The sequence below is a fragment of the Peromyscus leucopus genome, chromosome 23, assembly GCF_004664715.2.
Source record: "Peromyscus leucopus breed LL Stock chromosome 23, UCI_PerLeu_2.1, whole genome shotgun sequence".
Taxonomy (NCBI): domain Eukaryota; kingdom Metazoa; phylum Chordata; class Mammalia; order Rodentia; family Cricetidae; genus Peromyscus; species Peromyscus leucopus.
Genome location: NC_051082.1, coordinates 34,121,874 through 34,266,052, shown reverse-complemented (window position 1 = coordinate 34,266,052; position 144,179 = coordinate 34,121,874). Strand labels below are relative to the sequence as shown.

General features: G+C 45.7%; 1 protein-coding gene across 1 annotated transcript; it reads right to left on the bottom strand.

The window, feature by feature from the left end:
- Positions 1–64,410: 64,410 nt before the first annotated feature.
- Rxfp2 (relaxin family peptide receptor 2) lies at positions 64,411–122,593 on the bottom strand. The gene is made up of 18 exons (XM_028878083.2): positions 122,367–122,593; positions 106,283–106,429; positions 103,555–103,632; positions 97,938–98,043; positions 96,165–96,236; positions 90,664–90,735; positions 89,888–89,959; positions 87,079–87,150; positions 85,717–85,788; positions 83,444–83,515; positions 82,635–82,706; positions 79,681–79,752; positions 79,503–79,574; positions 76,684–76,755; positions 74,014–74,243; positions 72,947–73,357; positions 69,849–70,067; positions 64,411–65,626 (listed from the first exon to the last, which is right to left on the bottom strand). Exons 1-18 carry the CDS (start codon positions 122,407–122,409, stop codon positions 65,367–65,369), a joined length of 2,214 nt encoding a protein of 737 aa, XP_028733916.1. The 5' UTR covers positions 122,410–122,593; the 3' UTR covers positions 64,411–65,366.
- Between the last annotated feature and the right edge of the window lie 21,586 nt (positions 122,594–144,179).

Here is a 144,179-nt window from a genome sequence, read left to right as displayed (position 1 = left end):
TCAGATCTGCCCTTCAGCAAATCTCTGCTCCAGAACATCCTCCATTCCCACCAGCTCTCTCCAGAGGCATCTCCTGCTTCTGGTCTGCAGAGGGCGTACCTCCCAAGTGGCAGACACACCAAAGGAGCGGAAAAACCGATCTCTGCCTGCATGTTCCCTGTTTCACAAATGACACTAATACGCTGCCAAAGCTGGCGAGTCTCATCAAAGACGGTCAGCTCAAACACTGTGGGAATCTGGGAGAATTTGGCAGGAGGACAAAGCAGGGGGAATGTGGAGGCCAGAGCTCAGTGGCCAAGAAAGCTGAGCGCAAAGGCAAAAAAGTCTGGGCTCAGGAGTAAGAAACTTGGACATGATCCTCAGCTCCTCTACTGGCACTGTAAGCCCAGGCCATTCACGCCTCTCTGAGCCTTAGCCCCCCACCCCCACCCCCGCAAAGCCGGCAGGGGCCGCGCATCACTCAAGGGTGACCTCATGCGCTCACCTCCCAAGAACACAGGGAATAGAATAGCACTGGGCAGCTCAGCTAATGCCAACCTTTACGCTGTGATGAAAGAGTCCGTTTCTCTGAGGCTGGTCTCCGGAGCTGACATGGATGGGTGGGGGGGGGGTGAGATGAGCGGGTTGTGGGTGCCCATCCCCCCACCCCCACCCCCGCCCCTGCTCCATTCCATTCTCATGCACTGTTCAAACAAGTGCCATGCTATGTATGGGTGGAATGGGAAGGGCTGAGTGTCCTTACGTGACCTCCCGGCACCTCCCACGAGTGTGAGCGAGGGTGAGGGGGTGAGTGATGGAGAGAGAAGGCTTACGCTGCTGTCACTCTGCACAGACGGGCAAGCCTTGAACAGCATTTCTATCATGGCCTGCAGCTTGCCCACCGGTTCCCGCCATATACAATATTGCATGCTCACCCTGCTTACCAGTGTGAGCGAGTGCTCGTTGTCTGGTGCCCCCCCCCCCCGCTGCCCCCCGGGCTCTAGTCTATTGGAACCCAACCATTCATCACACCCTCTCCTCCCCCAAAGCTGCAAACTTGGAAAAAGCGATATTTTAAAAAGGCTTGAGTCTCTCACATTTAAGAATGTGCTCTTGGAACCTTTCAGTCAAGTCACAGTTTTGAAGGGGTGGGAGGTCCAACAAGGCAACCGCCACGAGGGCTTCCGACTTGGAGACACCCCGAGTCTGCGAGAAAGGGACTCAGTGTGTGAATTCAGCTTGGAGACACCCCGAGTCTACAAGATAGGGACTAGCAGTGTGTGACTTCAGCTTGGAGACACCCCGAGTCTGCGAGAAAGGGACTCAGTGTGTGAATTCAGCTTGGAGACACCCCGAGTCTGCGAGAAAGGGACTCAGTGTGTGACTTCAGCTTGGAGACACCCCGAGTCTGCGAGACAGGGTCTCAGAGTGTGACTTCAGCTTGGAGATACCCTGAGTCTGCAAAGCAGGGACTCAGTGTGTGACTTCAGCTTGGAGACACCCCAAGTCTGTGAGGAAGGGACTAACAGTGTATGAATTCAGCTTGGAGACACCCTGAGTCTGCGAGGCAGGGTCTCAGAGTGTGACTTCAGCCAGCACAGATCTGTTACGTTTTGGAAGGACTTGGGATGGTGTGACGTGTACAGTTTTCTTTCTCTCCACGTTCTCCCAAGCGCAGGTCTGGACAGTTATCAAAGCAAGTAGGAGCATTTCCTCAGGCCCTGGAAAGCTTACAGTTCACTCCACTGCTTTCACTCCCTGCATGTGCGCTGTGTGTTTCAGGCTCATGGAGCCTATGATGGTCTCTGACTTTTCTTGCGTGACCGTGTGTAGAACCAAGACCGCTACGTGCATGAATTAATGACACACAGTATGAAGGAGCTTAGACTCGAGGCTGGTAACCGCTATATGAATTGGGGAAAAAACAATCACTTAAGTAATATTTCTGGGGGCCTCAGTTTCTCGCTCTGTAAGAAGATAGAACACACCCAGGAGGCTGTGCCAGGATTAACTGCATTGGGGTGTGCAGGGCACTAGAACATTAGTTATTAATCACTGTTATTCTAGCTAGTGAGAGGATGCGGCTTTAGCACGTCGGCAGGGTACACACAGCAGAGACGCAGCCTCGCCTCCTGCTCTCCCTCGGCAGCAGCCAGCTCCATTCCCACGGTGTCAGAACACCACACAAGCCCTTCTGTCCCCGCCCCGAAGCAACACCCCTACAACCAGCAGACGGATCACTTATGCAAAGACCTTTGCCTCCTTTATATTATTTGGACCGTATTAGACAGCGGATATCCATGGAGGTGCTATTTGGAAATGGTAGAACCTTTAAGAAGTGGGGACCGGCGGTAGGTCTTCAGGTCATGGCGGGGCGTGGAACTCTGTTTCCTTCCTTAATTGCTCTTTGACTTCCTGGACCTGAGGTGAACAGCACCTTTCCCAAAACTCTCTTGAGTCACGAGGCCAGCTAACCACACCTCCATACCCGAGTCAAAGCAAACCTTTCCTCTGTAAGTAAGTTGATAGCCTCAAGACATTTGTTACAGTGACAGAAAAGCGACGAGCATACAATGTCCGTTCTCAGCAAACCACTCCCCACCCACAGGAGACCCCTATAACACTGCGTCTCTGGGTCCTACAGTACCCGACACACGGGGTGTGCTCAGTGTCTGTGGAGTGAGCAGAAAGAGGAACAGTGGAGGTTAGAATGAGCATCTCAGAGACGTGAGAACACAGCACAGTCCGGCCGGTGTGTGTCGGAGACTGCGGGAAGTAAGAAGCATGCATTGCAAGGCCGGGGCAGTGGACTTACAGGAAGTCAGAGAAAGGTTCTGCCCTGGTCAAAACAATGAAGCCAAGCGGTGGTCAGGAAAGGACAGGCAGAGCTCTGTGAATTCAAGGCCAGCCTGCTTTATTTTGTTTTATTTTATTTATTTATTTATTTATTTATTTATTTATTTATTTATTTATTTATTTATTTTTGGTTTTTTCGAGACAGGGTTTCTCTATGTAGCTTTGCGCCTTTCCTGGAACTCACTTGGTAGCCCAGGCTGGCCTCGAACTCACAGAGATCCGCCTGCCTCTGCCTCCCGAGTGCTGGGATTAAAGGTGTGCGCCACCACTGCTCGGCTTGCCAGCCTGCTTTATATAGTGAGTTCCAAGACAGCTAGGACTGTTACACAGAAAAAAAACAAAACCAGCCAACCAACCAACGAACAAGACCACTGAGAGCCTAAGCCATACCGCTGGGCTGACTGTAGGAGGGAAAGAGGGTCAGTTCAAAGAAGCCATTGCAGAGGAAGTGGGCGGAAGTTGGTGATATGACAGGGGCAAGAAGTCACCCTGGGCGCACAATGACTCTCAGAGGAGTCTGTGGGCAAAGACTACAAGTCTTCTTCATAAAAACTCGGTTCTGCTCATGACTCAGTTCTCGAAAACCTTATTTCCCATTTATAAAGGGAGTACAGTACATGTGTATTCCAGAAACTTTAGAACGGGTAGGAAAGCACAAAAGAAGCTAGAATGACTCATCATCTGGCCATCCCGAGACGACGGTTTTCACGCACTGCTGACTTACATGCATCCCCCCACTGTCTACACCTGTATCTAATAACGTTGGTGCACTACTGTGCCAGCGATATGGCCCCACTGTAGAAACCGTCACACATTATGGAACCATTCATGAATGACACTGACCATATTTAAGTAAGGATTAAAGCCTCCACCAAACAGTGAACACATTTACATAAATGCTGCTCTTATAAACGCTGCTAGTTAGTTTCCCCTTTTTAAAAGATTTATTTTAAAATAAATACGTGCCTGTGTCCATGTGTGGGGATGTGCATATGGCCCACAGAGGCCAGAAGAGATGGCCAGATCCCCTGGAGTAACAGGCCCTTGTGAGTAACCCAGCGTGGGTGCTGGGAACCAAACCTGAGTCCTCGGCAAGAGTCGTGTGTGTGTGTGTGTGTGTGTGTGTGTGTGTGTGTGTGCTCTCTTACCACAGAGCCACCTCTTCAGCCCTGAAATTGCTAATTTTGAATGTCGGTGTGACCGTCGGCATGATTTACACTTGTTGCTTTGCCTGGTCTTCGGCTTCTCGCCAGTGCAAATACCTGCTGGGGAAACCCTTAGACACCAAGTTCTTCAGCACTGCTAACTACCTCCCAGCTCAGGTGCCTGCAAGTGCATCCCCCCCCCCCAATACACATACAAAGTTCTTCAGCACTGCTAACTACCTCCCAGCTCAGGCGCCTGCAAGTGCATCCCCCCCACTCTTCCTCATTTACAGCTCTTACAGCCTGTTTCTCTATAACTGGGAGAGGCTGCATCACCTTACACTCCCCCTCCCCAACAGTGCAGGAATTCCGGCCCCTGAAACTAGGCCAGAATCAAGACTAATCATTAACGAAAAACAAAACAAAAAGACACCAATTTGATAAGATGCTACCTTCATCTTACTCAGTTTTCATTCCTTCAACTAAAAGGCATGAGGGTTTTGTTTTTTTCATACCAGCTCTTTTTTGTTTTTGTTTTTTTTGTTTTTTGTTTTTCGAGACAGGGTTTCTCTGTGTAGCTTTGCGCCTTTCCTGGAACTCGCTTTGTAGACCAGGCTGGCCTTGAACTCACAGAGATCTGCCTGCCTCTGCCTCCCGAGTGCTGGGATGAAAGGCGTGCACCACCACTGTGCGGCATCCAGCTCTTTTTTTAAAACAAAACTTTTTTTCCCCCAAAGATTTATTTATTACATATATAGTGTTCTGCGCCTGCAGGCCAGAAGAGGGCACCAGATCCCATTATAGACGGTTGCAAGCCACCATGCGGTTGCTGGGAATTGAACTCAGATTCTCTGGAAGAGCAGCCAGTGCTCTTAACCTCTGAGCCATCTCTCCAGCCCCTCATACCATCTTTCACCTTCCTTTTTTCGGAACACCATCATGTCCTTGATCTTATCTCTTGACCACTGTTGTACTGGGATGGTTGGTGGTTTGAAGGTGGCCCATGGTCTCTGGCATTCGAATACTATGTTCCCTGTAGTTGCAGGGCTTGGGGACAGTTTAGGAGGTGTGGCCTCCTGGAGGAAGCGTGTCACCGTGTCACTGGGTTGGGCTTTGAGAGCTTAAAGCTTCACCCCACTCTCTGCTTTGTGCTTGTGGTTCAAGATGTGAGCCCCAGCCGCCTGCCCAGCCGCCTGCCCAGCCGCCTGCCCAGCTGCCACGCCTTTGTCTAACCAATGGACTCCGGCTCTCTCGAGTCACCAGCCCAACTTCCTTTCCCAAGCTGCCTTGGTCAGGGTGTTTGGTCACAACAACAGAAAAGTAACAAAGACAGAAAGTTAAGGGATTTAAATCTGTGTGAGACTTATGTACAAACCAAGCCAATATTAACTCCATCTTTGTTGCAGGTGTATCATTATTATTTTTTATATTTTATTGAATTTCTTGTACTCAGAAATTACATGCAGTCACCTTTATCCTTTTCTTTTGTATTTTTCCCCCATCGGTTTGTGCCTTGGCGTCCTTCCCGCAAACTAAGCTTTGCTTTTCATGGGTCTTATCTTATTGATCTTTATGGCTTTGTGTTCTGCCTCAACACTCAGAATCCAGTGGAATTACTCGCGTGCATGATATGACAAAGTGGTCGGACAATGGAAGACGCTCCCTGCTCGCAGGAGCTTGTAAACACCGATCTGTGTCCATCTGTGAAAACCGGAGAGTGGAGAAACTGGGGCATGTATTTAGAGCTAGGAGAGAGGCGTGTTCACATTCTGTTGCAAGATAATGCATTCCTGGACAATTATAACTCAGGACAGCATGTGACAGAAACTGGGAGCTTGACTTCCCTACTAAAGCAATTCTCCCAGGAATTAAAAGAAAAAAAGCCACATCTTTTTCTCTAATCGTTGAAATCTGGTGACTTTGAATAACAGACATTTCACGGGGGGGGGGGGGGGGGGGACAGTGCTTACTAGAGAGGGAGAGGCTGTGTCTGCTGCATGTGGGACTTTCTTTCCACCCCACTCTGCTCTGACAGGAAGAGAATTCAGTGCCAGGGGCATTTCAGCACCCAGGGAAGATGATTAAATAGAGTCATTATTAATATAAAGACACCAAGAAGGGGGAATGGGGAAAGAGGTTTAAGTGGGGGGAGGGGAGGGAAGGGGCGAGGGTGGAGGAGAGGAAAGGGTGGGCTGAGGGACAGCTAACCCTAAAGGTGCTTGACAAAGTCATATTGGAACCTATAATTTATAAGCTTCCATGTATACACACACATATGTATATGTACATATCATATCATATCATATTATATTATATATGAATTTAATTGGAGTTAGCCTAGACCGGGAATAGGGCTCTTCCCAGAAGCCACAGGTTTGTCAAATAAAAATCCCAGTCTAGGTGTATGATATCTCCCTGTGCTGGCTAATTTTTATGTTGACTCAGCACAAGCTCGGGTCATCTAGGAAAAGGGACCTCAAGGAAGAAAATGTCACCAGAGGACTGACCTGTAGGCAAGTCTGTAGGGCCTTTTCTTGACTGATGATTGACAGGAGAGGGTCCATGTCACTGTGGTTGGTGCCACCTCTGGGTAGGTGGCCCTGGGTGCTATAGGAAGGCAGGCTGAACAAGCCTTGGGGAGCAAGTTTGGTAAATGGCATTCCTCCATTGCCTCTGCATCAATTCCTGCCTCAGGTTCCTGCCCTGGCTTCCCGGGAAGTGTAAGGTGCAACCGATCCTCTCCTCCCTAAGTTGTTTTGGGTCACGCTGTTTTATCACCGCAATAGAAAGACACTCCCATGGGGTTGCTGGTCAGGTGTTTTCCTGCAGGCCATGCCACCGCTCTTGGCTGCTGTGCAGGCTCAGGTTTTTGTCAGCTTGACACAGCTAGCTAGGGTCATTTGGAAAGAGGGACCCTCAATTGAGAAAAACTCTTCCATCTGAACTGGCCCGTAAGCAAGTCTGTGGGGGCATTTTCCCGATTAATGGCTGATGTAGGAGGGCCCAGCCCACTGTGAGTGGGGCCATTCCTGGGCAGGGGGTCCTGAGTGCCATAAGAAAGCAGGCTGGGTGAGCCATGAGAAGCATGCCAGTAGTCAGCATTCCCCCACGGCCTCTGCATCAGCTCCCCCTTGCAGGCTTAGGTAAGGTCACTCAGTCCTCTGATATTTTTTTAAGAGCCTTCATTGTTAAGCATCGGTTCCGTGACACTGAATGCAGTCACACAACCACCATGACCGTCCGTCCACAGAAGCCATCTTTCAAACCTGAGCTCCTCACCCGTTAACTGAGCCCCGACTCCCCTTATCCCCACACCTGGCAGCCGCCAACTGACTCTCCTCCCCTAGGACTTCCCCTGCCCTCTTGTGAGTGGAATCATGAGCATTTGCTCTCTGCAATGCCTCATTTCACTTACATAACGTATTATGGAAAGACGGCTCAGTGGTTAAGAGCACATGCTACTCTTCCCGAGGACCTGTGTTTGGTTTCCAGAACCCATTTCAGCTGGCTCACAGTCTGCAGCTCCAGCTCCAGGTGACGTAAGCACAGGAATTCATGTGCACATCCCCACAGAGAGAGAGACACATATCTATACATATAATTTAAAATAAAAATAAAAGCTTTTTAAAATTCTCATGATGTGGCATGCATCAACGAATTCCCCTTTCTTTAGGGTGAAGTAAGACTCCATTGTATGTGTGTACCATATTGCATTGACTCATTCATCCCTGGACAAACGTACGTTGATTCTACCTTCGGGGTGTGAACGGCACTGCTGAGAATGTGGGCATTTAACTATCTCTCCACATCCTTGCTTCTGGTTTCTTTCATTTCAGTTATAGAACCAGGGATAGAATTGCTGGTTCCTAACGGAGTTCTATTTTTAATTTTCAAGGAACTGTCAGGCAGGTTTCCATAGCATTTGAAATTCCTAAGAGCAGCGCACAGGATTCAATGTTTCCACGCCCTCCCCACATCCTTCTTGGATTCCAAGCCGTTTGGTTGGCTAGGTCTCTAGGGGTAAGGACCCTTGGTGCTGAGACACCATGGACAGCAAGACAGACCCTGCCTGCCCTCAAGAAGCCTGTGATCCACAAGGAACAGGGACAGGGAATGGTCAGTCTGGGGTGTGTGTGTGTGTGTGTGTGTGTGTGTGTGTGTGTGTGTGAGAGAGAGAGAGAGAGAGAGAGAGAGAGAGAGAGAGAGAGAGAGAGAGAGAGAGAGAGAGAGATGAGGGAGTAGGGAGCTGAAAGCCAGAGCAGGAAAACGCTGTGTCTCAGAGCCTTCCCTATGGTCTATGCCTTTTGTGGACATATGGAGGCAGTGAAGATAGCCACTGGGCGACACTAATATATATCACAGTTCACAAACTCAGAGGCACATTTAGGGGCTGGAGAGATGACTCAGTGGTTAAGAGCACTGCCTGTTCTTGGAGAGGACCCAGGTTTGGTTCCCAGCATCGACATGGTGACTGACAACCATCTGTAACTCCCTTTTCAGAGGATTCTATACCTTCTTCTGGCCTCTGCAGGAACTGCACGTATGTGGCGCCATACATGTAGTCAAAACACACACAAATATTTTTTTATTTATGAGAAATGGATTCTCTGCGCTCCTTGGCCAAGCCTAGCATACCATGTTGGATGGGTGAGAGGCCCTTATGTGGATTAAAACGTGAATGGCTGGGAACAGAGGACACTGACCGGCAGCCTGCGGGCCAGCCCAGTGTCATGTTTTGAAGGTTTTTAAGTAGCTTGGCTGAAAATAGTTTGTCTTGACCCCTGAGCTCTGGGTGCTTGCTTGAGAGCTATGCGGTCCAGTGCAATGGCCACCAGCCACGAGTGACACACGAAAAGCCTGGCTGGTCTGAACGGAGATGCATTTTACATCAGAATGCATCCAGGCTTCAAAGATGGGGGGAAAGTCCCATTTATAATTTTTATATTTACATATTGAAATCATATTTTGAACAAACTTTTTTTTTTTTTGAGACCGGATTTCTCTGTTTAGTTTTGGTGCCTGCCCTGGATCTTGCTTTGTATACCAGGCTGGCCTCAAACTCACAGATTTGCCTGGCTCTGCCTCCTGAGGGCTGGGATGAAAGGCGTGCTCCACCGCCGCTCGGCCTTGAACAAACTTTTATTTTATTTGTTTTAGTTTGTTTTGAGACAGAGTCTCACTATGTAGCCTTGGTTGTCCTGGAACTCACTATGTGGACCAGGCTGGTCGTCAGTTCTTAGAGGTCACCTGTCTCCGCCTCCAGAGTTCTGGGAGTAAAGGTGTGTGCCACCATGCCCAGTTCGGACATGTTTTTAACGTACTGTTATAAGTGATTTATATCCAGGTTTGTGGCACAGGCCTGTCATCCAGCACTAGGGAAACTGAGGCAAGAGAATCAAGAGTTCCAGCCTGGCCTATGCTGTGCAGCACGGTGAGACTGTTAGAAATGAAAATATTTCGGTTATTTGCCTTGTAATACGCTACGGGAAAATGTACACTATCATGGCTTACACTCTGCTTCACCTGGGCGATTCTTCTCCACAGCTCCCACCAGCTTATCACATCCGGTACTTTCCCCCTAAGAAATTATCATTTGAATTATGTCCTAATTGTTTATTACATACAACAAAATTGTCTATTTTTCTTTATATAAATTGCTGTGCACATAGAAAAAATCTGATGTCATAGTCTTATATTGTTTGAAATCACATTTATTTCTTACTGGCTGGTCCTTAACTGTCACTCCAACATTTAAGTGCTGGATTAAGTTGTTCATGTTTAGTTATGTTACTTCACGCATTTTGAAATGAAATCTGATCTGATCATGTGAACCCTTTTCCCTGCACTCTAAAAGCTGCTGTTACAGTTTACATACCACTTCAGAGAGGTCATTACATAATGGTTTCATTACTTTTTAGAACTCTTTAAACTTAAGTAGGGGACTGACAGCCAAAACTAGTTTCCAGCAGGAATTGGGTCCAAACCAAGAGCAAAGGAATTGCTCGTGTGTGTGTGTGTGTGTGTGTGTGTGTGTGTGTGTGTGTGTGTATCTGTCCGTCTAACTATCTGTGTGGACAAAGACAATCACCCACATCAATTGCAACTTTCTTGGCAAATGAGATATATTAATATTAAATGGGATTCTAATTTTATTTTAAGAATTTAATTTACATGCATATATGTGTTTCTGTGTGTAGGTCTGTGCACATACATGCAGGTGCCATTGGGGCCCCCGCTCCCAATCAATAGAAACGGAAATGAGAAATTCGATGGATACGGAAAGGTTAGAAATGTTGTCAAGTTAGAAAAACTAATCCGAGAACTGAGGTTTGGCCCTGGGTCCTCTGATGCCAACGCAGGATGGACTGGGAACAATTTCATATGCAAAACAAAACAAAACACCAAAACAAAAAACCAGTCCCCTGAAATTCTCCCTATTGTGTGGTGGAACAAACCAATAATAGCAGCAATTGGGATGCGGAAGCAGAAGAGGTTCAAAGTCATCATCGGCTACCTAGTGAGTCCGGGGCCAGCCTGGGCTATATGTGACCTTGTCTCAAAAGCAAAGCAAAACAACAAAACCAAACCACACACACACACACACACACACACACACACACACACACACACACACAAGATTTCTAGTAAATCTACTCACGCATTTCCTATCTAGCTGGGTTCTTTTAGCCAGGCACCTATTCCCACCTAGACTTGCCTTTCTTCTGCATGCTGTGTGCCGTTTATAAACACTTCCGTGTTGTGCAGGAATGCACTTGAGAAAAGGGCAAGCAGGCCCGGTGTGGTGGCACATACCTGTAATCCCAGCCCTTGGGAGGGGGATCAGCAACTCTAGATCAGTTATACAGAAGTTTAAGGCCAGCCTGGGCTTCCTAAGACCTTGTCTCAAAAATAAATAAATAAAATAAAGCACAGATAAACAATTTGAGAATAATTTTCAGCCAACTGAGACTTACTTTCTATGTTTTAAAAATCTAGATATACATACGTATATCTCTAGGTACACATCTATCCATAAATTAAACTCACAGACAGACAGGTGCATATATTCTTTGCAAGCATTCATACTACTCATGATCTGTGATCTATTTAGCCCTTAGGTAGTCAGGAAGAATCCTATCAGCACAGAGATGTTTAAACACTATGCATGCATGCCCATGGTGAGGATTCCTCACAGGCAGTGGTGGGGGGTCAGTGGGGAGAGGGGCATTAAGTTTCAGGGCTCGCTATCACATGGAGATCCCAGATTCCTCTCCCACCGTAAGGCTAGTTCTTGTTATCTAACTTAGCTTCAGGTTTCTCCTGTGTCTCAATTCCATTTGTTACTTAATCTGCAGTCAATTAAACCACACTTAAGCTAAAGGCCTGGGTATATTTGTAGATCTATGTGCAGCTGTCAGTTCTGGCCATGATTAGAGACATTGTTCTCAGCAAACCATATCTTCCTCATAGCTACACTTTATTTAGCACAGATAAAGACGCCAGCACAAGTTATCGGAGGGATTCTAGACGCCTCTTAAACATCTGAAATACAAGAGAAAGCATTTACCACACCACCATGCTTAAGACAAATGGCTCATATCAGAGAAATGTGTCTTAGCTGCTGTATATCACCACAGGATTTTAAACATGGGACGTGAGGGGCATTTGTTGACATTTCACTTGAGGTTCAGATTTTTGCTTACTCTTCCAAACAATAGATCAAGATTCAAGCCTCTGATTCAGAAACAAGTGCAAACTATTTAAAAATAGTCAAGCTGCTTCCTAAAATAGATTTCTCCATCTGACTGGCCACAGAGGGTCCCTGTAGATTTGTCCGTATCCACAGGGGGGAAAATGAGTCTAGCTCAGAGTTAAAATTTCAAATGAGCTTCCATTTTGCTAGCGCACAGAATTTCTTAATATGCAATTAACAGATGAAAATGTTAAACTCACTCAGCAATGTGTTTGTAGAGGAAAAGAGAGAGGGAGGACTGTTATAATCTCATTTAAAACCTAAGGATGGGGGAGACTGGAGAGATGGCTCAGTGGTTAAGAGCGTCAGCTGCTCTTCCTAGAGGACCCAGGTTCAATTCCCAGCACCCACATGACAGCTCACAACTGTCTTTAACTACAGTGCCAGGAGACCCAACACCCTTCCACAGGCAAAACAAAATACCAGTGCACATTAAAAATCAAAAAGCCATGGATAAGGACAGATGCAGCTGACTAGCACTTAGTGTGTTTTTTAGATATTTAAGATAATCTAGGTAGGGACTTGTGTATTCTATCACTGAGCCACACACCAAGACCTTTAAACACTATTTATTTATTTATTTATTTATTTAACATGCATTGGTGTTTTGCCTGCATGTATGTCTGTGTTAAGAGTGTTGGGCCCCTAGAACGGTTGTTATGGACAGGTGTGGGCTGCCATGTGGGTGCTGGGAATTGAACCCAGGTCCTCTAGGAAGAGCAGCCAGTGCTCTTAAGCAATGAGCCATCTCTCCAGCCCCCTTTTATCACATCTTTAATCCTATTAATGAGAGCCACTCAGGCTAAGAATCTCACAGGGGTCTAGGAGTCTCAAGGTCACCTTTGATCTATGATGTAATGCACCCTCGCCCCATCCTTATGCTAAAGTGGAGAAAGGGAACAGATGTTGCAGAATCTTATCACCCTGACATAACTCTGAGGACGGCACGTAATTAAACAGGACAGCGCACAGACAATATTTTTTGAGCTTCTGAAACATCAATTAAGAATGTCAGTTTCTCAAACTAATTGTCATAAAAATCTCTTCTCAGGGTTGGGGATTTAGCTCAGTGATAGAGCACTTGCAAGGCCCTGGGTTCAGTCCTCAGCTCTGGAAAAAAAAAATCTCTTCCGACTCCCATGGTTATTTCTGCTAATACTCTCGCCCACTTCCCTAACAGAGACCCGAGATGTTTTCTGTGTTAACTGCCATTTTCTTCCCTGTATTTCACTGAATTTTCAACTGAGAGTTTTCCCTCGCTCTCTGTTCTGTTAGCATTTAGCTCCTGGCACACAGTGCTGACTGCCTCTGTTGTCCTTTTTATCCTCACTAAACAAGGAGTGGATTTGAAAGATGGTCAAATATCTGTCCTGGAACCGTTTTCAGTGGCATGGCCCACCCCGGAGTTTCCCAGACGTGCCCAGCTGCATGCTAAGGGCAAGCCGCCCACATCCCAATGCCGTCAGAGGGCTGGTATTTCAGATCCCAGAGGAACCCAGCTGCCCTGAGGTGGGCTATCCCACAAGGCGTCGACAGACTCTCCTACCTGGAATGCAGACGGAGCATGCGCTTCAAAAATTTCTTGGGTAACTCCAGGTTGCAGAATTTCTGTGAGCGCCAAAAGATATTCCAGACCCTCTGACTTCACTTGGGAGTTTGATGTAGACATAGCCCTTAAGCCTGCTGGTCTTGCTGGTGTTAATTTTTGAGAAATACTGGATTTCACTTGTTGGCCTACAATCTGCCTTCTTAGTGGTCGGCTCTCCGTAAGTTCTGGCGTCGGCCGGACATGTGCAGGTCTCTTCATCCGGTGGAATCTCTCCCTGTGATCTCCGAGTTCCCTTCTCCGGGTAGCTCATCAGCAATTCAAATGTAACCTGACCAAGATTGTTGTCTAAGACTCGGCAGGACTTTCCTGTGAGACTGCTCAACCCTGTCACCTGACTCCTGTCCACTCTCATAGTTTTGCCCTTCTGGTCACAGAGCCTGGGTCTCACTGAGGGGAATTTTTTATTGAAGGCTCTAGAACAACTCTCAAGCACCCCACTATTCTTCAGGAAGCCATAAAAGATGAGCTAAGGCTCCAGCCTTCCGATTCCATAGCTCTGCCCTAGCACCCTGGGGACACAAAGTCAGTGTAGTCCCATGGTTAAGGGGTGGGACTGCACTGCCCCTCCCCCGCCCTCCACTTTCCTGCCCACACTGCTATGCGGTTACCTGAAAAGAGCAACGTTTGATCCCGCTTCACCTTTGATAAAGAATAAAGGTAACTAGGCCTGGACTTTGTGGCTTGTGCCTGTTATCCCAGCTTGGGAGGCTGAGGCAGGTGGATTGCTACGAGTCTGAGGCTAGCCTGAGCTACATGGTACCTTCCAAGCCACTTTGGATTATGGACCATCCAAAGCAAAATGACATACTGCACAATATTTAAACGTTGGGTGAATATATTCTTAAAAAGTGACACCCCCCCCAGAGGCTCCCAGCCCCTCTGACAGACTTAAAGTAGACAGAAATCTGCGTACAGAAATCTGCGCACGATGACGAGCACGCCTGAATGTGCCTCTTGTTTCTCAAGCTGGAAGAGAGGTCTCATGCAAATGAGGGGGTTCTACAGGAAGGTCTCGAAGAGGGGACACGGTCCTTTGTGAACCTAGATCAGAGGTGACATGATGTGGCTAGCCCCAAATGACAGGAAATGGATCCTTACTTCCTATGGGCAAATCCACTCTGAACTTACCCTTGGCACCGAGTTCACTTTGCATGCTTCTAGTCCTCATGTCCTTACAGGGACTTTTAATCATAGCCAGGATCTCAGGCTCCATTGATCCCTTTGTTTCAGAGGCAAGAACACAGATACACATCATCTGGCCACTCTCTCATCAAGACCAGAGCCAGGCAGGAAGTACAAGGTGGTCCAGAGGCCAGCCTCGACACCCAGACATTCTAGTATCCAAAAGTTGTCGTGTTCTACAAACTTTCTCATCTCAATAGGCATTTTCACCCTCTCTAGTCCTAGTTCAAATTAGCAAGGCCCTCATCTTTGAAAGCTTTTTTAAATTTTTTTTTTCATTATTTTTATGCTGTGTATAGGTGTTTTGCCTGAATGTATGTATGGCTGTGTGCTTGTGCACTATGTGTGTGCAGTTCCCACGGAGGCCAGAAGAGGGCATCAGACCCTCTGGCACACAGTTATAGACAGCTGTGAGCTGCTATGTGGGTGCTGGAAACTGAACCTGGGTCCTCTGCAAGTCCAGTCACAAGTGTTCTTAACTACCGAGTCATCTCTCCAGCCCCCTTGTCAGTATTTTTTTGTTTCATGCCACCTCCTGAGCCACATACACATTTCCTTACTCTTTGCACGTCTACCACCTGCCAGAAGGGACTTCTGGCCAGGATGGAATTTGAGAATGAAGGCTGCCCATTTCTCTATCGTATTTTATTTTATTTTTCTTATTTCCTGCCCCAAAGAAGCCAGATTCACACTGCTAATAAGAACTTAGAAGTCTCAACACAGCAGCTTTTCTTTATAGTATTTTATACACAGTCTTCTGGGCTGACTTAGTCACCTCGGTTTCTTGGGTCCAACCTGGAACTGTCACTTCTGAGCACAATGAAATGGATTTGGTTTTCTCCGTGAGGCTGGCCCACTTCCCCTTCAACAGATCTTGCTGGACTGGCTCCTGTTTCCCAGAGGGGTAGCCCAGCCTCCTCATGTGTCTCCATTACCTGATGAATGCAACTCCCCTCCAATCCCTCGCTCGAATTCTGTGTCATGGTGTTTCCTGTTTGCATCCTGTTGACCTCCTCGCTTTTTTTTTCCCTCCCTGAGATAGGGTTTCTCCGTGTAGTCCTGACTATGCTGGAACTCACTCTGTAGACCAGGCTGGCCTTTGAACTCACAGAGATCCGCCTGCCTCAGCATCTTGAGTGCTGGGATTAAAGGCGTGCACCGCTACCGCCTGGCACCCTCCTCGCTTTTATTTTCAAAGTTTTACATTTATCTTTCCCTCTGGATTCACTTCTCTTTTGACTCAAAGTCATCCCAAAGTTTCTGTCTCTAATCTTCCCGCTGTTCCCATTCTGCGGCACATGCTATTTTTGCTTCACAGGACGACTTGGGTAGCGGTCCATCTAGCACTTGCTTGCTCTGGCACATTTTATGTGAGAAAAACATGATCTCAGCTGGATACGGTAGCCTACACCTGTAAGCCCAGCCCTAAGAATTCAGAAGCAGGAGGGTCACAGTCCGAGGCCAGCCCGGGCTACGTGGTGAGACCCTCTGCAAATGCAAAGGGCTGACAATGTAGGTCAATGGTGGATTGCTTGCACGGCATGCTCAAGGCCTGGGGTTCAATCTCTAACTCTGAAGAGAAAAAATAAAAAATAAACTAGAAGGACTAGAAACATTCTGGGAAACATTCCCAAGCTTAGGACGGTTAGTAGGAAATCTAAGATCTCCACCTCCCCATAGAACGGAAAGGATGTCACTATAGGTGTGCCGATGGCTGAAACGTGACCTCAGTTCAGTTGGGTTCTGAACAAGGAGCTAGATATCAGCTTCCTGGTCTAGTCGCCTGCCACTCCATCTCCGTGGGTAATACAGTCTCAGATGCTACATCTCACTTTGCAGCAGGTCCTCCCAGCTAACAGGAAGTCTCTAGCCACATCTCACCCCAAGCACAACTGACCATTTGTTTGGAAACATGACTGTGATTCTACGTGTGTGTGCCTGACATTTGGAACCAACATATTTCCATAGCTTCCTGAGTGGCTCACGCTCACATTCCCATAGCTTGGGTTTTCCAAGAAATTAAGAAATGAGGATTGTACCATTCCTCTGAAAGGCTTCCTGGAATCCCAGCTATTGGCTTCAATAAATAGCCTCCATGTTTAAAGACTACCGTTATTAGCAAATACACACTGCGATGAATGATTGGGAAATCAGAACAGTCCAGGACTTTCACATTCATGGGCAAGGTGAACTTCAGAGGATTTGTGCCATGTAACCAGTTGGATTTGAAACTCGCTGATGCATGGCCCGAGTGCTGGAGTAAGGAGGAAAGAGGATGCTTGCCAACTAAAGCAAGAATTCCCCTTTCTATCTCCGACTGTCAGGCTTATTAACTGGAGGTGGAGGACTGACAGGAATATAGGTCAGTACCGAGAGTTCCCACTGCCAACGGGGTCTTGTATAAGCATCCAGATCTCTGTCATGCCGGCCCTTCCACAAGTCCACTGAGGCCACCGTGTAGAATGGCTGTCATCACCTGGACTGGAGTTTGCTGGACTGCTTGAACAGTATGGAACTAGACAAGCTCGTATTACCCCACAGCCCGTCCCGGCACACTCCCTCCTCCACCACCAAATCGATGCTTCCCCTCATACCGTTTTCCAACCGCCTGTCAAGGAATTTAAGATGTAATTTTGTTTTTAATTATGTGTCTGTCTGTCTGTCTGTCTGTGTGGGTATGTGCATGTGAGTGTAGTTGCCTGAGGAGACCAGAAAAGGGCACCAGATCCTCTGGAGCTGGAGTTACGGGGGAAGGGGGGTTGTAAGGCGCCTGACATGGGTGCTGGGAACTGAACCCAGGTCCTTTGCAAGAACAGCCAATGCTCTTAACCAATGAGCCACCTCTCTAGCTCCGTAATTATTTGTTTTTGTTTATTAAGACTCTTAGTTTTGAAATACTATTTAAAATGCTTAAATATCTAAAAATATTTTTGTTGTCATGATAGACTTTCATATATTTTAGCAGTACCAGTGAAAATGTAGTTACAGGCATAGTTTTAAAATATTTCAGGATACTTGTAATAGTATAACTAACATTTTATGCTTGGTGACATGTTTTTTTTAGGATGATGTAAGTGCATTAATTAATTTTGTCTGAATATAGTAATCATAAGTCCATTCCCCAGTCCCCTAGGAGAATTTCTTTATAAGGCATTTCCAATAGAGAAACAAGCCATCCTATACATCGCTTATTTCTAAAATGTAGTTGGAGAAATACTATTAATATCTTTAACAGACTTCACAGAATATAACAAAGTAACAGTTCCAAAATTAGTATTTGGTGCATGTATGGAGATATGTAAGAGTGTTTGTGTGTGTGTGTGTGTGTGTGTGTGTGTGTGTGTGTGTGTGAGAGAGAGAGAGAGACAGACAGACAGACAGACAGAGACAGACAGAAGCAGAGACACACATACACACATACATACAGAGAGAGACAGAGAGAGTAATTGAGCATGGCCACCAAGCCCCAGGAATCTTCCTGTTCCTGTCTCCCCAGCCTGGGGCTACACACAACACAAGCCCCCATGCCTAGTGGCCACTTCATGTGAGTCCTGGGGATTGAACCCATGACCTCACGCTTGTTGGGGGCAAGTCTTTTACCAACAGAGCCATCTTTCCCTGGTCTAACCTTCTTTGAACAAGACCCACAGTAGATAACAACTGCAACCATTAGAACCTCTACCCCGACGGGCACTGTGTGTGTGTGTATATAAAAAGATACTTTTAAAATTAATTTTGTTATGCTGGCATACAGAGTGATGGCTTTCATTATGCCACTCTCTACATATAAAAACTTGTTTTTGCAGACTCATTGACACAGTAAACACTTCATATTTCTAGTTTAGTCTTCTTAATTGTTTTCGTTGACCTTGACTCACAAAACTAATTTCCTGATCCATTGGTGAGTTAACTCTGAAGAGTCTCAAGAATGAAACGTGGGGGTTGGAGAGTGGTTAAGAGCGCTGGCTGCTCTTCCAGAGGACCTGGGTTCTATTCAGCTCCTACATGGCAGCTCACAACCATCCGTAACCCCAGTTCCAGAGGGTCTGACGCCCTCCTCTGGCCTCTATGGGCACTGCACACATGTGGTACACAGACACGCAGGCAAAACCACCTACCTACATAAAGTAAATAAATAAATAATAACATTTTAAAAAGAATGAAAACGTGGACTCTGGAGCTCACAACTTTTTCTGACTCTGGAAGTGGCAGGTTACTCAGAGGCATTGACCAGGCTGGCAGACTATCAGCCAGAGAAGCACCCAAGTAGTATAGGGTGCACTTACCCTGTTTTCTAGGAACAATGGTCTCCTGACTAATGACTTTGCAAGTTACTCATTAAAAACTTGGCTTTGCAAAGTTTGTTCTTGGTCTGGTAACCACTGTCAAATTTCCTGTTTACACTGGATTCGGCGTGTGAGGTTACTGTCTCCACTGAAAAGCACTTCAGAAAAGAAAAGCTGAATTTAAGCAAAAAGCCAGGTTCCCGGCATCAGTTAAAGGTCCACTCTTGCCAAAGACACAGAACACGAAGTGACAGCTGGTGCAGCAGGAGAGCCTCCTGCATTGTATGGCCTTTTGCTGATGATAAATCATGAAGAAATTAATTTCCAAATAATCCTTTGGTACACATGGAACTTGAACATTTTTTTTTTTAAATGTGAAAGCAAATTGGCCCATGAAGGAGAAGAGTTTGCTTGTGCATCTGGCACAGCATAATACAAAGTCATACTGATCTGATATCTACATTCTGATTGGCAGAAAGGAAAATTTAAAAGTCCTCACCTGCAGTAATGAAACCCCTGTTTCTATGAGGGCCGAAATCTTTGCACATGCTGTAAAAACACACAATTCATAACACAGAATGGCTTCAAATCCAAGTTGAGGTATTCCAGGCAGTGTTTATTGGTACTGTGTGTCATGTTGACACAGCCAGGACCAAGTGCCCACATTGTGCTCAGAACCTGGGTTGTGGTGAGGTCAACACAAGCCAGCATGCCCAAAGCATCAGATGGCGCACTCTGCATTTGGTTTTGAATTAAATGGTGGCCATCGTATATTCAGAAACCTTTTACTGTTGGCAAATCTTTTGCAGCCTGCATATTCAGTTCTGGGACCCCCCATATGGAGTTATGACCCACAGTGTGAGGAGCTCTGTGTTTGTGGAGGAGTGAGTGGACCCTGTGATCAGCGCATATTCTAAGAGCGCGAGGCCTCCAGGCCCAAAGGAACTCACACTCGTCTTGAATCACCACGCAGCGTGAAGGTTATCTTTGAAGGTAGTTGCCCCAGGACTGGGATATTCCCACAAAACCAGAGTCTGCTTGTGGGAACACACTTAATAAAGATTATCTGGAAAAGAGGCCCTCCAAATGGCCCAGTGGTGAAGAATGCTTGCTGCTCTTGCCGAGGACCCCAGCCTCGTTCCCAAGAACCCACATTGAGAGGTTTACCATCACCTGGAATTCCACTTCCAGGATGTCTGATGGTCTCCATGGGCACTGTCCTCCCCACCTCCAAAGAAATCTTTAAAACAGACAAGCAAGCAAGCAAACAGGTTATTTGGAAGTGTGATCACTAAGCTGTGGGCGTGCAGATTAGCTCTAGTAAACAGTAGGTATTTGTCAGCAGCCGGCTGTCCCTGTGGAGAGGCTGCCAGTCACAGCTGAGCAGCACCAACAGCACAGGTGCTTTGCATGCCTCAGGTTGCAGTGTCCTGGGGCACATCCTGCAGGCACTCCTTGATCTCACTGCCATCCTTATAGTCACTCCCGGGAGAAGGATTTACTGGTCACGTGGGCTCACATACAACACACTTCTGGGGACTAAAAATGTCATTCTGGAAATACCACAGGAAAAATTTTCTGTGTCTTCTTTGCCCAAACATGATGAACTCGGATGAAAGTCTAATGTATCCCCAAATGATAAATTCTGTGAATTATTCAGGTTTTTTTTTTCTAACTTAATAAATTTTCTTCACTGAGCAAGAAAAGATAACAAACCAAATAAGCATAGCCCATGTGGGGGGAGCAGAAAGTGAGCCTGACATTTTCCCTAGCTTCTGGATTCAAACATTATGTTTCTAATTATAGACCCACAGTGGGGCTGTTTGAGGTTGAAATGTAAAATGAGTGAGAAGAAATTGTTTCCTGCGTGAAGTTGAGTTGGATCATTTTCTGAAGGGAAATATCATTGGTCTTTTGTTCCCTATCAAGATACAAAACATGATGCCTTTACCCTTAACGATTTGGGTTTCCAGGTAGTCACATTAGAAATGCAGAAACACAATACGTGGCCTGGTGCTGGTAAGTCAGCATAGCCTCGCTGATTAGAGAATCTTCCTGGGGTAAGTGCCAGGCTCATTAAGATGTCACTTACACACATGAGCACCCCAGACATCATTCTCTGACACCGTCCTCCCTGCAGGTCTCATTTAAACATTCTAGTTAACTCACATGTGATGATATGGGATGACGCAGTGGCATTGTCTAAGTGGATACATTTTCCTGACTATCAAGAGTGGTACCAAGGGATGCACACAGCTCTCACTCTGGCCTCAACTTTTCACGGCATCTCAACGGCTCATCTATCTACACAGAGCACTGTCCACACACTCTCTTTGCCCTTTACAAAAAGCCTATGAAGCAGGCATAGTAACCTCTGTTTTGTAAATGACCAAACAAAACCACCCACACGTGCCAGGTTTCGGTCAGGAGCTGGGGATGAGATTAGTGACCGAGCACAGGAATTGTCTGTTCAGGTTCTTCTGCCCCCATTGCTGGCCTCCTCACCCCACACTTAGCTTTTTTTTTTTTGTTACTGGGACACAAGCTGGAGTCCTCTGGGTGGAGGAAACCTCAGTGAAGGAAATGCCTCCATCCTATTGGCATGCAGGCAAGTCTGTGGGCGCATTTTCTTGATGAATGACGGGTGTGGGAAGACCCAGTTCACGGTGAGTAGGCCTGGGATCTTCCTTTTGGTCGTGGTGTTTCCTCACAACAACCGAAATGGGTCTGACACAGAACTCTGGAGAAGAGTGGGTCCCCAGGAACTAATCTCAATGTGTCTGCGATGCCCCGCACTGACCGATCTGCTGCATTGAACTCTGCCTCCAAACAAACGCTTGCCCTGGTGGCCAGGAAGCAGAGAGACAGCCTCCCCTCACCGCTCTCAAAGTTGAGTCCAACTGGGAAGAGATCTTTTTGTTTTGCTTTTGTTTTTGTTGTTTTTGTTTTTCGAGACAGCCCTGGCTGTCCTGGAACTCAATCTGTAGACGAGGCTGGCCTTGAACTCAGAGATTCCCCGGCCTCTGCCTCCTGAGCATTGAGATTAAAGGTGAACGCCAGCACTGGCCAGCCTGGGATCCCAGGGCAGCTTCACTGATAGGTGAGGGAGGCGCAGAAGACATTTGGCATGACCACATACACTCCTGTGGGACAAAATAGACGGAGCTTAATAGGAACGCAGAACTGGGCACCGTAAACAAACCTAAAATGGGAAAGACTGGCTTGTAATTATCCTGAGAACACTTTGAGTTCTAAAAAAATGCAACTCCATCTCCCTCGTCCGGAACGATCCAGGTTTACCTAAATCACCTGGTTTAAATCTGCTGCGCAAGCGGTTTTATCCAACAACTGTCCTGTCTCCAGGTGACCAGCAGGGTGGGGGAAAACGGTGAAGGAAGACTGGGCGCTTCTGCTGGAGACCCGGAGAGTGGGGCAAAGATTCAGTGCCGTCACAAGCACACCGCGTCACCGGTTGAAACGCTTTAATGGAACAGCAAGTCCTCACACTACCTAAGCCAGGGCTGCACACCCGCACTGGAGTTGTAACTGAGCAAGCCACAGATGTTTAGTTCCTCACAGGCTAAGATGCGTCTGCTCATGATACTGAAAAAGCAGGCGACGGAATACACCCTACAAGAGGTGCAATCAACTATGGACAGACTGTTCTTGTTCCATCAAAGAATTAATCAATTGCGAAGAGGTGAAAACGACTCATTCCATTGTTAGCGTGTGTCAGGAAAGATGACTTCCTCAGGGGTTCATACATGCACCAAGCCTCGAGTAGTTTAATTCATGGCCAGTACTTTATACCTGACATACATCTAACTCCATATATATTCAAAACCCTCTCTGTGCATGAAAATCGCATGATTATCTGAGTAATGATGTGAATGCTTCAACACTCTCGATTACCTGCTCCATGGCCTCTGCTTCAGTTCCTGCCTTGGTTTCTCCAGGTGATGGACTATAATCTGTAAGCTAAAATAAACCTTTCCCACCTGTGGAGGTTTGAGTAGTATGGCCCCCATAGACTCGCGTGCGTGTATGAATGCTTGGCCCCCAGGGAGTGGCACTATTAGTAGGTATGGCTTTGTTAAGAGTAGGTGTGGCCTCGTGGGAGAAAGTGTGTCACTGTGCAGGCAGGCTTTGAGGTCATATATAGATCAAGCTACATCCAGTGTGACACACAGTCTCTGCTGCCTGTGAATCAAGATAGAGAACTCTCAGCTCCTTCTCCAGCACCACATCTGCCTGCACAGTACCATGTTCCGCCATAATGATAACGGACTAAACCTCTGAAACTGTACGCCACCCACAATTGAATGTTTTCCTTTATAAGAGTTGTCATGGTTATGGTGTCTCTTCACAGCAATAGAAACCCTAACTAAGACACCATCCCATCCCCAATTTTCTTTTGGCCAGTGTCTTCTCACAGCAGAAGAACCAAATCAGGAAAATGTGTATTCAAGTAAAATATAGCTCCCTTCGCAGAGCCTCAGACAAGCAAATGCATTTGCAAAAGTCCAGAAACTTCACTCAAGTTCACATATAAGACTCATGAGTAGGCCCGGGCAGTGGTGGCACACATCTTTAATCCCAGCCTCGGGAGGCAGAGGCAGGTGGATCCCAGTGAGTTGGAGGCCAGCTTGATCTACAAAGCAAGTTCCAGCAAGTAATAGCCAGGACTGTTACACAGAGAAACCCTGTCTCGAAAAAAAGACGACTCATGAGTGGATCCAAGAACTCAAAAGCTCAGCAGAATTCAGTCAATGAACACCAACGGGAAACTAAATTACAAAGGATCCCCCTCTTAAGATAGAGCCTTCTCTATAGTGCTGACTTTAAGATGAATAAAATAATCTCCAAACTGAACACTGCTTGCTTTTATTCCCCTTTCCTGGAACACAGTATTGGCTCAGTTCTTCACTGGTGGTGTGTGGCCCACTAAAGGACAGCACTCAGGCTCTCACGACCTAACTGGATGGGAAATGGGCTTGCTCAAGACTCTATTTGATTTTGATATACACTATTTTGGACAAGCCACTTAAAAAGGTCCATTATTCTATTTTTATGTAGATGTATGTGTATGCATGTCTGTGTGAGTGTGTGCTGTGTGTATGTGTGTGTGTGTGTGTGTGTGTGTGTGAGTGTGTGCCATGTGTGTGTGCAGGTGGCCTTGGAGGCCAGAAGAGGGCATTAGATCCCCCTGGTGCTAGAGTTACCGGCAGTTGTGAGCTGCCATGTGGGTGCTGGGAACCCAACTCCTATCCTACAGAAGAGCAGGAAGTCTCTTGACTGCTGAGCCATCTCTCCAGTCCTGAGACTCATTCTTTTTTAAAATGGAGGCTTTATTGTATTTATTTGTTGTTCAATCACCCAATGACAATACTCATATGGAACCCACAGCCTGAATAAAAATGAAATGAATGTGGATCTCACCCAGGATCCAAGAGGACACAGGAGTCTAAATTTTTGCACCTGTAAGGTGTGCTTTTGGACTTTGGAACACTGAGGTGTACCTGGACGAACTCTCCAGAGCTGTAGCTAACATAGTGGGTGTATGTATCCTCTTGAGCCACAGCAATAAAGAGCTGTTCACCAAGGTGGGTTTGGCCATTCATAAGCAACTTAGTTTCTTTTCCTACCTTAAGCCCACATCGGGAGCAGACAGCCTAAGTCTTCCTCAAATCCACGATTTCTTGGATTCACTCTATGGTAGGAAGCTAAAGGATCTGGGTTTACACCTTCCTTCTGTCCCTTCCCCGCTGTGGGACTGAGGGACAGGCAGCCACTCAAACTTCCTCCAGAACTGAGTAAAATCTGATCAGAGCCACAAAAGACACTGAAGAGAAGGGAGGGGTAGGGTTGTGCTCCTCACATTCTGGAGTCCTTTGAGACGCTAATCAAGACACTGGTCAGGGAGGGTGTCCAGCTGGCACTGGCCGTCACTCTGGACTGTGGGGCCGAGGCGCTGCGCTGGTGTGAGAAGGGAGTGGGCGCTGGGCAGGGCTCCTGTTCCGGCTGCCTCCGGATCTGCCGTTTGCATTGCACAGCCCTGGCTGGGAGCTCCGGAGGCCGCGACAGCCCCGGCTGTCTTCTGCTAAGTAGGGATGAACACACCTACAAGTTCTCCTCAACACAGCTAGGACTACTGTGTGGACTGAAGGACCTAATATAACAAAGGATGAAGTTCTCATTTCTGTTAGTTAAAAGTTCAAGGAAAAGCACACCGTATAACACGTTTGTGCGTCACTGGCATTTCTGATAAATACCCTGACAGCTTAACGAACACTCCGGAGAAACTAAAACACGAGGCAGCTGCTCATCCAATTTGCGCTAGCCGGTAAGTGGTGGTGAGCATCCACGCTGGAAGCTTTTACGGTTATTGATGGTTTATTTAAATAGACTCCTGCACTCCCCTGGGCCCATAGCCACTTCTGCGGAGGAATCAGGCCCTTAGAAAGCCAAGATGGGGAAATCATGTTAGGAGACAAGTACTCTGTGGTACCTCAACCATAATGGCCCTGATCAGCATCCATGATGTAAGAGGGCAGTGACCCTTCCTTATGGCTTCCACCCAATTAGCCATAGAGTACTTTGCCGTACTAACATCATCCTTGAAGGAAAAAGATCCTTTACATTAGTTATTCAGTCTCAGGGAAACGTAACAGTTGTGACGGCCACAGGAAATATGATAAACTTTGTTCTTTCAGATGCATCCATGTCCTTGCTGGGAGAGAAAAAAAATGCATAATGGGAAAAGTTTCAGAGCCGAGAGGCTGGCAGAGTAGAACTGGTGGCCTAGGCTTCACTTTGAGGGCAGAGGGGAAGGACAGAGAGAGGGCTGAAATGGTACTCATGCTGATCAGGAGAAAGGGATGCCGGACGGAGAGTGAATTCCGTGGCTAGTGAGTTCAACGTGCTCAGGCATGGGACAACTGAGAGAGTAAAACTATTTGTGGCTAGAGAAGGACGGCTCTCATTCATTTAAAATGTGTACAGCTGTGGATTATATTGATGATGTATACACATGCACAGATTACATTTATATCCTGCAGGAGTTTGGGGGCAAGGTGGAGACAGACTCAGATAGAACAAAGTTAGGCTGGGCGGTGGCGCACACCTTTAATCCCAGCACTCAGGAGGCAGAGGCAGCCAGATCTCTGTGAGTTTGAGGCCAGCCTGGGCTACAGAGTGAGATCCAGGACAGCCAGGGCTGTTAGACCAAGAAACCCTACCTTGAAAAACAAACAAACCCCAAACCAGAAACAACAACAACAAAGTCCCGCCCACCTAAAAACAAAAGAATACCAATTAGTTAGAATATGGCTGCAGAGCTGTGATCTGCTTCTGGAGAAAATGGGTATCGAAAGCGATGTATATATTTGTTCACGGGCTGCTCTCTAGCTAGGAGAACCAAGCTGGAATAAGTCTCATTAGTATCACACTGAGCTGGCACAGAGGACAGGCTGCTTCTGAACGTCTCTTTGGCAACCCAAGTTTGGCTACCTAGTTGCTTATTAGACTCTGAATCCGGGGAAAGTCAATAGAGGAGACGCTGGAACTGGTCCATTTGTGAGCAGTTCCCAAGACTGAGCGGGGTTTAAATGGCCATGCAGTTTGGGTACCATCCGTGGGCTTCTTCGATTTCCTTTGGTAACCTTGTTCCCAGGAGAAGCACTCTTCAAGAGCCAGCTCCAGAAATGTTAATTATAAGATGGGGGTGGGGCGGGGTGCTGGCCTTCTTAATGGCACATGGCAGATGGGCTTGGTTTTAAGAGGCAGTGGGTAGGGCTGTGTATCTCACGACATTCATCCATCATTAGACACTGAGCAGGAAAAGCCCATTTGTACTTCCCTGTCAGAGCCACTGGGAACTCTGGGACTCCATGTAGTCCATACAAACAGTGGGAGACTTATGATCTGGGGAGTGGGGAGACCCCAGTGCAGAGGTCTCACTTAGGCAGAAGCCAAGCTTGTGCTACTAGAAAACTCCATGAGGTACACAAAACAGTCGGTGTTAAGATGGATCCAGGCCTACCTTGTTACTGAGGAGTGACTATTTTTATAATTACTTATTTTTTATACTTTTCATGATTATTTTAGTTTACGTGTATGTATGTGGGTATGCCTGAGTGTATGTACAACAAGTGTACAGGAGCCCAGAGAGCTCAGAAGAGGTGACAGTGCCTCTTTGTTCCAGGACTGTGAACCACCATGTGGGTGCTGGGAAATGAACCCAGATCGTCTGGAAGATCGCTAAGCACATTTAATCACTGGGCCATCTCTGCAGCCCCAGAGTGGCCAGTATAGTGTCTCAAACACAAGGAGGGCAGCCTGATGACTGTCTGCCTAAAATAATCTATGTAATAATTTGCTATCGAGGAAAGATATCTGGGATAAATTTTGCTGGGGAAAAAAAAAACAGCTTATAAAATAACATATTGAATGGATCTACTTTTGTAAATATTATATCAAAATTTGGAAATATAGTATGGGAAGAAATAAAATCTCAAAAATCAATTATGTGTAGAAGGTAGGTTTATGGATGTTTTGTTTTTTCAAGACTGGGTTTCTCTGTGTAGCTTTTGGATCCTGTCCTGGAACTCACTTTGTAGACCAGGCTGGCCTTGAACTCACAGAGATATGGATAGTTTTTACTTTCTCCTATTTATTTACCTGGATCTTCAAACGTTTCTTCATTGAGCATACATTCCTTACATAAGAACACATTCTAGAAATGTTTTAGCACTGACAGCTGAAGAGACAGCCCTGTGTACAAAGCACTTGTTAGCAAGAATGAAGGCCAGGGGCTGGAGAGATGGCTCAGCGGTTAAGAGCGCTGCCTGTTTTTCCAGAGGTTCTTGAGTTCAATACCCAGCGACCACATGGTGGCTCACAATCATCCATAATGAGACCTGGCGCTCCCCTTCTGGCATGTAGGCATTCCTGTATGGAGAATACTGTATATATGATAAATAAAATCTTTAAGAAAAAAAAAAAAAGAATGAAGGCCAGAGTTTGGATCCCTTGATCCAAACTCTGGGTTAAGACTGGGTGGGGGTGGGGGTGGTTAGTCTGTAGTTTTAGCCCCGCGGAGTGTGGAGATGGGACCCCAGAGCAAGCCGGGAAGCTAGATTAACCACATCAGCAAGTTCTGGGCTCAACTGAGAGATCCTTTCTCAATGAATAAATAAGGTCGAGAGTGACTGAGGAATGTTCCTGACTCCACCCTTGGGTCTCTACATGCACTTGGCACACACACTCACCCCCAAGCACCCATACAGGCATGAACACATATACACGTATGCACATCACACATATACCTAAAAATGCATTAAATTTCATTTAAAAAATTTTTGAAATCGTATTGATTAGCAGTCACTTACTGATTGGGGACTTCTGAGAATTAAAGAGCCATGCAAAAATTGATTTCTCAAAATTCCCTAGTGCCTTAAGATTTCTTTAAGGAAAGGCCAGGGGGCACAGTGATGACTTCACCGGCTCCAGGATATCTGCAAGAATGTTTAAGATCTGCTGGGTCCTTGGAGCTGTGGACTCGGTTAGTAAAGACACTGTTTAGTCATCTCTTCAATAGACGCTAGAAGCCACATTTGGTCTTCTTGCTACTGAAGAAGTAAACAAATTTAGAATTCAAAGGCTGGCAAATAAAGATGACAGCTGCTAGTTGGCACACGAGTCCTGAATGGAAGTGTTCCTCTTGTTCTACTTCGGGGGATTTAATTCTACCGCTGTATGAGTGGGCGCAGGGAACGAAGAGCGCCCTGCTCCCCTTCACTTAAAAGCTCCCTGTTTTCCCTCTGCCTCCCACACTCATCCAGTTGTTCATGTGAGAAGAGATGGGCTTCTGGGGAAAAGAGTTCTAAGGTGGACTTGAAGAGGTAGGCGAGGGAGTTGTGCGTGTGTGTGAGACGCCGAAGGGCGAGAGGTGGCTACCCTTGACAGTGGACAGGGCTGGACTGAAGCCGTGAGAGAAAACATCTTCAGCACTCACTAGACCGTTACCCAAGAGCGATTCCCAAATCAGTAGGAGCAGCGGACACGCCGGTGCACGGGATACCTGATGTAAATGGCCGCACAGGCGTAGAACCAACCTGCCAGGGAGAAACCAGGAACCCACAGAGCAGACAAGGGGGCCCATGCGCAGCACTGCCTAATGCTAAAAGGACAGGTACTAGGTTAGGCTGGCCTCTTTCTCCGACTCTCTCACTGGCTGTCAGGGTGACTTCGGGAAAACACCTAACCTGCTTGTTCTTCAGTTCCCTGATCTGTAAGACAGAGACAGTGACTGGCCACATCACACAGGGGGATTCAACGATCTAAACAGGAAATGCAAAGCCCTTGGGGTGATGCCAACCACACAGCCTTCCACAGACATTGATTGTCTCTCGCGCTGTGCACAAGGGGACAGCTAGTCCAGATCCGTGTGAGTCACAGACCCTTTTATTCCCCGAACACCCAATATCATCACCCTCCGTATCCACAGGGAACCGGACCCTCAGGGATACCAAAATCCATGGATGCTTGAGCCTCTTCAATACAGTGGTGTAGATTTGCATAGACTTACAAGCATTTTGCCGTACACACATGGAGAGAAGATTTACGGTACCTGAGGTAAACACTAATAAATATCAATAGCTGTATCACTGCCCGGGGCCCAGTTTCTTAAACCGTGAGTCATGAAAAAGTCAGCACCACAGAAAAAAGGCTACTGAACGTACAGCAAGCGAAAGTGAATCTAAAAGCCAACCTGTGCAGGTCTGAGGTGTTTCCAGCAGCATTTGCCTGCATTGTATCATCACGCGACTTCACTGTGATATTGTCAGTGGACATACAACATGCTCTGCATGGCACATGCCATCACCCCCCGCCAAGGGGCAAAGCCCGAAACGTCTCCATTCCAGTTTGAGACAGCAGCACATTGTCAGATGTGGTGTTCCCACTGAACCTGCGAGGCTTTTTGTTCTTAGAGAAACAAAATGGTTTCATCATGGGAAACAAAGACTTTTGAATAGTGTCCTCCTATCACCCCCCACCAATCCCCTCTCCCACTAGTGTGCCTTCGGACTGTGCTCCTAGGATGACTGGTTTTTAAAATCGCCTGCCTCTGTTGCTGTCTTGAGCTTCCTTAAAAAAAAAAAAAAAAAAAAAAAAAAAAAGGAAATCATTAAAGAATTTTGACCTAAGATTAAAACAGAATTTCCAACCATATCTAAAATGGTCCTAACACACTTCTACCATTTTATACTATGTATTTATGAGAAGCAGTACTGTCAGTACTGATGACCAGCCAAAAGACCGACCAACTCTGAAAAACACTGAGGTGCACAGTGCTCTGTAGTACCTAATATTCAGTCGCAATTTAATTCTTTATGTCAAAAGAAACTGGCAGATCCACCCTATCAGTATGTAAGTTTGCTGTCCTCTTTAAAAATAGTAAAATTATGTGTGCATCAAAAGTGGTTTTAAAATAAACTTATTTATTATTAGTAAACGCTTCATTTTCGTACCTATTTCATATACCTACTGTGGCGGTTTGAACAAGAACGGCCGCCCACAGGCTCATATATGTGACTGCTTAGTCACCAGGGAGTGGCACTGTTTGAGAAGGATGAGAAGGATGAGGAGGCGTGGCCTGGCTGGAGGAAGTGTGTCACTGGGGGTGGGCTCTGAGGTTTCAGAAGCCCTGCTCAACTTATTCTCTCCCTCTCCTCTCTCTGTCTGTCTGTCTGTCTCTGTCTGTCTGTCTCTCTCTCAGCCTGCGCATCAGGATGTGGCACTCAGCTCCAGTGCCATGCCTGCCACCATGCTCCCACCATAACGGTAAGGGACCAACCCTCTGACCCTGTGAGCAAGAGGCCAATCAAACGTTCCTCTTGTTAAGAGGTGCCTTGGTCGTGGTGTCTCTTCACAGCCGTAGAAGAGTAACGAAGACACCCAGGACCAAGTAAACGTTGCTTGGTGGACAAGACACTGCGAGTGGAAAACACTGAAGAAACTTACATGCACACGGACTTACCTGCACACGGTGGTGGAATCATCCACCGGAGTACAGACAACCTACCAGTGACGACAACCTCCCCGCCCCCCAGTGACTCTCCGTCCCTCAGAACCAAGCGACTGCAAATCTCTCCATGCTGGAGTTTTGAGCATCTTGATGTTCTACGGGTCTTGTGCAGGCAAGCACAACAGCTGTGAGTTCATGCTTCGTTGATTTTTAACAGACTTACATGTCTTGCCTCCTTTTCATTCTGATGGTTTACCCACGGGGATCTTCATTACACAAGGACACACTTTCTAGCTTTCCCAGGATAAACACTGCGCACCTGACGGCCATGGCCATGAAGGACCACGAGTAGCATGGCTGGACCATCTGGCATGATGACTCAGATATAATTAATGTTTCCTGAATGAGTACATCCATCAGACCCCAAGGTAGGTGTTTCTGCTTCTTATAGAGAGCATTCTCTGTCTCTCTGGGACTACTGCATTAGTTAACCACTAAAATCAAAACCCCCATGTGTTAACTATGAGTTTTAGTTTCTGTAGCCTGATATTCTGACATCTCAGGGCCTTGATAACTAATCAGAGACCACCCCACTTCCTTCAGGAGCACTTATATTGGGGGCCACTGTAACTCCGGGTACTGAGCCCCCAAGGCACAGTCCCTCTCAGACTGCCTGCTGAAATGATTTAGGGCTTCCACCCTCCTACCCTGCCCCTCCTGTTCCTGCCCACACTACCCGCCCTCCCTCCCTCTGCCGCCTGGCCTGGTGTTTCCGTGTGTGGAAACCCTGGTAACTGTGTCAAGCTCAGCTTCTAAGAGAATGGGAGTAACATAAAAATCTCGCTCAATGACAATCATTTCTGTGTTTCTTTCTTTTTTTTGTTTTTTCTTTTTCAGAGCTGAGGACCGAACCCAGGGCCTTGTGCTTGCTAGGCAAGCACTCTACCACTGAGCTAAAACCCCCAACCTGTGTTTCTTATTACACCAGATTAAAACAGATCTGAGACATCAGGACACCCCCCACATTGTGGAGTCAGTTTTCTGTCATCGCACTCTCCACATTCAGTATGCAAGTTTTACATTTTCTTTGTAATTGCCATTAGTTTGCCTCCTGTTAACAACAGTGAACAAAGGCAGTTATGCTTCAGTTTTATTGGCAGACAACTAAAAAGATTCAATTAAAATTATTTCCTGTTAGATAAACGGCTCAGCCCTGGTCTCTCTTCACCGCACTACAATTTAACTGTGCCACCCGTAACTGAGGTTACTCTGTGGTGACCTCCCGCCCACTCCAATTATCCTCCCCTCGGCGGGCACCTGCACGTATCCTAGAAACCCAGGAGTGCAGCATGTGTCCAGGCCCTGCTGTCCCTGGGAAGGAAGCAGGGGTATCTTCGCAGGCCCAGTTGTGACAGATGTGGACTGGGGTTCTCTGCGCCATGGGCATTCACTGCAGGTCCCGGGGCTGCTTTTGAGCTGGTGTGCTGACGTCATCGCCCATCTTCCCATAACTGGTCTAGAAGTGCAGTCTGCTCAAGCACTGAGGGAGGAGGCTGAGCCACCAACAGATGACGGTCTACACTGCGCCCCAAGACTGGCCTGCCTTCCTTCTCCTTCCTTCCCCTCCATCCCTCCCTCCATGTCCTTCCTACCTTCTTTCTCTCTTTTCGTTCCTCCTTTTTCTCTGAAACACGTCAAACTACATACACAGCCCTTTCTGGCATGAAAGCACAAGGTGGACACATATTCTCCGCTCTGCACGTCCAGGGAAGGCCGCAGCACCGAGCCCTGCCTCAGCGGCCCAACTGGAGAAAAGAGACAGGATTTCTCTGTTCGTTACACACTACGTCGTGGGCTGCACAAAATGAAAACACACCAAACTGGACTACGCATAGAGTTCAAGTAAGCAGCGAGTTCAGATCATACAAACGGGCCCAGATAGAGAACATAAATCCCTCCCATGGAAAATAATAAAAGTACTGAAATTTAGTCTACCATGAACTAGTTTTGTAACGCCATCAAATGCTTTGAACAGGGACTCTGCAGATCCGATGCAGTCTTTGCTGCTGGCCTGGGTTTGGCATTTTTAGAGACGGCAGAATTTGAAGACAACTGGTAGTGTTTCCATGCCTCCCGTGAGGTGTTCAAGCTCACTCATTCTCTCCACGACCACTGTCCCGAGTGGTTGCCATCTAGGGCAGGACAGGACACAGATGGGCGTTGCCTTCCCAGAGCCTACCGCCCAACGACCAGATCAGCGTAAGTCACTGAGGTTTCCTCCACACTTAAGCATATGTGAAAACCGCGCTTGTGTTAAGACTGGTGATCTCGTAAGGGCAATGATAATTTGACAAGAGTAGCAGCACACACATGTCCATTAGCTCAGCCACAGCTGCCCAGCTTGTCCTCACTGTTACGGAGACGTATGTCATGGGATTCCATCCTCTGGGCACACCATGGCAGTGCTACCTTGGAATGAAAGCAATTGTGATTACTCACAGTAGACTGGCACAAACATTCCCTTGTGGAGGGTGCAGGCTGCACTAGGCTGCAAGAGGTCCACCTGTCCCCAGGATCCATCAGCAGGTAGTTGCTGAGGGAGGGGTGCGCGGGGGGGGGGTGTAGGGGGGGCGATATTCTTCTTCAGTGATGTAGGCACTTGTGAGTTGTTACACTCTTACAGGTAACCCCAATTAAACTCAGGTTCACCCAACTAGACTTGGGGGGGGATCGTTTCTGTGGTTTGTCACTGGTGCCCTATCTGGGGTGAGCAGGTCGTCATTCACATTTCCCCAGGGAAAGTTAATGCAACAACGTATCATGTAAGTTGTTATAACAAGGATCATATATGACTTGGCACTGCAAGATGTAACTATGTATGCGCCAAGGCCTGTAAGAGACATAAACAGCAGATTACTAAAGGGAAGGTTTCTCTTTGATTGGCATTTTCAGAGTGTTTTGCAACGCAAGATATAAACGCTCCAGCAGACTGAAGAAAGACACTGATGGAGCTGTCACAGTCTGTTACTGGGTTCATGCATATACATCGTCTGTCCATCACTGGCCAAGCAGAGCTGAGAAGAGGGAACAGCACCTCGATTCGGGAATAGCCTCCAACAGATGGGCCTGTGGGCATGTCTGTGGGGGCATTTTCTGGACCGCTAATTGGTAGAGGAGAGCCCATCCACTGTGGGAAGTACCAAGCCCCAGCTGGTGGTACTGCAGAGTTTTGTAAGAAAGCGGGTTGAGCAGGAGCCAGAGGCAGCAAGACAGCAAGCAGTGTTCTTACGAAGTCCCTGCTTCAATCCCTGCCTCCAGACTCACATCTAGGCTCCCCCCAGGGACGGGCCATAACCTGTGTCCTAGCTTGGTTTCTGTTGCTGAGATAAACATCAGGACCAAAAGCAACTTGGGGAGAAGAGGGCTTGGGTTCCATCCTCAAGGGAAATCAGGAGCTCAGGGCTGGAACCTGGAGGCAGGAACTAACGCAGAGAGCCGCAGAAGAATGCTGCTCAGTGGCTTGCTCTCCGTGGCTGCTTTCCAACACCACCCCAGGACCTGCCTGGGTATGGCACCATACACAATGAGCTAGGCCCTCCCTCATCAGTCAGGAAAATGCCCCATGGATGTGCCCATGGGCCAGTCTGATGGAGGCGATTCCTCAGATGACATTCTCTCTTTTCAGATGACTCTAGCTGGTGTCTAGTTGACAAAAACCAACCAGTCCCAGCACACACAACCTGTAAACCAAATGAACCCCAAGGTGCTATGGGTCAGAGTGTCCTATCACAGCAATGGGAAAAGCGACTAGGACATCATGGCATGAGACTCCAAACCACAGGTAACTGCGGTGCTCTAGACATACAGTGTCAGGAGCGGCATGCCATAAAACTGTCCAGATTTTCACTTTCTCATATGGCATAAAAATAACACCAAGTCTCCCAGCTGATGATATTTTAGAGGTGGTGAAATATGATTAAAAAAAATAAAGCAAGATGGATTGTTGTTTACTGAGACGTTTAAGGGATCGAGTGAAGGGCTGTTGGTGTGAGATGCTTGTAAGTTCATGACATCTTTGCACGGGATTCTTCTAGGAAACTGAAAAATGTCGCTAATTCCACATAGTCTCACAGGTCACTAGTCATTCCGACACTTAGTCCAAACATGTTTTTGGCGCGCCTTCCATCCTGTGTGACAACAGCCGAACTGCATGTTCTACTTTCCCTGGTATTCAATGCTCCAGGTTAGAAGCAGGAGATGGGGATATGGGGCTGTGTTAGACACGCAAACCTTACTGCTGCTGGGGAGGGTGGGGTGAAGCCATTGCACAGCATACACACAGACTTGGAGAGTCTAAATACTTAGGGTCAACGAGGAGGGATGTTTCCAGGTAGCAGGCTCAAAACTGCACTTTAAACTTTTTTCCCTTTTAAACTTAGTGCTGTGAAACCATTCTGAACCAAAGAGAGTTGAAAACCATGCCAAGAATGCACGCGCTCCTGCGTGCGTGTGCACACACACACACACACACACACACACACATACACACACATACACACACACACACACACACACACACACACACACACACACAGCCTTGGGAAAAGAAATCCCATAATCATGGCTGTAAATAATCAGAGACTTCATTTTCTCAGGCGCAGCTTCAGAATGTACCAGACCACAGCTGCTCCGTCAAATGACAAGTGCCTGGGTGTAAAAGCACGTATCAAGTGAGGAAGAGGTGTGTTACCACATTCATGGCCGAGACAATGGGTAAAGCGGTGTCTGCAGGGCAGGCATATTTTAGCAGTGTTGACAATAGACCATCACGTCGATGAGGCATGTCCCACTGTAGAGGGAAGGCTTGCTTCCCATTCCTAGAGCACCACATCATTCCTTTTTGGTCAGTACTAGGGAATTCGGGGAGTCCCTGTATTAATATTTCTCCCCCACCCCCCAGTTCATTTCAGTCTTTCCTTTTAAGTACGCCAGCCTCTGTTAGGAATTCTCTGACAGGTGGGACAGTGGGCCACGTGAGTCATTGGGAACACTGCAGGGGACGTGTTGCTGCCAATCAGCAAGGTGTGCTCCCATGTGCAGAACTAAAATAGCCTCAGATGACAGAGGGGGTGGAGATTGCTCCTTCAGCACCAAGCAAGTGGGGAGGGATGCTTGAAAAGGCAAAGGCTTCACATACCTAGACACCCCAAATCAGAACTACAGGATGGAGTTGGGGTGTGTGTGTGTGAGGAGGGGAGACCTAGGTTGCATTTCCATACTCAGGGCACCCAGTAGCTCAGAGAGAAAAAATACTGGATGAAGAAGTCTGGTGTGTCAGCCAGGAGATGACACACATTTCAGTCCCCCACTGTATTATAATGAGGCACCCGACTCTCACAAACTGGGAGACAGCACAGCACAGTGGCAGCGAGTCAAGCAGACCCAGGTTCAAGCCCTGCCCGGATCACTCACTTGCCAGAAATTATCCAAAATAAAATCAAGTCAGCTGGATATGGTGACAGATGCCTGTAATTCTACCCCCTAGGAGAAGGCAAGGGGACCAGAGGGAGTTCAAGAGCAGCCTGAGCTATGTAGGAAGACAACACAGGAAAGGAAAAGATGCTACATTCGAGTGCTAAAGAACAACAACAACAACAAAATACACCTAGTGAGTGCCTGACACACTACTAAGGAAACTTCCTTAAAGGAGCTTTTGCAAGACATAAGGTGTTGGGGTGAAGGGGTAAATTATAAGGACCCAAACAAGATGTTCCTGGCTAAGGAGACTGTAAAGTCTTACAAAGTGTTGTGATAAGAAGGGTGTAAATGTGAACATCTGTGTGTGGTCAGGAAAGTGTTATAATCGGATAGAATTAGACATATTTGTTAAAATCTACTAATTGCAAAACCAAGCAGTAGCCTAATGTTCCTAGTGCTGCCTAGCCATCTTATCATAGGCCTGTTCCTACAGTCCTGGCTACGTCATTTTTTAAGTGTCTTTTTAAAAAATATCTAGTGGTTCTTATTTTACGTGAATGGATGTTTTGCCTACATGTATAGGCACCAGTGTCACGCAGTACTCATACAGGTCAGAAGAGGGCGTCGGATCCCCTAGAGCTGCAGTTACAGGTGGTTGTGAGCGGCTATGTGGGTGCTGGGAATCAAACCCAGGTTCTCTGCAAGAGCAGTCAGTGCTCTTCACCACTGAGCCATCTCTCCATCTCTCTTAATCAGCACAGGTTCAGTCGAGTCTAACTGCCATCCTTATTCTACGTCACAGAGTCTTGTAAATGTTTACCCTATCCATCTTACTTTGATAGTTGAAACTTTTGGCTATGTTCAAATGGACATACGTATTCTGTATTCTTTGTTTTCCTTTCTCACCCTGAGAAGTGAATCAAAACTTTATCACTTTTTTTTTTTTTTCCGTTTCACAACACCTGTCCCAACATTAAAGACAAGCCAATGCGAACCAATGAACAATACAATGTTAAACGCATCACACTTAGCTGGACGGTTTTGCTCAATGACTCTGGGATCTTTGATTAGAAAGTAAAATTGGTTTAAAATGTGAAGCCTTTAAAGCATAGGTCTTGATGGAGACTATTTTTACAGGCCACTGGTTAAACCCGGTTTATCCTCACTATGGCCCAGCAAAAGCCACCAACCAGGTTGAACTGTAGATGCGACTGCAGAAAGCCTCCTCCCCCGGGGAGAGTCCCACAGAGCAATTTCCTTTTGCAACCTTCCAAGTGAGCAGGGCTGCTCGTGTGGGAAAGCGCACGGGTCCGCTGCGCTCCAGCTCAGCGCATGGAGAGTAGGTGTACAGGGCAGTGTGCCACGGGTCCCTCCAGAGTCTCGGGGACCAGGGGATCCATCAAACTCTCCGCACCTAACTTTGTCCGGGAGCAAACCCTCCTTGAAAACACCACGAGGCAGGAGGAGCACGTAGCGTGGGGATGCCGTCAGCTGCTGGCGAGACAGCCCTCCTCCCCCACCTCTTCCTCGGAGGGAAGCGACCCGACGGTGCGGCCCCGCCCAGCCCCACCCACCGGCTCCACAAAGCCACTGCCCGGGCGCGCGGGTCTCCCGGGGCGAGGGGGTGGTGGGAGGGTGGAAGGTTGAGCAGAGCTGGTACCTTAGGAAGAGGCCGCGATGCCAGAGCCCGGGGACGCCCGCAGCATCGCACTGCCGCCGCCAGCTGCTCCACCCGGGGCCGCCGAATTGCGCCCTCCCCGCTGCCCTGCCGCGCCGCGCTCCGCCGCTGCGCCCGCTCGGCTGCCCGGCGACCGCCACTGTCAAGTGCAGCCCCGCCCCCGGCGCCGGCCCAGTCGCCGCTTCATTGGCTGTGAGAGTGGCTGGCCCCGCCCCTCGGGGGCAGGCCCTCTCCAGGGGCGCGCTGGAGGGTGGGGACCCAAGCTGGGCGAGGCTTCCTGCGGGCACCAGGAGCTTCTGCTTTGCCAACCCAGAAATAGACAGCTCCAAAGAAAGGCGAGAGAGGAAGCGTCTTCTCCAGGGCGAGGGCCGTGGCTCCGCGGGACGGGCTCCCTAGGGCGGAATATTGAAATCGTAGCTAGAGGGCTGGGGGCTGGGCGGTTTTGTTGGCTTGCCTTTTAGACAAACTTGAAATTGCTCTCACACACCTCTTCTCCTCCGTCCTATGAAGAAGCTAAGGCAACTTAAACAACCTGCCCGGCCAAGGTCATTGAGCTGGTGGTTCTGTTTCAGACTTAGTCGCACGGAGATTGTTCTACCGTAGGATGTACTGTCCAGCGAGCGGTTAATTGAAACTCCACAGCGATCGAAGTAGATCAGGGGTTGCCTGGGGGTGGGCACGGAATTGGGAATGCTTGCTAGTGAATAGGCTTTATTTGGGAGAGGTATGAGCACGCTCCATTTTTTTCCCCCCACTGGCCCTGGACACCTGATTCTTGACTGTGTTATAAGACCCCTGGATTGTACATTTTAAGTGGTGAATTTTAGGTGATAGGTGAGTTATCTCTCAATAAAACGGTCATAAAATGTATTGAGTTGATAGCGTTCAATAAAACCCACATAGATCCGTAGAGTGTGTTACAACTTTATCCACTGTGGGCAGAAATTATGATTTATGTGCTGGCATCCACCCAAGCGCCAGTGACTTTACCTCCAAGAGGGCAAGGATTCAAATGTGTCTCAGTCTTCAGAGAGTGCCCAGCCTGGGGGTCGGGTGGGGTGCCCCTAATGAAAGGAGGTGACAGTTACTGTCAGGAAAGAAGACCAAAGAAAGGCTCTGGGTCCAGTGATGGCGGGCCCGGAATATGTGCAGTGTTGAACAGGGGCCGTCGCTAAGCACTAGGGACGTGGCGGGTAGCGCAGCGCAGCTGAACAGCCACGGGACAGAACAGAGCCGGCCCGGGAGCTCGCTTTGAGACAGGTGGTTTATTAAGGAGTAATTCTGGCGCTCCTCCTGGGTTTCCCTAACCCTGCATAGCGTGTGATGTCGGTAGTAGGCCTGATTTAAACCCATTTCATCTCCTGTATCAGATCAAGGGAAGCGACCACTGTAAGGTTTCAAACCTCACAGAACACAAGCAGTTTTCCCAAGTCTCTCCCAGGAACTGGAGTGGTGTGGGTGGAGCTCAAGGCTTTGACTTCTGAGTGAGTGCGGGAGCCCAGGGCTGTGTCTCCTGACCATGCATCCCCCGCTGCGCCTGGAGTTGTAAAGCTTCCTCAGATGTGCAAGGCACTCAGAAGCATTCTGATTGGCCGGTGGCCTGTTTATCTCTTGATTGGGAAGTAGAAACATGACAGAAAAAAACAAATAAAACAACAACAACAACAGCCTAGCTACTCATCTAACTCTCTAGCAAAGCCCTAGGTCCTGGTCTGTGTATGTGTCACTGCTGGTCTGGAGCTAAGGCTTAGAGGTTAAGAGCACTGGCTGCTCTTGCAGAGGACCTGGGTTCGGTTCCCAGCACCCACAGTATGTATGTATGTGTGTGGGGGGGATGGCTTACAACTGTCTGTGAACTCCAGTTCCTGGGGGCTCTAATGCCCTCTGCAGACACTGCATGTCTGTGGTTCACAGAGATACTCATACATGAGATAAGGCACCTATTTCTATTGCCAGGTGCTCACATCTGCTTCCTTGCTTGCATCCCACATGAGGTTCGAACCCCCCTTTCAAAGCAGGACTTGTACTGTGTTCTGACAGCCTCATTTTTCTCTTTTCCCTTGTTCTTCCTGTTCCCCATCCTCTCCGGGGTTAGGGGGACATCCAATACAGTTTTATCATAAAACAGGAAGTTCATTTCTCCACACTAACGGACTACAGTGCTGACATGCATTAAGAAATTTAGAAACTAATTGGCCCATATTGCATGCCTGCTCCCGAGCTTTGGGACAACGGCAAAACCTCTAGAGCATTACGTCAACACTTTCCGCGCTGTTAACGAGCTATGGACTGAATACTAAATCTAAATGCTTGAGATCTAACTTAGTCTTGGTCTAAGAAACCACAGTGCTAACATGTTAGCAGTAAGTAGTCTAAATATTTGGGAGAGAAAAAAAAAATTGTTAGTAAATGTGGGAATCTCTAATCTCTGAGATTCAACTCCCACTTGGTAATTTTTTTTCCTGTTTATTTTCTCTTCCAGGGATCATAGATATCAGGCAAACACACTACAGTGAGCCACATCCCAGTCTCTCCTATCCCTTCTCAACACCTCTTCTTAGGCCTCTGCTTTTTTTTTTTTTTTTTTTTTTTTTTTTTTTTTAAATTCTTTCACAAGATATAGCAAACAGCATCACAACGGTCTGTCTCTAAGTTTCTGTGCAGAAGTCTGGGGAACTCCAAGAGAATGAAGGCAAATTAATCTCCCTGGAGTCCAAAGCCCAGAGAAAAAACAAGGCAAAGGCTGCAGCTCTCTCTCTTGCAGGAGCAGATGCTGTCTCACCCCGGGGAGTTATGGGTCGGAAGAAATGAGATAATAAGACTCTACAGAGATAGCAAAGCTACACAAGCTACTTTGTGGATGTTATCAAATGGGATCAGCGACAGCCAGATAGATCTGTAAATAAATTCATCTCACTCCTAGAACCAAGCGCAAATGTACCGAATACACTTTTCTCACCCCGTTCAGAGGACATTAATTTGAACAAAAAGACTGACCTAATTGAGCCCCACATGGTAGCCTGTGGGAACCAGAAAGGCTGCTGCTGGGTCGGGTCAGCTGGCTGTCAGCTGTCAACTCGGCCCCACGACTGTGGCTGTCCGGCCTTCTGCAGCAGGTTTCCTCTTCTCCAACGTCACCAGCCAGAGTTACGGGCACAAGCATCTTCTGTCCCTTACTGTGCTTATGGGATTTGTGTCTGTAGATGAAAAGTCAAGCAAAGACAGGACCTATGAGGCAACCAAACCCTGACATGCTGCTTCCAGCCTGCTCGCTGGGCTTCCTCACTGCTCTAGGAAAACCAGTTCACCTTGCAGACAGGAATCACCCTAGCACATAGGTGTAATCTGATGGGGAAAAAAATGCACCCGGATGTGCAAATGTGAAGCGATGAAGTTTTAGAATTAAAAATAAGCAACAGCACACACTCTCTTTAAACAATTAGTGGTAGACAGCTCTCTTCTGGCTGAAATAAGACTGCACGGTTCTGTCTGGGATGACTTGGAGAGCACTCTGGTGTAGAGGGATGCAGAGCTGATAGGGAAACACGAACCAGGCCAGACGTCTGTGAAGCAGAGGAGAGACCATTCCACACTGAATAAATGGCACTAGAAAAGTCACTGCACGTAAAGGTGTGCATCGGTGTCAGAGAAGAGAGAACTGAGTTCATGAGGAGACACTCGGAGACAAGCCTGAAATACACACTTCTGTTAACCTCGTCTACTTATCTCTGCTTCTGTATATTTCCCGATTTATGACATGGGAAACCAGATACAGATTTTAGAGAGACCAGACACAGGCTTGAAGTATCCAGGCAATTACTACAGAGAAAATGAAAATCAACCATTTTCATATTATGTGAAGGAAAGGGAAGAGTAATATGCAATTATTCAGAATCTCCAATAAAGAGGCTCTTCTGTGAACAAAAAGAATAGATATCCCAAAGGCAGCTACTGCTGTGACATGTGACTGGGAACACAGCCAAAATCGTAGACTAGGATGACGGCCCTCGCCTTTCTCGTGGAAGACTCTGGAGCAATTACTCACCAAAGCTGACGATCGTGGCTCTGGTCTCCTTAGACCAGTGGATCTCAACCTGAGGGTTGTGACCACTTTGGCGTCACATATCAGGTATCCTGCATATCAGATATTTACATTATAATTCATAACAGTAGCAAAATTATAGTTATGAAGTAGTAACAAAGTAATGTTATGGTTGGGGGTCACCACAACATGAGTAACTGTATTAGAGGGCCACAGCACCAGGAAGGCTGGGAACTACTGCCTTAGAGGATGATAGAGGAAAGAAAACCCACGGATGTGTGTCTGCAGAGGTTAACATGAAATCACCCGTAAGATGAATGGTTTGAAGGTGTTTCTTCATGTATCTAGACGTCTCTTTAAAAGGAATTTTAGTTATCTTTCCATTTGCTCCTTTTGCTTACTTACATGACTAGCATCACCGTTTTTATCAAGCTGACATATATTTGGGAAGAAGGAATTTCAGCTGGGGAATCATCTCCGTCATATCCCCTGTGAATACCTGTGTGGCGTTTTCTTGATCGCTGATCAGAAATGGGCGGGCCCAGGCCACTGTGGGCAATGCCATCCCTGGGAAGGTGGGCCTGGGCTGTATAAGAAAGGGAGCTGGGAAGTTGGAGAGATGGCTCAGGGGTTAAGAGCATTGTCTGATCTTTCAGAAGACCAGAGTTCCACTCCTAGCAACCACACGGTGGCTCACAACCATCTGTAATGAGATTTGGTGTCCTCTTCTGGCCTGCAGGGACATATGCAGACAGAACACTGTGTACATAATAAATAAATCTTTTTTAAAAAAGTTACAGGTGCATAGTCTGTGCCTGTCTGTTTTCTGTGGCAATCACAGAAAACTACAGGTAATTTAGGGGGAACCCAGATGTGTTTGACTCATGGTTCTGGATGCTGGAGGTCTCAGAGTATGACTCGACTGTTCTTTGCTTTTGGGAAACCTCGTCACTGCTCCCTAACTTAGTGAAAGGACAAAAAAGGTGAGAGAGAGAGAGAGAGAGAGAGAGAGAGAGAGAGAGAGAGAGAGAGAGAGAGAGAGAGAGAACCGAAGAAGCTCCACCGTGCTTTGTAGAAAACCCACTTTGGTGAAAATGAACTCACTTCCCTGAGGACAGGAAGGATCCATCCTCAGGACCCTCTAGGCTCCACATATCAATTCTTCTGCACTAGGAATTGTCATAGTTTGAATATGTAAAGTTGTCAACCACTGCCATCCACAACAGGTCCCCAATTTGAACGGTCAGTCCCTAGCTGGTGATGCTATTTTGGGAAATTGTGGGTACCTTAGGAAGCAAGACTGAGTTGGTGGAGGTGGACCACAATGGACAGGTCCTATGGGGAATATTGTCCCTGTCCCCTCTGGTAGATGATGAAGTGAAAAGAGAGGTGACACTCCTCTGCCTTACACTTATGCTTCTGTCATGTCCTGATCAAACATGGGGAGCAGATAACCATGGCTGGGTCCTCTGAAACCTGGAGGTTAAATAAATCTTCCTTCAGCCAGTTGTTTCTGTCTGGCACTCTGGTCACAGTGATGAACGTAATTAATGTGGGAATGGAGGTTCGAACATGAACATTGTGGGAGACACAGTCAAAACACGCTGCAGTCCGTTAGCGGTCTCCCTCCCCAAAGCAGCCGTACAGAGACTTCCGTTCCTTCCAACAGGCTGTTGCTTCCTTTTCCAGGGCTCACATACGGGAGTGAAAATGAACCACAGTGACTCTTAGCTGTTCTCCTGGCAGAGAAGGAAACACCAGAAAATGAACAGACTTGTCTCTGGGAGTGCACAGTACTCTGCTATTTCCTGTGCATTGGCAGCTGGATCCAGATACTGGTCCAGACTCAGGTTTCGTGTCTAGGAACAGCACTGCTCATCTTCCTCCATTGGGAAAAGCTGCTTGCTCCTCTTTATGTATTTCAGGCACTGTAGATATACAGTGCCCAGGTCTATCAACGCACGAAGGCTTGCAAAGTGGCAACCTTCTGTTTCTGCCAGTGCGGCTTCGCTTTCTTGCTTGAATTATTTGTAAAATGGTTCACGTGTTCTAATCCAGTGTTTGACTTCCTGGAGCTACGGTTTGTATAGGTAAGACAAAGTAAACTCTTCTATTTCCCTTTATTTACTAGTTTCAAACACAGTTATTGTCCTAATTGTCCCAGGAATTAAATAAAATGTCACCACTTTCAATAATAGTGTCATGTAGCCAGGAGCTTAAAGGTGTTGACGAGTTCAGGGTTAGGAAGGCTCCTTCACTTCTAACACAAAACGCTGAGGATCACCCAAACAACCCTGAGTTTTGGTCACTCATTAGAAGGATTCACACAGCTGCCTGAAACCCATTATATCTGTGGATACAGTGCAACGCAGCACCACAGGATTGGGAAAGGCGCAGAGAAGCAGCGGGTAGGAGTGGGTTCCTCGTGCACGGCTTCTGTTTGACTTTTCCCAGGGAGTCATGCATGTTCTAGCTTCTCATGAGCTCCCCCCTTCCAATCTCCCCCTCTTCCTTTACCCGCCCCCCATTTCTTCCCCCGCTTTATGGTCTAAGCTAGCCCTTAATTCCTTTCCAGAAGGGCCACCTCCAGATACTGCTATTTCTGTGTTAGAATATGAATTTTAGTAGAACACAAACATTTCATTTGCTAATGGACTTCAAAGACAGGAAACAGGTGATGATCAACTCCCCAAGAATCTATATTGAAAATTTATATGTATGTATTCGTTTTCCTAGGATGAGTTTTCACTCTCATTAAAATTCAAAAGAGATCAGTGACCCAAATTTTTAGAATCCATGCCACAAACTATGAGCTCTTTCAGAAACAGCACGTGTCTGGTTTCCACTTTTGATATGTAAAAAGACGTGGGTGGGGTAGGAGGGGGGTGGGCCGAACGCTTTGCTTTGCTTAGGAACTATGAGAACAGGGATGACTTTAAAAGAGACAAGCTTTCTTTCCCTTTTTCTCTTTTGGTTTGATTTTCACGGGAATTTGAACTTGAGAAACAACCCCACGGTGCTTGCCATGTGAAGATTAGGCCAGCTACAGACACGGGTCTGACAGGATCGGGGTGCAGCTGTTAGAAACAGTGCTTGGTGCCAAATGGAAGTCTTACATCAAGACAGGACTAGACTTTCCACCATTTTCCACTTCTAAAGTATCCCGTGGGTGATGGAGGGGTGATACAGTGGTGAAGGACACTTGATGCTTATTCAGGGGACCTGAGTAAGGTTCTTAGCACTGGCAACAGGATGTTCACAACTGCTTCTAACTCCAGCTCCAAGGGATCTGCTGCCCTCTTCTGGCCTTTGTGGGCACCTACACACACACACACACACACACACACACACACACACACACACACAGAGAGAGAGAGAGAGAGAGAGAGAGAGAGAGAGAGAGAGAGAGAGAGAGAGAGAGAAACAATTAAAAAAATCTCTAATGGCCATATGGCCTTTATCTACTTAATATATTATCGATTTCTTTTAAAGGGTGCCATTTCAGGGAGACAATAGAGTTAGATGCCCCAACATTGACAGTTAACCTGATGGTTGGTAGACTGTCCCAGGACAGGTTTAGAGTTGGTGGAGTAGTCTCAGCTGCCTTTCACCGCGTTAGCTAGCTTTGAAAGTTCAGTTTTCATTACTGTCTGGCATTTCCAGCACTCACTGGGCTCGCGGACACGTGATTGCCGGCAGACCCACATAGATGCTGCATTCTTTTCAGATCGAGGATGTGAAGCACTCTGCACTCGTGACTCTCACCATCATGTGGAACTTGGCTTTGCTGAGCGGCAAGACCTGTAGGAAATTAATCCCCAGGAACATTGGAAACTGGCAGACCAACCCCTGGAACTCTGCTGATAATGAAAACTTAAGGTTGTGTTTGCTGCCTGGCATGCATATTGATGATAGGTGCTATTGATTGGTATGTATATTGACCAGGGCCCTTGGAGAGACAAATCACAGGTAACATCCTGCACACATGAAAATGGGGGCAGCAGGCAGGCCTCCCCACATGTGTCTGCACACTGTGGGGGGCTCTAGCACCTGAATTTCTCCCTTTATCAATGTGCAATCATGTTGGGCTAAACTCTGTCTAACTCTGAAGACAGAGCCATGCAGCACTGCTTATATGCTCAGAGGGAAAGTTTCCACCCTGGTTGGGCTTTAGGAGTTGAGAATGTACACAGGCCAGGTCTTCATAAGCACCGTTGGGCAGGATTGTCTCTGATCTTGCACACAGCCCCTCTTTGCCTCCCAGCAGTCCAGATTGGCTGGCCTTTTGATGCTTCAAAAATTACTCTAAGAGGTTTGTCTTCATCTATGGGATCTTGCACATTTCTTGAGATTGACTTAAGAATTTTATTAAATTTCTCCCTATGGACTATGTTATTCTACATGGTCTATTTCTGTGTTTGTATTCTCAAAACAACACCTCCCAACTTATGCGGTTGGAATAGTTCTGAATAGTTCATAGATGTGGTGTGGCGGTTTAAGTGAGAACGGCCCACATTGGCTCATATATTTGGGTGTTTGGTTCCCAGTTGGCGGAACTGTTTGGGAAGGATTAGGAGGTGTGGCCTTGTTGGAGGAGGTGTGTCACTGGGGGCCAGATGTGAGGTTTCAAAAGACTCCTCCATCCCCAGTGTCTCTCTCTCTGCCTCCTTGCAGATTGAGATGTGAGATCACAGTTACTGCCTCAACGCCATGCCTGCCTGCCTGCCTGCTGCCATGCTCCCCATCGTGATGACCTTAACCCTCTGGTGTGAGCGTCCAATACATGTTTTCTTTTATAAGTTCTCTTGGCCATAGTGTTTTATTATGGCAATAGAAAACTAAGACACATAGTTTCTGATTTGAGATCATGGCTTAAAAAAATCTCTCCTAGAATTTTGATGAATTAGAAAATGTTGCTTAATGAGTTGTTGGAAATAAACAAAGGGATAAAGGGCCAGGGATGCAGCTCAGTGGTGCAGCACTTGTCCAGCATGCATGAGGACCCGGGATCAACTGCCAGTACCAGACTAAAGAAACAGAAGACCCTCAGTATCTCCTCTTGGGAGGGAAAAGAGTCAATTTTGGATTCAATCACAGTTCAGAAGAAAGGTGGTGCTATGATAGGCGGCAAGTCAACAGCATCCTGATCGTCATGAATTGGATTAACATATTAACAAGGTCAATTATAATCTATTTATACATCAGAGCATGAATTTAAAATCTAAGAGCAATGCATAATTTTCAAAAAGGGAGTCTTATTTCCTCTAAAAGTAAAAAAAAAAAAAAAAAAAGGAAATTTTAAAAATTGCACACTATCTAAAGCAGTGGTTCTCAACCTGTGGGTCACGACCCTCTGAGGTTGCACGACCCTTTTGCAGGGGTCATATATCAAATATCCTGCACATCAGATATTTACATTATGAGTCATAACAGTAGTGAAATTAGTTAAATGTAGCAACAAAATAATTTTATGGTTGGGGGTCACCACAATATTAGGAATTGTATTAAAGGGTCGCAGCATCAGGAAGGTGAGAACCACTGATCTAAAGTGGTATAGACAGGCTCCCTCAGTATTCTAAGATTCCAATAGAATAGCTGAGTGAGGTAGTGCACACCTTTAATCCTAGTATTCAGGAGGCAGAGTAATCAGATATTTGTGTGTCCAAGGCCAGCCTGGTCTACATAGTAAAATCCTGTCTCAAAAATTATTTTCCAAGGAACCTTGGGAAAATATTTATACTTTTATTTATTATGTTTTTCATTATTTATCACTCATTCTTCATAGGTCTTTTTTCTATTTTTGTTTTTTAAACCATTATTTTATTGAATATTCATCCATGTATTTGGGTCTAACCCACCTCATATTCTTTCCTCTCCAATTCTTCCTCTACCCCTTCACTATTTTTACCTGCTAATTCCATGTGCTCTTTTTCTGATACTCATGAGCCCACTTCAGGCTGCCTGTATGCACACAAGTGTAGGACCATCTACTGGAGTATGGGCAGGCTCTCAGCCTGCAGCCCTGCAGAAAACTGACTCTCCATCCCCAGGCAGCCTTCAATTACAAATAACTGATATGATCTTCATGAGCCTTGTACAGGTCCTGTGCATGCGGTCACAACCACGGTGCATGCGGTCACAGCCACGGTGCATGCGGTCACAGCCACGGTGAGTTCACTCGCAGCTCCACTATCATGCCTGGCAAGTACCGTTTCTCTACAGACTTCCCCTGGCTCTTAAAGCCTCCCTCCCTCCCTTCCTCCCTCCCTCCCTCCCTTCCTCTCATTCTTCTTCCTTTTCTTATTCTGAGACAGGGATTTTCTACATAGCCCTGGCTGTCTTGGAACTCACTCTGTGACCAGATTGGCCTCAAGTTCATAGAGATCCACCTGCTTCTGCCTCCTGAGCTCTGGGATTAAAGGCCAGCCTGGTCTACAGAGCAAGTTCCAGGGCAGCTAGGACTGCACAGAGATTCCCTGTCTTGAAAAACAACAACAAAAACAAAACAAAAAAGTTATCAATGAATGATGTGCATTAATTTTTATGGTGTTTTCTTAGACCTATTAGATTAACTGTTCTGGAATTATTCCTTGTGATTTCTTGAGATATTTATCATTGTCTTCTGACTGAAGTATTCATTCAAATATTTTCTGTAGATCTGGCTTAGTGGTCATAAATTCCTTTAGTCTGTTTTTATCATGGAACATTATTTCTCCCTCAATTTTAACAGCTAGTTTTCCTGGGTATAAAAGTCTGGGTTGACTTTTGTGGTCATTCAGAACTTGTAACGTATCTTTCCAGGTCATTCTAGCTTAAACTTTCTGTCACACAATCAGGTGCTATTCTGATGGACCTAAGTGACCTGAGCTTTCTATCACAGCTTTTAATATTCTTTTTAAAATTTTTGCTTTTAGTATTTTAACTATAACATGTCACAGGAGCTTCTCTTTTGGTTATATTTGGGGTTCTGTAAGGATTCTTGTGCCTGGATAAACATATTTTTCCTTAGGCTTGGGTGGTTTTATGAAAATATTTTCTGTGCCTTTGCTATAACATTCTTCTCCTTCTAAACCATAATCTGAAAGTTAGGTATTCTCTTGGGATCTGCTCGTATTTCTTTTAAAACTTATTGCTGACCTTTAATGATTATTCCAATTCCTCTTCCTTGTCTCCTGTCCCTGATTCTCTTTTTTCTACACGGCCCATTCTGTTGCTAAGGATTTCCACTGAGCTTTTAGCTCAGTTTAGCGGAGTTTTTCATTTCTAGTGTAGTATATCAGTTTGGGTTTTCTTCAGCAGTTCTATCTTTAGTCTTTGTATCTTGGATTGACTTCTTTATTTCATTCACCTTTTCATTTTTTGGCTCTTCGAGTAAATCTGTGCCTTCTTTGAATTATTTGAACATACTTATAATCTTTTCCAAGCTGTTTTCATTAGGAGCCATCATTACGGGATGGGGGGCGATTGGTGGAGAAGACATGTTTGTCTTGGCACATCCGGAATTAGAACACTGAGTTTTCCTTTCTTTTGTATTTTTTTTTTTAAGTTTTAAAATTGAAGTCCTCTTTTTCTTTCTTCCAGTGGTGTTTGCAATGTTCAGGAGAGGACCAAGTCCTAGCAGGGTTGAGAAGTCACTTCTCCGTGTGGCACTGGTGTTTTGGGCCAGAGGCTGTATCTCAAGTCTTTCTCTGAGAGTCGGGGATTGCCCTGTGCTAACTAGAGCTTCCTGCCTGCTTGAGCTGTGGACTTCTGCATTAGCCTGTGGGCCTTACCCTGGGTCAGATCTGCTTCCCATTTTGGGAGACAGGAAATTTCCAAAGCACCTACAGGCCTGACTCAGAGCTAATCCAGCACCCCTCTACCTGCATATATGCACACCGCCTTGTCATTGCCTTAAACAAACAAACAAACAAACAAACAAACAAACCCTATTGTGCTGCCACCCGGGGCCATGATGAAGTCTGGGCCCAGGCTGCTGCCATGTCCGGGTCTGTGATCCTGCTGCAGTCCGAGTCTGTGTTGATGTCTATAGCTGGTGTTGCCACCCAAAGTCACACAGATGCCCAGGGTCTGGGCCACCACCTCTGGCCATGTTGGTGTCCGAGGGCCACGCTGCCACCCAGGGCCATGATGATGTCCGGGCCCGAGCTGCTACTGAGGGTCATGTTTGGGTCAGTGGGTCCGACTGCAGCTGGGGTCTGTGTTGAGGTCTGTGGCCCGTGGTACCAAAGGGGGCCATGTGAACCATGCATGTTGAAATCCTAGGGCCTTAATGAGCTGGTGCTACCCCACACAGAAGAGCTGGCCCGGATGTCCCTGGCCCTGGAAGAGCTGGTCCCATCCCTCACCACGGGCAGAGAAGAGCTAACTCAAATGGCATGGGTTTAGGAGAGCGGCCTCTGCCCCTCTACTGAGGGGTGGCCGTCCCAGCGGAGGCCCAAACTGACCAACTGAGTTACCTACCGCCCAGGCTCACATCCAGAGCTTTGAGTTGGCCCACTCCAACAACCACTCCATCTATGACCTGGTGGGGCAGGGACTCGTCCTGTGGACCCATACCACAGGATCTCCACGACCCGGGCCAATAGCCGGATATCCGAGAAGAATTTTGGTGAGGGTCCGGTATTGATGGTGTACCAAAAGCCAGAGGCCTTGAACCAGGCCAACAACTCATTACAATGAACGCTTGCAAGTAAAGCTGCTTGGACAGAAGGGGGCGCCGTGGGACACCCCACAGCTCCCAGTGCCACTAAGACGATGAAGAGGTGATGGAGAGCGTGACAGACGGACGGAGGAGCAAAGGGGTTTGTATTTGTTTTTTAATCAATGTTTTTATTTTCTTTTCAGTGGGGGGGATGCTGCAAGGGTAAAGGGCGGATATGGAGGGACGGGAAATAAGTGGGATTGGGGTGCATGATGTGAAATTCCCGAAGAATCAATAAAAAAATCATGTTAGAAAATCATTACGTAAATGCATGTGTGGTAGTTACATGAACGTGCGTGCAGGGGCCCCCAGGGGTCAGGGATTTGGGGTTCTCTGCAGCTGGAGTTACCAGCACCTGTGAGCCTCCCAGGGTGGGCACCGGGAACAGAACTTGGGTCTGTTGCAAGAGCAGTACACAGTATTAACCACTGAGCCGCCTCTCCAAGCCCCATCATCATCTTGTAGTAATGAGGGTTTTGTTTTGTTTTTGGTAATTTCCCCCAGAACTTTCTCGGAAGACTTAAATTTAATAATAAGGACCAATAAAAAACGAAAGGCATGCTTGTTGAAATGAAAATGAAACCCAGTGGGAGTGGTCACACATGTAGGGAGGTGCAGAGATGGCACCCCACATCGTCTTCAGTCACATGACTGATGAGAAGGGGAAATCCCTGTAGAAGTAAATGTGAACAGCAGTCCTTACGAACCTAATCGAAAACGTAAAGTTTCTCCTAAGGGCTCGGGTGCTAACCCAGGCAATCGGGACTTCTTAAACACAGCACAGATAACGCTGACTGGGGTCTAACTGTAAAGACATCTTATCCTGAAAGGAGTTTCCCTTCTCCATGGGTCCTGCCATTCTCTTGTCCTGGCATCTCCCCTCCTGTGCCTTCTCATAGACACGCACATTAGAGTCAGAAGGTATGACCCACTTACGAGAGGGAACGTGCGGCCTTCGTCTTCCTGAGTTCAGAACAACATCATCATCTTGTTTCTCTGGAAAATGCCTAAAAATGAACTTACTATGTAGTCAGAGGACAATGACACTACACTTCTTTCTTTCTTTCTTTCTTTCTTTCTTTCTTTCTTTCTTTCTTTCTTTCTTTCTTTCTTTCTTTCTTTCTTTCTCTCTCTCTCTTTCTCTCTCTCTCTCCCTCCCTCCCTCCCTCCTTCCTTCCTTCCTTTCTGAGACAGGTTTTCTCCATGTAGCCCTGGCTGTCCTGGAACTTGCTCTGTAGACCAAGCTGGCCCTGAACTCAGAGATCCACTTACCTCTGCCTCCTGAGAGTTGGGATTAAAGTTAACACCACCCAGTCCACTAAGAGCTCCTCTAGAAATATTGAGTAGAGGAAATACCATTAACTTCTGTTTTATTTCCGTACCAGGCAGTATGTCCAGTATCTACGCACTAAGACACAGACTTGTAGCTATGCAAAATCCACAGGTAAGCCACTCAAGTTTATATTATTTTTAAAAGGATCTTTTAATTTTTTATTTTATGTGTATGAGTGCCTGCCTACATATATGTATCAATGTTCATGGAAATGGCTGGCATATCTCGGTAGCCACTGTAGAGGATAAAGAGGAGGTGGAGTTTTGGAAAGGAGGCGCTGGTGAAGCATCAGGAAAGATACCTTCACACTTAACACCAGTCCACCATCAAGACCGGGATCCCCGATTCTATCCCCCACGTCCTGGGGCTCTGGGGCGGGGCCCTGGGTCCTGGTTTTCCTCAGGTTTCAGTTAGTACTGCTGGGGCCGACTGCTCCGACTGGAGTTTGAAGAGCAAGGCACCCCAGATTCCTCACCCCGACTCGGTCTTCTTCGACTCAGCACCCTAATCGCGTCCCTCTCTTTCAAACTCAGGGTGAGAAATAGAGTCTCCCAAACTGGCTGAAATCTTGGCGTTGATGGTCAATGTCCGTCTCAAAAGTTAGTAGAGGAGGTCCCTTCTGGTTTCTAGTAGCTTCGGGCATTTGTGGGCTTGCGGCGGCATCCGGGCAGCCTCTGCCACTTTTCACGGCCGAATTCCCCACACAGTCGTGTCTGTCCATGTTCCCCCTCCTTGCATCCGTCCGCCGTGTGGTCAACCTGACAGCCTTACTTCACTTTGGTTACTCGTGCAAGGGCTTTGTTTTTCCATAGGGTGCAATGACAGGTGCCAGGGGTAAGGCTCAAGCAGGTATGTTCTGGAGAAGCAGCATCAAGACCTAACATTACATGTTCGTGGTTTGGAAAGATGAAACATACCATTAAAATAATTAGGAGATGGGAGGCTGGAGAGATGGTTCAGTGGTTAGAGCCCTGGCCGCTCTTGCAGAGGACCAGGGTTTGATTCCCAGCACCCACGTGGCTGCTCCCAAACATCCAATTCTAGGAATCCAACACCCCTCTTGTGGCCTTCACAAAACCAGGCATGCGCGAGGTGCACAGACATACGTGTGGGCAAGTCACTGACACACATAAAGTCAGATGAAACTTAAAATATGTGTGAAATCATAGCAGTAGGTCAAACCTGTGTTTACCTAGTTTCCTTCTTCTACAGGAGGATTCCAGTTTTCCCGGGCCCATTTATTTGGTGAAGAGGTTGTTTTTCTTTTCCTCTGATGTATTTTTTAAAAGCATTTTTGTCGTCAAAAAACAGACGTAGGAAACTGCACGCTGTCTGTTTTAGTCATAGAATGCCCGTTGGCAATCCCCGGCTTGCAAAAATGACAGATGTCACCAAGTCATCTGTAGGTACGCATGTGAGGCTGCAGCATTCCCTCCAAGGACTCATGGCATGCTTCCACAGGAAGCCCTAAGTTGCTGTCAAATGTAGACCACACACTAACTTACTGTTTCATGTTGTATTCACAAGTGCTTTTATGGATGGAACCTGACAGTTACGTTTTTGGGACTGGAGCACAGCTTTCTGGGAATTCTTTGGTCACTGACTGGATGGGTTTGGTAGTTCTATCCTGAACCATCTTACCCCAGCTCACTGCAGAGTCCCACCAGGATCACTCTGGAGCCAACCAACTGTGGTGCTTGGGAAGCCACAAACTTGTGACTCACTTTCTTTTCTCTGGATGACATAATTATTGTTGCATAAACTAATTACAGCACTTTTGAAAAAAATTTAAACAAAGAAATGAAAACATCCATAAACCCACCATTTAAATACAATTACTATTTTCACTGATGTAATTTTTGGACCTGAATATGTACACACACACACACACACACACACACACCCTTCATCATGATCTTAGCGTACATACAATTACATTGTCCAAGAATATCCATTTATATATTTATATAATTTTTTGCAAGAATGTCCACTTTTTTGTGGCATTACACAAATGTAATTCCCTCAGTTTTCTGGACACAGAATTGTAATTTTCTTTTGATATTAGTTTTAATTAACTTAACCACCACTATGAGCCAAAACATTCTTCCCTTTTGGAGAGCGTGATTGAGGTATTCTTTCTGCGCTAAGCATGATGGATCTAACATAAGGAGGAAATGATCCCAGCTCTCAGAAAGTTCAAGGGAAGGAAACTTTTACTCCAAGGAACCAAAGCACAGCTTGCGGGGGTGGGGTGCAGAGAGAGGCTCAGAAGTCGGACAGTTGAGGGCAGCTTTCAGGAGCCTTAATTAGCATATTCCAGATGTTTGGGAAAGGGAGATGAATAGGTGTGAAGAGGAGAGATGCCTGAATTCAGGCAGACGTAAGAAGAAACTGAATGACAGAAAGCTGAGCGTGGAGTGTACACCCTGCAGCTTCTTAATTCATAAAGCCCCTAGTGGTCTTGCTGGGTGTGGGGTAGCATGCTCCTGCTCCAGACTGATCTGTTTTGTCTCACTCAGGACACCGTAGCATGTATGGAGCAGCTTCCTTCCCCTTTGCCTCCCTGATAGCCTCTCTGTCTAATCACTGTCTTGTCACAGATCTGACCAAATACATGTGAGTGACCCGTAGACCACACGCCCTGCTGGAGAGAAGAGCGCACAGCAGCTTTGCACGTACTCGGACAGCTGTTTTCTGACACAGGGCTTTGCTAGCAGCCATTGTTAGCTGTGATCTTGTAATCCTCCTGCCTCAGCTGACTAAATTCTGGGGTTATAGCTATGGGCCACCATATCCAGCTATAAAAAAACCCAGAGTTTTAAAATTCCCATTCCCAGGCCTTTGAATACACCATCAAGTATGTATCCACGCAGCTAGAGTTACAGCCAGCTGTGGTCTGCTCTGTGTGGGTGCCGGGAACCAAACCCAGGTCCTTTGGGGGAGCAGCCGGTGCTCCAAACTGCTGAGCATCTTTCCGGTCCCGACAGCGTGATTCACTTTCTTAAAAACATCGTTATTTTAGAGTCAAACCTTATGTCCGACTTTTTTCTCGTTGGCTGTTGAGGGTGCTGTAGAAATGGCTTACCATGCAAGAGCACTTCCTGCTCTTCCCGAGGAACCAAGTTCAGTTCCCAGCACAAACCCTCGCTGTGACCCCAGCCAGGGGATCTGACTTCACCTTCCGGCCTCCACAGGCACTGCACACATGTGCTGTGCGCTCACATAGACACTCACACATAAGCATTTAAAAATCTTCTAAAAATTCATAAGAAATCAAGAGCCATGCACTTTAAGGAAGACTACAAGCTGCAGAGTGAGAGGCCGGCAGGAAGATTTCCTGCCACAAAGGCAACAGAATATAATATTTGTCTCTAAAGGCTTGTAACAAAAATACCAAAAAAAAAAAAAAAAAAAAAAAAAAAAAAAAAAAAAGCCGATCAGCACCAATGTTTCAGTCTATAAACCCTCCTCAGTGGGATCCGCTAGGGATCCACTAGCTTCCCATGGACCTCATGCTTTCCATCATTGCTTCTGTCTGCTTCTTTTACTTATGAAGTTTTGATTTTTTTTAAAAAAATTTCAGACAAGACCTTGCTGTGTAAGCCAGGCTAACCTGGTAGCTAACCTTCACTATCTAGTTCAGGGGGTCATAACGTCAGCGTGTCGTCCAGGCTAACCTCAAATTCATGTTCCTCCTGCCTCAGCCTCCCCAGTCCTGGAGTTACAGGTGATACAAACACAGATTGGCTCCTCTCTCTCTCTCTCTCTCTCTCTCTCTCTCTCTCTCTCTCTCTCTCTCTCTCGGAAGGGCTTGTGTGATTTGTTTGCTTGGTGGTGCTGGGGATGTAACTCAAGGTTTCACACATGTTAGTTAGGAACCTGACCACAGAGCCACATCTTCAGTCAGGGTCTCACCCTTTTATCGTGTTTTGAGACAAAGTTTCACTCTGGAGTCCAGCCTGGCAGGAACAGTCGGTGTAATCCATATTGGTATTAAGCTCACAGCAATCCTCCTGCACCAGCTCTAAGTTCTAGGAATACAAGCAAGAACCACTACACTTGACAAGGACTCATACTTTAAATGGTCATAGTTGAGCGTTCTGATCAGTACTGTACAAAATAAAGAAAAAGCAAGAACTTTACATACAGGTCGTCTTGAGATTAAAAGAAGGGAATGGAGAAGAAACTGTTTCTTTTTCTTTCTTTGAGTGGTCATACAAAGAAAAGGATTTGATCGTGGCATTACACACAAGTGTCCGCACACCCGAATTCTAACCGTCCCTCTCCCCATCATCTTTTCCAGGCTCTCCTGCTGGCTGCCCCCCCCCATGGTCCTCCATTTGCTATGACGTCATATGCGCTTAATCCTCCTCCTCTCTCTCCCTTCCCTTAAGATCTCGCGCTACCCTGTCACGGGCCCTTCTGTAGTTTCATGACCGACACATACAAGGACACATGCAAACATATGCATATCCTACACAGACAAACAGAGCAAACATTTTTCCAGGAGTGGCCTGGGAGAATGTAAGAAGAAGGGGAATTAAAAGTAATAACCAGGGAGGTACCGCTAAAATACCAGGACACGTAGAGAAACAGAATAAAAAAGGAAACTAAGAAGAAAAAGCCTTAGCCAGTAATGAATGAATAAAACTAGCAAACAGAATGAGAAGAAAGTATGTAGGGGAATATGAAAAACATTAAAAATCTAAAGCAAGATAGAGCATGAATACTGCCAAAATTGCAGCAGAAATTGCAGCGGAAAGAGTAAAATGGGGTCCCAAGGAGTAGAGCAGAAAAGTCCAAGACAGCTACGTTCCGGACAGCCGGAGCCTGCGCAGCACGGGCCAGAGCCAGCTGAACTTGTGGGCTCTTCTTGTCTTTCCGCGGTTATTCTGTCGCCAAGGGGCAGGAGCTTGATATCTGTCTCGCTGCCTTCGCCGCGGCCACTCTTCTTCTCGGCCCACTAGAGGCCTCTGCTGGCCACACTTAACTTTGCAGTCTGTGTTAGGCTGGCTCGCCCGCTCTCCTGAAACCGCCACAGCATCCTCGGGGGTGGCTAATGTTTTAGCCTGGAGACGGCTGTCCCCTAAGTGCAGCGTAAGTACGGGAGGCGACCACAATGCCAGGGGGTGGCCTGTCTTTGTACTTCAGGACCCTCTCACCAACCAGTGTTGACCACCCTGGTGGAGGGAGACGGATATCAACACATTGTGGGAGCGTCGGAGTTTCTCAGGGCGGCTGAGGATGACCCATCTGATGGCCTTGGCTCAGAAACGCCAACTTCAGGGTTATTTCCAGTCATGAGATCTGATCTCAGGCAAGGAGGGCTTCCCCGTGTGTTTCCCAGTGGAGCCTCCTCCTCTGAAGGCTTTGGCTCCCAACAACCTGCTCTTCTGGTCACAGCTGACTTCTAGGGTGTCTCTCACCCTGGGGCTGTGACAGGCCAGACTGACCCTCCCTGACTCGGGGTTCTTTGAGAGGGACTTTATAGCTATCTGCATCTTCATCACTGGTCCCAGGCTTGGGGCTCTTATTTTAAAATTAAGAGCTTTTGCCAGGTGGTGGAGGCGAATGCCTTTAATTACAGCACTTATAAGGCTGAGGCAGGCATATCTCTGTGAGTCTGAGGACAGCCAGGGCTACACAGAGAAACTCTGTCTCGAAAAACCAAAAAATTAAAAAAAAAAAAAAGATAGCCAGGCAGTGGTGGCATGAAGTATTTATCTAATTATTCTTTATCAATAAAAACTCGGGAGTCACACATCAGGTGGAGAAGTGACCCCCCCCCCCCCCCCCCCGTCCCAAACCACCAAGATTCTCTCTAAGTCCCACCCTACTACTTCCTGAGTCTCTATCTGTTCTCAGTTCTCCAAAACCTCTATGGCTAATTTTGGTCAGCTAGTAGCTAGCTGTGCCCTCTGATTCAAAGCAAACCATATCGTCAGTCTTGAGAACATCAGAATGTGATCAAATAGTCCACAACAGTGGCACACACCACTTTAATCCCAGCACTCGGGAGGCAGAGGTAGGCGGATCTCTGTGAGTTCAAGGCCAGCCTGGTTTACAGAGTAAGTTCCAGGGCAGACACCAAAACTGCACAGAGAAACCCTGTCTTGAAAAACAAAAACAACAACAAAAACAAAACAAGAACAAAAACAAAAAAACCACCCAAAATTAAAATAAAATAAAATAAAAAATAGTTTCCTAGCCTGTTAAAAATAGTTATATAGGTCTTAAAGCAGTAGATTGAATATGTTACTGTGCATCGTCCTTTTTTTTTTTTTTTTTGAGACAGAGTCTCTCTGTGTACCTCAGGCTGGACTCAAACCCATGGCAATCCTCCTGCCTCAGCTTCCCCAGTGCTGGAATTATGCAAGTGAACCATCACACACAGCCATAAACATAGCAGACTCTCAGGGCCAGGCGGTGGTGGCGCACGCCTTTAATCCCAGCACTCGGGAGGCAGAGCCAGATGGATCTCTGTGAGTTCGAGGCCAGCCTGGTCTCCAAAGTGAGTTTCAGGAAAGGCGCAAAGCTACACAGAGAAACCCTGTCTCGAAAAACAGATATATATATATATATATATATATATATATATATATATATATATATGTGTGTGTGTGTGTGTATGTATGTATCAGACTCTCAGTGGGGGATAGAAGTGTACACAAAACAGTGGAGTAATTTGTCAATGAAATTCATAAACGACCATCAGGGTCTGTGCGTACAGTGCTTGCCTGCAGAGGTGGTTTGAATGAAAAGGCCCCTACAGGCTCATAGGTTTGGCTGCTCAGTCTCCAGTTGGTGGAACTGCTTGGGAAAGATGAGGAGGTGTGGCCTTGTTAAAGGAGGTGTGTCACCGAGGGCAAGCTTTGCAATTTCAAAACCCCCCACGATCCCCCGTGTCTCTCCCTCTCTACCTTCTATTTGCAGAACAAGATGTGAGTTCTCAGCTGTTCCTACCCCTGTACCTTTCCTCTACCTTGGACTCTAACCCTGTGAAACCCAGCTAAACACTTTCTTTCATAAGTTGCCTTGGTCATGGTGTTTTGTCACAGCAAGAGAAGAGTAACTAAGAAAGCATGTTCAGGGCCCTGGGTTCAAGCCTCAGCACTGAGAAAGCAAAGATGGACAGGATCTTACAAATTACCCAGGCTGGCCTGGAACTCATGATCCATCTGCCTCTGCTTCCCAAGTAGCTCTGATGACAGGGTTGTGCCACACATGGCTTTAATTTTTCCTGAAGAGTGGGTGATAGCTTAAGGAATTAATAATTGAATGATCCTTGTACTTGATGTCAATGTTTACATGCTTAGCACTTGGACAGTCTGTGTATGTTTGTTTACAACTTATTTTTATTTTATGTGTATGAGTGTTTTCCTGAATGTAGATACAGTCAACACATGCATGCTTGGCACCCACAGAGGCCAGAAGAGGACACCAGATCCCTTGGAACTTCAGTTACAGATGGTTGTGAGCCACCATGTGGGTGCTGGGAACTGGACGCTGGTCCTCCGTAAGAGCAGCCGGTGTTCTTAATTGCTGAGCTGTCTCTCCAGCCCCTTAGCTTGCGATTCCATCTAAATACACATAATAGGGCTTGCCAGGAAGAGAACAGGATGTGTTTACCTAATGCAGTTTCAAGGAAATTCAGTTACCTCAAACAGAAGCAGCTCAAGGAGATTTTTCTCAGTTCCATAGAAGGTTGAACTGAAGCTGCATTTTCTTTTGACCCTGGATTTCATTGTCCCAAATGTGTTTTGCCTGTAGCAGGGGATGTTTCTGATTCTCATTACAACACTGACGCAAGCTTTTTTGCTATAGTTCCTCAATATGGAGAACTGATAAGCAGTAAAAGTGTTCCTGGATGGGGCTGGAGAGATGGCTCAGTGCTTAAGACTGCATGTTACTCTTCCAGAGGATCTGAGTTTGATTCCCAACACCCACATCAAGTGGCTCACAACCACTGGTAAGTCTAGTCCAGGGGATCTGACTCTTCTGGAATCCATAGGCGCTCACACATATGTGGCATGCATTCCCACATACACATTTAAAAAAAAAGGAACACTCAGTGCTACTGGTTCTCTGGTGGTCCAGATGTAACTTCTATCATGACTGGTTGGGACTTAGGTAGTGTCACCGTGGGTTGGAATGATCTGTGGAGGTTTTAGAGGACTTCAGTTCCAGGTTCTGCACGCTCACAGTGTGTTCTAGTGGTTCTCAGTTTCTTCCCTTGTAATCTGTCCGTCCTGTATGGGCTTTATGGGGAAATAGCCTGGTGACCCTTCCAATGATGTGTTGTGAGTAGACATGTTTCAACCAGTTTGCAAAATTTAGGAAGCATTTCCTTAGAACTTGGGCATCTTTTCTCCCAAAATTACTGAAAGGAATAGCCTCATTTTGGCTATGAAAGGAAGGTCAGTGGGCATTCTAGTCTCTGTCACAGGAGTTGAGGCTCAGATGTGGAGAAAGAGGCCGTTTCCAGCTTCACCCCACAGAGGCCAGGCTTGGCCAGCCGGATGCAAGCCAGATGTGTCAGTTTGGGAAGGAGAAAGAAAAACAGCCTAGAAGTCAAAGACTTAGCTAACTGTGCCCCACAGCCTTGGTCTCCCAGCCCCTGTCTGCCCACAGGGAGTAACAAGCTTATAAGAAAGCCTCGGCACAAATAAAGATTCAAGTGTATGCCTTTGTCAGATTTAACGCATGTGGTTTGGCTTTGTTGTTTTAGTTCAAAGATTATTTACCAACATAAAGAACATTTCGAAAACTGGAAATATTGATGGTGATTCCTCTAGTCTTTGTGCTTTCCAGAATTCCCTCCATGCTTGTAACAGCATGGATTGCTTTAAAAAAAATAATAAAGCCAGGGTTCCCTGAGCCGTGAGGAGAGGAAATTGACAGAGACATCCCATTTAGGACGGAGTATTCCAAGGTCTCTCACTCTCTGCACATTGTCCAGCATGGGTCTCTGCATGTGTTCCCGTCTGCTGCAGGAGGGAGGTCTCTGACGATGGCTGAGCAAGGCATGAGTCCAGCAGGATGTCATTAGGAGTCATTCTGTTGCTGTGTTCCTTCAGCACAACGGCAGCATTGGGTTTTCCCCTTGGCACCTGGCCTAGTGAGTCTCCGGTTCTTGGCCACCCAAGCAATGTTGGAGATGGGCTCCATCCCATGGAGCGGGCCTTAAATCCGATCAGAGAGTGGTTGGTGACCCCCACGAGCTCTGTGCCCCTACTGCGCGAACACATCTTGCGGGCAGGTCACCGCTGTAGACCACAGGGTTTGTAGGTGGGTTGGTGTTTGCCTTTCTTCTTTGGCAGAGTGCAGAGCACTTTCCAGAACCCTGGACACTAGTCAGGAGGGCCAAAGGCGCTACGTATCTGTTCAGCTCCTCCATGTTTAATGAGAGGGAGGCATAAAGAGCGTGAGAGCCAGAGGGGATGGAGGACACCAAGGCCTTCTACACACAGCGGGACCGGTGCACACATGAATTCACAGAGGCTGTGGCAGCATCCGCAGGACCTGCGTAGATCTCAGCCAGATGGGGTCCCAGTGCTGAGGGTAGAACTGGACACACGCCCCCATTCCTAACCCAGAAGCTCTCTCCGATTGATAGCCACTCGAAAAGGAAAAACTAGTTTTCTTCAACAGTGTCACTGGGTACACAAATCACTCTTAAGACCAGGTCCTATTCCAGTGGTAGATGGCCAACACAAAGTGAACTCAATGGCATTTTCGGAGGGTTTTGTTTGTTTGTTTGCTTGTTTGTTGTCTGGCCATTTTTTTTCTTACCCTACAGGTCTTTTGCTTATGCGTTATGGTTTCCGATTTTGTATTTTTATTGGGTTTCTGTGCCTGCCAATGCGTGTGTCTCTGCATCTATGTGTTTCTTGTGGGTTTTCTTCAGTTCTTGTTTTTTTTTTTTTTTTATCTTATTTATTAGTTTTTTTTCTTCCTTTCTTCTTTAGATATCTGTTTTCTAACGAGAGAACAAGAAAAGCTGTGGATGTGGGTGAGTGGGGAGGCGGGAAGGGTCTGGGAGGAGCTAGGGTCTGGGACTATAATCAGAATATATTGTATGAAAAAAATCTACTTTCAATAAGAAATCAAATAAAGCCAGATTCCAAGTTAACATAAATAAACTAAAAAAAAAGAAGAATAGCTTCATATTTTTTGGCTTAGAAATAAACATTATCAGGATTAAATTTGCTATTTGTATTTCAACAGGATGTCTGGCAACAGCCCTACATTAGTAAGAAACACACAAAGGGAGGGCTTGCTGATAATTTCCTTACTCACTAGGGTGAGAGGGTAGGCAAGCAGAACTCCTTCAGTATTTTGTTTTCCTCTCTTCTTTCCCCCTCCCTCCTTCCCTCCCTCCCTCCCTCCCTCCCTCCCTCCCTTCCTCCTTCTCTTCCTCCTCCCTCCCTCCCTCCACTCCTCTTTTCTTCCTCCCCCCCCTCCAGCCCCAAATGCTAGCTCAGGCTAGTCTTCAATTTGTGGTCCCCGGCCTCCGTCTCCAAGTGCTGAACTCTGTCTTAGTCACTCTTCTATTGCCATGACGAAACACCTCGACCAAGGCAACCTAAGAAAGAAAGTGTTGAGTTGGAGGCTCCAGTCCCACAGGGCTAGCGCCCACGAGCATCGTGACAGGCAGTGGGAAAGCAGGCAGGCGACAGACGCTGGAACGGGAGCTGAGAGCTCACCTCCGACCCGCGAGCAGAGGGAAGGGAGAAGAGGACGGACTTCGAATGGGCTTTTGAAATCTCAAAGCGAGAGCCACCTCCCAATCCTTCCCACATAGTTCCACCAACTGGAACCCAAGCATCCGAGCCCATGGGGGCCACTGCAGGTCGTTCCCGGCTATGTGATGGCGTGTGTCCAGTTAGGCCGTGCTAAGAGCCGTAGCACAGTCCAGCTCCACACCGCACGTGGATTCCTGTTGGTGCTAGATGCTGAGACTCTAGGTTAAGTGTGATTGTTGAAAACCTCCCAGTTCTCATGTCTGCTGTGTGCATCTGCAGCTCTCCACACCGCTCACTATTGTGTGCATCTGTGGCTCTCCACACCGCTCACTATTGTGTGCATCTGTGACTCTCCACACCGCTCACTATTGTGTACACCTGTGGCTCTCCACACCGCTCACTATTGTGTGCATCTGTGACTCTCCACACCGCTCACTATTGTGTGCATCTGCGACTCTCCACACCGCTCACTATTGTGTGCATCTGTGGCTCTCCACACTGCTCACTAAACTGAGGATGCTACAGAAGGGTAAAGAATCAGCAAATATGGATTCAGTCTGGCCCTGGAGTCCCCTTGAGAGCATCTCAATTTCTTTAAGAGAGTGAGGCCACGTGGCTTTCCCATGCTGCGGGGCCCACGAAAAAGGAGCTGAGGCAGGGGTGTGAAGCGGGATGAGAAACGTACCCTGCTGCCACTGCCTGTGGGTAAAGCGCAAGTCGGGGTCATTTCATTTAAAACCTGTGTTTGCTCTCTGTTACTGTGATAAACACCACCACCAAAAGCAACTTAGTGAGGAGAGGGTTAATTTGGCTTACAGGTCCATCACGGAGGGAAACCGAGGCAGGAGGTCCAGGCAGGAACCTGGAGGCAGGGACTGAAGCAGAGACCGCAGAGAGGTGATGCTTACTGCCTCGCTCCCCCATCCTGCCATCTCCTGGGAGTTCAGCTGCAGTTCTATAGAACCCGGGCCTGTCTGCCCAGGATGGCGCTGCCCACAGTGGCCTAGGCCCCTCCTATATCCATCATCAATTGAGAAAACACCACACAGACATGCCCACAGGTCAACCTGATGGGGGCAAATCTTCAGGTGCGATTCCTTCTTCCCAAGCATTGGATTTGTGTTCCTGGCCAGGCTGGTGTCAAGTTGACAAGAACTAACCGGACAGCCTGTGACGCAAACGCAAGCATTTTAGGAACTGTGGTGGGTGCGAACAGCCCTGTTGGTAAAGATAATTGAGACCCGTGAATGAACTAAGAATGACATAAACAAACTTGGTCTTTCTAGACTACTATCCAAGGCCCCCCGTGGACTTTCGGGGCTGTGCTCGCCCTTCAAGGGGAGACGCCCTCAACTCAGACGGTGTGTTCAGATAGATGCTTGTGTGTTGTTTCGGCCAAGGGACTCAGCACGAAGGGAAGGGAGGTGATGAAATTCCTTACTGTTTCATGCTTTGGCAGCGGGAAGGACAGAAAGGTAATACGTGTCCGGTGAGACACAGCACTGTGTGCCCCTGCTTATCTGGAGAAACGCCCTCAGCATCAGTAACCCCACCCACACTCTCTGTCAAGCTCAAAGCAGCACACAGACAAATGCAAAATAGAAATTTACTCAGAGCTTTCTTTCCCCCTTATATAAACTTTCAGTATAAAAATGTCCCGGTCCTCATAAACATTTTTCACGTTCCAAAAAGCAAATCCAAAGTTTCCGACCTTTGTGTGTGGAAATGGGAGTTTGTGTAACCAAGCAAATGGTCCCAGCTCAGCGCAGTCTCCTTGAGTTTCTGTTTGACTCTCCTTGTCTCTGCGCTAAATGAAAAGAGGACTTACCCGTAATAGAAAGACTGTCTTAAAGTACTTGGAAATCATAACTGTTGGGTGCCTGGTTTTCCTCTGCTCCCTGGGCAACTTTAGGAAAAGCATCTAAGATCTCAGCTTTTCTGGGCTTAAACAGAAGCTTACTAGAAGTCAGGAGGTGGCCGGTTCTAGGCTCCCACAGCATGCCTCCTGCTGGTCATAAACTGGTATGGAGAACCACGTGAGAAGCTGCTATTCATTCCATCAGCCTGCGGAAGCTGTCAGGAGCATCGACAAGATGTTGACGGTTCACTTGCTACCGAAGAGGCAAGGAAAAAGATGTTCATTCTGCGTCAGGACGGCCTCACGGGAATAAGATGTCATGGATGTCCTTACTTACGGACAGCGCCTCTCTGTGCAAAAGAAGGCGGCTGCAGTGGCTACATGTGGGCGCTCATGGGTAGACAGCAGTGATGGTTACCCGGAGATCCACCGCACGTCAGCCTACATGGATTCACGTGTGCAGGCCGGGCCTGGGCGGCTGGAGAGGGGAGGCTTTTGGTGCAATTCTCGGCTCGGTCGCCGGGTCATAGACCTGTCACCAGAATGCAGGGTCAACAGCCATTCACTCCACCGTGTCCCTGGTGCTGGAAGGGTGGCTGCTGGCTGAGGTGGAAACTGTCTCAGGCGCTGTCTTCCCCAAACTGTACCTTGTCTTAGGTAGTACCCTCAAAGTCCCATGATCCAAAACCACTACGGGGAACCTGGCTTCATTATACTGTCCCCAAGGGCTATTCTGTTCAGAACTCCCAGCTTAAGTGAGGAGTCATCGGTCCACACGATGGAGGTAGATAAACTTTTCTTTTTAACTTTGAAAACCGATTTCCTCCGGTGCTTGTGCAGCAACTCTTTTAACTGGTCCTTAAAAAAGGAGGTGGTGAGAGTGTAGAGGATGGGGTTCAAGGCGCTGTTCACCGGAAGGAAGAACACCACTATCCAGGAAGTGATGGTACCTGAGGAAGGAGATGAAGCGTGAACAGGGATGGAAAGAGGCTCCTCCCTCTTTGTCCCCCCAGACCCAATCCCCTAGTCTCATCCCTAGCACAGATATTAGTTTTTTGATGTCTAGTTTATTGAGTTCTTCCTATATGTTGGGTATCAGTCCTCGAAGGGATGTGGAGTTGGTGAAGAAGATCTTTCCCCTTCTGTAGGCAACTGCTTTGTCTGAATGACGGTGTCCTTTGCCTTACAGAAGCTTTTCGGTTTTGTGACGTCCCATTTATTAATTGTTGATCTTAGTGCCTATGCTATTGATATTCTGTTTATATTCTCCTGTGTCAATGAGTTCAAGGCTATTCATTTTATGTTATTTTAGGCTATTGTGAAATCCTAATTCCGTGATTTCTTTCTCAGTCCACTTGTCATTTGTATATAGAAGAGCCACTGATTTTTTTTTTTTATTTAATCTTGTATCCAGTAACTTTGCTGAAGGTGTTTATCAGCTGAGTTCCCCAGTGGAAATTTTAGGGTCATGTATGTATACTATCATATCATCTGCAAATAAAGATAATTTAACTTCTTCCTTTCCAATTTGTATCCCCTTGATTTCCTTCATTTGTCTTATTATTCTAGCTAGAACTTCAAGTCCTATATTGAATAGATATAAGGAGAGTGGACAGCCTTGTCTTGTTCCTGATTTTAGTGGAATCGCTTTGAGTTTCTCTCTATTTAATTTGATGTTGGCTAGAGGCTTGCTGTAAATTGGCTTTATTATGTTTAGGTATGTCCCTCGTATCCCTGATCTCTCCAGGACTTTTATCATGACAGGGTGTTTAACATCCTTAGCCATCAGGAAAATGCAAATCAAAACAACTTTGAGATTCCATCTTACACTTGTCAGAATGTCTATGATTAAAAGCGCAAGTGACAGCTCACGCTAGTGAGGATGTGAAGCAAGGGGAACACTCCTCCATTGCTGGTGGGAGAGTAAACTTGTACAGCCACTATGGAAATCAATATGGCAGCTCCTCAGAAAGTTGGGAATCAATCTATACCACTCTTAGGCATATACTCAAGGGATGTTCCATCCTACCACAAGGATACTTGCTCAGCCATATTAATTTCAGCTTTATTCATAGCAGCCAGAAAGTGGAAACAACCTAGATATCCCTCAACAGAAGAATGGATAAAGAAAATGTAGTACATTTACACAGTGGAATATTACTCAGCAGTTTAAAAAGTGACAGTATGAAATTTGCAGGCAAATAGATGGAACTAGAAAAAAAATCATAACCCAGACCCAGAAAGACAAATATAGTATGTATTCACTTATATGGGGATATTAGCTCTTAAGTAAATGACAACCAAGCTACAATCCACAGACCCAGAGAGGTTAGGTAAAGAGGAGGGGTCTATGTGGGGGGAGGGGAGGCACATGGATCTCCCTGGAAGGTGGAAATAGAATAGATTTTATGGGCAAACTGGGGGTGGGTGGGGATGGGGGGGATCAGGTTGGAGGATGGGATGGGTGGAGGGGGGAAATGCAGAGAGAGATGTCTGGAATTGGTAGGCATTTGGGGGATGGTGTGTAAGCCTAGTGCAGTGGCAACATCCTGGACTCTATGAAGGTGGTCCTAATGAGGACTCCTAGTAATGGGGGATGCAGAGTCTTAACTGGCCATCTCTTGTAGCCAGGTCAGACTTCCAGTGGCAGGACTGGATTGCATTCAGTTGAGTTGTTTGCCAAAGGGGTCCCATGGACATCCCCAAACAACCCAGGCTGTTGCTAAGACAAAAGGTTGCTCTCTGCAAACTGACGGCGTGGCCCCGTTGCCAAGGAGAACACCCACACAACTCCCTGAATGCGGAGAAGCCAAGCTGGTACCTCCTCGGAACCTCCACTCCTATGTTCTAGTCTCTTTGGTGCGGGAAGGGACTCTGCCAGCTCCCGAAACAGAAACGTGGACACCAACCCAGCCACAAAAACCTTTGACCGACAATCTGTCCTGCCTGCAAAATATGCCAGAGCAATGGTAGCGTAGAACTCGTGGGAGTGGCCAAGCAATGTCTGAGTTGACTTAAGGCCCACTCCTTAAGAACAGTTAATCACACCGACCCTGCTTGGGTAACCAACACTATCGGTAAAAAACAAAACAAAACAAACAAACGCATGAAAGAAAACGAAAAGGAAAGGAAAAGAAAGAGAAATTGTTTTTGCAGTGCTGGAGACAGAACTCAGGGCATCAAGCATGCCAGGCAAGCTGAGGATATATCCATAGACTGAGGATATGGACTTAAGCAGACATAAAATTCCCATAACACGTTGCAGCTGCTGTTGTATTTATGCATGCTGCCTAATATATTAAAGGGGTTATGGATTCAAGGTTTTATTGTTTGTGTTTTAGTCATTGACTAAATTTGGATTCTTGTAAGACAAAAACAGGAATAAATTCTCTGAAAGTATTTTGCAAGCTATTATTTCTATACAAAGGTGCTTTTCTTGTTCTTATTGCCTTAATTTTTTTTTTTAAAAAAAGGCTTTATTACAAAAAAACCCTCACAAATTAAAAAAAAAGGCACAGACTGAAATTAATTAGACCTGAAATCTGTACATCTTAACGAACTGCTATAGTTATAATAAACTTTCTGGCTCTATGGAGCTTTGCAACAGAGTTTACACTTTCAGTATTGAATGAAATTTATGCACTTATCCACCATCAGAAATGAAATTTCCATGTGCCAAAGTGACAGTGTCCCTGACTGTGACTGGGTTTGCTTTCAGGAAGTAAATTCAGTTTTGCAGTACGGGTCCTGCTCTCCGCTGTCTGCTGCCTGTATGAGAGGAATTGGATACGTGAGGAGAGACCCTGGGATGAGAACACAGAGGAACGCACATGTGGGGACCTGGCGGAAAGGTGGCTGTGTTTAAGGCAGCCATCTTTAAGACAACATGAGAGACCTTGGGAAAAACAAAACCTGAAGATACCTTGACCTTGGCTAGCCTAGACCAGTGAAGTCTCCCGAGGGCTCCACCCTGACCTTCCAGGATCCTCAGTTCCACATCACATGGCTTACATGCGTGCTTGATGTGAAGGTTAAGCCAGGGTGACTGTGCCTGGTGTGCTATGTTACAGCGGGGTGTCTGCAGACCTCAGGTAACTGCACAAGCTCTGGGCTTTCCATGTGTTGGACTCTGGGCTGTCACACGACTAAGACATGATTTCCAGCCTGATCAGTTCTTCGGGTGGATGTGCTTACAGCCTGTGAGCTGAAGATGACCCAAGCTCTGTTTAAGAGTCAGGATAAGTCCCTGGGTGGCTCCCAGAGGCTGTGATCTATAGACCTTAGAAAGGGCTTCCAGTCAAATCCAAACCAATGAAATGCGGTTTTCTCTGAGAGGTGGGATTGTGTACTGGGTTGGGGTGTTTCCATGAGTCATGTAGCACTCCGAAGCCTGACATGTTTCATGATGAGGACCAAGGAACAGGGTTGGTGGTTCTATCTGGGTATGAGCATCTGAGTCATGGGGGATTTGGCAGAATATTTTGCGCATGCTTTGCCCCCAGGAACCAATGCAGAGGTTCTGGTGGGACGAGGGAATCTATGTATCCATGTATCTATCTAAATATGTGCCTATGTGCCTATGTGTGTATGTATGCATGTATGTATCTATCTAAATATGTGCCTATGTATGTATCTATCTATCTATCTATCTATCTATCTATCTATCTATCTATCTATCTATTTATCTATCTATCTATCTATCTTTGTATCTTAGCTATGACCCACTAGCTAGTTCAGGTAGAAGCAAGATGCTTAGACTGATTTTCTACTTTGCTTCAATTTTTTTAATTCTTCCTCACTGGACTGCACCACTGTCCACCATAGGATATTAATTATAAAACACTGTGGTGGGAGTGTTAATTCTTCAAATTGATGCCATAGGCACTGATGGAGAATTTACCACATGGAAGGCACTCTCCCAGACTCTGGCCTTGTCAAACAAAGGGCCCCAGAAGGTACAGTGTACCTGGGACGAGGAAGGGCTGACCTGCATGAGGTACAGTGTACCTGAGGAAGGGCTGACCTGCATGAGGTACAGTGTACCTGAGGAAGGGCTGACCTGTATGAGGTACAGTGTACCTGAGGAAGGGCTGACCTGTATGAGGTACAGTGTACCTGGGATGAGGAAGGGCTGACCTGTATGAGGTACAGTGTTCCTGAGGAAGGACTGACCTGGTACCTCCACTTGAAGGAGAGACAGGATTTTAACGACAAACACTGGAATCCAGCAGATGGCATCTGAGAACACGATGAAGAAGAAACGGTTTGCCACGGCCACCTCCTTCCCAATGTGGCTCCTCACTTCTGAAGTCTGGAGGGCTGTTTTCTGAATGGAGCAGAACATGGCGGCATAGGAACACACGATGATGAGGAAGGCCAGCAAGTTCACACCTGTTGGGAAGAACACACTAGTTTTACATCTCAGGCAGGAAGTCGGCAGAGATGCATCAGCTGCGTGGCTGTTCCCAGGGTGCCTGGCGCCGGTGTTTCCCAGAAGCACCCTCCTCTGTGTGCTCAGGGGTGTGTGGCTGAACTTCTCAAGTTTGAGAATTAAAATCAAGACTTGGGGTTTGATTAGCCCTAAAAAGGGATTTCAAAGGTATAAGTTCTTTATGAAGAGTGAGGCCTGGAAATTCCGGTCTGGAATACCAGGAAACAAGACTGCTTGTCTTTTTTCTTCTCTCTTATTCTCTCCTGAGACAAGGTCACAGTATGCAGCCCTGGGTGGCCTCGAACTCACAGACATCTGCTTGTCTCTGCCTCCTGAGTGCTGGAATTACAGGTGTGGGCCACCGTGATTGTCAAGACTGCCCTTCTAGAGCATGAAAAACACACTCTTGTGTTCTCTCTCTCTCAGTCACCCATTCACTCTCTCTTACACACACACACACACACACACACACACACACACACACACACAGAGAGAGAGAGAGAGAGAGAGAGAGTTTTGTTTTTAGTTCCTGAACTGATAATCCTTAAGGTATTGCTGTAATTATAGTGCATGTCTTAGTTCCATATATATATACATGAATAACAGAATCTTAGAATTGGTCATAAATATAATTGCCTCAGAAGCATTATTCTTTATGTTTTGGCCCTTCAATAAATGTAACACATGAAACAAAAATGCATTTTTTGTTTACTTTTGCTTAGGTTGCTCACAGTGATTTGAACTATTGTGGCTTAGAACCCTTTAAACTCAACTTAGAAGAGAAACAAAAATGTTAAAAATACAACTAAATGAATCACTCTTTGGGGGGCAGATATTTTCACAGATATCCCCTGTAACATTCATTTCTTGGTCCTTTAGCTCGCTTTATTCTTGCTGTAATAAAAAGGAAATCCAAAAACAGTGATTATCAAATTCTTTTTAATAAGCATAAAATTTGCATATGTTTCCAGAGCTACTGAAAACATTCTTGGTCTGAATTTAGACTGCGTGGAAGACTGGTAATGGCGGCGGGGAAAATGATTTACATTCCGGGTTATTTTTATCCACAGCATTTCCGATTCCACGGACCCTCACCACACTGTGGAACAATAGAATTTCACAGCCCTGGTCTGTCTGAGGCCTCTCGTCAGAAAGTGTAGCTTGGCATAAAGTAAAAGGATGCCGTGGCAGGTGCCTAACCCTTTCCAGCAGAGTCTCAGGCCTTAGCTGTAAAAGACAGTCACTTTCAACTGCTTAAGCACTTCGAACTGGGCCCAGCCCTTGGCTTTGGGTCTCTGATCTCACTCTCTTTTCCTGGAACATATCCCAACATCCTCTGTCTTCACTTGGCTGTACCTCCTCATCCTGGGGCTCCATCCTGGGGCTTCAAAGCCTTCCCTGGTCCTCAGATGTGGGGCCCCTAGGATATCTCTACTCTTCGCCCACAGTGCTTGCTGGCCTGTGCTGTGAGGATGCATCTGAGGGTCAGTATCTCACTTTCTATTCTCAAATGTCTGTGAGAGCTGGGGCTGGTGTAGCTTTCGTTCGTAATATTGTGTACAGCTCATAGAAGATGCACAGTAAATCCTTGACCCCTCGAGTAGACTGTAGCGGGTATGTGCATGTGGGTGCATGTGTTTACACAGGCACATACATGAAGGTCTCTGTGAGGTCCACGTGTGCGAGGAGTTGGGAAGAAGAGAGCCTGGAGGAAGCATAGACAGTCTACAGTATCCTGGAAGGGACATAATTATGAACACGAGGCTACCAAACTAGAGTGTTGTCTGAGGAGAATTACCAGACACCATGGTAACGGTATAAATAAAGAGTTTTGTTTTTCAGAAAAGCAGAAGGACTAGATGGAGAAATGGAAACAGAGGTTAGGGCCACCCCAGGATGAGTTTTAAGTCGCCCGTTTGAACCTGACCTTGAAGGTAGTTTGGGGCAGGATGGTTTCAGCTTAGAGGGAAGCAGTTGTTTTCATAGCCAGGCTGGTGCTAACAGGGCTGGTGAAGAGATGAACGTGGGGCTGGGCTGGGGTGGAGGGGCGTGGTGTCAGAGGCAGCAGGAGGCAGTGAGGACGCTGTGCAGAGGTGAGGTCTCACGCTAAGGCAACCCCCGTGAGCAGAGACACACGAGGCCGAGGGATGTTACTCTTAAAGAGAGCCTCGGAGAGCTTGCTCATGAGGAGGGCGGAGGAGCAAGAGGCGAATGAAATGTGTTAGCTAAAAAAAAAAAAAAAAAAAAGAGGCTGTGGGAACAGCTCTCATTCTAAGCAGGACTAAGAAGTGTCACACAGTAATAAAAAAATAATGTTGAGGTTGAAGTCTGTCAATCATTTATAACAGAAGATATAGGACCATCATTTCAAAGGGGAAAAAAACGGGGAAATAAGAAAACTGAAAAGAATTTGGATCAAGTGGCCTCAAGAGCTGTGTTTACAAAAGGCAATAGACCTGTGGGTGTTTAGATAACCTGCTTGTGAGTCTCTAGAATTTTATTAATATTTACTTAAGTTATAACTAAATTTAAAAATTATTTTCAAAGGAGTTTGAGTAATTTGGTAGGGTTTCAGAACTGGACACTAATTTAGAATTTTTCCAGTTCATACTCACTATGAATCTCACAAAGAGAATTCAGGGATGATTGTTTAAAAAAAAAATCATCCGAAGGTTCTGAGAGTATGTCTTTGTTTTCCACAATAAAAAATTTAATAAAAATCACCTACAAATGCACGCCAAGAACTTTGCTTTCCGGATGGACAGATCCATATCTGATGGCTTGTGTCCCTTCTAGAAAGACGGTGGTGTCGTTCTGGGAAATGAAAAATAATATTTACCTAGAAAAATCCCGAGGGAGTACCCTCTACTTCCAAAGTCTTCTGCTTGGTGGTAATGAAGTGGGAAGCAGACTCCATTTTTCCCATAAAAGTTGCCAAAGTAATCCTCGCTGGTGAAGGGAACAGCAGCTATGAGAAGTCCCAACCCCCAGATGCTGGCGAGGGCCACCGCAGTCTGGCGCTTGCCCAGGCGCAGGTTACTGAAGGGGAATACGATGACCAGGAACTTCTCCAGGGTCAGGAATGTCAGCAGCAGTACTGATACCTCCGTGGACAGCGTGGCCAGGAAGCCCAGTAGGCGGCAGGGCATACTCTCCATCCATAGCAGCGCGTACTTCTGATACTGCCCTCGGTACTTGATGTCAAAAACGCCCACGAAGAACAGGTACACCCCCATCAGGCAGTCGGCACCTGCGGGGAACCCAAGCAAGCCATGTGCTCAGCATCTCTCCTTACATTTTCCTAGATTCTTCTTCCTGTATTAAATGATCGGAACTACCTGCTAGACTACCAGCCAGCCAGAGGACCTGATTTGTTTTGTAGTTTAAAGAGCAGAAAAGGTAACATTTTCCGAGGGCTGGTACTTCAATGGAAATGTGTACTACTTGTATAGTTAATAAAATATTCTAGACTAACATGAATATCTAACCCTCCTCCTTCCACAAGTGGTGGTGGAGGTGGATGGGAATCTGAGCTTCTGTAATTGAAATTAATAATAAATTAAAATTAGTAACAATAAAAGTTAAAAATATTAGTTTACAGATCTCAAAACTTATTCCATTTTCCATCCCTCACTCATTGTTCATTTCTAAGACACGATCCCCAGGGCTGTGTTTCATGCGAAGAGCCTGTAACCTAAAATCACAAGGAGCAGTCGAGTCATAGCTAGAAAATGTTTGCCCACCAAAGCTAATTTGGATTGAAGGGTATTTGTTGAATATACAATCCTGTATATAATATATACACAAAATTTCATGTGTGTATATATACATACATATACAATATATAACATATATACACATGTCGTCTCATAGAAGACAGTCTATTTGTACAAGACACATACTTACAACAAAGGATTTTGATGGACATAGCGTGAGTGGTATTCTCAGCCTTAATAAGAGATCTCACAGCAATGACAAGGACATTCCCCACGCTGGTAATGAAAGCTATAACCCAGACAGACACTCTGAGGATCCTGTTAGCCAAGAGGTCCTCAGACGAAGAAATGCCGTCAGTCGAGGGCATACAGATTCGGACATGGGGTACATAGGAGCAGTATCGAAAGCTTTTCAGATAACTGAAGTCAAAAGAGAAAGAGAAAGAGTCACTTGACAGCAGTGATTGAGGGGTTCCTACCGGGCCTAAGGCGGGAAGCCGGGGTTCACTTTGCTAGTTGGTTTATTACCGTGACGTATTATTACTTTTAGGTAATTTGTTAGTCTAGGTGGTGCTGCTAGGAAGACGAGCACCGTATGGACCTAGACTTCAGCAGTGTGTGGCTGTGTCTGCTGAGAGCCAAGGGTGTGGGGGACTGTAGAGATCCGAACTCACGGGGCTCTACTGTGGGGGCCCTTGTTGGATGTAGTATTTTAGTTCTCACTGGGCATTCTAAAAAGCAGATCACTGTCACAAAACTGATCTCTAGCCAACATCCTAGGCTTTCGCTGTAAGGAGCCTACGACTCGAAAAAAATATTCTCAATGAACATTGAGTATCTAAGAGGGGAGAGTCTGAGACCAGGGAAACTGAGTCATTCTGGAGCTGGGAGGAGAAGCAGTCACCTTAAACACAAGGTTTGGATCAGAGTTTCCTCAAAGGATTTAAATTCTAGAGGGGAATGAAGGTTTGTTTGGGGTCAATGCGTTTGTAGTCTGGGCATGGAGAATCTCGAGGGTAGGATGGGCCAGCTCACCCCAAACTTGTGTGTTTAGATGTCCTCCCACGGCATCCACTGCATTTGGACTGTGTCTTAAAGTTCACTACTTCAATCTTTTCCACCCCCCCAGCTGAATATACTTTTACCATCTCCTAAATCAGTGTCCATACCAGCAATTAGATGATCCCACGGTACTATGTGGAGCCCGCTTAAGATTGTATGTCTGGGTGTCCTCAGCTGCCTGGCCTCCCTCTACCCAAACACAGTGGCCTTCTAACCCCACACAAGCCAGGCCCATCCCCTTCCCAGAGCCTTGACTCTGCTTTTCCTTTGGATGTACTCAGGTTGTTTCAAGTGCGCATGACTGACCATCCAGATGCATCATCTATCTCTTCACTTTGTTCCACGAATCGCCACAGAATTTAATAGGCATTTACTTATTGGATCAATTACTCCGTTTTGAAAGCTAAATGCAAATTCTCCGGCACATTCTTCCTCTCTCTCATCACTATGCCCTCCCTCAGCGTCTCTCTGTGCCTATTGGATGCCAACAACCCAACAAACATTTCTCAGATCAGCAAGAAGATGCTGGATTGTTGAATGCTGGGTGTGTTGGAGACATATAAGGCAAATTCTACCCCAAGTGGGGTATAGTCCAGCTTCCTAGCAGTTGGCATCCAATTAAAGGAGTTTGGCATCTGACTTTCTTGGCTTCTTTTCCTACCCTGGACGCCCGGCATAAACTTGACCCTTTGGTCCTTGTAGGATCCCATTATGCTCAGGGTCTTCAGAAAGAGCCCCATTGGTCCTCCCACTGTGACCAGGGGCAAGGGGGAGGGACAGGGTGAGGAGGCAGGGGCGTTTCAACGATTAAAGGCCAAGGAAAGGAAGAAGAGCGGACCCCTTGGTGGGGGTGTGGCTAAGCTAGCTCATTTTCTGCTTGGTGTTGGTCCCTCCGTGACCTTGACCTTGGCATTTACAAAAGCAACTTCACTGAATTCTGAAAAGGCTGGAGTTCTCTATTCTGTGAAAGACTCACCTTCCGCCTGCAGCAAGTAAAGGGTAGCCTCACTAATTATTTATCTAACGGTGCCACAGGAAGAGAAAGGAACAAAAGCCCGCGGATACGCATTGGACACCTGTCTTTGAGGCACCACACCTGCACAGACAGAACCAAAGTGTTCTCCCCCCAAAATGCACCTGAATTCACATCAACACTCTCATCGACTGGCTGCACCCAACTTGGGATCTTACATCGATTTCTCCCTAGTTTTGTGGATGACAATAGTTAATTTTGAAATTAGGAACATATAGATTATATACAGTTGATAAAGAAATGATCATGTTAAAAAACACATATATGAAACACAACTTACACAGTGCACTTTAGTCATATATATTCAAGTGACTTTAACAAAACTACGATAAAGATTAATTACCTCCATTTTGCAGTGCACTTAATAAGAGAAACAACACCTGGAATCTACATAGCCCAAATCTTAGAGCAGCCGACTGCTCCCCCATGTGAAGTGAATTAATGATTCCAGGTCTCCTGAGTACCCTTTAGCCAGTGACTTCATCTGATGTAATGTGTGGCATTCTGGTACCCTGAGCTCTTAGTGGGCCTCAATTGGATAAACATCGTGTTTCCAGAGAGAAGGGTCATTCATGTCGGCACATCATTATATTGAACTCTATTTGAACAGGGACCAAAGGTGAGAAAATTAAAACGTTCTCAGTAGAAAAGAAGACGTCTGTTGCATGCAAACACAGTTCAGTGACAATTAGACAGTTGAGCATGAGAATATTTGAATTAATTCATCATGCTTTCTTTCCCCTCTATTCCTTCAAATATACATACATGTGAGAAAGGTTCTTCAGGGGCTGGAACATGCCTGTGTTTATGTTTGGAATCTCTATCCTTTCCAGGTCTCTGGAAAATATATATAATAGGTTTAATGTTTTTAGGGTTACATTTTGAAATCATTTATTTCTCTCTCTTTTTTTTTGTTACATCTTAAATTTGATGCTTTGCAATTTTATGTTACCTATTCAAATATGGGTAAAAATTTCATAGTAGACATCCTGAGAAAATTATCGTTAATATAGAAATCTGTAAGTAGGAGCTTTCATACCACTTAAATGCAAAATTATGTTCTAATATAACACTTTGGTGTTACATATTGGAATGGCAAGGGGCCGGGAGAGTGTGGCTCAGTGGTTGCACGCTTGTCCAACAAACACAAGGTTCTGGCTTTCCATCCCCAGAAATGGTAAACAAAGAAACAAACAAACAAATAATCCACAGATCAACTTGCAGTGGTGTCTGATGTGAGTATAACATTATCTTTATACTTTGATTTAACCAACACTGCTGTGGAAGTTCAAGGGGTTCATTCCATAGTACTTCTAACTGAAAACACCATTAAAGTGAGGCCACTGGGAATCGGGGTGTGAATATTCATTTTCCCCTGGCAGTGGGAAGAGCCATCAGTCAACTATTCAGGACCATCATTTACTCAGACCCCAGGGGAAGAATCTTGTTACCCCCAGGCTCTTTAACACATCTTCAAAGGGCTCCAGCAGGCTTCAGGACATTCTGAAATTATCCAGGAGCTTCTAAAGCTTTGGATCTCCGAGTCCTTCAGAACATTGTGAAGGAAGAGCCACAGACTTCTCCGGGGACACACAGGGAAAAGCTGCCCTTAAAAACCAGGCTTTTACCCTGTTGCTTTCCGCTGATCCGAATGAGGATTTTGCAACATGATTTTGAGTTCTCCTCGCCCAGTGATTCCTTCAAAGAAGAATTTCCTTGCTTGCTAGACCAGAATTAGAACTTGAAGAGATACTGATACTATAGAATCATTATGTGACCCCTCTGGGGAAACACCCTGAGATCTTTCTAAAAGCCGTCTCCCCCTCCCACTCCATCTCTTCTCCAGCTTTCTCCCTCACTTATCACCATTTTGTGTGGACTGTGCGGCTACTACAACGGAGAGGCCATTATGTCCTGTGTGTAAGACAGTGCGATGCACGAGTCGGTGTCCAGGGTGAAATATGTGTACCAGCCAGTCTTAAAAACAGAAATTAGACAATAAATAAATGAGAGCACAAAGAGAGGAATGTGGACCTCACTGCTACTACTTTTGGAAAGGACCATCTGGTGGCTGGATAGTTTCCCTTTTAGAAACGTGTACATTGCACCTAGAACCTTACCGTTCAAGTTTTCTGCCACTGAGCTACGTTCCCCCACACTTTAAATATCTTCCTACACAGGACTGCTCTGCACAAGAAATGGAGTATTTATAATATTTAAAATATATTTATAATGAAATATGATAGCATTGCCCATCTGGAGAAAAATCATGTCCATAGTCTGAAGTCTGTTGTTAAGTTTAAATATAACAGGTTAGGGCCAGAGAGCTGGCTCAGTGATTAAGAGCACTGGCTGCTCTTCCAGAGGACCCAGATTTACTTCCCAGAACCGACATGGTGGCTCACAGCCATCTCTGATTTCAGTTCCAGAGATCTGATGCCCTCCCCTGGCCTCCAAAGCCACTGGCATGCATATCCACATACCTATTCCCACCATGAATAAATTAATAAATCTTTGGAAAAATTACAATAATATATTATAAACTTTGGTTATTTACACTCTAGCTTTCTAAGGGCAAAGGCCATGCTGCCCATTAGCTGATACTCACTAATATTGGCTAAGAAAAAAAAAATCGTTAAATCTTTTGTTAATCTTTTGTTAATTCCTAGTAGAAATCCATTTAACCAAAGGAAATGTGATGGTGATGATTAGTATTTGGAAGGAGCTTGGTGTGCTGATGTGCACAGACCAGCAACTTTGGCTCATGAGAGGTGGAGGCAGGAGGATCAGAAGTTCAAGGTCATCCTCAGCTGCACAGTAAGCTTGAGGCTAGCCTGGGCTCTGGGAGACCCTGTGTTAGAAAATCAAACTAAAAAACAAAAGCCCTACATCTCCAACAAGCAAAACAAAGACAAAAGCATCAATCTTTGGAGAAAAGGAAACAGTGTTGTAGGCTGAAATAGGTAATATAACAAGGTTTCTGGTCATAACAAAGCAACTTTAGCCAACAGATGGTCACCCAGGAGAAAGGAACGACAGAATTGAAAGGATAATTGGCAGAATTCTTGGTACCAACAGAGCCCAAGTTGGTTGAAACTGTAAAATACCAAACAACACCAACTGTTTGAATGTTCACCTCTGTGGGATTTTTTTTCATTTATTAAAAAGTAAAGACCAATTTTTATTCTATAATTTCTCCAGAGAGAGATGACAGAGGAAAAGAAGGAAGTCTTAGAGAATTTATTTTTGCCACTCTTTTCCAAAATGAAATCATTACACATTTAACTCTTTGTGAAGATCATGGGATTAGATTTTCCCTTCAAGTCCAGTTCTCAGGATGGATGCATATGTAGCTTCAAACACAGATAGAAGCAGCACAATTGAGTGGCTGTAAGAGCAGCTTTGCTATGAATTAGTTCATGACGGACAGACGGACAGTGAACAGTGATGGTCAGGTTTTCCTAGGGACGTCTCGTGGGGACTCCTGCTCCGGCATGAGAAACACCCACTTAGAATCAAATATGTCGCTAAGCAAGACAGCCTGGCTGTGGTGACAGCTGGCGTAATCAGAGAGCTTTACTTACAGAGACTGAAGTTGTTTGAGACTTCCAAACTGGTTCTTGTGGACATACAGAAGAGGGTTGGACGACAGGTTCCTTTTTTATCATTAGAGGAAGGGGGGGGGATAAGCATGGCTGTTATTATTATTTTGGAAGGCTAAGATGTTGCCAGTTAAATCTGATGATGAGGCAGGGAACTTACAGTTTTTGAAGAAGATGCAGGTTGCTGAAAATGTGAGCTGGTAGTTTTGTTATCATATTGCTAGACAGGTCCCTGTTGACGACAGTGAAAACCAAAAACAGTTACAACGGGGATAAATGGCTTGGGCATCTCTCCCCACAGTTAACACCTTCCCAGTTGATGCAAGAGAAAATATGGATCCAGTTCAACCAGTTTGCGAACTGGTGACATCCCAAGAGTCAGCGGAGGGATTTTTTTTCCATCACTGGCAGACCATGTGGCACATCATGCTCATCCTGTTCCTGTCTGGAATTTCCTCTCACCCCTTTGCCCCCTGATTCATTTCTTGTTTGGTGCACACTCTGCTCACATCTATCACCCACATGTCTGTGAATCCCACTTATTCCACGTCTGCTTGTCCAGCTAATCTTTTTGAGGTCAAGACTTGCATCTTCTATTTATTTTGCATTCCATCTAAATGAGTGGCAGCCACCCAGTATCTACTCAGACAATCCTGAGTGGATAAAGTTATATATTTTAAGTATTTCCCCCCACCTTGTTCCTGGGCATGGAACCTAGGACCTTGTGCACGCTGATCAATTGCTCTACCACTGAGCTACATCCCCTAGTGGTTTAGTTACATTTTATAGTTGTATTTTGCACAAGAAATTGAGTATTTCTAATGAAATATGATAACATTGTCCAGTCTAGAAAGAATCATAGGGTAGTGACTCTAGAGAATATGGCCAAGAGATCTGTTGCAACTGGAGGCACAGATCTGTAGAGGGTCTGAAACATCTTTCTAAGAGATGATGTTAAAGATGAAACCTGTGTACAATTATCTAATTAAGTATAAAGTAAAACATCTTTTAAAAATGTGTGTGGGTGTTTCGCCTATATGTGTGCATACCATGTGGGTGCAGCACTAACGACCACCAGGAGAGGGCATCAGATGTCCTGGAACTGGAGTTCCAGAAAGTTGTGAGCAGCCATGTGGATGCTGCAAACCCAACTCGGGTCCTCTGGAAGAATAGCCAGTGCTCTTAACTGCTGAGTCATCTCTCCAGCCCCAAAGTATAAGATCTTAACTATTCTTGAGATCCTGATAGATATGGGCAAGCTAGAAATAGCTATAGAGGTTTTTCCCTAGGGAAGTTGATTTGCAGTAACAGCCAGGGTTATGGTTTGGGTGTGGTCCGCTCCCTAGTGGTCTTTATGTTGAGGTGTAGATCCTTCAAAAGGAAGGCCCTAGTGAGGAGTAGCCACGCCTCTGTGTGCGCACCCTCAGAAAATACTGAGGTAGTTTTGTGAGATTCCCGGTAGCTCCTGCGTGAATTAAAAAGGTGGGCAGAGTCTGACTCCTGACTATCTCTTTCACTTCCTGTCTCACCACGTGACCCCCTCTGCACATCCTCATCACGATATTTTCATCAGAGGCTGAATGGATCTCACTGACAGGTCTTAGACTTCTAGCCTTTAAAACTGGGCTAAACAAACCTCTTTTCTCCATAAAGTATCCAGCCTCGGCTATGTTGTGACAGGGATAGAAAACGGACAAATACAACTATATTATAAGACAAGGAAGAAACAAAATAAAAGATGAATGACAAGGGGCGGAGCCATCAGTCTTGGTTATGGAAATTAGGAAGCGCCTGGCAAACCCTGGATTTTAGATTTAGTAAAGGAAGGGCAACTTTTAAGGTGTGAGTAGAGCTTGGTTAGAGAAACCCATGCCTGGGATTGGACATCGTCTTCAGGAACCCACAAAAGACTCAGCATGGGTGGAAGACAAAATATATGCAGGAGCTGTAGAGGAAATGCACCCGGAAGGGTCCCAGGAGGCAGGAGGTGAGGGCCACACACAAGCTTCAAGGCCTTATTTCCCAGAGTGCAGTGGAAGCCTTGGAGTCGCTGCACACACACACACATACACACACACACACACACACACACACACACACACACACACACACGTGCTACAAGCCACTTGCCATCCCAGGCATCTGCCTCTGGTTTCTGTAACCCACATCCACATTCCTTCCCCAGACCTGACCAGGAACGAGCCCCCAAGAGACCCACTGCTGAACTAGCTGTCTGCGGGAGTTTGACACAGAATGATTTTCAGTTCAAGAACAAAATATTATCTACACAAGTCACTTTAAACATTTCTGGATTTTATTTATGATGCCCATTCATTTCATGGAACTACTATAATTAGTTTAAAAATGCCTTTTTGAATTATTGGCCCCAGTCCTCCAGAGCTAGAATGGAGGAAGGGTTGCTTGAGACATCAATGACCCTTTTAACATCCCAATCGGCAGGATGAGGTCTTTATCCTACTTACCACTGTGTATCATATCACGGATTTAATTTTAACTTCCAGTGATTCAGTTATGTAGGCAGCAATAAATTCACGGCTAAACAGAGGTTTTCCAAAGCCTTAAAGCTATAAAGCATGTATTTGGACAGGGAGTTATGTGAGGTGTCTGAAAACTTTTCTGTGACCCTGTCCTCACTGTAGGCCTGTCTCCTTGCCTCACCAGCTACAGAACTCATGACCTCTTGGGAATATGAAGAGCCAGACATCCCTCTGGCCAGATATAATCAGCCAACAACATATCAATCATGTCCTCCATTCATCCTTCATCCGTCCTCCATTGAGAGTTAACCATACCGACCATTAGAGAAATATCATTAACGTGTTTAAAAGACCAATCTCCAACACACATATACATGGAATTGACCCAAGGAGAATAGGCAGAGAAAGCAGGCAGGCCGCCTCCCTGTCAATCCCAGGGCAGGATTTTAATATGCTCTTGACTTCAGGATCATTAGGGTTTCCTAATTTGGTTTTAATATCTAATAGCTTACAGAAGTTTGATTGTTCCAAGTAGAAATACAGTCTCCCTCGTCATTTAGATTAATAATCTTGGAAGAAAGCAATCATGTTCTTCCCAGTAGAACATGCTACTTACAGTTCTCCTAAATTTTTTAAGGAAGAAAATGTCTTCTCTGGAACAAACTCAATTTGATTTCTAGGCAGAAACCTGTAAAACATGGTGAGAGTTAGTCTGCTGTGGCCATCAGCTCCTGCTGGGAGACGCCACTGCTCGGGGGGCCTTTTAATAAGCCTCCTTTGGGGACTCAGCAGGAGCTGGGCAAGACTCCCCCCCTCTCCTCCTCCCCCCTCCCCCGAGGAAAATCATACCCATGTCTCTTAGGAAGCTCTGCTGGGCCCAGTGTGGTCTGTGAAGTCACATTGGTTTGGTTTCTGATCATTTTTATAAGTGTCTCTTTTTAAATTCTGCTCCCGTTTCTCTCTAGTCACACATTTAATCAGCAAGCGTGGCTGCGTGCTTACTATCCCCGGAAAACTGCCATTACAATGCACACAAACTACTCGTGTTTCTTAGCTTGCCAATGCAAATGTGCCAATCGGCCAATTCATCTGCCCTTTCCCGCCCCCAGGACAGGCACAATCAGCAATCAGAGTCACCAGTCAGAAATTTTGGCCAATCGAAATGCATTAGATTGCACCCACTTTCAATCTTTGGCCAATCGGGATGCATTAGATTGCTCCCACTTTCTTGGGCTTGGGGGTTACCTAGCTTGATGAGTACTAGCCACGTTCAGGTGAAGGATTTCATTTCCCCCACCCCCTTTCCCTATTGAACTTTCACATCAAGGCTGGAAACACAACAGTACTTTGAAATCCATGGTCAGCATTTTCCTCGACTCTCCCCATCTACAGGGCTCCTCTCGTACTGAAGCCACGTGTACTTACAGAACCGTGAGTGAGTCGCACGTAAGGAAGGTGGAGTTCGTTAGGTACTTTATTTCATTGTTTGCCAGATCCCTGAAAGCCACGGAGGGAAAACACTTCAAACACCTTTGGATAAACCACATCACTTAAGGGTGCTTTTCATTGATAGAATAGTTCTGAATTTTATCTTTCCTCCCTTCTTTTATTCTTTTTGTCATATATCTTTCCTAATTTTTGTGGGATTTCTATAATTAATATTATGTTTCCTTTTTCTTTCCAACTGATGCTAAAACTTAATTAAAAAACAAAAAACAAGCCGGGCAGTGGTGGCTCACGCCTTTAATCCCAGGACTCGGGAGGCAGAGGCAGGTGGATCTCTGTGAGCTCAAGGCCAGCCTGGTCTACAGAGAGAGTTCCAGGAAAGGCTCAAAGCTACACAGAGAAACCCTGTCTTGGGGGAAAAAATAACAACTGAAAGAAAGAAAGAAAGAAAGAAAGAAAGAAAGAAAGAAGGAAGGAAGGAAGGAAGGAAGGAAGGAAGGAAGGAAGGAAGGAGAGAGAGAGAGAGAGAGAGAGAGAAAGAAAGAAAGAAAGAAAGAAAGAAAGAAAGAAAGAAAGAAAGAAAGAAAGAACAAAGGGAAGGAAGAGTCCCTCTGGGCTGGACACTATGCTGTTAACTGTAAGTGGTGCTTTTAATGACTCTTAGGCACGTGAATCCCTGGTACCTTTGGTGGCTATTTGGGGAGGATTAGGAGGTGTGCTCTCGCTGGTCCGTCTGCCCCCTGTCTGTCCTGTTGTTTCCCGGTGTGTAAATGAATATGTTCAATTCCTGAGCATTTCTGAGACCACATCTCATGGATCCCAGGTTGGCCTCAGACTTTGTGGAACTGAGACTGGCCTTGAACTCCCGATCAACTCTTTTGCCACCTCACATGTAGTGGTACAAGAAGAGCACACCCTTCTAGTCCCCTCACGTAGCCTGCTGGCCTTGAACTGGCTATGCAGCTGAGGAAGGCTTGATCTCCCGATCCTTCTGCTTCTTGCCTCCTGAGTGATGGAATTTTTGATGAGTTTTATTCTCATAGTTTTCAGGTCATCATTTCTATTGTTTTTAATAGTGGCACACTTATATAAAACCTCTATCGCTTATGGGCCTTTTAGTGAAAGATAAATAAATACATGGAAATTAGAGTCAGCAAATCAACACAAACCCACCTGTGCATGTGAAAGCTGAGATACTGATATTTTATCGATTTAGGGGGACCCAGTCACCTAATTTGACCACTCCAAGGACTTTCTTGTTCATTTTAGGCTTTTTTTGTTGTTGTTGTTTGTTTGTTTGCTTGTTTTTTTTGTTTTGTTTTTTTTTTTTTGTTTTTTTGTTTTTTTTGAGACAGGGTTTCTTTGTGTAGTTTTGGAGCCTGTCCTGGAACTCACTCTGCAGACCAGGCTGGCCTCGAACTCACAGAGATGCGCCTGGCTCTGCCTCCCAGTGCTGGGATTAAAGGCGTGCACCACCACCGCCTGCCCTCATTTTAGTTTTTAAAGATTTATTTTTATGTAACCCGTAGGACTGTCTTGCCTGTGTCTGTGTGGCACATATCCAGTGCCTGAAGAGTACAGAAGAGGGCGTCAGCTTCCCTGGAACTGGAGTTATGTACGGGTGGTTGTGAGCAGCTATGCGTGTGGTTGCTGAGACTTGAACCCACGACCTCTGGAAGAGCAGCCAGTGCTCTTAACCACTGAGCCATCTCTCCAGAGCCCCCTTTTTTGTTTTCTTTTAGAGACAGAAAGCTCACTGTGTAAGCCAGGCTTGGCTTACGTTCTCAGTCTTCCTGTCTCAACCTCCTAAGTGCTGTGTTACAGCTGAGCTCAAAAGGTATTTTCTCATTTTATTTCACAAGGTTGTGTAAGGTCACTTTTATGCAAGTGTATAATGTACTTTGAGCACACCCACCCAAACCCCTGATACCTCCCCTCTCCTCACAGGTGTTTAAAAACAGCAAGTGACAATAATATTTTGGTTTGGGAGAGACACGTTAGGTGGATTTTAAAGATAGTTCCGAATTAAATTTATGGCTACCCTCCTTAATCCTAGCATACAACAGATTCAATTTTTTTTTTTTTTTCCAAGATAGGGTTTCTCTGTGTAGCTTTGCGCCTTTCCTGGAACTCACTCGGTAGTCCAGGTTGGCCTCGAACTCACAGAGATCCACCTGGCTCTGACTCCTGAGTGCTGGGATTAAAGGCGTGCACTACCACCGCCCCAGATTCAATCCTTAACGAATACTCACATCCAGTTAAGTAGAGGCATCTGGGCACACAGACGTTCAGGAAGGACTTCTAGCTGGTTACTCACCATGGACCTCCACACAGAGAAAATGGCAATTAGACACAAAATGATTAAGCCACATCAAAGAGAGTAATTATGATCTTCTACAGTTTTGAATATTGTCTGCTCTAATTTATATTTCAGGACGAAGTCTTTGAATGTAACTACACTTTCCAAATAGAGCTTACGTGTGTGTGTGTGTGTGTGTGTGTGTGTGTGTGTGTGTGTGTGTGTGGCCAGGGGCAGGTGCTGGCAGTCCGCGGCTGTGTGTACAGCGTACATCCTAAGACAAATTATCACTCACTTTAATTTTATGAGGTAAAGCGAAAGCAAGCAGCAGACAATAACCGTGAAGTTTATGATCGTTTTCCTTGTGTACCGCAAGTTGGCGAGGATTTCCAGCACCATTAGTTCTCAAGATGTTTTCTCAGGGATGCATGAATCATTTATACCATAAAAAAAACATACTGGAAACTGCATTAAATCTAGGACGTGACAGTTAGGGGAATTATCGAGAGCCAACAGTTCATGAGCATGCTAAGATACATGATTAATTTAGGGTACCGCGGTCCCTTTGATAAATGGACCCGTCACGGTGTTGTATCACCCAGTGGAAAGGAACACGGAACCCCCCCCCCCCCGCCCCCGCCTGCCAATCATCCTAGCATATTAACAGTGCAAGCGCAATTATGGAAACACCTCTGTACGTAGGGCCTAGATTTGGGGTTTTCATCCGTTGTCTCTGAGAAAAAGCGTATTTCCTCTAGTGAGAGTGGAGTGGGAGGCTGGAGAGATGGCTCAGTGGTTAACAACGCTGACTGCCCCTGCTGAGAACCTGGGTTCAGCTGCCAGCATCAATATGACAGCTGGCAAACGCCTGGAACTCTAGGTTCTAACCTAGGATCTAACGCCCTCTTTTGGCCTCTCTGGGTACTGCATAAACATCGCGCACAAACAGGAGGGTAAAATACTCAACAGGCACCAAACTGAAAGTGAACAGATCTTTTAAAAAGGGAGTTGGAACTGTGTTCCTATGAGATCCTATTACATTTCATTCAGTTTGACTAGGATGTCAGGAAATAAAAGCAGCTCTTTGTTCAACCGCTGCAAACAGAAACATGACTTGGGGCTTTAGGAGATGATAGAGGATGAACGCTGAGCAGGCAGCTTAGGCTGCAATCGGCCCAGCTGTTGCCTTTGACTTAGCAACAGTAACTACGGCCTGATGTTCAGCAGAGATGGGCCTGACGCTTTCGGTTTGCAGCATTTTCTCAAAGGCTTCTGTTTCGAAGGCAGGGGGACTGAAAGAGAGATGGATACTTACAAGAAAAATAAGGAGTTTAATCCAGTAAAGGACCTCGGTGAGACTCTGGTGATTGGATTGTCGTCTAAGATTCTGACAAGACACATCAAAATGTTCCTAATGTTAGAGACATTCCTGAAACCAGTCCAGGGAAAATATAAAAGCGACGACGACGAGAAACCTGCTTCTCCCAATGCCTGGCCGACTCCTGCCTCTGGGCGTCTTTTCCTTCATTCCCGGAGGGGGAGGGCACTGTTTTCTCCAAGTTCCCGCAGCTCTTCTAGTGCTTACCGAAGTTGGAACTGATCTCTCTCTGCACCCACCTGACAAACACTGACTGGCTGAAATGGCCTCCACAAACACCCTGCCTGCTGGTGGGCTGAATGAAGGGGGGATTCGCATACTCCCCCTCAAATAACGTAACATGACACAATGTAACGTAACATAAGATAACATAACATAACATAACAGCTATGAGCTGTTCATCTCTAAATGGTAGAGGGGAATCGCATGTCTTCATTATAGAGAAGAAATAACACATGAGTGTTAACAGATGTGTTGAATCAGATTTAAATATCGCCCAGTGTTTGCAGATGTTGGAACTTCACATAGTACCTGCTACTACGAACAACTTTAATGCTTTTATATATCAGTTAGACAAATTAGAAAATGCATTTCCTTAACGACTGGTTAGATGGGTCATCTTTTTTTTTTTTTGATTTTAAAAAAAATCTATAATTTTTTTCTTTTACTTAAAAATACTTGTATGAATTCTTTGCGAATTTCATACAACGTATTTTGATCATATTCATCCCCCTCCTCCAGCTCCTCTCAGATCCACCTCCCCCATCCCAACCTACCCAAACTTTATGTTCTTTTTTAAAACATCTTTTGAGTCTGGTATATAGAACCCCTATACTCTCTAGAGTGGGACCCTCCACAGGAGCATGGTGGACCTACCAACAGTCACACCCTTAAAGAAAACCCACCCTCCCTCTCATAGCACCTGTCAGTCACCAATAGCTCCTCAGTAGGGTGGGACTTCCTGCCCGCCTCCCCCTTCCATGCTGGGGTATTTGGTCTGGTTTTGCCCTCTCCCTTTCCTCATTTTTCTCTCTTTCCTTCCTCTTTTCCTCTCAATGGGGATGTAGTTTTTGAGGGATAAGTATAACAACACGAGACAAGCATCGACAGGCAGTGTGGTCCTTTAACAAATGCTATCTCGTGCCCTTCAAAAGGAGTAAATGTAGCCGGGTGGTGGTGGCGCACGCCTTTAATCCCAGCACTTGGGAGGCAGAGCCAGGAGGATCTCTGTGAGTTCGAGGCCAGCCTGGGCTACCAAGTGAGTTCCAGGAAAGGCGCAAAGCTACACAGAGAAACCCTGTCTCAAAAAAACCAAAAAAAAAAAAAAAAAAAAAAAAAAAAAAAAAAAAAAAAAAAAAGGAGTAAATGTAGTACAATTCTTAGAAAAATCACATTTTTAAGATGTAATTTTCTTTTATGTATATGGGTGTTTTTCCTGGATGCCTGGTGCCCACAGAAGCTGGAAGTGGGTATCAAATCCCTTGGAACTGGAGTTAGAGACAGTTGTGAGCCACCCACATATGTGGGTGCTGGAAACTGATCCCAGCTCCTCTGCAAGAGCAGCCAGTGCCCTTAACCACTGAGCCATCTCTCTAGCCCTGAAATCACAATTCTTTAATCTCACAACTAAACGACGCATTCAAGAAGGTCTGTGCAGATGATGGAATGGACATGCACACACTTGCAAGGGGTCTTGTGGGAAGGAGAGAAAACCCATTGTAGAGTGACAAATCACCGTTTGAAACTGTATTCAGACGGCAAAAGGAAATAGTGGCCTTTGACACAGGTGCCACCTTGTATCCTCAGAAGTCTGAGGCACGGAGGATCAGGAGCAGACAGTTACAAGAGCACCTACTTACTATGTGACAGGAACTCTGCCCTGGACACTTCCTATTTGTTATGTGACGATGCTCATAACAGTCCTTGTAAAGAAGGGGTCATTAGGGCGAAGGCCTGGCATGATGAGGAAGTTGGCTGGGTCATTAAGCCCAGGACCAGGCTCCCACTTGGTCTAGTGGAACCAAAGCCCTGAACTTTCCACAAGCCAGGCCAATCTGCAGACCATGAACAAGGCAACACAGAGCCTAGGGTTCTTTGCTGATTGTGACAAAGAAAACACAAGCAGCTGATGAGAGATGCTTGGAGACAGAGCTGTTGGCTTAGTGGGGAAGTGAGGAAATGGTAGATGTTACTGATTCTCCAACCTTTCTCCGGATGCCCTGAGGATCAGAGCAAGCCCTGAACCTCTTGCTTCCTAACTCAGAGGTTTCTAAGAAAGGGGGCATTCTCCCCTCCCAGGGTCACCTGGCGACATCTGGAGAGACTTTTCTGTTGTCATAACTCTTAGAGAGAAATTGCATTGCTGACATCGAATGAGCAGAGGCCTCCTGCAAGGCGCAGGGCACACTGTCTTCTCCGCTTCGAGCAAAGAATTACAGAAGTCAAGATGTCAACAGTGCTGGGGTCGAGGACTTTCTGTTCTTGGTGACACTGGATGGCTGCCTGGCTTGGCAAGGCTGCCATTGGGTGCTGAGGCTCCCCTGTAATAACATGGCCAGATTTCTTTTCCATATAACCATCGCCTGACCTACTCATGTCTGAATTCCTTGGGCAAAATGCATCAGATTATATGTGAGTCAGAAACATAATAGACCAGAGACATCCCGGTCTGGAAACTATCCAAGCATTATTGTAAATCATTAAGACCATGAGCATTTGTAGGAGAGAGAAGAGCCAAGATACTTACAGCCAAGTGAGCTGATGCAAGTCTTTGAATATCCCAGGCCTGAGGGCTGTAATGCAGTTATGGCTGAGGTATCTGCAAACAGTATGGGTGAGTTCGTTAGGCAGACTCCACACCTCAGTCAGCCACATACACTTAGACGGATTTGGTGTTGTAGTCTGGGTATCTGCTTCTGCAAGCATGTTCTGAATGAGCTGAAGCAGGAGCTGGACGGACCAGGGGATGCCCAGAAATACAAGTCCAGGCTGGGTCCCACTATGACCAGGGCAAGCAACGTGGCCAAGAACAATATTGGCAGATATTCCATTAGGTTGGAGTAGAAAGAAAGATAACTAAATATGTTGAGCAATTCTTACTTCTAGCCTTTTTTGGTCATATTCTCAGTACGTTACTATTTTAAGAAGTATATATCCAGTGAGCTATGGTATGGGAAAAATAAAATACTGAGATGCTAAGAAAGTGATCTATCAGCAAGAAGACAATATTAGAGAGAGAAACTATGGATGATTAATTATTCTTGTATGATGAGGAATTTAGGTCCTTTTTTTTTTTTTTTTTTTTTTTTTTTTTTTTTTTTTTTGGTGTTGGTTCAGGAGATCAAACTCAGGGCCTCTCATCTCATATTAGGCAAATGCTCTGAGCTACATGCCCAGCCCTAACATGAATACTTACCTTGTACTCTTTTAAGGGTTCTTCCATCTCCCCAACCCACCCGATTCTACCTTTGTGGTCTTTTCTTCGAATGATACCCATAATATACTAATGAAGGAGTTACTCACAGGATCTGCAGATTATATAATCCAAAAAATGCTTTCCTGGATATGTGAGTGATGCAGTTGTGCTGGAGGTATCTGTGGGAACAAGATGGGAAAGTCACGTGATTGCGGTATGCCAGTCAGGTGATCGCAGTATACAGGCCTTCAGCTTAAATTGCTGTGTAATGACTTTTTCCCTTTTTCCACCTAAAGGCAGTGGGTGAAACTGGATTCTAAAGCACAGAGCCTTATTCACATGTCGCCAGGAGGCATGGGAGCTACAAAACAAGACAAGGCGTGTAACGAGGTTGACCACCTGCGATCTGGACCACTGAAGTCTGGTGGTGTGTGTGTGTGTGTGTGCGTGTTGCCTCTAGTCATCTTTTATTCAGTCAGGAGCTCTAGCAACCCTCTTTTCTAGCTGGTCTCTACCGACCAGCACCAGGCTGAGCCTTTAGTTCCGCAATTTCTTCATTATTTTCTCACGAACAAAGGAGGGGCCCTTTGGGTCCTTTCTAGACGGAAAGCAAGAAGCAGGCAAATCAGCGATGTGCTCAGGGTCCTAGCAGCTGCTGAACTCTGGATGCTATGCTGTGTCAACTTTCAGGCCTATGAGTCACAAAACTCGAAAATACAGAATTGATTTGATAGTAGCAATAACAGCACTATTGAGGGATCCATGGGAAGAACACTCACTTCCGGTCCGCATCATGCAATAGGACGTTAGGCCTGAATCCCTACGTTCTAAAGCAGGCTGGGGCAGGAAACAGCCATACTGATCGCGACTACTACATAAGTGGGTTTTGTTTTGTATAGTGTGTGTGTGTGTGTGTGTGTGTGTGTGTGTGTGTGTGTGTGTGTGTGTGTGATGCTGAGGATTGAACCCTGGGCCTTGTGCAGGCCAGGCAAGTGCTTTATGTCAGTACTATGCTTCTGACCCCTACATTATCTATGGCTTTGATGTCTCTCATTTCTGTTCGAATGGATGCTTACAATATTACACAAGGCTGTGCTAATTGTTACGGCGTTCCACTCACTGTAAAACCATGGGCAGAACATGTGTGTGTGTGTGTTTGGTGTCTAACTAGACTTTGAATTTTATTCTGGTGCAATTATTCACTGTCAGAGCTTCCCAGCTGTGGTAGTTTGAATGTAAATGGCCCCCATAAGCTCAGAGGGAGTGGCACTATTGGGAGGCGTGGCCTTGTTGGAGGAAGTGTGTCACTGTGGGGCAGGCTTTAGGGTCTCTTTTGCTTAAGCTTTGCTCAGTATCAGACATTTCCCATTGCCTTCTGATCAGGATGTAGCCAGCATCATGTCTGCCTGCAAGCCGCCAATGCTTCTGCCATGATGGACTGAACCTCTGAAACTGTGAGCAAGTCCCTCTCCCCCAATTAAATGTTTTCCTTATAAGAGTTGCTGTGGTCACGGTGTCTCTTCACACCAGTAGAAACCCTAAGACACCAACCTTCCCTTAGAGTCATGAGTGTGTTACAAAATGACTAGAGTTGACCGTCTTTTTGTCTCAAGGCAGCGGGATAGAAAGTAAAGACCAGCTTCTGGTTTATTAGTGATCCTCAGGGCAAAAACCAATCACATTTCCACGCATCCCCCCACTCGGAAAACATTGCTGATCCAGGGCACCTGCATCATACCTGTGCCCACCTACAAAGCACCAATCCCAACGCTGCAGAAGAACCTTGAGAGGCAGTGAGCGCGTGCATCCTAACCCCGCCCTCTGACCCCAAACACCCGCTTGCTTCTTGCACTGTGTCTGTGGGGAGACACACGCAGCAGAAATCCCTTTGGGGCTTATGATTCTGTTATGAATAGGACAGACGGACGTAGAGCAGCATCTGTCTGAACGTTAGAGGAGTGTCTGAAGATAATGAAAGTGGACGCGGTGAATTCGATTTCGATACAAAGGAAAACAATGAAAGCACAGGGGATGCTAGGAAAGGCCCACTGAAGTTTCTCTTCAATGTAAAATCCACTACTCAGTGAGGCCAGTTTATTTGAGATGATTCTTTTTTTTTTTTGTTTGTTTTTTTTTTTTGGTTTTTCGAGACAGGGTTTCTCTGTGTAGCTTTGCGCCTTTCCTGGAACTCACTTGGTAGTCCAGGCTGGCCTCGAACTCACAGAGATCCGCCTGGCTCTGCCTCCCGAGTGCTGGGATTAAAGGCGTGCGCCACCAACGCCCGGCTTTGAGATGATTCTTAATCCAAGGGCGCAACACATGCTTTTCCTCCTTAGTGAAGAGATGGGCGCCACTGCAAATTGTGACTTTGATGTTGTTCTTTCACAGTAGAAGACAAAGGAAAGAGACATTCAGACCGAGGGCCTGTTCTATTCCTCCGCCTCCTGCAGCTGGTCCCCTCTCACCAACATCACTTAAGAATCCAGTTTCTTAAATAACGGAGAGCCCTGAGTCTTAGATCTGTTGACTGTTGCTGCAGAGAGACTGCACGTCTCAGGTCTCAAGTCCCAGGCAGAGACTGCCGAACTTAAGCTCTCTCCTCGGTGTCTACTTTCTTTTTCCAGAAGAGCCATTTAGAGAATGTGAGAATGGAAACATTGACAATCTGGCAAGCGGTACCTCTTTCTACTCCAAACCGAGACTCGAGTCCATTAAATGTATCTCACACTGAACAGCTTGTCTAAGAACAGTTTCCTGGATCATGAATCTCAGCTCTTTCAGCTATCAGAGACTTCTCATGCGAAACACCAGGGTCTTATGTACCAAAATAAAGCAAATAAATATCTTAATGACATGTGTGTTCATAAGCTATTTTTAAAGGTGACATTGTGCATGTTAGAGCCAGGTAGACACCTTTAATTATGTTTCATTGCCAATGGTTGATTGCATTTAACAAGAACTCAGGGTAAGAAGAAATACCTAATTTTTATAAGGTTTGTGTTACAATGAGGAGGAGGAGGATCGCTGTTGGTTTCCATGGCAGCGATGATAAAAAACGTTAGAGTCAACCCCATAAATTGTTTTTTATTTCTCTGAAAGGTCATCACAAACTACTTTTTCTTCTTCTTCAACTTTAGAAAATCCTGGTGCTTTAAGAGGTTATTAAGATAACAAAACTGATCCACAGTAAAAGAAAATTTACATTCCTTGAGCAATGTTCATACATCTGGCAATTAAAATTAAATTTTGATGTAGGAATTTTTTTTCCTTTGTGTCAGAATGACCGTAACTCTACCTTGGGGACTTAGAGAGGTCTAGACTGGAGACTCAATGGACAGGAAGTTCTGTGCTGTCTTGGGGCCACACACTGATACACAGTAGTAGAGGGTTAGTCTCTACCTTTGGGGCCCTGAGGAAATTTGGGAGCTGAATTATGCAGCTGTTCCCACATTCTTCCTTCCAGTGGTTACCGGCTGTCTCAAGCAGGGATGTGGACAGCAAATGAGGAAGGACTTGGCTAGAGATGTCCAATGTTAGGTCTCCTGTCTGAATGTGCTAATGATCTCCCTGCCTCCCTGGGTCCTCATCTTCCTCCTCAAACAGGGGACAAAAAGCACAGGATGGAATCATGCCTGGGACAAGACTGGACGTCTCAGTAACTCTGGAACATACTGACCAATTTCTCTCCATCCCTGGGTTTTCATTGTGATAGTTAAGCGCCTCCATGTTCATCAGAAGCCTCGGCCTCTGGCTGTGATTCTCCCACTAGCTAATTATAGGTCTTAACTGAGTCCCTTAACCTTTGTACACTTCAGCTGGCTCCTGTCTAAGGTGGTCTGATTAGAAATTCTTACAACTTCTCTGATACCTGATAATAGAACTTGTTAGAGTTAGGGTCCTAAATGTCCCCCGAAGGCTCAAGTGTTCAAGGCTTGCATCTCAGCTAGGTGCTGTTGGGAGGAGCCCAACCTTCAAGAGATGGGGACCAGAGGGAGGTCTCAGGTCACCGGGGGCACCCCCTTGAAGAGAAGAGTGGGGCCCCAGCTTCTCTCTTCTCCTCATTCTCATCTGTTTCCTGGTAAGGAGGTTCCTTTGTCTCACCCCATGATTCCAGGACAGGGCCCATCTGTCCTGCACCGAAACCTCCCAAACTGTGATCGACCTTTCCTCTTCATAAACTGATTGTCTCAGGCATTTTGTAGAAGTGGCGGAAAGTTGACTCTTTAAGACAAAAACCCTTGCCATTCTTTCTGTGAGTGACTGCTGTCGAATTGCTTCTCTGGCGAAGAGCGTGAACGCCGTGCAAGCTCGGCATTGATTGACAGAAGGAACACGTGACTTTAGGAATGACTAAGATGTCGCGAAGCTCTGTGGTTCTGATTTCCTCTAGAGGACTCTTGAAGGGCTAATGTGTGGCTAATCCAGGGGACAGTGACAGTACAATCACACTCGAGGACGGAGCAAAAGGAACTGACTTGTCTCGGGTTACGGCGAGAATAACCAAAGGACGTGAGAGGACACCGCACGTCCACACCATCCACACAGAGCTCCACTAGGTGACTCTCTTCCAGGGATGTGTCTCTTGCTTGAGGGGGCCTGTCTTTAATTCCATGAATATGGAATCACTGATGGCATTTCCAGAGACTTCTCTTTTATGCTAGGTGTTGAAGGATAACACAAGAAGACATTTCTGCCAAGGACCCGACATGTGCAACACCCCTTTGCTGGTATTGTTACTAGACCTCTTGGCAGGTGTGGCATCTTCAGAGACCAGAGGAACTCGGCTTGGAAGGACCAGTAGACAATCACCCAAGCTACAAATGGCTGCTACGAACCTGTGAGTTTCCTACCCACAAATATCAATGGGAGGCATCATGCTGACTAGTAGAAATGTTCTTATTCTCTATCCAATGTGACTCTTTAAATACTCTAGTATGAAGACATGAAGTAGACTGATGAGGGGCTGGAGAGATGGTACAAGCCCAGCTGCCCTCCCAGAGGACTCTTATTCAGTCCTAGCACCTAATGGTAGCTCACAACCATCCAGGTCTCAGCTATTGTTTCTCTTGGATGCTAGAAGCACGTGGTCTCCTTTTTTCTCACTGAATACTATTTATATGTTATTTACACACTAGTTATTGGTGTAGTCTCTCCTCAAATGTACTAATATCATCACCATCACCATCATCATCATCATGTTTTTGCTCCTATTATCCTGGGATTCAGGCTGTTCCCTGTCATTACACATTTTAAACACAAGAACTAGTCTTGCCTATGCTTCCACTTTTTTTTCCAAATTAAAAAGCACATCCAGCCCCTCGGATCCTGCAATGTCATTCTCAAATAACACTAAGGAAAGACTTGAAACTATGTATTGAGATATTGTACCTCAAGTCCAAGTCAGCCCTCTGAGAAGGGTTCAGTGAAACTGTACTCTAAACTATGAAATGAAAACACACCCTCCTTTCCAGTGCTTTACTTCCCAATCTTAAGTTTAGGACCAGATTTAGCAACACATATAAAAACTATTCGATTTTGTTCTCGGATCAAAAGTGCCTTAAAACATCACCAGAGTTTCCTCATAAATGTAGTATTTATAGTTACTTACATCTTTTTGAGTTCTGTGTATTTGCTGAAAACTTTGACTGGAAGACTGTGGATTTTATTTTTCTTAAGAGATCTGAAATAAAAATCAAAGCAAATTTTTTGTTACTTTGGGACAAGCTTTCATGTGTCCCCCTATGCAGCCCAGGCTAGCCCAGGTTTATCTTGATCTCTATCCTCTCTCCTTAGTCAGTTGGTATAACAGAGTAGATAGGGCGTGATGATTTCACTGTCTCTATTAATTTCTGGAGAAGTAAACAAAACATAAGAACAAGTGAAAACAAAGACTACAGAAGATCCCAACTACCTCAGCCATGTGTGATGAGCACATGACTACAGAAGATCCCAACCATCCTAGACATGTCCAATTTGGGCATGACTATGCAAGATCCCAACCACCTTAGACATGTCCAATGAGGACATGACTATGCAAGATCTCAACCATCCTAGACATGTCCAATGAGGGCATGACTATGCAAGATCCCAACCATCTTAGACATGTCCAATGAGGACATGACTACAGAAGATCCAATCATCTCAGACATGTCCAATGAGCACATGACTACAGAAGATCCCAACCATCTTAGACATGTCCAATGAGGACATGACTATGCCAGATCCCAACCATCTTAGATATGTCCAATGAGGACATGACTATGCAAGATCCCAACCATCTTAGACATGTCCAATGAGGGCATGACTATGCAAGATCCCAACCATCTTAGACATGTCCAATGAGGACATGACTACAGAAGATCCAATCATCTCAGACATGTCCAATGAGCACATGACTACAGAAGATCCCAACCATCTTAGACATGTCCAATGAGGGCATGACTATGCAAGATCCCAACCATCTTAGACATGTCCAATGAGGGCATGACTATGCAAGATCCCAACCATCCTGGACATGCCCGATGAAGGCAGGACTACAGATTCCTGGCCTTAAATTTCTTTCTGCAAAATTCAGGAAAGTTTGCATGATCCAGGCCCGCTAGCTTTGTGGATCTTTCTATCTTTTCTTGAAGTTTTAGAAGGATTGTCAGCTTTAAAAATGAGATGACATAAGCCTGCTCCCTTTTCTTCAGCAGCAGGGCCATAGCATAACAGTGCACAAGTCAGAGCATACTGGACAAGCACTCCAGGCCACAGACAGACATCGTGAGGTGAACATTAACCAGGCTCATCTAGGAGATCATATTTAAAATGTATTTTCCTGTGGAGGAACTAGATCAACCTCATTGGTGACTGGTTTTAGAAGTAGTTCCAGGGGCAGGAGAGGTGGCTCAGCTCTTGCAGAGGACCCGGGTATGATTCCTAGTATCCACACCGTGCCTCACAACCATCTGTAACTCTAGTTTCAGGGTCTCTGACACCCTCTTCTGACCAGTGTGGGTACTGTACACATGTGGTACACATCCATCCATCTGTGCAGGCAACACTCATATACATAAAATACAAATAAATAAATCTTTTAAGAAGTCCTTTCACAGCCGGGCGGTGGTGGCGCACGCCTTTAATCCCAGCACTCGGGAGGCAGAGCCAGGCGGATCGCTGTGAGTTCGAGGCCAGCCTGGGCTACCAAGTGAGCTCCAGGAAAGGCGCAAAACTACGCAGAGAAACCCTGTCTCGAAAAAAACCAAAAAAAAAAAAAAAAAAAAAAGAAGTCCTTTCACTTATTTGCTAAGTGTATTATGTATAATTTGTCATTATGGCACTACAGGGTTTTCGGTGTTTTTTGTGAGAGTTTAGGTATAAAGATGTGGCACATACTCACAGTAATGTCACGTTGCTAGAAACCTTTGGCACGGCATTTAAGTCAGCCTGTATGCATTCCAGTTCGTTTTCTCTACAGGAACAGTGCTGTGGGTACTGGCTGAGAACTGGGGAGAAAAGACAAAAGAATTACACCAGAAAAAAACAAAACAAACAAACAAAAAACCCAATCGTGTTTATTTATGGCAACAACTGACAATTTTCTCTTTTAATCAACTACATAACAATTTATATCTATTAATGGGCTCCTTGAGTCCTTCATAAAAGCAAACAAGAATTCTCTCCAAATCAAGTTCATCTCATCTCTAGTTCCTTCCCACAGTCATCTTAAAGACATTCAACATCTCACAGAGCAGAAAGAAACCACAATAAAATCAGACCAAGCACTGAGACAAGATAAAGTTCTGTTCAGTGAAAAGCATCGTTTGTTGGAGTAAATCTCCATGGTGATGGCTGGACCAACTCAATCCGATAGCATGAAGCAGTTGCTAAATGAATGTCATGTGGAATACGTGATAGAGGAGCAGAGAAAGAGGCAGAAGATTTTGATAGGATCTTTAATTTCTCCACTGACCCTATGGATATTTGATTTGATGCAGTTAAGAAAGTGAAAGTTAATTTTTAATTATATTATTATTTATGGTGATATTTTATTTGTACTGAAATGTGATTTTATTTGTATGTTAATAAATAAAGTTGCCTGGGGATCAGAGCTAATAGTAAGTCACAGCAGAAGTCTGGCAGTGGTAGCACATGCCCTTAATCCCTATCACATGACAGGCAGATCTCTGTGTGTTCAAGGACACCACCAGCATGGAGACACACACCTTTAATCTCAATACCAACCATAGAAGATCTGGAGGTCTGTATAGATGAGCAGTGACGAGGAGGTCATGTGGTTGGGTTTACAACCAATGAGAAGGCAGAACAGAAAGTCTATAAGAAGACAGACACACAGGAAGTAGGTCTCTGGCTGAGGAGGGCAGCAGCGGCCATGAAGGGTAAGGTTTTTAGCTCTTAGCTATTGCTCTGACCTCTTGGGCTTTTTAACTCTGCAATCAGCTCTGTGTTTCTTATTTTAAAAGATGGTTACATCTACAATTAGTATTATAATTAATTAGTCAACTGTTTTGACACGGGGTCTTGCTGTGTAGTACATTACCTTCTACCTTGACCTGATGAATGATGGTATTCAAGACATGTGCTATGGTGTGAATTCAACTGGTTGCTGTTATGCGCTGAACTGTGAGTATAAATTCTCTCCAATTGCCCATCCTTCTTTGTATCACATTTAAAGTGCATTTAGCTGCATTTTGGCAGTAAAGTTACCACAGCCATTACTGGATCCCCACTTCATGTAGGAGATGCTTTCAGTATATAATGTTTAGATGTTATTATGTGGTCTACATGGTAATTGGCTCAACCCAATAAAGATAGCACTAATATGTTTTGTCTAATGTTTATTGACATCAAGACTATTACAGCTGTATTATTCTGATTAAGGTTGTAATCAGAAAGTACTTGGCAGTAAAGGAGTTTCATACAGTCAAGCTGGGTATGCTGCTTGAAGCAGAGACATGATGGGGCTCAGTGGTTACGAGCACTGGCTGCTCTTGCAGAGGTCCTGGGTTCAGTTCCCAGCACCCATGTGGTGGCTCACAACTGCCTGTAACTCCATTTCTAGGTGATCTGATGCCCTCTTCTGGCCTCCTCAGGCATTAAGCAGGCATACAGTGCATATACATGCATGCAGGCAAAATATACGCATAAAAAATAAAAGTAAACAAATCTTTAAGAAGGCAGAAATGGGGGGCTTTCTCCACCCTCCCTGTCTTGCAAAACATTCACGCCACCCCCTCTTCTGTGGATGGTCCTGAAAGGCCCTCCCCATCTCCAGCCACCTCACTCACCAAGACAGTCCTTGGGTTCAGATTTGTAGCCTTTGTCTGCCCTGGATCTTATAATAATTGGCATTGTCTTCATTCTTCCTGCTCAGCTGGCACAGTGATGTTTTTGGCCCAGATCCCTCTTGATTGGGAATCTGTCTTGTACCTGGCAGGGCTCTGTGGTGCCCCTGCCCGGCCTTTAGAACCTAACTGCCAGCAGCTACCATCCCACCCATCCAAGAATTCTGACAGTCACGGCCAGGCATGGGGTTCCCAGCTAAGACTTTCTTCTCTCACCCACTCTGCATCTGAAGGGGCCATTTTCAAGCATCTTGTCCTGATCCTCTTTGCTACTAAAAACTAAAACACCAAAACAAAGACCCAACCCAGTCAAACACACAGAAAAGCCGTAACTTTGGTGATTTCCCACTGTGTGTGAAGCAAGCTCCCGAACAAGACATATTAGAAAGAGACTGTTGAATTTTCAGTTGTATTTCTTACTAATCTTGTCGTTTCTAAATTAGATTTTTCTGTGTCGTTTTGTTTTTTCAAGCAGTGAAAAGTTTTAAGAAGTGTCTCGACAAAGCAGAACTCTAGTCTTGATAAGGGGATGTACTCGGAAGAGCCAACACACCGGGCAGGAAGTACGCTAGTTTTCCTTCCCACGCAGACTGTGGCTCTCTCCATTGCCTGGGGGCCTGACCTTAAGGTCTGTCGTGATTGGCTAGTTTTTAAAGAATTGGCACACACACACACACACACACACACACACACACACACACACACACCACAAAGGGGAGGGGTCAGCCATTTTAACTCAAGAATGTTTCAGGGTCTTTGTGTAAACAAAGGTTTTTCAGGGGTTGTGGTGGGGGAGGGAGGGAGTGAGATTAAGACATTTGCATCCCAGGTGGGACAGATAAAAAGATTTGAATTCCCTGTCATAAAGTGTTATAGTACTTGGCAGCAAAGACTCCTTTAGTAGCATTAACAGTTCCTCCTCATCTTCTAAACACTTTTTTCTTCAAACTCAGTGAGATGTAGGCTCCTTTCGTCTATCCTGTCTTGGAGTGAGAAACAATGGCAGTACAGGGCACCTGTTCAGGAGTAGCTGACTCAGGAAGCCTGAGTTTGGCCCCTGGGACAGAGAGTGAACTGTTGTATCTATTTTACCAGCACGGTCAGAGGTGAGCCTTGCCCCCCTCCGTGGGTGGTCCCTTGGCTGGGAGATTGACCTGTCCACTGGAACTTGAGGTCTGCACCAGGCCGGATGACCAGAAGGAGTTTCCTCTTAAGAGGGCTTCATGGCTACATTAACATTCCATCTGCGGTGAGAATGCAGAATTCTCTAGGGGTCAGGTCAAAGATCAGAGCTCCACAAACACTTTTGTTTCTCTGGCTTCTGGCAAGGACGAAGCCGCCAAGGACTCGTGAGTTCCAAGGACATTTCTGGCTTTTAGCCAAGAAAGAAACTGGTCACTTTTCTCTGGGGTCAATTTTTACCTCCATTTATAAAATATTTATTTTAGTGTGTGTGTGTGTGTGTGTGTGTGTGTGTGTGTGTGTGTGTGTGTCTGAATGGATCTATGTGCCCCAAGTGTGTAGTGGCATAGAGGCCAGCAGAGGGCATCAAATCACCTTAGTCACAGATGGTTGTGAGCTACTATGTGGATACTGGGAACTAAACCCAGGTCCTCTGCAAGAGCAGCCAGTGCTCTTAACCAATGAGCCATCTCCTCAGCCCCAATTTCTCTTTTCTCTTTTGATATGTGGACTCATTACACAGCCCAGGTTAGCTTTGAACTCAGGACTCTTCTGGCTCAGATTCCTGATTGCTGGGGTTGCAAGTGCATGCCACTGTATATGGTTTAATTTCATTTTTATAGATTATGTATTAATGTATAAGTGTAGGAGTTATGAACTAGTGTTATGAAGTTCATACTCCAGTCTTTCTCAGGGATGGGATGGAGACTGTTTTTAGGGCCCTCATGGATACCTAAATTCACAGATGCTCAAGTCCCTTCTAAAAGTGATGCAGTATTTGCATACAACTTACATACAAATCCCTGCATCTTCTCATGTATCTCTAGAGGCTTCATGACACTGATTATAACATAAATGCTGAGGATATAATTGTTACACTATATACATATTTTATATTATTACATGATTATAACAGTATATAACAACATAGAATAATATACATTAATATTAATGATGAGAAAATTTACTGGACAAGTTCAGCACAGATACAGTTTTTATGAGACTATTTCTGATTTGTTGGTTGAATGCACAATTATGCAACCCTAGGTGAGAGGACTGACTGTACACTGTTAGTATAGAGTTTTGTTGTTGTTGTTGTTGATTTGTTTGCTTGTTTTTGAGACAGGGTCCCACTATGTAGTAGTCTTGGTTAGCCTGGAACTCACAGAGATTACCTTCTTCTGCCTCCCAGAATGCTGGGATTAAAGGTGTGCACAACCATGCCCAATGTTAGTATAGTATTTAATATATACACATTACGTACATAAATGAAGTTTATGTATAACATGTATCAAACTATATATTCACCTACATATGTACACACACACACACACACACACACACACACACACACACACACACAAAACCCTACGAGCAATACAGAGAGAGGCCAATCTCCGCAGTGAGTGCCCCAAGCCCTGGAGGGGAATGCTGCAGCCTCCTGAGTTCAGCTCTGCCCTCCCAGCTCACAGTGTAGAATCTCAGCACACTTGCATAAGGGCATTTGTGCAACCTGCATTGACCAACTACCTGCGGCTCTTACTGGCCTTGTTTACCTGCTGATCCTGTTACCTCTTCTATCTCCATCCAGGGACTTCACAGCCACCTCAGTGCATTGCTTGGGAGAATATTCCCACTCCTGGCAGAGCCCTCATTTCTTACAGTGGTCTTCCATGCCTCCCTGTGCAGCCCTGAATCACCACGGCTTAGTGAGAATGTCTTTCCAGATACACGTGAGCTATTTGTGAGTTGCGGACACACCTTAATCAGTACTGTATGTCCTGTGTCTGGAACATAGCACAAGCTCTTTGTTGAAAAAAAAAAAAATCAAAGGAAACAGAACCTTGTTATTTGTCACCATTATTGATTAGCTATTCCCATAACTGATACAGAGACACAAGAAATAAGCATGCATGGAGATGGATCTATTGTTCCGTTTTTTTCTCAGGCCCTCAGGCAGACAGGAGAACGGTTACCAGTGAAATACATTAAAATGAAATTGACCTTCTGAAGATAACTGAGCCGCTACAGCAGTCCCCCCTTATCCACAGGGGACACATTCCAAGACGTCCAGTGGATGCTTGACACCAGAGATAACACCAAAGCCTGTGTTAACTGTTTTCCCTATGCTGACATGCCTCTGAAAAAGTTCAATTTATAAATCAGGCCAGTGAGATTAAGAGTAAGTAATTACTTAATAGAAAAAATCGTAACAGTATATATACCACGACCAAGGTTATGTGAATGCGGTCTGTCTGTGTCCAGGCCTCGCCATCATCGTTCCCAGGAGCCCGAGTCCCAGCTCCTCAAGTGTTCATATACTGTTTAGGGACTGCAGGTGCCTGCAGCTCTTTGAAACTGTCGACAGCAAAACCTTAGATAAGAGGGGGCTGCTGTTCCCCGAAAAACCCACGCACCACAGTTACGTTCTCGCACAGCGGATACCGTCTTTGAACCAACACCACTTACAGCACTCCTGTGTTAATGTCACTTTATTGACATTTCCATGGACTGTGCCAAATATGGTCGTCCATCCACTAGTGTCACCTGTGGGGTGGTGATTGATACGCATCAGTTAGTCTAGAGATCAGATCGCATACCACAAAGACAAAAGAATAAAAATGTCATTAGTCTAGAGATCAGATCGCATACCACAAAACAAAAGAATAAAAATGTCATGAATCAAACCAAGACAACCCAAAGACCTGCTCAAGCAACAGAACGGTTTTTGTTTGTTTGTTTCTTTTTTTTTTGTTTTTTTAAATATGAAGATAGTAAGAGAGAGTTAAACAGACCTCTGTGGGCATTTCTCGATTTCACTTATAAGGATTTCAGATGTATGCTTCACAACACATATAAATTATTTTATGTAATCGTAAATGTCTTGGTAAACAATACCTCTTTCTAATACTGATATTTTGAATCTTAGACTTGAATTCACTCTGCACATCACTTTGCCGCGTGAAGCTGGGAGGGGCTTGTGGGATGGGGTACTGAGTTTGATAAAATCGGAACTTTCTTGCTTTGCTTTGTTGCTGGGGGTTGAACGCAGGCCTCACACGCTCTCAGCATGGGCTGTACCACTCCTTGCCAGATTTTGTTTTTAAATAAAGCAAAAACCAAAGTACTTTTTTAATAAAGAGTGTTGAATCCTATTGAGGGAAAACAGTGTCTTGGTTTCTCATGTTTAATGTCAACTTGCCATTTGCTGTTATAATATTCTTATTTGATATTTCCTTTCTATTAGAAAAAATACCTACAAACAATTTATTTATGTACATCTTTACAAAAAAGGGCCTATTCCGAAGCATCCTTAATTGAGCACGTGCTATAAAAATGGTAAGATTTGCATTGTAATAGAGGGCACCAAAGTCCACATGAATCAAAAAGTAAATTCATGGGGCAGTTGCGTGCTCCTTTGATCCCTGATATCTGTAATTTATCTTTACGCCTTTTTCATATCCTGAATGATGCTTTTGATATCTTTAATGGCATTATAAGCTATTCCATGTGCGTTGTTCAGTTTGGGTTCAGAACGTCCTTGTGGGGCAAAGAAACAAGAGTGAGCCTTGATTCCCACGGAGCAAATGAGAAATCTCCGATTAGCTTGTTCACTGATCCCCAGAGAATGGCCTCTGAACTGAGCACAGACTGAGCGCCTACTGCATGCTCTACTATCCTACGTTCTGGTGGGTAGCAAAGCAGAATCTGGCCGTTTCTCAGGTCAAAGCTCACGTCTGCCAAGAGGCGGGAAAGTAACGCTCAGGACTCTACGTGGCGGGGGATGTACCCTCAGGGATGCCTGCGCAGCCCCCCCTTGAGGGGGAGGGCCACTTAACTGCGCCTTTTTTTTTTTTTGGTCTTAGTTGTTCTGGATTGAACCTAGTGCCTCCTGCATGCTAGGCAAGCCTTCTCCCCCTGAGCTGCATCCCGCATCTCCGAACTGAGTGTGAAGGAAGGGGCAGGCAGGAATGCTCTGTGGAAAGGGATTGGAATTGTTTCCCATCCAAGGGCAGGGTGCCCGAGTACCCAGGGCCCAGACAGCTGCTTGGCCTGCCGCCGCGATGCGGTCGCCCCACTCAGATGCTAGTTGGACAGTTCTGAAGAGGGCTGGCTGGCCCTGTGTGGCAGACTAGGAAGGTCTGAGTTCCCGCCTTGACTGTGACTAACTTCACATATCAATCTCTCTGCCATCAGTTCTCCTCACAGGAAAATCGGCAGATTAGATCGGGCAAGACACAGGGTCTCAACACAGCCCTCCACTTGGCCTGGGGGATGCCGCGGCCTGGGGGATGCCGCGGCCTGGGGGATGCCGCGGCCTGGGGGATGCCGTGGCCTGGGGGATGTGTAGCCTCTTCTCACTTCATGCTTGATGACTCTGCTCAAGTCACATTGCTTTTGCAAGAAGGACCCCATTTCACCTTATTTCAGCCAGCCCCGGGGCCTTTTATTTTCTATGCCTGGGATTCCATGACTCCAGAACATCATCCTTCCCTTCCTTCCTTCCTTCCTTCCTTCCCTCATTCCTTCCTTCCCTCATTCCTTCCTTCCCTCATTCCTTCCTCCCTCCCTCCTTCCTTCCTTCCTTCCTTTTTCTTTCATTTTGTTCTCAATTCAAGTCAATTAAAGAAAAGTATTCTATGATTCTGTCCTTAAAGTGGATTTCCAGGATGTTTTTCATCTCCTTATTTGTTTGCAATTCATGGTCCTTGTCCCTCTGGATGTGCTTAGTTATCTGTGCACAGTGTTACTGTTTTCTTAGTTTTTGTTGTCCCGTGAGCCAAAGGTCCTTGTTTTCTCCTTATTTCTTTTGAGCTCACTGTGTCTCAGTGATGTGCGGAGGTCCTGACACTCAGGGTCATTCTGCACGATCAAGTAATTCTCTAGGCGAGCCCAATGGCCACTTGTGAATATTCTTAAAGCCGAACAAAGCTATCGGCCACAAGGAAGCCTCTTAAAATTGAATTACGAGAAGCAGAGCAGAATTTGGAAGGCCATTTCAATCTTTATGAGGCCATCTTTCTGACTTTAGCAGGCTCTGTATCCTAAAATTCAGGTCATTTGCCTGAACACAGTGGCAGTGGTTTTCCGAACCTCTCCTCCCAGTTCATTACCCTCGCTCACTGACTGACCCACAGTTTTGGGGGACGCATGTGGTGAGGTTTGTGTGTGGCGCACAGTAGGGGGCGGGACTCACCACAGCTGTCCTCGTCGGCACCGTTCCCACAATCATCCACGCCATCACAGTGAAAGGCTCGGGGCAAGCACTTGGTGAGATTCCCACAAGGAAAATACCCTTTGGGGCACAGCGGAGCCACCCTGCTGCCGTCAGCCACTGCGAAGCCTGCATGAGAGATGTGACAGGGTAAGTGAAACCACATGTGAGCGAGCGCAGTTGGGCTTTGTTGGCGCTGTCCTGTTCAATGGAATGAGGACTCCACGAGGCTGACTCGTCTGGTGTCGTCCTCATCAATATGGAACAGCACCGTCAGTTACCATGGTGGAACCTCATACTAACTACACCATGGGGGAGATGGAGACCCATTTTGACTTTTCATTTCAGGGAGGTGAATGCAAAGAAAGCCAAATGTATGGCTCCACTATTGAATGGGAGTCGGGGAGGTGTCTACTGCTTGAGACGGAAGGGTAAAACCCTGCTTAAATAGAGACAAAGACACTGATCTATGCAGCTATTAATCTTTTCATAAGAAGGATTTAAGGTGACTTAATACATATGCAGAAGGACCATTTAAATGGGAGCTTGAGAGAGTGCCTAACCTTCATTAAATAAGGGGTGACAGCCCAACAGTGACCTCTCATATTAGGGAGCTACTGAGTACCAGCACTCTGCTGGGTAGTTATCTCAGTTACTCCTTCCAAAAAATAGACATCCTTTTTATCCACTGGCTAATAAAATGGTGGAAGTCTTGAGGTCAAGTTGAAACTTCACAAGTTTTTGAGACTTTTGTACCACTGGTTTGATTACATTCATGCCCTCCCCTGACTCCCTCTGGATTCTCCCTCCCTTCCCACCCACCTCTGTATCCTCTCTTTCATTTAAACCCAGCAAGTTCAATTTGTACTGCCCATGTACCCCTGGGAGATTTCAAGGGAGGGGAGACAGAATGAAATGGTAGAAAGGGTGATGGGGGCGGGGGGGGGAGAGTAGGGGGAGGGGGATGGATAATGGAGGAAGGCTTAAATGGGGTGAGGGGTAGGAGGGCAGGGTGGAGGAGGGGGTACAGGGAAGGATGACTTGAAGGCCTTTCGGAAGAGTCTGTAGAAACCTACTGTCGAAATACGAATGTACACACATATAAAGAGTTAAATGGTTCACCCTGTAACAGCAATGGCGTCCCACTCCACACAACGTGCTAACAAATAAAAAGTCCAACGCTGGAAACTTCACAAACTTAAAGAGCAAGCAGACTCCCAAATCGCTACTGTTATTATATGACGCATTGAAAGTGTTGGCCAAGTGTCCCCAACGATGATGTCCCCACCCTGACCAGGAAGGCATTTGGGCTGGACCTGCCGTCATGAGGGTCACCTACTGTGTGTGGGTATTTCCTCATCGTCTCATTGAATGCTGAAGGCAATGGAGCCACTGGTATTGTGGTCATTATGTAAAGATGCCTTTAGGGTAGCCTGGGGAAACACCACACCCATTTGGCCTTCCAGGAGACGCTGCCTTGCACCGAGATGCACCCCACAAATGTTTTGGAGACTTTCCTGCTCCTCCTTGTTTACAAAGACTCATTTATAAACAGGCAGGTGGGCACCCACCCTGTCTGACTCAGTGCGCTCGCACTAAGCTTCCAAGACGGTCTTTGGAGAGGACAGTTGCAGTTCGTGAGCTTTAAGCTTGTGAGGCGCTCTAACCCTGGAGATGGAGCAAGAGTACAAAAGCAGGGCAGCTGGTCTTCCCCAAGGAGAGTGATGTCATGGAGCACTCTTGGAGTGCTCCCAGATGTGCCTTCTGGAACTTTCCTGATGGAGGAGGCCAATCTAGAGTGTGACCCAAGATTGTTGGCTGGGAGTGGGGATGGGGGTGTGGGCGGGAGGGGCAGAAGAAGTGGAGGAGAGAGGCTGACCACAAGTGACTGCAACTGTTAATTACATCTGTCAGGAGTTCCCCGTTCTGTGATGGCTGCTTCCTGGGACATTTCAAGCATAAACAGGGAATAGAAAGAAAATAATGACTGAACTCAACTCCTTCCTCTCTGTCCGCTGTCTCTTTCATGTCTGGTATTATTTGGGGGCCCAATTAACTTTTTAAAAAATAAAGTCCCACTTATTGGGGTTGAAAAAGGAAAGAGCCCCTTTCAAAATTTAACCTTCCTGAAGTTGCGGGCTCCTGTTTCAGTTCTGCTGGAACAAAACCCAGTGTTCCGCATATCCTGCTTGTCATTCTGTCCCATCATCGTGAAATGTAAATAATAATTAAGAGTCCCCGCTGTGTTTGGCACCCACTGGCCATCTGTGGGAGGTAAATTCTGCAGTCCATGGCTCCTGTCATCTACAGAAGCATAGCGAGGCAGTTGATTGAAGTTCAGGCGTGATGAAAGTGGAGGCTGCCAACTTCAGAACAAACTTTGTAGCTTCCAGAAGTTTCCATGGGGCTCCTTTGACCAAAGTCACTGCGGAGGGGAGATCTGGGCTTGTGAAAGGGAAGTGCTGTCAGGGTCCCTGCTCTCTCCAGTCAGGACTCCAGGCGTGGCTGTGCGCAGGCGTCACACATTGGTTCTGCAGCTTCTTTTTAGAGGCAGCTGGACTGGTACCCAAGGGTGCTCTTGGTTTCCGGTCAACACTTTCCATGGGCTACTGAGAGGTGATGTTCGAGAAGGCTCTTTTAGGTTTTCCATGTATGAACCATTAGAGACAGTCGGGTCCCTGTCCTGATTATTTGACAATAGCAGTCCTAAATGGAACTGAGGAAATACCTGAGTGAGGTTCTCCGGAAGAACCAGCCTGCCTCCATCTTGGGCTTGAAAGCCATCTTATAGCTGTGAGACCAAAATGAGCCATCTTAGAAATAAGACCAAAATGCTTTCACCCTAAAATTAAGGCCTAAGATTTCTCCTTTTAGAAAATAGGCCATTAGTTACTGAAAACAGTCAGTTCAGATTCCAGAAACCAGGAAGTGTAAAAGTACAGAGTCACAAGATAGTCACGAGGTAATGCCTGCTGGACTATGGAATGTCTTCTCCCTGGTTTCCAGGGTAACTGACCACAGAAATGCCCCCACCTGAGGGCAGCCAATGAGAAATGGTGGCGGGCAACCACTCCCTTAGAAGTAATTTCTAGAAGTCCCTAGAAGCGAGCCAATCAGAATTGTACCCATACTAGCACCCCTAAATGATGTAACCTTGTGATTTTTCCCTTTAAAAGCTGAGCTTGCAGACAGGTGGGCACTTCCTCCAGCCTCCACTGTGTTGGATGTATTGGACGAAGTCCCTGCCTAGGCTTGTAATGCTTTTGGATATCCAGAATTAAACCTTGCTTTTGCATTCCGGCATGCTCGTCTTTGGTGGTCTCTCAGGGGGTCACGATCTGGGCACAACATAGTAAAGACAAACTAGCTTCATTTCTCTTCATGATTAAACCTGTTTTTCAAGGATTGGGCTATATGCCCCACCTGTAACCTGAACTACATGGTTCTGTACTGCCTGCTCCAGGAATGGCAATCATGCCTTTGTTTCAAAGAGTTGTTTAGAACCATCTTGCGGCCCTACCTTTGTTTCAAGAGCTTATACGACCCCCTAGACTCCCTTGTGATGCCCACCTTGCAGGCATGTCTTTGTTTCAGGAAGGACTAACTTGCTCTACTTATGTTCTGCTCCTGTAACCCGCCGATTATGTCTGCCAGATCCCTCATTTGGAAACCCCCTTCCCTTGAGCTACAAAAGCCTTGTCCTCCTCACATCCAATGCAGACCTCTGGAACCCTGCCTTAGGGGTTGGCAGCCCACGTACACAAACAAAAAACTTGCTGTAATTAATTGCTTGCTTTAGTTAATTTGCCCTCGATGACGTGGGTCTGTGGTCTTTCTCCTCCCAACTTTAGAATCAACACTATCCCCACACCAGTGCTACAGAGGACATTCCACAGAGGTGACTGGCTGAGGTCATTTCCTAGGTAACCTGAATGGTGCTGCTCACCTCCATGAGGATGACGCTGTCACCGAGGGAGATCACGGAGCCGCATGGATACAGCAGCCATTGCAGACAAAGCCTCTGCCATGCATTTGAGAGCTAACTATCGGAACATCCAGGAAATGTTAGCTGGTTGCCAGTCAACAAGACAGGCACTGCTGTCCCCTCTGGACGCTCCCTCTGAGCAGAGACAGCAGCATTCTGGGCAGCTCCCACTCGGTGGGTACACATCCTGGAAGCCGCCCCATCCCTGGGAAGTTTCAGCACATCTCTAAATGCACTGTTTAGAGTCCAGGCTGACCACAGACTCACAATTCTCCTGCCGCAGCCTTGTGGGTCACTCTGCCTACCTGGCTGTGTTCTGGTGTTTAAATTTTCCATCTTGTTCGGTGTGGCTGGAGAGTCTGCTTTCTTTCTGAATGCTGCCTGAGAATGATGAACTCGGTGAAGGGCAGAGGAGCATGGCAGAGTGTGAAGGTGATAGACCAGAGAAATCTCCTACACGGTAACACTAGGGCCTCTCTTGCTCCGCAGATTCTGAGCCGTGGATTTCCTTGTCTCATAGAACTTTCACTGGCTGTTCTTCCTCTGAGCAGTATTCATTCAGATCCTCACTACCATCGATTCACAAATTCACCAGCACCCGGGGCTCCTGCCACGCACCTAATCAGGATGCACCTTGCACAAATATAGGGTACCCCTCACGTAGACTGCCTGTGCCGAGCCATTTGAAGGTTAAATGGTCATGGACCAGAGTCAGGGAAGATGCTTGATAACGCCTGAAGGATGAGGGCTTCCACACTTGCTCCCATGTGGAATCCTCCTTTACACTGTGTGACTATATGTCACTGTGATTGGTTTAATAAAAAAGCTGGATGGCCAGTAGGTAGGCAGGATTTTCAGGGCAGAGAGAATGCTGGGGAGAAGATGCCATGAGACACAGAGAGAGCAGGATAGGAAGTGAGTACATGAGGCAAGCAAGCCTTGGCGCAGCACATAGATTAATAGAAAATGGGTAATTTAAGTTATAAGAGCTAGTTAAGAAACAAGCCTAAACTATCAGCCGAGCATTTATAATTACTTTAACTCTCTGTGTGGTTATTTGGGAAGCTGCTGGTGGGACAGAAAAGTCTGCCTACACTCCCCAGTCTTATGTGCTGCCTCAACATTTCAAGTCACTCTACATTAATTATAGCGTTTCTTTCCCGTATTTTCAGTATCTTTTTCTTGTCATGGCTTCCCCTCAACCCTCCGCCACATTAGTCTTACTCAACCAGTTCTCAGGGGCGGGACGTAGCTTAGAGATAGAGTGCTCATCACGCACACCTAGACAAACCAGAAAAACCATCAGATCTCATCTTCAAAACAAGTAAGCAAACAAGCCAGTCCAAATCCTATTCCATCTAGTTGCCTTTGGGGCCAAGACACAGTCTTCTCTGATTCAAAACGACATTTCTCAGAAGAATCACAAAAGCCAATGTCTCCACGGCCTCCTGCCCTTCTGTCTTTAAGCCACTGCTTCTACTGCTGGCCTGTGGCTCCAGAGGAGTCTTCATCAAGACCAGTAATGTGTAGGTCTGCCTGCTGTTCCTCCTTGTTCCTCCTCCCCCTCCCGGCCCATCCCGGCCCTCCCCCTTTCTCCCCCATCCCTCCCCCTTTCTCCTCCATCTCTCCCCTTTCTCCCCCATCTCTTCCCTTTCTCCCACTTTCTCCCTTGCCCCGCCCTTTTCTCCTGTGTCCCGCCCCCTTTCTCCCTTGTCCCGCCCCTTTCTCCCTTGTCTCTCCCCCCTTCTCCCTTGTCCCGCCCCCTTTCTCCCTTGTCCCGTCCCTTTCTCCCTTGCCCCGCCCTTTTCTCCCTTGCCCCACCCTTTCTCCCTTGCCCCGCCCTTTTCTCCCTTGTCCCGCCCCCTTTCTCCCTTTTCCCGCCCCCTTTCTCTCCCATCCCTCCCCCTTACAGGTTCCCCGCCCCCCCTCCCTTTTTCTTCTTTATAAGATAGTCTCACTGTGTAGCTCTGGATAGCCTCAAACTTACTCTCTAGACCAGACTGACTTTAAACTCACAGAGATCCTCCTGCCTCTGCCTCCAAGTGCTGGGATTAAAGATATGTGCCTAATGAATGTCCTTTCCTGCTACCCGTTTGGTCCCCTGGAGTGTCTGGCAATTCCACCACCGTCATCAGGCGTGATTCTTCCTTCCCTGGCTCTGTGGTCCCTCACTGCCCAGCTCTACTTCCTCTCCCAGAGTCCTCCTGCTCCCTTATCACTTGCTCTTTTTTGTTTGTTTGTTTGTTTGTTTTTAATTGAAAAAAGAATTTCGGGGGCCGGGCAGCATCCCAAAGATCACGTGACAGGCATGAGGCCAGAGCTTTCTAGGTTTCTGAAAGTCTTTGAACAACAAATCAGAGAATTTACCAGAACTTGCAAAGATGATTACTATTTTAGCTTTTTAAGGGGTTCTCTAAAATCTCTGTTCCCTTACATTTCATAGTGATTTATTAGAAAGATAGTATTCTATATTCAACCATTAGAAAGACTCTCCCCAGAGAGGACAAGTTCATCTTTCCAAAGGACAGCATTGGCTTTCCGAGACACTAACATTCATACTGGGGGGGGGGGGGGGGGGTTGGTGGGGGGGTGCGGCAGGGGCTTGTGGGAAGCTCCTTCCTGACAGCCGCAGGGCTTCGGAACACAGTGTTCAGAATGTTGTGTGAGAAAACAGTCTGGAAACGCGGCTGGGATTCTCGGGGGAGGTCAGGCCTCTCGTTATAACTCAGGCCTATCGTCTCCCCATTTGTCATTTGTCTGGGACTTCGCTTACAAGAGGGGCTTCAGGGGTGAAACTCCTGGACCCTGGTATTCAAATGACTCTGCAAACTGAAAATAAAGGCAATCAACTTGCTTTCGGTCTGTGCAATCATGGCTTGCTTCATGGTAGGTTTCCCAAGTCCGCGATGCTCGCTCCTACCGGCTCAATACCACACCCGGACTCTAAGCCAATGGAGGTCACGAGAGAGTGAAACAGTGTAACAAGAACCAGAAAGGGGTGTGCTACAATTGTTGCTCTTTAGGGGTGAGGACTGTGCTGGAACAATCTAATAATGAGAAATGCAAGGTTTCCTCCCACAGCCAGCTGTGTATGAACAGCGAACAATTCGAAAGTAAAATGACAAACACAATGATCTTTTACATCCTCAACAGCCTCATACTTAGGCCCCAACCCAAAACATGTACAAAGTATTCCTGTAAAACATATGCTGTCGCTGAGAAAATCCATGATGTCAGTAGCGGAACATGACAGAGCGTGAGCAGAGAGAACGTAAGGGCCGGAAGACAGAGAAGGGCCGCAATGCTGTCCCGGGGGCATAACTCAGTCTTGGCAAAGACGATCTCACGACAGACAGCTGGGGCGACTGCCCTGGGCCTGCACAAGACTGGGCCTGTCAACAGTCAGTCATGGAGTGGGGCGGGGCTCCTGGAGGCCCTTCCTCTCCCCGCGGAACTGTTGGTGATGGGTAGATTCTAGGGTAGGAGGGTCATTGTCTCCAGTTATGTATCCAACGGGATCCACCAGGTCCCAACAGATAGTCCCAAAGGCGTGGTCACACGGCTGGCTTGGGTTAAAATTAGTGGCCATGAGACAAAGGAAAAAAGGCTTGAGAGTGGTAAAAACCTGCAGAGAGGAGAGGACGTCAGATCCCTGCAGCTGGAGTTAGGGGTGGTTGTGAGCCACCATGGAGGTGTTGGGAGCAGAACCCAGGGCCTCTGGACGAGCAGCGAGTGCTCTTAACCCCCAAGCCTTCCCTCCAGACCTCCTTATAATTTAAAAACAATAGTACACAGTTCGGGGAGGCCATGAGGTCGAGCAAGCTCTCACACTGCTGGGAATTCTCACGAGAGCACCTGCTTTGGGAAATAGCGTCTCAGCATCAAGGGAACCCGAAGCTTTGCATACTCCATGACTCAGGCTGTCTTCTGAGTCCAAAGAAATGCGTGCCTGGAGACATCCCCATCTACTTTATCAGAACATTCTCAGAAGCATCACTCACCGTAGTCCCAAACTGGCAACGACCTAGATGTCTTTGAAAGAGCTGTGTAAAAGATAGGGAGAGGATCCCTGGATGACATACTACACAGTCTGGGAAAGGAACCAGAGGAAGTGAGAAAGTGATTTCAGGTCCAGCGGAACCACTGGCAACCCTCCACTTTTTCTAGTTTTCTTGCAGGAAAACATTCCTGGAAGTGTGCCTTTTTTTTGGTGGAAAGATACTCGGTTTTAGCATGCACCGTTCTTTGCACTGGAAATACATTTTTTTCTTTCCCATTTCCTCTTTATTTGACATTCATCTCTGAAGCCACTTCTGGGAAAACCTTCCCAAGCCTCCCAAAATCACTCCAGATCATGAGCTTCCCTCACAAACCACCTGGAACATCCTTCCATCTTTCCATGGTGATCCTTACAGCCTTGGATTCTAATTGTTTTTTCTTTTTCTTTTTCTCCCTCACACAGTACACTGTACCTTGTTTGGTGGAAAGGAATTAATTATTCATTTTGACTGTTCCTGTGACAAGGAGACTTCTCGATTTCTAGCACATGGTGAATATCTCAGAAACTGTCATCTACACATAAAATATTCAGGAATAGGAAGGGGCATTTCTGCAAGCCAGCAACACACACATGCAGTTGGCACACATGAGGAAGTTGACCCACCCCAGTGTTAGTGAACCCCTGTGCTGTTAGGGAGCACACGTTACCTTCCCCAGGAGATGATTTTAGCTTTGGTTAAATGCTGTGGATATCGCTCTGCATAAATAAAACACTGATTGGCCAGTAGCCAAACAGGAAGTATAGGTGGGACTAACAGAGAGGAGAATTGAGGGAACAGGAGGGCAGAGGGGGGAGACTGCAGCTGCTGTCAGGACAAGGAAGATGTAGCGTACCAGTAAGCCACGAGCCATGTGGCAAAGTATAGATTAACAGAAATGGGCTGAATATAAGAGTAAGAGCTAGACAATGATAGGCCTGAGCTAATGGCCAAGCAGTTTAAAGAATATAAGCGTCTGTATGTTTATTTTATAAATAGGCTAAGGGACTGCCTGGGCTTGGCGGGACCCGGAGAGAAAACTTTCTAGCTACAAATGGTGCCCAACGGCTTGAGTTTCCACCTTAAACCTGAGAATATTTAATAACCAATTCTAAATGGAGCCAAAATCAGGTTCCTGCATCATGTCTCATATGGGCGGCTAGACGCCGAAACAACCGGGTTTGAGCTATGGCAGGTTCGTGGTGTGTGTGCGGGCTTGACCTAGGTTAGTTACACAGAGGTGTCTCCAAGCTGCTCACTATGCTGTGTGTTGGATATAGTTTTTACTAGTTTAAAAAAAAATAGAGGTTTCTGGGCTACATGCTGCTTTGATAGAACTGGCAGAAAACATACCACCGCCATGTTGGGAAGCTGAAGTGGGCGGAGCCAACAGCCACAGCACCGTTTCAGTCTTAGAATGCTGCAGTTTAAAACAATAGGCTCAAGGTAATATAAAAAATAAGCCATGTAAAGATGGCTGTCACACAAAAATCTGGATTATGTTCTCTTTGGTATTTGTAACTAAAGAAAAACATTTGATTATAAAAGGTGTTGAGGTAAACAGATATGTATACTTTAAAGGTACCTTGACTTCAAATTTTGGATGTAAGAATATGTTACTTTGGAAAGGAGGCTCTGCTTTAGTTTCTACAGAAAGCCAGAGGCTATGGGTTTGTTCCAGATTAAGATACATCAGGTTTGACCAGCCAAGATCCCCTGACACCATGGCCCAGATGATCCAACATCCAGATTGGATTCAAGACAACTAGCTCAGACGATACACCCTCACAGACTACTCCATGATCCTAAAATTTTCTTTGTGTCCCCATAAGATACAGCGCCCCCACCCCCAGCAGGAAGTAGTAAGAGAAGCTACGCCCAATTTCCCAAATATACCAAGCTGGCTTTGGAGATGGAATTGGCTCATTCCTTCTCTAAACCCAGACATATTGCTTTAAAAAAATGGTTAAGAGATTCTTGTGTCCCAGATCAAAAGAGCCCTCTGGTGTGGGACAGAGAAAAATCAATATTTTTATTTAAATCAGTTTGATTATAAATGTGATCTCTTTCTAAAGAAGAAAAGGGGATATGATATAGATATGATAGGATAAAAGGGTAAATTGCTGAACCTATTTTAAAGAGCAACAACTTGTTTGAAATGTTTTGCATTGGTATAGATTTTAGTTTATTGATACATACTTAAAGTTAGTTTTGTTATACTGTGTATATATTTCTATTCTTGTTTAAGATGTTATGTTTGTACAGCTCATTTAAAATTGTAATGGATAATTAAAAAATAGATTAATAATTAGTCATCTATGATAATCATACTCATAGCCATGTTAGTTAAGTCTTCTAGGTATACATAGATTATTTTAGATAGATAGGTAATCTTCAAATACTTCAAAGACCTACAGAATATGGCATTTAAAATATTTTAAAAATTTAGACTTTCTGGACAGTGAGACATGTCTGCTCCTGGCAGCACCAATTTACTTCAGAGAGGAGGATGGGCATTGAAGACACTCTATATGGAGTTTATCTTCTTGGCAAAAATAGCCATTTGGGCAAGAAACTGTTCTTGCCTGGACTGCTTGATTGACTGGACATGCAGGACCCATAAGAAGGTAACCACTGTGTAGATGTAACCAACTGTCTTATTAAATAAGAAACACAGAACCAATGCAAAGAAGAAAGCCAAGAGGTCAGAGCTAAGAGCTAAAACCTTACCTTCCCCCTGCGGTGGTCCTACCTCTCTGAACCAGAGCTACTTCCTGTGTTAAATAGAGTTTCTGTTCTGCCTTCTCCTTGGTTGTAAACCCAATCACATGACCACCTCATCATGGCCTGTCTGTATAGACCTCCAGGTTTTCTATGGTTGGTATTGAGATTAAAGGCGTGTGTATCCAATACTGTCTGTATTCCTGAACACACAGAGACTTACCTAGCTCTGTCTACCAAGTGCTGGGATTATAAGCATACACCACCACCGCCCTGCTTTCCTATGGCTTGCTAATAGCTCTGACTCCCGGGCAACTTTATTTATTAACATACAAATAACATTTTAATACAAATAAAATATCACCATACCAATGAACTTTGCTTGGCAAAATGGTCCTTCAGGTAACTGCTTCACAGAGGAAACTGCCAGACATTCTACAGGACACTGAAAAAAGTGACCACACAAAAGAAACTGCCAGACATTCTACAGGACACTAAAAAAAAAATGACTGAGAGACTCTAGCCCTGTGGGCTGAAGACAGATGCCCCAACTTAGTGTACATACATGCCCCAACATAGTGTACATACATGCATTCAGGCAGAACAGATGCCTGGTACCTAAAGATATCAGAATGGGTAATGTATCCCCTAGAACTGGGGTTACAGAGGATTATGAGCCACCACATCGGTGTTGGAAACCTGAATCCAGGGTCCTTGGCAAGAGCAACCAGCTCCAATGTACATATACATAGTTATGCACTAATCTTAGAAAGTTAATGATTGCATACTATTTCCTGCAGATTAAGGCAAATCTTTTTCAGTCAAGTGAATTAATTTTCTCTAGCACAAATTAATGCATTTTTACAATATGTGTGTCAAGAAGGATTCTAGATTGCCCCTGGTTGATTTAAACTAAATCTGTAGATAAACTTAATCAAACTTCGTTTTCGGTGCTTCCTAGTTTTCAGGATTGCGGACAAATCAAGAGCTAACATATGATGATCATTTGGCTCTGTTTGGGTTTTGTGCCCCAGTCTCAGCCCACACAATCTTAGCGATGACTATAGATCAGGCCAGGACGCGAGGGATCAGCTACAAACGCCAGGAAGGAAAGGAGAGCTGAATCGGAAGCAGGAAGCTACAGGAAGCCCGTGGGGAGGAAGCTCAGCAATATTCCTGGTGAGAGGCCAGGAACCTTGAGCTGGGTCTTGCTGAAAGGGATGGGTCCTCAAGTGGAAATGCAGCCGCAGATGTGAACGACCCTGATGGAGCAGCCCCCGGAGGCTGGCGGGATGTGGCAGGGTCCGCAGGGAGCGGAGAGATGGGGGCTGTGGAACAAGACAGCGGGGGAACACTGACATGGAAAACCAGGAAGATTTCCGAGGAAGGAGGCCAGGCAGAAAACAGAGAGCTCAGCGGGGGTGGAGACATGATAGGAAGTGGGGCACAAAGGTGAGCAGAGGGAAGTACACAGGAAGTGAACCCACGAAGCAGTGACGTCCCCAAATCCCCGACAGGCCGTGGTGACCTGTGGTCATACCACCATGCTATAGACAGCAGCCCGTGCCCCTTCGGGTTTGGTGATTTCTGTCCGTCTCCTTTCCTCGAGTTCCCCCAGCCTCCAGCGACCAGTGCTGTACATCCAAGGAGATTCTCTTAACTTTTACATTGGAGAATGTGCATTATTTCTCTCTCTCTCTGGAAGATGGGGGCACACGCACTCCAAGCGTGAGGAGACAGGTGAAAGACAGGGAAATTCAAATGATCCTGTTTTGCTTGGTGCGCTCTGGAGCTACCACATAGGGTCCTGCTGATGTGTACTATCAATGCACGTCAGTAAAAAGCAAAGGGCTTTTAAAGGATTTGTCTGTAAAGAAATAAAAAGTTTGTGTGGAATATTTGTTTATTCTGATTTGAACATCGCATCATAGGCACATAGAGATACAGCACATGATCCCCCCTCCGTTAAATGGATAAACGTTTTACAAGCCAATTAAAAAGGTGAAGTAAAAATGAAAGCAAAAAGCAAAACACAACAAAATCAGAATATTCCTACTTAGGAGTAGGAGCAAAGGGAGCGGGCATCACCAGGACGGAGGCAAGGAGCCAAGTCAGGGAGGGGTCAGTGGGCAGGAGGAGGGCCAGAGAAGAAAGGAGGGCCAGAATTCTATCAGTTGTCATCGAACACGTTTTAATGGCCCTTTTCTTCACAACATGGCTAATTTCTCAAGTGCAGTGTTTTTCTAGCCTTAACTGTTCAAATGCCTATATTTATCATGTGAACGCAAAATCAATTGTTTTGGGGGGACATTTTATACAAAGACCCCCCAAGGTCCTCTCCCCTGGAAGTATAGCCATGAGAAATTAGTGCACTGAAATTTAAACACACAGAAAAAAAAACATTTTTTTTATTTTCTCATAATTATCCCCGTACCGCCACTAGTATTATCTTGTGTAAGACAAACACATTGATTCTGCTTAATTAGCAAGTTCCACATTTACTGAATAAGTAAAACATGAAGTTTGGCGATACAGGCTCATTCTAAAAGCTCCGTGCCTTTATTTTTACATAACTACTTTTACCCCCCAAATAATTCCTTATTAGTTGAGTTTTCCTTGAGACAGCATTTTTTCGAAATTTAAAGAGCATGCAGGTTTTTGTTTTTTTGTGTATTTTTTTCGGCATTAGCTTGCAGTGAGCGTCCCAGTTGTGTTTGGGGTTCAGGTGGAAGGTGTTTTGAAAGTCTTTGCTACAGCTGGCCATGCTTCTTCCCCGTGAGGGAGCACCTGACGGGGAGCACCTGAGCGGGGAGCACCTGAGCGAGGCCCGCAGAGCGAGTACTTCTGGAAGTAACACACCTGAGAATGTTCTGACCTTGGGGTCCCAGCTTACCTGCCCCAAACAGGCTCTGTTTTTGCCTCAAGCAGGCACATTTATTTTTCCATTAATGGCGAGAAAGAATTTCAAGAAGATTGGCTTGAAGTACAATTGATTTTCACAGCTAGGCACAGCATGGGTGCAATTGTGTGAAATTAAAATGTGCTTGGAGAAGCTTTTCTGTAGTCTCAGCGCCCAAGTTAAAAGAACCCTTGGTTTGGAAAGCACCCCCCAAGGCCTAGCTGCAACTTGGCCACTAGGGGGCACTCAAACACTGCTCACCGCAAAATGCCGCCTGGGCTCTGCTTTGCGTTATCACTTTTATTGACAAGTAGCGAACAATTTTAGGACATAGCAGTTGGTAGTTAGCAAGTAAGTACTTAATACTTTAATTTTCTACAGAGGCACATTGTTTGAGCTTGAAACACTGTCCCTATTCATTCATTAAAACCCCTTTTAAGGTGGTTTGGGTCAGGTTAGCAGTAAACCAGAGTGAAATAATTAATGATAAAGTGTACATCATGATAGATGCCTGGAGACTTAAGTTGTTGGTTAAGACAGTAAATATAATTTACTTTTTGAGCACTCGAGTGATCATGGTCCAACGAGAAAATGATCGTGTAGTTTAAACTGCTCTTTTATAAAAAGTGATCACAAATTTAACTCAGGAAAGCAATTTTTATTCTGAGGGGAAACAAAGTAATGGCCTTCATTTGGTTATAATGAAGAGCCTTACTGTTTTAAATGTGAAGAAATGAAGGAGACAATACAAGAGCTTTAGCAATTATAAAACAAATAATTACAGTTTCATGAGATGCCAGTAGTGACTAGCACAGTGCACTTCTAAAGCCACTCAAGGTAAACATAAAGGTTGAAGACGTGGAAAAGTAATGCAAACTTAGAAAATAAAATGTATCAGAGAATTGTAATTAATCAATAAACGTTTATTAGGTTTGAGGTATAAATCTAAAATTAGGCCCTCAGAAATAATCCAAAATGATCTGTTTTAAATTTCTTCTCTCTCCCGCTACTTTTCAGAGCCGATGCTATCGTAAACCGTTAGCTGTCACATTAGAGCGGCTTTGGGGTCAACACACCCAGGCGCAAAGTGATGAGTGAGGAAGCTGGCGATCATTAAGTTCTGAGCATCCAGGGAGGGCTCGTTAGAGAGGGCAAGGACCTTCTCCTCGCTCTTCCCTTCTTGACCATCCTCCAAAATTGAATGGGGACAGAACACGGCCTCTGAATTTAGATCTTCAACCAAATCAGACCCCTGTTTCTAAAGCCGTGGTTTCCTGAAAGCTGAATTTATTGTTTCTCATTAGAGGACAGATTTCCGTGTAAGAGAGGTTAAAACACAAAATCCAAAGCCGTGCTGTGCACACTGGGATCGGGCCTTTTACACGTAATGTGAAACAAAGTTTTGGTGTCATTACAAATTCAAACTAAGACTGAAATATTTAAAACTCTGTTGGTAGTTGTCCTTAAACACTGCATTTTATGCTCGGAAATTCTGTCTGTGCTCTTAAGCAGTACATTTTACTTAATGATGAAAACCGTTCACTCGGAATTTGTTTAATTAAATTGAGTAGTAAAAAAGAGGTTTTTTCCCCCCCAGGAATTTCAAATTCTAATATTTATACTCGAAAGTTTAAAAGAAAAACTATGAATTAACTGAATACCTTTTGAGCCAAAGTGTAATGAGTTCACTACCGTGGGAGTGGATGCTAAGTGGGAAATTAGATGTTTACTTCAGCTTGAAACGGCTTAGCTGTTCATAGCTCTAAAAGCATGAAACTACCGATTAGGAGGTGAAGACTTCACATCAGTTTTCCAAATCTCAGAACAGGTAAAAAAGTTATATAAGAATACACATTTTTATATTTTAATAGGTGAATCCTTAGAGGCTTTATTTTATTTGCTTGGGGTTTGCAGTCCCTAGTTTAGATGAACAGAATCAAACAAACTAATATACAACAAACCAAAAAAAAAAAAAAAAGAAAGAAAGAAAAAGAAAAAGAAAAAGAGAGAAAAAGAAAAAGCAACCCAGCCACTAACAATTGATTACATGCATTTTATAGGCATATTTCAATTGGTTGGATTTATACAAAACCATCTTTCAGTTTACGAGTTTACCCTTCTCTCAGAAGGAAATACTAAAATACATTTTTTTCTCTGCTATAATTGGCATGTCAACATTGATTTTTAAAATACAGCTCATCTCGAGTTCTAACAACATGAAAAGTCAGGTTTCTGGGAAGGCATGTTGCATTCGGAAATTGCGTGGCTGTCCGGCGCTTCAAGCTCCTAATGATCGTTTCTGTGGGACGCACACTGGGGTGTCTGTTTTTCAGACCCTGCACTGAGTCCATTGCAAACACCACAGAAGCGTTTTCTAATCTTCGGGAATCGTGGTCATGTAAAGTGAGAAAGCAGAAGCCTTACCTTTGACCTCCGTCAGAACGATGACCTGAAGCAGGAGCCACATTGCAATCAATCTGAGCGAGAGAGGCGCCGCCGCCGGTATCAGAGGACAGAGCGGTAGGCTTGCAGCAGCTGCGTTCGACGTGTCCTCCTTGCTCCTTGGAAGGAGTTCTGATAGAGTCTGGTGCCTCCCATGTGTCTGAGCATGCTCAGCTGAAACCTTCCTGGCATGAAGGGACACCAACCCTTGTCACTAGGGAGCCTGTGGGGTTTTCCCCCCCTGTCCTTACATTTTGTTTGCTTTACTTTATTCTAAACCTAGAGTTGTGTTCCTGGCCAGTACGTCCATCCTGGTGTAAAAGGGTGATGTAGATAGCACTTTAGCCTCATTAGATAACCAATATTTTGATAGCTTAATGTTTTTCTTCGAAGCACCTGGAGCAACTCTTACCCATTCTTAATCTGAACATATGTACGGATCCCAAAGCGTGAAGCAATATAGATCTACCAAGAATTGTCTGGGAAGGCTTTAGAAGTAGTTTTTATGCATGATGCAAATGAGAGAAAAACTCCTTGCTAACACATACATGAAGGACACTAGGGACCATGCTGAGAGGTTTTCAGGTAACCTTCAGACAGATGGTAAGGGTTCGAAGTGTGGCCTTGTGTTCATCAGGTGAAATAGCCACCGGATACTTTAAACTTTGCTCAGTTTCCTCATCACCGCAGTCAAGTTTTAACGCACAGAGCTCCCTGCTTAAACTCCAGTCTGGGTCTCACACCTCCTCAAAGCCACTGTGGTGTCTTTTCACTCACACCCCAAAGCGGCTTTTTAAACAGCGGGCTTTGTGTAAGCTCCGAGTGTAATCCTAAAGGATGTTCCGGAAAGACAAGCAGGATTTCCTTGGCAGAGTATAGATGCTTTATTTTTTCACTAACTGGAAACGGTCTGTGGAGAAGGGCCGTCCGTAACGCGGGTGAGAGCAGACGGTTTGCGAAGGGTCGCGACCCCCTGCTCACAGCAGCAGCAGCAGCAGCAGCAGCAGCAGCAGCAGCGGCGGCAGCAGCAGCAGCAGCAGCAGCAGCGGCAGCAGCGGCAGTGACTGGCCGCCGTCGGCAGGTGGAGCTGCGGATCTCACTCTTTCCCTGAAGTCTGTGATAGACTAAGAACTCAAACAGAATTGGAGACACAAAATATTTTATTTATCACATAATGAAGTCAGATCCTGTGCCTTTTAAGAAGTGAGCTACATTCCTCTCGACACTCTCTCGGTACGTTGAAGTCCAGGCTCTTCTGACTTTCAGACAAAAGGAAAAAAGCATCAGAGTCAAACATGAAAAGAAGTGTGTGAAGGCTTTTTTGATGTTTAAAGAAACTTTTTTTTTTTTTTTTGCTGTTGTCCACTGAACTCGAGGTCTTTTAATATAAAATGAAAATGAAAACAACAGCAAAAACCAAAAACCAACCAACCAAACAAAAAACAAACCCTATCACTTAACAAAACAACAAAAAGACTCACTGTGCTGGTGAGATCACGTCGGATTCGTGTACTGCCAGAATGATGGATGCTGAGAGTCGGGTGTTAAAACTTAAAGCACAAATCTTAAAATTAAGTACCATTAATTGGCCATCACAAGGCTATTTGAAGTTTAAATATATTCTCCACCAACAAAAAAATGTATCTTTGGGGAAAGAAAAAGGTGTCTAAACTTCAAAGACTTTGGTTTAGAATTCTGCATTAATGCTAAGCCCAAGCTTAATAATAACTGAATTTGCAAAAGCTGTTTCACCTGTCTGTATCAGGCTGTTCAGAGGTAATCTCTGAGATGTTGACATGGGAAGATGCTGAATTCAGTAATTATAAGTAATAATTAGGAACACCGTCAGCTCATTCCTGACGTGGGAAGGCAGTCAATGCGTTTTTATCTCTCATGTGTCGTGGGTGCCTGACCTGCAAATGCGGAGGCCGAAATGCACACAGGGACATGATGTACGTGTGTAAGCAGGGGCGAACGAATCCAGCTTCTCCTTAAAGGCACACTCTGCAAGGGGGTCCCAGGGGGCTGCTTCACGCAGAGCTAGAAAGGAGGACTTGGCAAATTGATTCAGAGAAGTACACAAGCACCTTAGTGATCTTCACCCGAATCGTCTCATCCCCCCCAGCCTCTCCACCCCCATTACAATGTCCTGTCCACAGTGCCTTTTGATAATAATACTGCAAGAGTTCATGGAAATACATGACGTACTATCCAGTGCAATTTAACTAGGTTCTTACTAATTGCGGGGAGTTTGTGTGCTGAAATTTGAGGCACCTGGTTCTGTCTGGATAAGGGGTGCAGGCTGCCAGTCTCTACCGGAGTAACCTGTATAGACATTCTAGAGATCACTGTAAATATAACACTCAATCCTCTTCCTTTGACGACACTTTACTAACCAGACAAATGAGTTGCCCTGTGACATTCGAACACATGCCAGTGATGTCTTTTGATCACCTTTCCTAGTCCTCCATTAGCCTTTCTTTTTATTTGTTCTTTGAGAATTTGGTGCAGTGTATTTTTGATCATGTCCATCCCCTTACACCAGCTCCTCCCAGACACACCTCCCTTCTCTACATAGAGCCCAATGTTGTGTCCTCTTTGCTTTTCCTTCCTTCCTTCCTTCCTTCCTTCCTTCCTTCCTTCCTTCCTTCCTTCCTTCCCTCCTTCCTTCCTTCCTTCCTTTTTTTCTTTTTTCTAGACAGGGTTTCTCTGTGTACCCCCTGGCTGTCCTGGAACTCGGTCTGTAGACCAGACTGGCCTTGAACTCAGAAATCCACCTGCCTCTGTCTCCCGAGTCTGTAGTGGCTGTGTGTGTGTGAGTGTGTGTGTGTGTGTGTGTGTGTGTGTGTGTGTGTGTGTGTGTGTCCATATTGCTGTTTGTGGTGGTCTGAGTAAAATGGCCCCATAGGCCCTCAGGGAGTGAGTGGTACTATTAGGAGGCGTGGCCTTTTTGGAGTAGGTGTGGCCTAACTGGAGGAAGTGCGTCACTGGACACGGGCTTTGAGGTTTCAGATGCTCACGCCAGGCCGTGTCTCTTTCTCTTCCCGCTGCCTGCTGGTCTGGATGTAGGACTCTTGGCTGCCTCTCCAGTACCATGTCTGCCTGCGCTCTGCCACGCTTCTCACCGTGACAATAATGGACTGACACCCCTGAACTGTGATCCAGCCTCGATTATATGTGTTGCTGTGGTCATGGTGCCTCTTCACAGCAATAAAACACTAAGACACTGTTCATCATCAAAGGAAATCTGGACAAGAACTCAAGCAGGGCAGGAACCTGGAGGCAGGAGCTGATGCAGAGGCCATGGAGGGGCGCTGCTTACTGGCTTGCTCCTCATGGCCTGCTTTTTTTTGGGGGGGGTTTATTTATTCATTTATTCATTTATTTATTTATCCATTTATTTATTTATTTATATTTTATTTATTTATTTATTTATTTATTTATTTATTTATTTATTTATTTATTTGGTGCCTGTCCTGGATCTCGAGCTGTAGACCAGGCTGGCCTCAAACTCACAGAGATCCACCTGCCTCTGCCTTCCGAGTGCTGGGATTAAAGGCCTGCGCCACCACCGCCAGGCCTCAGCCTGCTTTCTTATAGAACCCAGGACCATCAGCCCAGGGATGGCCCCACCCACCATGGGCGGGGTCCTCCCCCGTCAATCACTGGTTAAGAAAATGCCTTACAGCTGGATCTGACGGAGGCCTTTTCTCAACTGAGGGGCACCTTCCAGATGCCTCTAGTTTGTGTGTCAAGTTGACAGAAGAGCAGCCAGCACAGTTACCATCTCTGGGGCAGAGCCGGGGCCACATCCTTAGAAAAATGGTCTTCCTTCTTTCTCCCAGTGTCTATCGGTTGCCGAGAGTTATCCCGCTTGGTGTCCAACTCCCGTCTCCGGGTGGGATTTTAACTGACTTCTTGGTGCCTTTGTAACATCCCGCTATCTTTGTGGGCCGCATCTTCTTTATCCATACACCTTTTGGGGGGTGTCTAGGCTGAGTCCCCAACCTAGCTGTTGTGAAGAACATAGACGCGGGCATATCTCGGTAGTAATCTGACCTCCGTTCTTTTGAGTCTTTCCTCAGGAAGCGGGGGCAGGTAGTGTGTTGCTTGGTTTAGACAATTTGCTGAACCATTTGGTAGCAGCCCAGATTTAGGGATTTTCTTGACTGGCCCTTCCTTTCTCTCTCCATGCTCTTTTGATTTGCTCTGTTCCTTTTGATTCTTTGGCTGGTATCAGAACCATATTTCCAGGCTTCTGCCACTGACTGGGGATCAGCGGCTCTCCAGGAACCTGCCAGGTTCTCTCTCTCTCTCTCTCTCTCTCTCTCTCTCTCTCTCTCTCTCCCTCTCCCTCTCCCTCTCCCTCTCCCTCTCCCTCTCCCTCTCCCTCTCCCTCTCCCTCTCCCTCTCCCTCTCCCTCTCCCTCTCCCTCTCCCTCTCCCTCTCCCTCTCCCTCTCCCTCTCCCTCTCCCTCTCCCTCTCTCTCTCTCTCTCTGCCTGCCTCTGCCTCCTGAGAGCTAAAATTAAAGGTGTGCATCACCATCCCCAGCCTAGTGTTTCCTTTCTTGATGATGCGATAGTTCAGGATCTCAGTGTGGTTTTGATTTGCATCTTCCTAGTACCTGAAAGACACCGAGCACTTTCTCAGATATTTGTTGCTTTAGTTTCAAATCCACCAAACTTTAGTTTAATTTTGGGAAAATGCAACCAGGCAGTCCGCTTTTCTCTTCTGTTGGTCAGCAAGGATTTCCACGCAGTCCAAATGTCCGTTCTAGAGAGACCGAAACCACAACGTTCTGTCATATTAGAAGATCACTTTTCAGCCTGGAGACACGGCTCACTGGCTGCTCTTACAGAGGACCTGAGTTCAAGTCCCAGCACCTACATGATGGCTCACAACCATCTGTAACTCCAGTCCCGGGGGATCTGATACTGTCTCCAACCTCTGCAGCCATCCCACACACACATAGTGTACACACATGAATGCAGGAAAAATACTCACAGACAAAAATTAAATAAATCTAAAACCCAACAAAAATAAAATTAAAAAAAGAGGATATCTTTTCACATGGTTAGTGGAAGGTAAATCCCCCCCCCCCCCCCGCATCTGAATAAAAAAATTTTAAATCAAGAATAAAACTTACATAACTGTGCTCAGAAAACCTTGATTTCAATATCATTTCAGAACTGCTTGATGGCTTGTTGGTTGGCTATAATACTCACTAGCTTGCCAAACTGTGTTTTCAATCAAGGTATTGATTAAATTCCCTGTTAGAGTCAGTGCTCTACGGCTGTTAAGAGACACCACGACCTAAGCAATTTTTATAAGAGAAAGCATTTAATTGTTTTCTTTGTTAAACCAGGCAGTGGTGGAGCACACCTTTTCTTTTCTTTTGTTTTCCTTTCCTTTCTTTTCTTTCTTTCTTTTTTAAATTAAAAAAATTTTTTTTTTGGTTTTTTGAGACAGGGATTCTCTGTGTAGTACTTGCTGTCCTTGATCTTGCTCTGTAGACCAGGCTGGGCTCGAACTCACGGAGACCCACCTGGTTCTGCCTCCTGAGTGTTGGGGTGGCGCATGCCTTTAATTCCAGCACTCAGGAGGCAGAGTCAGGTGGATCTCTATGAGCTCAAGGCCAGCCTGGTCTATGGAGAGAGTTTCAGGACAGCCAGGACTACACAGAGAAACACTCCCCTACAAAAAAAAAAAAATGAAAAAAGAAAGAAAGATGTTTAGTCCATTGTCATCATGGTGTGGAGCATGGCAGCATGTGTGGTATGGGGGGGAGAGACAGAGAAACAGAGGCAGAGACACATAGAGACAGAGAGAGAGACAGAGAGGAAGGGAAACTGGGTCTGCCATGGGCATCTGAAACCTCAAAGCCACCCCCAGTGACACTCTTCCTCCACAAGGTCACACCTCCTAATCCTGCTAAGCACTTCACACAGTTGCCCTGCCTGTGACCAAGCATTCAAACACATGAGCTTAGGGAGGGCGTTCTCACTCAAACAGCCACACTCCCACTGTACCCGAGGATGGTGGAGGCATAGAAACACCTTTCCTCCCTACAGATCTGTTGTAGGATATTTGTACACGGTGTGAAGATGTGTCATCGTGGGATTGGTTTAATAAAAAGCTGAACCACCAATAGCTAGGCAGGAGAGGTTAGTTGGGACTTCCGGGCAGAGAGAGGAACTTGGGATGGATCTAGGCATGCAAGGGGACTCCAACGAGACACCTAGGAAGTCAGACTTACAGTAAGGCGGAGAGGTACCGAGCCACATGGCAGAATATAGATTAATACAAATGGGTTCATTTAAGTCTTAAGAGCTAGTTGGGAACAAACCTAAGCTAAGGTCAAGCATCCATAATTAATAATAAGTCTCCGTGTCATTATTGGGGGCTGGAGGTCCAAAACAGTCCAACGAGAAAGACTACCCTAAGATTCTACTGATTTTTATCCATAAATTCAATCCATTACCAGTTTAATGTCATTTTCTGTTTGTAGGGTAAACAGCATCTTGATATCCCATGCATAATTACATAAATAGGTAAGACTTTTCCTCAAAAAGATGAATTTATATAATAACAAACACTAGAAATCAGAGCCTACAGTAGCAAGCCAAGAGTGACAGTGTTCTCCTGGGTAATTTACTTATCATAAATTGTTATGGGAAAAACCGAAGTAATTCTGCTGTAGAATCATGGTGTCTGTGATTATAACTATATGTTAGCTTCTCAAGGTGGGGTCATGAATTAATTCATTAGTCACTAATACTGGTGTTTTATAGGACCCTCTTAGAAGTGACCACAGGCTCATTGGCACCCCTCAGGCAGAAGAAATGCCGAATCACATGATCCCATCAGCCTTTTGTGTCCCTTAGTTGAGCAAATCAGTCACCTACTCTTGTATAGTCAAGAAAATCTGAGCTCACACTGTGCTGTCCTAAATCGAAAATAATTTAAGTCAGGCTCCATTTATTCAGAATTGTCACTGTTGGCAAGAGCTGCTATCAGGAGCACAGAGCCAGAGCAAAAACTGTTACCCAGACATCCACTGCTGGCAAATGGTAGATTAGATGGTCTTTTTTTTTTTTTTTTTTTTTTTTTTTTTTTTAGACAAAGGTATCTCTGTGTAGCCCTGACTGTCCTGGAACTCACTCTGTAGACCAGGCTGGCCTCGAACTCACAGAGATCTGCCTGCCTCTGCTTCCTGAGTGCTGGGATTAAAGAAGTGCATCACCACCTCCCAGTTGTAGATTAGGTATTCTAAAAGGCCTTTGTACTTCAAGACAACAACATCTGTATTAAGGAAATTGGATTGCCTTTCTGGAGACTTCAAAAGAAGGAATTTAAGTCTACAGGGAAAGAAAAAGAAACAAAAAAATGCTGGAATGTTAACAGAGCATAGTAACAGATGTAAAAGCTTAGGTGGCGTGATAAGTCCATGTGGACACTAGAATTGCGTTTTCCAGCCCTCAGGTCACTGGCAGGCTCTGAGAGCTGACCCACAGCCCCTTTGGACTGGAAGGTGGAGACTCCAGCAGCGGCCACAGAAATGCAAACTCTCTGGGAAACCTCTCTCAAGTTAGCCTGCCATGTTCACTCACGTCTTAACGGCAGACAAATGTTAGCTCATTGTCAAATGTCAATTAAACACACGTGGGTGAGAATCAACAGAAACAACAAAACACATTTGTGCCCTGAACACGTCAGTTACTGAGATGATCGCGTCTGGAGTATTAAATGCCTTAGAAGGAGGCCTAGATGGAATCACAGGAAAAGGAAGAAATAACCCACCCTGCGAAAGAACCACCGAGAGTTTGGAGAGGTGGCTCAGCAGTTAAGAACACTGGCTGCTCTTCCAGAGGATGCCGGTTCGATTCCAGCACCCACATGGGGCCTCAGAACTGTATCTGCAGCTCTAGGGAACCTGATGCCCCCTTCTGGCCTCTGTGGGTACTGCACATGCATGGTGCACAGACATACAGACAGGCAAGCACTCATACACAAAAAGTAAAAATAAGTAAATCTTTAAAAAAGAACCACAGAGACAGTATATTTCTGAGACTTAAGAACTCAATCAACAGATCATGCAGTTTAGAGAGAAAAAAATGTAAATTTTCAATAGCTAGCTAATCAAAGTGCCCAAGGGAGAAATCAATTAAAAAGAAGAGATAATATTGGAGAAACTTAGCGTGTCTAGAACCAATAACACACAAGGGTTTGTGAATATGCAAACGACTAGGTAGGTCAAATAAATGTAAGTACACTGGTAGACATTTGGTTCTGAAATTCTGGCTTTGTAAAAAGATAGATGTTTCAGAAGGCCCAAAGTCTCACATGTGCAGTCTTGTCAATAACACCATTGGATGTCAGAATAAATGTGGTGACATTCAAAGTTCTTAGAGAAAGTAACAGGGAACTAAAAATTGTGTACCTAGAACTGTTTTTATTAAATTTATTTTTGTTTTTTAATTATGTGTATTTGTGTCTGTGCATGTGGGTGCAGGTAACTGGGGAGGCCAGGAGAGGGCAGTAGATCCTCTGGAGCTGGAGTTACAGATGGTTGTGAGCTTGCCCAGCATGGATACTGGGAGTCCATCTTGAGTCCTCTGGAAGAGCAGTGTGCACCCTTAACTACTAAGCCCCCTGTCCCGCCTCCTAGCACTATCTCTTCAGAAAAGTCAAAGAAAAATTAAGCACAAGATTCATATACAGACAGACCCTTCAATGAACTGTCAAGAGAGGAGCCATCTGTTTGAATTGCGTGGGCTAACAGATGAGTCCTGAGTCTGTCCAACTTCACTGAGGACTGAAGTAATGTCAGGTTTCCGGACATACACAAAGTCACCTTCAATATTAGTGAACTTGAAACACGAAACACACCAAAGTCACAGGGAGCATTCCTGAACTTGAATCTAGTCAACCCCGATGGGTGACAGACAACGGGAAGGATGGTGACCAAGGCAGAGATGTTTGTTGCCCTGAAGCCACTAAGAACTTGATGTCACTGTGGTTGGGACTGCCATTGAAAACCTGGTCATGGCTCATGTCTGGAAACCCTTGGTCCAATCCATCCTTACTATTTCAGGGAAAACACAGACAATCGCCTCGCTTAGGAGAGTGCACCACCGTGATGGCTAATTTTCATCGTTAACTGGACTGAAGTTAGAGTCACGCAGGAGACAGATCCCTAGGGTGTCTGTGAGGACATCTCTAGATGGGCTTGACTATGAAGATAAAGGCCAGGACACAGGACATCCTCCAAGGAAATCTGCAGGCACAGAGGTGAGTCAGTCCAGGAGATGGCCCTGCGTGTGCTGTAGGCAGAACCAGAGGGGCAGGGCCACGGGTGGGATGGGGGAGTGGGGCAGGGTCATGGGGGGGCAGGGCCACGGGGGAGAGGGCGGGGGGGGGGGCAGGGCCACCAAGGCAGTTGGAGCCCATATGCTGTTGCCACTGGCTGCTAATGTTATACATGGTGCAGTAGGTCTGGTGTTTTTCCTGGTGAGTTTTGATACAGCTTTGATCATAGTTTTCCTTGATGTCCCCATTCCTCTGCTCCCCGTTCATTCCTTTTGGGATAGGAATATTTACTGTGACCCGTCGTATATGAGATGTAACTCGCTTGATTGTATAAAAGCTCACAGTTGTGAGTCCTTTGCTTTGAGTACAAAAAAAATACTTTCTGGATTTTTTTTTTTTGAGACAGGTTTTCTCTGCGTAGCTATGGCTGTCCTGGATCTGGCTCTGTAGACCAGGCTGGCCTTGAACTCACAGAGACCCTCTTGCTTCTGCCTCCCGAGTGCTGGGATTAAAGGTGTGCGCCACCACTGCCTGGCAGATTACTTTTTTTTAAACAGTGTTGGAACTGTGAAAGACTATGAACCAGACACATTTTGCCTTATGAGATAGCTGTGAACCATTGAGGACCAGAGGCAGAACATCTAAAGGGAGATGTTTGGTTGTCAAGACAACAAGGGAAGAAGGGAGGGGCATGTGTTGACCAGCCTTCTTTGCTAGTTTGATGGCATTTAGAATCTCGGAGGAGGCAAAGCTCTGGGTGGGCCCGCGAGGGCGAATCTACAAAGCTTTAGCAGAGGTGGGGAAACACATTCTGAAAGTGGGGGTCCCACTCCATGGGCGGCAGTCCCAAGCAATCAAAAGGAGGAAGGGGTCTGGGCTCCAGCTTTCAACTCTCCTCACTGTCTTAGTGTGGGCATAATGGGGTCAGCTGCCTCGCACCCCGGCCTCCATGTTTCTCTGCCCAAATCAGCCGGCCTTCCGTAAGCCGCCTCTGTCGGGCATTTGTTACAGAAACAGAAAAGTAACTCCTGTATGCTGTGTAGATGGGATCAGTTAATATGTAAATGTAACTTGCCCTATAGGCATTTTCTTCTCTTATTTTTTTGACAAATGGGATTTTACTAAATTAAAAATATTCTGAACGGCAAGTGAGACAATTAACATATATTATTATAAAAAATATTTGCCTGCTGTACATCCGATAGACAGATAACTTCCAGAACATGTAAAGAAATAGGAAAGTAAAGCCAACATAAAAAACCTAGTTAATGAAAAAGGAAGTGAGCAAGTATGAACGTCAATAAATGTATGAAAAATATTCAATATCAAATCAAAACTTCATTAAGATTCCATGTACCCTCCGTCAAAAAGACTGTTATTAGGGACGTAAATGACAATAAATGTGGCAAGGATGTGGGGAAAGAGGAACAGCATTCTTGCTGATGTGAGTGTAAACTGAGACAAGTCATTGTGGAGATTCCTCCACAACAGAACTAGTGGATGATTCAGAATTTTCTTCTAATAGCTACTATAGGATATGTTCACACCCAATTTTCTTGAAATAAATTATTCAAGAATTAATTCCAGAGCTAACATTCCTTTGGTTACTCACAAAAGGATTCCTGAAATATTAACTCAATTCTTTCTCTTTTGGAATTATCAAACTGTAACTGGATTTAAATGCACACCTAGTCGACAGCCACTGTTTTCTGGTGCACACATTTTACAGTCTCCGGGTGACTCAGGTAAAGCATCAGGTAACAAAATGAATTCGAGCTTTACCAGCTGGTGCTGGGTCAACACCGAATGTGCCCTTCCAGAGACCAGTGTGAGTATGGTGAGGCTGTGATCTTTGCTTTAAAGTGAACAGTCACAAAGCATTTTTTATCTGTGTTCTTTTAAAATTCATGATGTCAACCCTTCCTTCTCATAAGATCATAAAAACCAGAAGCTTGGTTGGACCCCCAGAATCTGCCGGCTCAGTCTGAATGTTCCAGATGGTCACCAAGCTCCCTGTATCATATGTTGCCTTTTGCTTGAGTCAAAACACAAGTTTATGCTCCTCCTTCTTTGTTTCTGGTCCTCCCTGGAACTCAGGGGACTCCTAAAACAAAGAACTAGGGAAGCTGTCTTTACTTACACTCCTGAGCCTAGGAGACCGGCCTGTAACGAATGAGAGTTTCCAGGCTTCTGCAGCTCTGTGCGTTCAAAGTGCCCGCTCTCTCCTCCAGGCACTGCCTCACAGCCCCTAAAAACACACTGCATTTTTTAACGTTTCACATTTTCGCTATTCATCTGTTGGTTAACCAAGCCTTTAAAAAATGCCAATTTTCAAGTGTATAACATCGCATCAACTTTAGCATGAAATTATTTGTGTGACTTTATCTTCCACGCACAGTATCCTAAGTGTTCTTTTCTCAACTCATTTTTTTTTTTTGGTTGTGCCCAAACGGAGCCTACATGTGCTAATCACACGTAATGAAAACTCATTAAACAGCAGTTTGATACTAAGTGTACACAGCCAGAGCGCCTGTGTGCTCTGGAACTTCAGTGACTTCTAACGACACATCCTGCCACGTGACAACTGAGTGGCTTTGAATTTGCAATTGTTTTCCCCACTGGCTTTTTTCTTTTGTTTTGTAAGTACTTAAGGACCCGAGTTTGGGTCCTCCGCAAGAGCAAGGTCAAGGTCTGCTCTTAACTGGCATTGCATACTTTGAATCTAACAGATATTGATTTCAGGCCCCCGCGGGGCCAGTTCTTTTAATATACCGAACATAGCAACAATACGCTCTATACAACAGTGGGGCTTATATACACATTTAAACCACTTTATTGAATTACAGATGATACAGAACTAAATGCATACTTGCATAATGATCAATTTCGCGTTTTCTTTTATTTTCGGCAAGACGAGTCAAGGCTAACTTCCTGCGTCTGGCTCTGCCATCACTCCAGCAGCTGTTGTTGAAAAGGCTTTCATTGCCTTATTGAGTTATCCTGAAAGCTTCGTCACAGAGCCGATGAGTATGTGTGTGTGTAAGTCTATCTCCTGAATCTCTGTGCGGTGCTATCGAGTTATCGTCTCTCATTTTGCCTCGACTGCAAATGTGTTTACCGCTGTAGCTCCATGGTAAGTCTGTAAGTCGGCTGCTCCAAGACCTTAAGGTTGCTTCTTGGTCAAAGCTGTCTGGGCTGTTCATCTTTCTGCCACATTAACTCAGTTTCTCTATCTGCTGTCATTCTTGCCAAGCCTGGGATCTATGGGGAAACAAATCGGAGGATTTATTTTGATGTTGGATCTTCTGATTGACAGGCGGACCTGGTATCAGTGTCTATTCCTTTCCTCTTTTTAATTTTCTCTCACGGTGCTCTGTGGTGTGCCCCTCACAGACCTTGTACATATTTGTTTAAAAGTGTCCTTAAATATTTAATATCTTTAAGATATTAAAAGTTTTATATATTTTTTAAAATTTAAAGTGAAATTGATTTATTGTTATTGTGTGTGACTGTGTGTGTGTTCACGTGTGCTGTGGGTGTAGACGTCAGAGGACTGAACCCTTTCCCTCCGTCCTGTGGGATCTGGGGACCCAACTCAGCTCGTCAGGCTTGGGAGTAAACATATATGCCCGCTGTGCCTTCTCACTGGCCCAGTTATACACATCTTTTACATTTATTTCTGAGTTCTTATTTCTGGAATATCGAAACTCAATTACTTTTGCATACTGATGCCACATAGAGACACTTTGCTGAGCACTCGGCAATTGGGGTGGCTTTTTGTAACCCTTATAGATTCTAACGGTGGAGCATCAGTCTGTCTGTCTGCAAAGACAGCAATGTTTCTCTGTCGGACTTTTACATTCTTCTTGCCTTGTCACACAGATGAGTCACAGTACTGTATTGAACTGAGTGACGAGGGTGGGCAGGGTGCCTGTTCTCACCCACGGGGCAAGCGTTCACCCTGCGCCCCAATGCTGCCATGAGCCTTTTGTCCATGTCCTTTGTGGAGTGAAGACTCGCCTTCTACACCAACTTTGTTAAAAGCTTTAACAAATACCTTCAATAAATGCTGGACTTTTTTTTTTTTTTTCCAAACATGTGCTTTTTATATCAAGCTCAAAGGATCTTGTACTTTGTTCTTACTATCTAAAATTCTTTTCAGGCTATCTGTTTTTCTCCCAAAGATGACAGGCTAAAAAAATTTTTTTTGATTAAGACTGAGTGGGAGAAGAAGACCCATAAACCCACCTGGGGCTGTCCACCCTGGGCAGGGAGGAGAAAACATGGCCTGCCCAGTGCCCCAGAGATCGGTCACTATTATGGTGAGCAAATATATGGTGGGATATGGAAGATAGATAGATAGATAGATAGATAGATAGATAGATAGATAGATAGATGATAGAGATAGATGATAGATAGATAGATGATAGATAGATGATAATAGGTAGATGATAATTGATAGATAGATAGAGATAGATGATAGATAGATAGATAGATAGATAGATAGATGATAGAGATAGATGATAGATGATAGATATAGATAGATGATAAATATATAGATGATAGAGATAGATGATAGATAGAGATAGATAGACGATAGATAGATAATAGATAGATAGATAGATATAGATAGATGATAATAGATAGATAGATAGATAGATAGCATGGTTCATGTCCTATGGAGAGAGGCAGATCTGAAGAGGTGAAGGCGGTGAGGAGCTGGCTCCAGCCCTTCATCTGCCGTACAGTGATGTGGCTGAGGAGGAGAGAACCCCCACTGCCCCCTCAGCCTTTGGCAGAGCTGGCCCTGAGGTCAGGAGGTCAGGAGAGCTGGCCCTGAGGTCAGGAGGTCAGGAGAGCTGCCCTGTCTCTCACCAGCCGCAGCACTTGGGAGAGCGGGCCCTGCACCTTGCCTAGGCAGCACAGTAGTGGAGCCGGCCCTGTTGCTGTAGGTGTGGGTGAGCTGGCACGGAGGGCATGAGGTCAGGAGATCCAGCCCCGCCCCTTGTTGCCTCCTGCATAGGGTGAGCTAGCCTGGGCAATGCTGGAGTGCTCACCCTGGTGATGAGATGAAGGAGAGCTGGTGAGCTGACCAGCCCAGCAACCACTCAAGCCCAGAACCAGGGCTGTGAGTTGACCCATCCCAACATCCACCCCATCTGTGATCTGCTGGAGTACTCGAAGGGGCTGGTCCTGCAGACCCAAAGCTGCAGGATCTCCATGACACAGGACCACAAGAGGATGTCCAAGAGGAGTCCCGGTGAGGGCCCAGTGTCAAGAGTGAAGCAGAAACCAGAGGCCTCGAACCAGACCAATGACTCATTGCAATGAACACTTGCAGGTAAAGATGTATGGACTAAAGGGAATACTGTGTGATCCATTGGGCCACACTACAGCTTCCACAATGAGATTTTTCTTTTTCTTTCTTTTTCATTTTCTTCTAAATTTTATTTTATTTTATCTTGGTGGGGGAAGGTTACAAGGGCAGAGGGTGAATATAAAGGAGTGGGGATTGAGATGCATGATGTGAAATCCACAAAGAGTCAATAAAAAGTTAAGTTAGAAAAAAAAATTAACTTCTTACACACACACACATATCAGCTTTCACAAGGCTTTGCTGTCTTCTTTCTTTGGTTGTTTTAAACAGTTTTATCTTGTTTTAGGGAGTAGAATATGTGTTTAAAAATTCATTTATTTTATGTGTAAGAATGTATAACCACGTTTATGTCTACGTATCACATATGTGCAGTACCCTCAGAAGCCAGAAGAGGGCATTAGCTCCCCTGGAATTGGAGTTACAGATGGTTGTGAGTTCTATGGGTGCTGGGAACTGAACCCGGGTCCTCTGCAAGAACAGCTGGTATTCTTAACCACTGAGCCATCTCTCCAGCCCTATAATGTGAGCTTTTACTCTCTTAGTTCTTTTTAAGACATCCCTTTTGCCACTGTTTTTAAGCAATTTGATTATAATGTGCTTTGGAATAGCTTTATCCATCTTGCTTGACCCTGACGTCTGTTGACCTTCTTGGATTTATTTATTACATTTATAAAAGTTAGAAACCAGTTTTTAAATATAATGATTATTAAGGATTGTAAACTTATACAGGTTGGCAAGCAGTAAAAACCACCAATATGAAAATCTCACAGTGGAGCTGGTTCAGTGTTTTATTTTAGAGAGCTGCTGACAATGTGTCGTATATATCAAACAGCCAGGGAAACCTCTAGAACACATTTACTTTCAAGACTGAGTTGTGATAACGTGATATGATCACGGGATACAATGGGGTGGGGACCGTGGAAAATACCCTGAAGTGTGCCCGCTACAACCGGAGCACACTGTCTGTCATCGACCTAAGCGAACCTGAGAATGAGTGAATATTACCAAGCAAACATCGTGAGCGCTAACGTGCATCTTCATCACTGTGGCTTTCTTTGGGAACTCTCGCCTGCTCGGAGAGCATCCCGACGGGAACGCTGATCATGCGGAGCTCCTGATCAAGGGTCACGGCTGCGTTTACCTGTGGTGTTTCTGCCTGGCAGAATGTAGGATGTAGGATACTTCCTCTGCTGGGCACGTGGTATACAGAACTACAGCGACAGCGGGCCCTGCCCCAGGACTCCGCCCTCCTCAGGATTCCACACCTCCGCTTTCTTCTCCTCAGCCAGCCACTTCCTTATTTCCCTATTCATCTATTTCCCTTTCATCTATTCCTTCTAGCCCCCCAGAGTCAGTTTGAATCGGCCTCTCTTGGTGAGTGTCCAATAACAGTGTAAAAGAAAAAGTATTCTTTTCTCCCATAAAATCAAAGAGGTGATTGTCCAGGGCCGGATCAGTAGCCACAAGTGGCATCAAGGACTCACTCCTCAAGAGGAGGAGGGTCGCAGAGCCTTGCAGGGCTGCAGATCGGGAGTCGGTTGCTAGGAGAGAAGGGGGCGGGCTGTTGTGGCGTCTATCCGCAGTAGGAGAGCCTCCCTCTGGTAGCATTCGGCTGTAGCTAGAGTTTTCCTGGTCCTGCCTGGCCCACAGTCAGGACAAATCTCTCTCACCCGCCAGTCCCACAGCTGCTCAGACCCAACCAAGTAAACACACAGAGACTTATATTGTTTATAAACTGTATGGTCTGAGCTGGAGAGATGGCTCAGCCGTTAAAGGCTAGGCTCACAACCAAAATAAACTGTATGGCCGTGGCAGGTTTCTTGCTAACTGTTCTTATATCTTAAATCAACCCATTTGTATTAATCTATACCTTGCCACGTGGCTTGTGGCTTACTGGTTTCTTTCTTTCTTTCTTTCTTTCTTTCTTTCTTTCTTTCTTTCTTTCTTTCTTTCTTTCTTTTTGTTTTTTTGAGACAGGGTTTCTCTGTGTAGCTTTGCACCTTTCTTGGAACTCACTCTGTAGATCAGGCTGGCCTCGAACTCACAGAGATCCGCCTAGCTCTGCCTCCCAAGTGCTGGGATTAAAGGTGTGCGCCACCACCGCTGGGCTGCTTACGGGTATTTTTTGTTTTTGTTTTTTCATATCTTAACACCTGCTTCTCATGGAGGCTGGCAGCGTCTCCTGACTCAGCCTTCCTGTTCCCAGAATTCTCTTCTCTCCTTGTCCCGCCTATACTTCCTGCCTGGCTACTGGCCAATCAGTGTTTTATTTATTAACCAATCACATTTAACATAGAGAACATCCCAGAGCATTCGGCCCTGGGAAAAGTCTTTCTGGGACCCACTGTATTAGGACTTCTGTGTATTGCTCTCTGTGTTCGGCTCCCTCTATTCTGACCTCATTCAGACATGCGGACACTGCATTATGTCAGGTGGACTTCTCCCCTTCTTACCCGTGCTGCATGTGATTACTGGAAATCACAGTCCCCAAAGTCAACCAGAAAGTGTGGTCCCGAGTGAAGGGAGGGTTTGCTGCATTTGGAAAGTCTCCCTATGTCTCTCAGGCCAGCCTCAAACTCGAGATCCTGCTTCAACCTCCCAGATGCTGGAATCGCAGTCTTTGTCACCACGCCTGCCCGGTGTTGGGTTTCCGTCTCCTTACAGAGCTCTCACATTGCAGGGTTTCAGCGGCAGTTGCCTTGTCTAATAATCTCGCCCAAAGCCCAGATTTGCAGCATGTACCAAGATATTGAAATAGTCACCACCCCAGCACCTGCAAAATAATCTTCCCAGTGACTCTTACAAGCCAACTGATTTGCATTATGAGCCAAGGTTGTCTTTCTCCAGAATTCCTTTGGCCCTGAGACATCATGACAACCATGTTTCGTGATACAGCGGAGCCTTTAACTGTTTTACATATACAGATTTCGGCAATTCTGGTAAAATAATTTCATAAACTACAAATAGGATTTGAAGAAGCACGAAAAACCACATTTATAATTTTTTTTCTCATTTTAGCTTAAAGGTCCGAATGCTGAATAAGTCGGCTGAACGCAGTCAACAAGAAAACTACGGCTTCAGAAAACTTTCTGGGGCGCCCCAGCAGAGGACACGCCCCCGCCCCTTTGTGTTCATGTTTGTGTTTTCTGGCTTTTTCTGGGGGGTTCTAATTCAGTTCTTTTCAGTACACCAAACTGTGAACTCATGACGTGACCACACATTGCAGAATGTTTGTCGGAAAAACATTGGCGCACGCTGGACTTTGGCAGACTTCCAGCCCACCGGCCAAATTGGACCCTCCTGGTCCTGGTCCGTCTGATTCTTGGCAAATGTCCTCTGTATGAGTGTGGGTTTGGTAATAGTTCCTACAGCCACCACTGCGGTTTTATTTCTGGAACTACTGCACTTGAGGAAGGATCACGGGTGTGTGTGGGGACTCCTTAAAGGCTGGTGTGACAGCCTTCACGTGATAAACCGCCTGACACGCCACAGCTAAGCAGATGGCACCCAACCCCCGGCCTCTTCTGGGTCAAATGGGGCTTTCTCTTCCTTTTTTCTTCCTCCTAGCGCTATGCTGAGTACATGGAAGACTCTCTGTAAACATCTGCTAGCTGAGTGGATACATTTACTATTCTTTATTTCTGTTCACCTCATATCATCTTTTAAAAATTTTTCTTTATATTTTGCTTTTCCAGTATTGAAATGAATAAACCATAAGACACAGCGGGATTAAATTCAAAGAGCTTAATTAGTGAAAGTATTCATAATTCTTTGCTAGTCCACAAATAAACTGATAAATTTTAATGTCTTCAAGTTCTCCAGAAATAGCCTATTTTTAATTCTTGATTAATTATTCTCTTTAATATTTAAGGTCCATGATAGAAAAATATTTCCTTCTATTTCTTATAATTAAATGAAAAAAAACATTTCTTTTCCTTCCCTTATAATTACTCAATATCATTAATTTAAAAGTACCAAAAAGGGGCTGGAGAGATGGTTCGGTGGTTAGACCACTGGCTGCTCTTGTGGAGGACCTGGTTTCTGTTCCCAGCACCCACATGGCAGCTCACAATCATCTGTGACTCCATTTCCAGGGATTCTGATGCCCTTTTCTGGTCTCCAAAGGCACTGCACAAATGTAACACAATGTAAGCATTATTTTAAATATTTAGAGTAGGTCCTTGGGGAACAAGGAGGATGAGGGAATTCCAGCTCCTGACAGAAGACTAAGAATCTCTGACTGGCCAGCACCATTTTATCGGGAGGAACTGGTTATCAGGGAAGGGTGTGGTGCCTGTGGGTCCACCGTGGAGCGGATGGATGATACTCCATTACCTCTTCATGCCAGCCAGCACTTCATGTCTGTGTAGGACCCTGGTCAATTTGAATCCAGATTTCGGGGAAATCAAAGTTCACATAGTTGTTTTCATCCAAAGCTTGAGTCATCATGAGCAGTGAGTTTGGAAAGGAAAACGCCTCCAAAGAGAAAGATCTCAAAGTATCATCCACCGGTGGAGGAGAGGATTCCATTGCCACCAAGTGCAGGGGTGGCTTTTTGTTGACAATCCCAAGTGGCCAAATCCAGCACCTGGAGTGGGCAATTTCAAGGCTAACCAAGAGCTCACATGCTAGGTGGAGAGTCACTGTGTTCAGACTGTACCAATGGCCACCAGCAGGTTGGCTTAGTCATTGGAGCTTGCCCACACTGTAACAATGTGCCGTCCCTCTCAGCAGAAGTGGAGTGGCCAGTGTGTTCTCAACACCCATAGCAACTGAAAGTTCACCGACCAGCTTGACTTTCCTGATGTGATTTGCAGCATAACAAACTGAGAAAAATTCCTTCGGTCTTGTGCCGGCCATTGAGAGGACTGAGCAGACGCCATAACAGGCTGCTCAGTCTTCCCTCAGAGACCAGGCCTCAATTTCAGTTTCCTGAGACTGGACAGGCAGTTCTTGAGGAGGAACCACAAACAAAGGACAGTCAATCTCCAACATCCCAGACAACAAGGACAAGGAGGCCTGGTGGCCTAAGCCATAAACAGTTCAAGGTAATAGTCAAATAATGGTGAAGTCTGGAACTTGTCCAAGCCTGCCCCCAAACGGGAAAATGGTAGCCCTGTCCAGCCCCTGACTAGATCCTAGCCAACTAGAAGTTACTAACATGATTGCCACTCGCATAAGCCAATCATTTCTAAAGTGACTTAACTGCTCTAGGACCTCCCCCTGGCTACGCTTAAAAGTAGTCCACACACCCCTCTCAGGGTCACTGCCATCTTGCGTTTGTGTGGGATGGCAGGCCCCAGCATGCTGGAATAATAAACGCTCTTGTTGATTGCATACATGGATGATGGTCTTTTGTGGGGCTTCTCCAGGACCCTAACAGCCACACCTTCACTCTCTACACTCTTCACTTCACTACACTGCCTTTAATTGTATACCGACTGTGGAAACACCTGTATGGAACTTGTCAGAGCTCGGCAGGCCCGGCGTCCCAGGGAACAAATTCAGAGAATTAACTGCTGAAGTTGGGGAACAGTGTCACCCCATTACACTAGATGTAGCTCACCATCCACAGGAAGCCCTGCCAAGGAGAGTGGAAACCACGTCCAGATGACCACCCTTGACTGTAGCACAATGAACCATCACCCCACCCGGACGCGATAGAGGAGACCTGTCCAGTTTACTGTGGCTTGTGCTGAAGTATGATCCCAGACTGCAGCAACATGCAGGGTACGGAAGAGTAAATTTAGAGAGCAATGGCATTTCTACTTAACCTAGTCTTTAAAACTAAACAGTTTGGCCTTAGCTAGAAGTTGCTCCAGTTAGACCCAGCCAGTAATCCATCTCAGCTTTTCATTTTCTATTCCCATGAACACGGAGCACAATTGAATCAGCACAATTTTCCCTAGAGTGGAAGTATAAAGGAAGCCAGCTGTGGAGGACAATTGCTTCACACGGACTCTTTGGAGTTTGGAGCTGGGACTACTGTGGTAGAATTGAATTTGGCCTCTTATCAGCTCACAGAGATCCCAGAGGCTGTGTCTGATGTAGTTTCTTGGGAGGTTCTAACATTATAAAATATAGACAAAATAAGCTTCCCCAGGGTCCTAGGCTTCTTAGAAAGATAAGAGAGCTGGATGGAGGGGAGGGTGTACTGGGATCCTTGCCAGAGGAAATTGCTCATCTTTAGTAGTTACAGACCTGAGTCTGACAACCAATTGCCCACTCTTTCTAGAGGCAGTGGTCACATATCAAGCTCACATGCCCAGGCTTTAAAGAGAACTTAATTGTTTAGCTTACATAGGTGTGGTAATTTGATTCTAATTGGTCCCCATAAGCTCATAGGGAGGGGCACTATTAGGAGGTATGGCTTTGTTGGAGTAGGTGTGGCCTTGATGGAGGAAATGTGCCACTATGGAGGCGGCCTTTGAGGTCTCATATATGCTCAAGCCTTGCCCAGTCTTTCAGATCACCTCCTGTTGCCTGCAAGTCAGCTCTGTCTCCAGCACTGTGTCTACCTGCATGTTACAATGTCCCCCCGTGATGATAATGGACTGAACCTCTGAACTATAAGCCACCCCATTAAATGCTTTCCTTTATAATAGTTGCCGTGGTCATGACGTCTCTTCATAGCTGTGAAAACCCTAACTAAGACACCAGGAGAATGTAAGAGAACTGTACCGCACGGTCTTGCCCTTTGAGCCGACTCTGTCCTGGAAGCATCACTCATGACCTTTATTTATTTTCTACTTCAAACTGTTAAGGGAAGGCCTTAAACAATGTGCCTGTCACAGTTTGCTTCTCTGTCACTGTGACAAGACAAACTCAGGAGGAACCAGTTCATTTTGCTTACATGTTACAGGTGTTACAGTCCATCATGAGGGAAGCCAAGGCAAGATCTCTAAGCAGAAACTGAAGCAGAGGCCACAGAGGAATGCTGCGTACTGGCTTACTCTCCATAGCTTGCTTGGCTAGTTTTCTTATATAATCTAAGATGACCTTCCTGAAGTAGGCACTCTCCATAGTGATATGGGCCTCCCATATCGATCATCAGTCAAGAAAATGTCCCACAGACTTGCCCACAGGCCGGTCTGATGGAGGCAATTCC

Coding starts and splice junctions, on each gene's coding strand:
- Rxfp2 (XM_028878083.2), bottom strand. CDS start 122,409: ATGTGGCTCCTGCTTCAGGTCATCGTTCTGACGGAGGTCAAAG. Junction 96,237..97,937: donor TCTAGCAACGTGACATTACT/GTGAGTATGTGC, acceptor TTTTTATTTCAG/ATCTCTTAAGAAAAATAAAA. Junction 79,575..79,680: donor CTGCATCTTCTTCAAAAACT/GTAAGTTCCCTG, acceptor ATGATAAAAAAG/GAACCTGTCGTCCAACCCTC.